Source organism: Mesoplodon bidens, assembly GCF_964165515.1.
Source record: "Mesoplodon bidens genome assembly, chromosome: 16".
Classification (NCBI taxonomy): Eukaryota; Metazoa; Chordata; class Mammalia; order Artiodactyla; family Ziphiidae; genus Mesoplodon; species Mesoplodon bidens.
In genome coordinates, this window is record NC_138173.1 from 35769530 (window position 1) to 35913708 (window position 144179).

The window sequence follows — 144179 nt, forward strand, 5'->3', positions numbered from 1 at the left end:
TTTACTAGGTTGGAAAACTGAATCAAACAAAATAGTATTTTTCCTGAACTGTTGATGTTTCCAAAGACCTGCCTCTCTCCCAGTGTTGCCAGCTTCTCAGAACCTGAGGAGTGAAGCTACTTGGGCTAGAGCATGTGCTTTATTAAAAGTCTCAGTAAGATTTAGCCGCCTCCATAATCCTAAAAGCTAGAAATGTATTCATATTCATTCTCAGTGAATTCAGCTCAAAATAATTAGAGGAAGAGGGGATAACTTCTGTATTGCCATCTTTTAGTCTTGAACTATCTGTGCCAAATTAAGCATCTATACACATGAGGGAATGGGGATAAGTTTATGACATATAGACATTTAGATATATGGCACCTATATGCATATACATTCTTTTCATCAATTTCTTTGACTGGCAAGATTCAAAATACTAACATGGAAGGAATTAATTTGTTTCGGTAGGGGAAAAAAGCAAATTAGAAGAGATGAATTCTTATGGTATGCTGATGATTAAACCTACATTAATCATGAACATCAATGGGCCACCAACAGGGCTTGTTTAATCATTTTCAACCAATTGTGTGACTCTGTGACTACCCCTCTGCTAGACTTCTTAGAAGTGTTTCCTTATTTGGGGTTGGATTTATTAAAGTTACAAGATACTCCTGGATAATCAGAATTTATTGCATTGCTATTCAGAAATTTGCCCAATGTAGAGGTTGCTAGAGAGGCCCCACCAAATACAGGCCTTCTGGCAGTGTTTGTTTCTTGGACATCAGGGGACTTTCATGTGAAGAAAGTACAGTTATTTTAATTTTGCTTTCAGTTAATTTTGGGCAGTGCAGTCTGGGAAGTGCTTCATAACTGGGAAGCACTGGGAAACTCCATTCTGCAAAGGCAGGGGGTACTCTTTGTCTGCAGGCATGGGAAATGGGTAAGCCACAAGAAGAACCCTCTACACTGACAAGCAGTCAGTGGCCTGTTGGGAACTAAAGGGATGGGAAGGAGATAATCTTATCTCAGAGTCTACACCTGATCTATCCAATACAGTAGCCACTACTGAGGCCACTGAGCACGTAAAACTTGGCTGGTCCGAGTTGAGATGTACAGTCATTGTAAAGTACACACTTGATTTTTAAAAAAACAAAAAGAAAAAAAGATGCAAAAAACCTCATTAATAATTTTTGATATTGATTTTCACATTGAAATGATAGTATTTTGGATATACTGAGTTAAATACATCATGTTATTAAAATTATTTTTACCTGTGGTTTTTTTTTTCTTTTTTTTTTTTTGGTGTGGCTACTAGACAATTTAAAATATACTTGTGGTTCACATTCTATTTCTATTGGACAGCATGGACCTGCCCTATCCATACCCTGTGCCAATCACTTCATATGTATACTCTCTTTAAATCTTTATAGCACCTTGATGAGGGAGTTATGATTACTTCCTATTTATTGACAGGGGCCAAGTTTCAGAGATACTAGGGAACTTACCATAATTACTAAGTGGGAAGACTGTATAGAGAGCAGATTGGTGTCATTCCAAAGGCCCTCTGCTTTCCAGGATGTCTTGCTTCTTCCATGATCTGTTGCTGATACCTGTGAGTTGGAACAAGAATAAGGATTTTGACTCTGAATGCATATGTTGTCACCTTTGACTAATCCAGTGCTTCTCAGTGGGGATGCTATGGTCACTAGAGTAGGGAAAATTCTGGTTTAGGTGAGACTGCCCCAGGATCTTTGTAGGATTTTTAGCATCTCTGGTCAGGGTCTACTAAATGCCAGTAGCTCTTTCTGAGTTCCTATTACTGTGAGAATAAAAAAGCTTCCCCTTCATTTCCAAACAAACTCTAGGGGGATGATAACAGCCTGTGTTTGGAAACATTAATCTAGATTACGGGGTTTGCAAACTATGGTCCAAGAGCCACATCTTCTTTTTATTAAATAAAGTTTTCTTAGAACATAGCCATACCTTTTTGTTTACATATTGCGTGTGGCTGCCTTTGCACTACAAAGGCAGAGCTGATTTGAGACAGAGACTATGAGCTGCAAAGCTGAAAATTTTACTGTCTGTCTCCTTACAGAAAAAGACTACAGGCCCACCTAGATCCATCTCCATATATTATTCTGCCTCTCAATTAACATCCTTGCTTTAGGACTTGTGTTTTGGGACTTGTTTCTTCTTGATTCTCATTCCTAGCAGTTTATATCTCCTAGATGCACTATTCCCACTCTTCCATACACATAAACTTCTAAAAGGTTTGTTTGCTACTTCTAGTCCTTTCTGTAGTAGTATTGTGGAAATCAGGAAAGCTTGAATTCCAGACTAGGCACTGCCACTTATTAGTTGTGTGTCCTTGTGCAAGTGTGTCCTTACCCTCTCTGAGGACCCCTTTGCCTAACTGTTATAAAGGGCTAATTCTTACCTCATGGTGGCTACGAAAGGACCTAATGATATTAGAGCATCTAGGACATAACAGGTTTCTCTTCTTTTCCTAGGCTGGGTCCAAAACCAGCCTACTGTACTTTTAGTGTTGCTTCTGTAGCCTTCAAGACTGTCATGGTGAGAGTATTTCTCTCACTAGCATTGTTTTTTCCTCAATCAGCAGGTCACTGATCACTAATACCAGTGATCTAATGAGAAGGGTCACTGAAATAGACTGCTCAGACAAAGAGGAGGGCAGTGAATTCAATTTGCAGTTGACCAGATGCTTGGAAATCAAAGAGGTGTCATGTTGTCTTATTGCTTAAAGCAAGTAAATAACCTTGTAAAGAAGTTCAGAATTAATTGGAGTTGAAATAATTATAGTTGATGATAAGCTAGCCACCAGAGAAATGTAATAGTCAAACTGTGTGGTAACAAATGCATTGATTAACATATGTCAGGACAGCACAGAATGTAGCTGAGAAACACAGAATTATGAAGGTGAAAAAAATTACCGGCTTCAGTAACAGTTTTTATTTATAACTCCGTTTCTATTTCTGAGATCAGAAAGACTCCATTATTTTTAAAAAGCTGTTTCCATGACAGAGAATATTAGCCTGAAAGGCCAACATGCCACATGACTAGCAAAGCCACAGGTTTAGAATAAACAAATGTATTTTAACATCCATAGAAATATCCTTTGATTTTCTGATCAACTGATTAGTGGACCATAGCCAGATCCTGAGTTTGAACAAGGTTCATAAGGGTCATCTCCCTGCATATGAGGACCTCTGTACCACTCAAAGCATAATGTGACTTATTAAAGTGGAAATGCCTTTAGCTGGAGAACTTCAGAGACTCCACTTCACCTAAAATGAGCCTGGTGTGTACAAAAGGACTGGCATGTGACCCATTTGTAGCCCACAGATGAAAAGGAATCCTGGAATAACACATATTTGTATGGCTCTGAAGTTTTCAAAGCACTTTTCCCTCCATTAACTCATATGTGAAATGACCAGGTTGATTAATTTATTGAAAGAAAACAAGATTGTTCTTTGCAGATCTAAACTTCCTCCCACCCTCTCAATTTTTTTCCACAGAATTTAGGACATGACTCAGTTTCTTAACACATTGGGGGAAAATTACTTCAAAGAATGGAGTGATGTGTGAAATTAAGAAACAGAAGGAGCATAAGGAAGACAATATGGTAACACACAGTTAAGTTTCCAAGACTTGAGAATATATCTTTTGCAAAATATCCCTGTATGCTAAAGTGCATTCTGTTTATTCTAGCTCAGTGGCTCAGCTGGTCATGTAATATGTTAGCAAATGGCAAGACTGAAAATGTAGAGCAAGGTTGGACTATCAGGGCTTTCATCAAGAGGAAACTGTGGGGCTTGGTGTTAGTTCTTTGAGTCTGGGAGCAACAGAGAATGACTAAAAATGTATGATGGGGAGAAAGGGAAGTGGAAAATGAAGAGAATGAAGTAGTCGCTCAGACTCAGTGAGTGGTTAGTGACCACAGCCCCTCACAGAATTTTCCGTATTAGTAAAACATAAATACATCCTCAGAGAATTTCAGCCTAATTGGGACTCATTATCCTAGCCAATATGGGCTCACCCTAGAAGAGAAGTGTCACAGTAATTGAACATTCATTTGGTTTCAGACTCTGGCAGTTGAAGGGAGGTGCTGTTCAACACACAATGTATTCAGCAAAGAGAATGCCACTTGGCCTGAACAGTTTCTAAAGAACTGTGCAAGCCACATAATTTTATAGCAAGTGAGTTCTTGCTAGGGAAGTGATTACCAACATTTTACATTTTGCAAAAAGCCTTATAAGCATTTAATGGAATGTGCCCTCATCACTCTCCTGCTGTTTTTACCTTCATTTATAGATTAGGAAACTGAGGTTCAGTGGCTTGGAGAGAGTTTCCAGGGTCACATAGTAATTCAACTGCAAAGTTTCATAATATCACACAATCACAATAACAGAAGGATTTATAAATAGCCTTTCCACTCTTTTACAGAATGAATTATACCTACAAGGTTCCTTTTGGACTTTAAAAATAGACACATCTCTCTATGTCCTTTATGCTGATTTCTATACACTTTTAAGGTAATAGACTTTTCAGGGAAAAAATAAATTCATGTTACTAACAAAAAAGAAAATTCCGTTTAAAAAACTCTATAAAAACAAGCACAGAATATTGTATATATTATAATTAATATTCTTTTTTTAAATTAATTATCTTTTATTCAAAAGACAACTATTGGGCTTCCCTGGTGGCGCAGTGGTCGAGAGTCCGCCTGCTGATGCAGGGGACACGGGTTCGTGCCCTGGTCCGGGAAGATCCCACATGCTGCGGAGCGGCTGGGCCCGTGAGCCATGGCCGCTGAGCCTGCGCGTCTGGAGCCTGTGCTCCACAACGGGAGAGGCCACAACAGTGAGAGGCCCGCGTATCAGGGTCACACAGCTAGTTAGTGGCAGAGGCAGAAAGTCTGCTGTCTCCTGATTTCTCTAGTGCTATTTTGCAGCTGCATCTCTGAATTAGCTGGAGATATTTCTCTTGACTAATGAACACCTTCCAGGAGTTTCTCCCCATCTTCAAGCCAGTCAACTTATTACTTAGACTCTGGCTGGACCCCCCCCCCCCCCCGCCGCAGTCCTTCTATAATTTTCTTATGGCCATAATTACCTTTTTTCTATTTAGGAACATTGGTCAGTGTTTATTTTGAGTTGTCATAAAAGGTCACGTCCAACTACCAGAACCTCTATATTAGAAAAAGACAGTTGATTACTAATTGTCTCTTTAAGCTTTGCAAAGATGAATGTTCCATAATCTTTCCTAGAGGTAGCTCTCAATTGGTTGTATTTTAATATCATGAGCCATTTTTCAAATTTACCAAGGGCATCTGAAAACTCATAATCAACCTCCAAGATCTTAGCATTGTGAGTCATCTGTTAACCAAATAGTCAACTCTCTGTTTATCAAAAAAAAAAACCCAAAACCAAAAAAAAACCCCTTAATTTTAACAAGCCTCAGAAACATTCCTAAAACTCTATACTCTATTACAAAAGAGTCTAGAAAATAGATGTATACTAAATATACAAGTATATTTGTGCTGATAGTCACTGAACTACAAATAAGATATTGATAGATATCTGAATTCTTAAATTACCTATATCAAATCCCTTAAATTCTTATTCTCTCTTGGTTGTATAAGGGCTATATTAAAAGAGAAATTTAGCAAATTTTTTGAGCTCTACTCTCAACAGAGAAAATAAAATTTAAAACCAAACTCAGTTGACTAAGCTGAACAAGACAAGATTACTTCTATGTTAAAGTTCACAAAGAGACAAGAACTACCAAGGAGGAAAAATATGAATGGCAGATCTCTATCAGTATGAATATCCCAAAATTGATCTTTTTGGGAATATTTCAGTAGTTTCATGATCAGACTTTTAAATTTTATTTTGTCTCTAATATTTCCCAATATAAATCATCTTGAAAATCAATGATGAACTATTCTCCTTTACCTTTTACTCTCATTTGTCCTTCTCAGAATCTTCAGTGGTTCCCAAGTGCTTACAGGTAAATTCCCAAGTGGTTTACTATTTTAGGCCCTCCACTTTCTAGTTTCTTTCTATATGAACCATTTTGGTAATAGCTCAACTTGACTATTCATTGTTCCAAGAATATATCAATAACTTCTCAAGATATCCTTTGTCCAAAATGTCCTTCCAAATTTCTGCCAAGTCTTCTCTCTTCTTCAAAGGTTAAGTCCCACCTTTTCTCTGAGATCACTCATAGAACACTGCCCTTTATTAATTACTTCCTCCATGGCAGTCTTGTAAGTTACTTTACCTGTAACATTCACTTGACACATAGTACATGTCACTCCATATTATTATATATCTTGATCTTTGTACTTTTAGGTTCTGTGTATGTCACAAGTGTTGTGTATCTGGGATCCTGCACTTGATAATGCCTATGGTACTGATGATGATTGCTAACACTGAATGCTATGTGACAGACAAACAAGGTGGCCTAAGCCTTATAAGTATTAGCTCATTTAGTTCTCACAGTAGTCCTAATACATAGCTACCATTATTACCTCCGTTTTAAAGACGACAAAACTGAGGTATACAACAAGTAAGTGATCTGCCCTGTGCCACCTAGCTGGTAAATGGTGGAGTTGAGATTTGAACCCAGGTGGTTCAACTTGACTCCCATTCCCTTAAGCAATATGCAATGCTGAGGATTATTGAAGAAAAAAAAGTGAAATTTTATAATTATGAGTTAAATTTTTCATGAGATGAGCAAAACTAAAATATGACATATTTAAGTCAAAAAGGTATTTCTTTGGAGAATAAAATTTTAGGAATAAGCATCATTTAATTTTCTTAAATAGTTAATGACACATCTATTTGAGTAAAATAGTGTTAAGACTTGAATCAATATCTAGATGATTCAGATTCTCAAACACCACTGCTTGACTTAGCTGCCCACTTTGCCATAGATGTGCACTCTTGCTCTGCCCTTCTTCATGTTCAGGTCACTGAGGCTTGAGGAGAAACACAGGGAAACTGGAAGTTAAAACAAAAAAACAAACAAAAAATCCTTGAAACAATTGACTCATTATTGAATGTGTCAAATATCTTTTTCAAAATGGTAAATGTGATTTCATGAAAATACAATAGTTTAATGATGAAAAGTGTCAATGTTCTTTATTTTTTCTAGTATATCAAGTGTCTCTAAGCAACTGACTTACATACTGGACATATTATGTCAACCTGGGCCATACATGGGTATGTGAATCTCGTGATAAAATGAAACCTGTCACTCATGAGGCATTTCGTTGGAGTGAGAACTCAATGAATATCTGAAATTTTCTATAAGTTGGATATCTAGGGATTCCTTAATGTATAAACTAATAACCAACATCTACTGATTTTTAATGTTTTTAATTTACTTTTTATAATCAATATTTTTATTAAAATTTAATCAGGAAAATCAATAGATACCACAGCTGCTTGGGGAGCCTTAAAACATTTATACATTATGACCATTAATTCCACTTATAGGAATCTATAACTAGGAAATAATAAGAAATGTAAAAGAAAAACTTGAAAGCAAAATGTTTATTCCAACATGCAGTGAAAAATAAAATCTTAAATATCCTGAATTAGAGGAAGTAAATTATGGTACAGTTGCACAATAGAACATTTATGTAGTCATTAAAAATGAAGAGTGTTTTACTGCCATAAAAATGCTTTTAATAATCAGTAATGTTAAACAAAATGCAGCTTAATAAAATTATATATACAGAATGAGAACAAGTATTAAAAGAAGAATAGATAGGAAAGAAATTAGGAGATACTCTGACATATGAATAGTAAAAGAAGAAACCTATAGAAAAAAGACAAGAAATAATTATGGAACAATGTTTATAAGGGTATCATGTGTTGTGTGATTATGGGTGACCCATTATTTTCTTCTTTATGCATTTCTATAATTTATAAACTTTTAAATGTGGGTTTACTACTCTTATTATCAGAAAAACTTTTGGCCTAAAAAAGTTAATTGCAATTTCAATAGAAATGTGTAAGATTTAGGGTGAAAGATAACAAAATATGAGTTCTGACACTTCATTTTTGAAATGATTACTGATGTTGTTGATGGTCACACACGGTCTTCAGAGATAATGGCCAAGCAAAACCCTGAAAAGTTTATCTGTTGAATGAAAAATATTGGATCTTTTGGGTATCTTGCTTATGATACCCTTGTTCAAATAGATTGTCAGTATATGTTTGTTAACAATTGTGTAAAAGTTCCTTCTCAAAATATAATTATTACTTTGTGCAATTTTTTTGTGCATAAACATCATCAGATTATTTCTGAATATTAACTATGCAGCAGGGACATATATATTTCACTTTACTTTTAATAAAAAGTACACTGGAGCTGCTGTATTATTTGCTCCCAGCCTAATTCAAATATTCAGTGGATTTATATTTATATATATCAAAAAATAGTTTGGCATAGTTGTAGAATCCCAATACATTTTTTTGTCAACAACTCTGTTCAGAACACAATTCATTCAAAATGTTATTTTCTGAACCAGGGCTTATTTTCAAGTTCATCTCCAGAACTCCAGAGGAGAATGGGTGTGAAAAGGGAATTGGGATATGTCCTCTGGGCATATGAGTGAAGCACAAGACTGAGTCACAACCATGTCTTACGTGTGATTGGGTCTACCTCTGAAAAAGTTTTGTACTAGAGAATCTATTTGTAATTCATGCTATCATTTTTCCATTGTTAGTATGTTATTAATGCTTTTTATTCCACAGAGAAGCAGTGAAAATTGATTTTTATGTAAGACTTTGAAATTGTCCCTTCAACAGGTCTTCATATGGAAACACATGGAAGTGCAAAATAAAAATTTGTGGGAAAGATTTTCTTTGCAGTATCATTTATAAGATTTAAAAAGAAGATTCATTCTAAATAATAAGAGTTGGAAAAAGTAGAGTCTATAAAGACTTTAAATAATCATTAAAAATATTATGGAGTTTTATTAAAATGGGAAAATAATTTTAATAAGTAGAAATGTAAAGCTCCAAACCAGCATGTAAATTTATTGGTAGTGGTTAATTAAGTGAATTCTCAGCTCTCTCAGTCTCTAATTATTCCTTAATAGAAAAACAGAGTTAACTTTGTTTAAAGGAAATGGTCTTAACTCTTTGGTAGTGCCTTTTAATGCCCTGAATGTGTCAAACTGTGTTTCTCAATACTGAAATGTCTCAAAGTAACAATCCCTTAGAAGAATTATTGCAGATCAATATTGTAATTCCAATTGAGGCTAATTAAGAAGTCTATACATAAACTCACGGCCTTTAGAGAGATTAGGGAACTTTGTGATTGTCTAAATAACTTCTTTTACAGATGAGAAAACACTTCCAGCTACTCCTAAAATAAGCCAAAAAGAGAAGCAGATTTCCTTTGATCTCAATACTCAGGGCTCATTCTCTGAGACAAAACCAGTCTCTTCTTTGGAGGAATCTGTGTAACATTCTCAAACTGAGGTTATTCTTTTAAATTCACTATCCCTCCAAGCCTGATTTAAAAACAAAACAAAACAAAATAAGACAAACAAAACCCCAAACACCATATAAAGTGAAATTACAAATGTAACATTTGATTGTTTTGATTTATTTTTAATTATCCTGTCTACCTTTTGTCTTAATTGGACAAATGTGGTATAAACTTGTTCTATGCAAATAAGAGTAGGTATGTGCAAAGAAAGTGGAGTTCTATTTTAAATCTTATTTGAACTGGCTCATAGTTCAGTGTGTTACATGAAATTAGAACAAGTATAATATTGAAAAAGCTAATGAGTTTTAGTAAAAATATCCTCACAGAATGAAGTGCTGGGAAATTTTATATATTGAATTGGGAGTCTATTAAGGTTTTTCTTTCTCTTTTTTTTCTTCCCTACATACAAAGCAGAGTTTGGAAAAAATTAGAGTATTTTGAATTCAATACCCTTTGAGCTGTCATCTCAAAAATTTACTTAAAAAATCTATGGCAGAATTCTATGGAGCTTTTCTTAGAAGGAACTAAAAGAACATTAGAAGTACTATGACAATAGACTTTTCTAGGAACTAAAAAGAAATCAGGTCATGCTTAATGAAATCAGGCAGCACCTCTAAAGTCAATTGGGATGTTTTGGCTCCTTTTTATTTAGTTTTTGTGGGAATCTGAATTTGTGGGATTCCTCTGAGTGTTTTTCTGATAAGCTTTTGATTTCTAATCTAAAATATATGACGAGCAGTAGAAGTACATACAATGGAAAGGAAACTAACATGCATTAAGCACCTACATCATGCTGGGTGTATGTATTATCTCTTTTAATATAAATGGGGGAGTTGCCTTAGCAACTCAAACCATACTCATTGTAAATGTAATAGGATAAATTCAATGTCGGCTATAAGAACAATAATTCATGTATACTCATTCTGTGTCTCCCAGTTATGTAAGGATCCCCATTTGAAAAGCTAGATCCATTTCTATGTATATAAACTATATACATAGAATTGCCATGTGAATTTGGGATGGAGAAGAAAGAAGAGAACGAGTATTTACAAACAATAAATTTCATTTATTCAATGGGTTTTTACTGAGCACTTACTATGTGCCAGGCACTGTTGTGGTATTAGAAATGGAGATGTGAACAAGGAGAAGTCTCTTGGAGATTGTAATATGCTCAGGCAAAGCAGATAGTAAACAGGCAAGTCAGTAAACACATATTAGGTAGTAATAAATGCTCACAAAGACTTGAAACAGAGTGATTTATACAGAGTGGCTAGCTGTCTATGTAAATGGGATGAGTAGGGATGGTTTTCTTTTGGATGTGACAATGTACAACATTTTGTTTTATCTTTGCCAATCCTGGAAATAACAACTTTACTTTACAAAGCTAAGTAAGGTTAAGTAAATGTCAAAGGTCACAGAGCTAGGGCTTCCCTGGTGGCGCAGTGGTTGAGAGTCCTCCTGCCGAGGCAGGGGCCACAGGTTCGTGCTCCGGTCCGGGAGGATCCCACATGCCGCGGAGCGGCTGGGCCTGTGAGCCGTGGCCGCTGAGCCTGCGCGTCTGGAGCCAGTGCTCCGTGACAGGGGAGGCCGCAGCAGTGAGAAGCCTGCGTATCGCCAAAAAAAAAAAAAAAGGTCACAGAGCTACTACTTTTCCTTCCTCAATTCATGTTGGACTCTCAAGAATTTTTATACTCTTTGATACTGGAGATTTTTCTTTTTCTTTTCAAAGTTCTGATTTTTAAAGAAATCATAGTTTATGGAGAATAAAGTGGACCTTCCCCAACAAACACAGAAAAATGTTAGGACAGTGTGGTGGGTTTTCTCTTTTAATCTAACAAAATAATTAATGGAGGAAATGATGCTTAACACTACTCTCAGACTGTTCAGCAGGTATCTTCCCTGTGGTAAACAGTTAAAACAAAGATCCATTTTCTGGCTGGCTGATTTGTTTGTTTGTTTTGAAAAATCTTTGCCTCTCTGGAAAGCATGTTTGTCCTAGAATATAGTATTTTTGCCAAAGTCCCACACTGAAGACTGCTCCTCAGGATGGCCTTGTACAGAATGTGTGAATTTCCATCATCAGCTAAAATGTGAACTTGAACAATAGACAGTTGGCTTTCCTCCAGTCCTAAATAAAGCTGTGCAAGAGCAGTAAAATTCTTCCTGCATCTGTGGAGGGAGGCGGGGCAGAAAGTTTGCAGTTCTTCTGATGCTATTTAGGGATGGTCTCCTTAAGAAAAATTCACCCCTTTCACCTGTTCCTGAGAACTGCAGGGACTCTTCTTTTACCAAAGTGACCTCTACTTACATTATTCTTGTGGGACCTAAACAACAAGGCAATGAATGGTATGTTTTCCCTGTGGGCCCAGTTATAGCCTCTATACTTCCAAGCTTTGAATTTCTATTGGGAATTACTATCCACTGGGTTTTTTTCTAAAAGGAGCTTAGCATAATTTTGTGAAATATCTATACTACTTTGTGATTGCTCTTCTGTTTTCTTTTTCTTTCTCTTTCTACCAAATACTGTCACATTCCAAAGTTCAGTACTGTACCTACTGCTTTTCTCCATCAAACAAGCTCCAGCTCATGGTGTAATTACTTTTTGCTCATGTCACAATCATTTATTGTAGCATTTCAGTTACTGTGTTTAGGGTGAGGGTTGTTCAAAATGAATCAGACAGGACTTTTATCCTATCTTAAGATCCCTAACTGTCTCCTGAATTTCCATCTTCAAATGCTGTAGGACAGCTCCATCTCATATGACAATAACCCCTCTCCTCACCCACTCCTTAAACCAAGTCTTCCCTTGCATTTCTCCTGGCTTTCCATCAATGGTGCCTTCATCCTTTCAGTCATCCTTCTCCATTGCTAAGTCTCTAAACCTTGGCCATTGTCCTTTCATAATGTTTGCTGCTGTCTTTTTGCTCCAGTAGCAAGGATCTTAGTCATAGACCTTATCAGTTCATCAACTGGGCTGCTGTAAAAATCTCTTGTATCCCTGCCTCTGAATATTTTCTCTTCCATTCATCCTAGATACATGCCACTGCCATCTTCAACTTTCCAAAACACCTGGTTATTTAACATGAGGCTAGTCAGAAACCTCTGTGGCTGCTTATTAGATTGTCTTCCAAGATCTCCCATATTCTGATTACCTAAACTCTGAAGTTTTCTCCCCAATCACCCTTACACTGAGGTTCCATGCCAGCCAGACTGGCTTTATGTGCCTTTTTTGCCTTTGCTTGTGTTCTTCAAGATATTATTCCCCACCGCACCCCCACACACTCCTGTGCACGTAGCTTGATTTTTTCATATAAAGCTTGACTCAAGTCTGACTTGTCATCTGAAACCTTCCTAACTATGCCAGCTATCAGTGATTACTGTCTTCTCTAAGCTCCTATAACATTTACCCTGCCCTACTTTGGATTGCTATATGTTAAGGAGTGAATATTTTTGTCCCCACCCCCCAATATCCATATGTTGAAGGCCCAAACTTAATGTGATAGCATTCAGAAATGGGGCCTTTGGGACGTAATTAGGTTTAGATTAGGTCATGGGGGTGGGGCCCTCATAATGAGATTAGTGTCCTTATTAGAGAGAGAGAGAGAGAGAGAGAGATTTGTCCAAGCACATGCACCAAGAAAAGACCATGTGAGGACATAGACAGTGGCTGTCTGTAATCCAGCAAGGTAGTGGGCCCTCCCCAGGAACTGAATCTTCCTGCACCTTGATTGTGGGCTTCCCAGCCTCGAGAACATGAGAGATAAATGTCCTTGTTTAAACCACCAACCTATGGTATGTTGTTACAGCAGCCCAAGCTGACTAAGACACTTTAGTTAAGTCCCTTGACAGTGTCTCCTACCATTTTGCTCAGCTTTTCCACTCTGGTGATCTGGCTGTTTCTGGAACACATTGGGCAAATTTCTGCAGGACAGAGGGTTTTTTTTTTTTTTTAATAAATAAATTATTTATTTATTTTTGTCTGTGTTGGGTCTTCATTGCTGCATGTGGGCTTTCTCTAGTTATGGCAAGCGGGGGCTGCTCTTCGTTGTGGTGCACGGGCTTCTCATTGCAGTGACTTATCTTGTTGCAGAGCACGGGCACTAGGCATGTGGGCTTCAGTAGTTGTGGCACATGGACTCAGTAGTTGTGGCTCATGGGCTCTAGAGCACAGGCTCAGTAGTTGTGGTGCACAGACTTAGTTGTTCTGTGGCATGCGGTATCTTCCCAGACCAGGGCTCGGACCTGTGTCCCCTGCATTGGCAGGGGGATTCTTAACCATTGCACCACCAAGGGAGTCCCAGGAGGGAGGGCTTTTGTACTTAAAGTTGCCTTTGCCTGGGATGCTGCTTCCTGAGATATGCCTGTGATTTGTTCCCACATTTCCTTGAGTTTCTGCCCAACTTTCATCCTTCACCATATTAGCTAAAAGAGCAACTTCCATCAATATATTTCCCCTTATATTGTTCTATTTTTCTTCATAGCACTTTCAACATTTGACATTATATGATTATCTATTTGTTTATCTATTGAATGGGAGCCCCATCCAGAAAAAGTTTTGCCTACTTTGTGTATTATTCTTTCCCCAGTGCTGAAATAATGTCTGGCACATAGTGATGCTCAATACATTTTTGTTGAATAAGTGAATGACATTTTTTTGGATTTTATTGGAGTATAGTTGCTTTACAATGTTGTGTTAGTTTCTGCTGTACAGAAAAGTGAATCAGTTATACATACACATATATCCCCTCTTTTTAGATTTCCTCCCCATTTAGGTCACCACAGAGCACTGACTAAAGTTCCCTGTGCTATACAGTAGATTCTCATTACTTACCTATTTTGTGCATAGTAGTGTATGTATGTCAATCTCAATCATCCAATTCATCCCACTCCCTGTTCTCCCCTTGGTATCCATATGTTTATTCTCTACATCTGTGTCACTCTGCTTACAACTCCAGCTCTCTTATCTTCTTGAATGATTTAAAGTACAGTTGATTATTTGCTAATTTCATATTTGCAAATTCACCTGCTTACCAAAATTTATTTATTTATTTATTTATTTTAAAGGTATTTTTGATGTGGACCATTTTTTTAAAGTCTTTATTGAATACAAGAGGTGCTTTCAAGGTTGATCACAGACAGGCACAGAGGGGCAAAAATTTGAGTCACCCCATGCCAGTGTTCATGGTGATGCTCTGCCTTCTTGATTCAGCTTTCATACTGTATGCAAGTATTCTTTTTGCAGTCTATTTAGTGCCATGTTCTTTGCATTTTTTGTGTATGGGAATTTTTTTTTTTTTTGGCTGTTTCACTGTTTATAATGGCCTCAAGCATGGTGCTGAAGTTCTGTGTAGTATTCCTAAGCACGAGAAGACTGTGATGTAACTTGTAGAGAAAATACGTGTTAAATAATCTTCATTCAGGCATGAGTTATAGTGCTGTTTCCATTCAGTGTTAATAAATCATCAATATATGGATATATTAAATAAGGTGTCTTTAACAGGAACACACATAAAACAATGTATTGATTGGTTGACAAAAATGTTATGACAAGAGGTCAAAGGAACCTAACCATCTATTTCCCCTAAGAGCAACATCTTAGTATTTTTTAATTTAGTGTTTGGGGTGACCTTATAGGCCATGATAACCATGAATAATGAGAATCAACTGCACTTCTTTTCTTCCTTCATTTGATGATGATTCCTAAAGCTGTATCCAGTCAGAGTGGTTTCTCAAGTTCCTCACCCATACATCCACCTGCCACCTCATTTCTGTCTTTTCTTTGCCTTCCTTCTGACACCATGTTATAACTCTGAAACAGTGCACCTGATTATGTCACCTCTCTGTTTTAACCTTCCCATCGCTCTCTGTTTTACCTAGGATCATCCAACCTCCACAGCATAGAACATAACCTCTAGGTGATCCCCTCCCCCCAACATCTTTGCTCCAACCAGACTTCTCACCCTGTCTTAAACACCAGATGTCTCTATATCTCTGCACTTTTGTACATGCTCGTTTCTAGCCTTTCAACTTTTCTTAGCATGTAAAATTCTGAATTATCCATTAAGAGAGCATTCAGATATTACCTTCTCTGTGAAGGTTTCCCAATTGCTTAAGCAGGTGGTTGCTTCTACTTCTGGTCTCTGACACCTTATTGTAGGATTTGCATTGTGTCCTAGTTTTCTTACTTGTCTGTTCTTTACACTCATCTGATGTGTGTTTTCCAGCACCACCAAACAATTCTCCAGTTCTCAGCAGACACTGACTGGATGCCCTATGACTTGACTCGAATCTGACACTGTCTACCTGGAGATAAGAATCAGATCCCACAGGTTAAGGGTTCAGTCCCACAAGATGTCCCTCCCTGCTTCAGATGCCAATAGCAAGTCCAGATTATTACCTGTGCTTCTGATCTACCAGCTATAAATTGGAGGGTCCCACGACACCCTCCTCAGGTTTATTATAAAAGGATATTACTCGGGAACAGCCAGACAGAAGAGATGCACAGGGCACGATATTGGGAAGGGTATGTGCAGAGCTTTGGTGCCTTCTTCAGGTGCCACTCTTCTAGGATTGCCATGTGTCCACCAATCCAGATGCTTTCCAAATCCCCTCCTTTTTGGGTTTTATGGAGGGTCCATTACAAAGGCACAATGGATTAATGGTGATTGATTCAACCTCTAGCCCCTTTCCCCTAGTCTGAGGTTAGGGTATAGAATGGAACCCTCTAATCATGGTGTTCCCCTGGCAATCAGCCCCCATCCTTACTTGCTTTCCAAAAGTAATCTCATTAACATAAATTCAGTTGTATTGGAAGGAAGCTTGTTATGAATAACAAGACCGATATTTTATCTTTCTGACTCTGAGCTATTTCAGAAACCAATAACAAAAGATCAAATATTATAACAAAAGATGCCTCTATGGCTCTTATATAGGAAATAACTAAGGTTTTAGGAGCTATGTGCAAAAAACAGTGAACTAAGACCAAATATATACTTCCTGCTACAAATCACAGTATCACAAATCACACTGAGACTCCAACAAACTCTCTTAGGAAGGGCAAGATCTTTCTTCTTCTCATATGGACCTCTAACCCCAGCGTCAAGCACCTGTTAAGCACTTAACAATACTTATTAAATGAACTGAAAGAAAGAGTATTTGTAAGTGATGCTGGAATGTATACCTGCCCAAATAAGACATTTCTTTGGACCTAGGTAAGAATATTCTATTTCTAAATTATCATTAATGATATAATTACCACTATTTCTCTTTATCATCCAAGTTGGTCACAGATAAAATAAGAATTCACCTATTGCAATCACAGCCATTAGGAAGCCTCACTGGAAAGTTTGATTCCATTAACATCAATCTATAGAACGTGTTTGATGAATGAGTAGATGAATAAAAAAAGAAAAAAAAAAACGTTTGAAAGAGTGTTGTGTGGTTTTAATTTAGGAAGAGTGAATTGTGAATTCAGATTTAGAATATCTTAATTATAGAATCATTCACTTCGCCTCCCTGCACCTCAGTTTCTTCAACACAAAAATAGGATAATAATGCCCAACTCTGAGGGTTAGTGTGAAGATTTACTGGTACAATGCTTAAGAATTCTCTTTGTAACAACAACAGCAACAAAAGACCACTATAAAAATGGAAATAATTATTTCTGCATTTAGGTTTATTTATAAGGGACATTTCTACTTTCAGTGCAGTCAAGATACCTATCTTTTTTGTTTGTTTGTTTTTGTTTTTGTTTTGCGGTACTCGGGCCTCTCACTGTTGTGACCTATTTTTTGGTGGTACACAGGCCTCTCACTGTTGTGGCCTCTCCCGTTGCGGAGCACAAGCTCCGGACGCGCAGGCTCAGAGGCCATGGATCACGGGCCCAGCCGCTCCGCAGCATGTGGGATCTTCCTGGACCGGGGCACGAACCCATGTCCCCTGCATCGGCAGGCAGACTCTCAACCCCTGCACCACCAGGGAAGCCTGATACCTGTCTTTTTCATTCCAGTATCTTGTAGTTGCTCCATAACTTGGCTCAGAGAAAGAATTCCACCAAAAAGGCATAGCCAGTGTTTTGTTTTGCAGAAATCTCTATAAGCAGAACATTTCATAGATGTTTTATACAATGACAAATAGTTATTCACAGACAGATGCTGGCCATGTGTTTTCCAAGATCAATGAAAAATGCCAGCAAATGGGAAATTGGAGGGAGGGCAGAACAGATATTTCCTGAAGCAGCACACCTCCCAGTTGGAAACGTCAGAATCTTTGTGAGTTTCTACAGCAGTGTGTAGAGTATGCCAGGGCTCTGGGTGTGGTTCTGTGCAGCTGACTGCAGCATAACTCAATTAGGGAATTCTCAGTGGCTGGGCATCTGGGTTCTAACGTCGTTGTTTATATTCTCCAGATGGTCATGGACAGCAGAAAAAATACATTTAAAAGGAAGGAGTACAGAGGGGAAAAAAGAGTTTGAAAAGTAGCTAAGCTGCTTTTGCCTTTTCCTTATTATAATCTGATTTTTTGGGTGGAGTAATAAAGCAACTGTTCCAGAGAAAAATGCTTTTCACTCATTTAAAGTTTCTTTAGCATCTTGAATGGTTTCTTGTCATAAAGGGAGCTCTTTTTACAGAGACATCTACAATCTAAACAGGATATACAGGGGATAACGCCTTTTAGAGTGACAAAAATGCTTGGATTGTACAACATAGTTTGTATAAGTCAATGTATATCTTAATATTGGTGATAAAAAAACTTTCTAATGAGAAAGGAAAGTGATTAAATATCATGGAGATATTTTTGGAGACTATATGAAACAAAAGTAAACAATAAGAAAACATCAAGATATATTGGCACATGTTTGAGATGGGGTTTTGTGACCCTTTCATTATAGCCTCAGCTATGATTGGACGGGGTGTCTCTCTGAAGATGACCAGTGTTGCTCTTGGAGGAAAGTGATTCCCTCAAATATTGTGTTTAAAATAAATGCTGTTCCTTTTGAAATGATAGTTCATTCATTCACCAAATATTCATTGACTTCCTACTTTATGCCAGACACTGTTTTAGGTCCTGGAGAACAAAACAGACAAGATTCTCAATCTCAGGGAACCTTTTTCCCAGTCTAACTTTAATAAAAACATCTCCCTACATTTAATTCTTACTCTACACCAGGGTGTTATCATAGATTTTTCTCATATTCTTTTAGAACTCCTGCAAGTTAGGTGCTATTATTATCATTCTAAAGTTAAGAAAACAAGCAGAGAGAGGTTAAATGATTTTTCCAAGGTCATGCAGTAACTCTAAGAACTGATATTTGTCCACAGGTTTGCCTTGATTCAAAGCTGTACTCTTTCCCATATACTCTACTGCTCTAGAGAAATATAGGGCATTTCTGCAGATATTGTGATTTTTAATATTATGATGATAAGCAGGACACACATTGCTGCCTAATATTATAATGACACATACTTCTGCTGTCACCACCACCATGACTGTGAATACTTCTTACATCTTTGTGCTGTTATAAATAACCTCTGAACCTCAGGGAGGGTGAAGGAGTCATTCAACTCTATCCAGGAGTTGTGACTGTTTCCAGAGGAGATGGCACATAACTAACTGCATCCATTCTATGAATTTTTCTCCATATGCTCTATTTATTCTGTTGAGGGCTCCTGTAGAATAGGATCATGACTTGTCCTTTTTTTCACTTTCAATAAATTCTATTAAAGGCCAACTATTTACCTCACACCAGTCAGAATGGTTATCACTGAAAAGTCTACAAATGGTAAATGCTGGAGAGGGTGTGGAGAAAAGGGAACCCTCCAACAGTGTTGATGGGAATATAAATTTGTGCAGCCACTATGGAGAATAGTATGGAGGTTCCTTAAAAAAACTAAAAAATAGAGTTACTGTATGATCCAGCAATCCCACTCCTGGGCACATATCTGGAGAAAACTCTAATTCAAAATGATACATGCACCCCAATGTTCATAGCTGCAGTTCATAGCTGCAGTATTCACAATAACCAAGACATGGAAACAACCTAAATGTCCATTGAGAGATGAATGGATAAAGAAGATATGGTACATATATACAATGGAATATGATGCAACCATAAAAAATAATGAAATAATGTCATTTGCAGCAACATGGATGGACCTAGAGACTATCATATTAAGTAAAATAAGTCAGACAGGGAAAGACAAATAACATATGATATCACTTATATGTGAAATCTGAAAAAAATGATACAAATGAACTTATTTACAAAATAGAGATAGGCCCACAGACATAGAAAACAAACTTTTGGTTACCAAAGGGGATAGTGGGGGTGGTGGGGAGATAAATTAGGAGTTTGGGATTAACACATACTCACTACTATATATAATATAGGGAAATGACAAGGACCTGCTGCATAGCACAGGGAACTATACTCAATATCTTACAATAACTTATAATGGAAAAGAATCTGAAAAAGAATATATATATATATATATAATTGAATCACTTGCTGTACACTTAAAACTAACACAACATTGTAAATTAACTACTTTAATTTTAAAAAAAAGGCTTACTATATGATAATCAATGTGCTGGGTACAGGAGATAAAATGGTAACTGAGTAGACATTTTAATCATTTAAATTTTTTATCAACATAATATATACATGGTTTAAAAAGCTAAATAATACTAAAATATTAATAATAAAATTCAGCAGTTCCCCACCCATTGCTCTTCACTGACACCCAGACCCCTTCCAACTGGCAACAAGGTTGGTCTTTTTAATTGTTTCTTTGGGCATTTCACACCCTTGTATTTCTAAATAAGTGTGTTTATTACTATTTTTGTTTTACATATTTTCTACTGACTTTCTAGACTTAATTTTCTCACACTAGCCACTCTATTACCCCATCCTCCCAATATAGTTGTAGTTTTCATTAAATATTATTCATTTTTATTATTCATTATTATGCCTATGCATATACTATTTACAAATGAATGCTCTCATGTGATTATGTTTTTTTCTTATTTTTGTTGTTACTAAAGTTAATAATTTTTCCACTTGCACTTATTCTTCTCATACTTTTTATTAGTCTCTCAGCACCATTTTCATAACACTAAGGTATGTATAGTTACAATTTTTTTCTTAGAGAAAACTTTTGAGAGATTATTTCATTTGAGATTCCCAGATAATATCTTAAGTTTTCCTTTTTCTTTACTTGGAATTCTCTTTACCTTTCTTCTGAATTTGTTTACCCATTTCTTGGATTTTATGTCTTCTTCCTTCTTGGTTTTACTTGCTTGTTCAAAAGAGCACATAATTCAGTAGTTTACACAGATTGAAAAAATAGTTGAATCCTACAACTTTACTAAATTCATTGGTAACTCTAGTAGTTTCCTGGTGGCATCTTTAGGATTCTCTATGCATAGTATCATGTAATCTGCAAACAGTGACAGTTTTACTCCTTCTTTTCTAATTTGGGTTCCTTTTATTTCTTTTTCTTCTCTGATTGCCGTGGCTAGGACTTCCAAAACTATGTTGAATAATAGTGGTGAGAGTGGACATCTTTGTCTTTTTCCTGATCTTAGAGAAAATGCTTTCAGTTTTTCACCATTGAGAATGATGTTGGCTGTGGGTTTGTCATATATGGCCTTTATTATGTTGAGATAGGTTCCTTCTATGCCCACTTTCTGGAGAGTTTTTATCATGAATGGGTGTTGAATTTTGTCAAAAGCTTTTTCTGCATCTATTGAGATGTTCATATGGTTTTTATTCTTCAATTTGTTAATATGGTGTATCACATTGATTGATTTGCATATATTGAAGAATCCTTGCATTTCTGGGATAAACTAATGCTCAGAAATCACTTGCATTCCTATACACTAAAAACAAAAGATCAGAAAGAGAAATTAAGGGAACAATCCCATTCACCACTGCAACAAAAAGAATACCTAGGAATAAACCTTCTTAAGGAGGTTTATTCTGTACTCAAAAAAATATAAGATGCTGATAAAATAAATTAAAGATTATACCAAGAGATGGAGAGAGATACCATGTTCTTGGATTGGAAGAATCAATACTGTGAAAATGACTACACTACCCAAAGCAATCTACAGATTCAATGCAATCCCTATCAAATTACCAATGGCATTTTTTACAGAACTAGAATAAAAAGCCTTAAAATTTGTATGGAGACAAAAAGACCCCAAAGAGCCAAAGCAATCATGAGGGAAAAAAATGGAGCTGGAGGAAACAGACTCCCTGACTTCAGACTATACTACAAAGCTACAGTAATCAAGACAATACGGTACTGGAACAAAAACAGAAATATAGATCAATGGAACAGGATAGAAATACCAGAGATAAACCCACACACCTATGACCAACTAATCTGACAAAGGAGGCAAGGATATACAATGGAGAAAAGATAATCTCTTCAATAAGTGGTGCTGGGAAAACTGGACAGCTACATGCAAAAGAATGACATTAGAACACTCCCTAACACCATACACAAAAATAAACTCAAAATGGATTAAAGACCTAAATGTAAGAGTGGACACTATAAAACTCTTAGGGGAAAACATAGGCAGAACACTCTATGACATAAATCACAGCAAGATCTTTTTTGAACCACCTCCTAAACTAATGGAACTAAAAACAAAAATAAACAAATGAGACCTAATGAAACCTCAAAGCTTTTTCATAGCAAAGGAAACTATAAACAAGATGAAAAGACAACCCTCAGAATTGGAGAAAATATTTGCCAATGAATCAGTGGACAAAGAATTAATCCCCAATATATACAAAGAGTTCATGCAGCTCAATATTGAAAACAAAACAAAACAAAACAAACCCCCAAAAAACAACAATCCAATCAAAAACTGGGCAGAAGAGCTAAATACACATTTCTCCAAAGAAGACATACAGATGGCCAAGAGGCACATGAAAAGCTGCTCAACATCACTAATTATTAGAGAAATGCAAATCAAAACTAAAATGAGGTACCACCTCACATTAGTCAGGATGGCCATCATCAAAATATCTACAAACAACAAATTCTCAAAAGGTGTGGAGAAAAGGGAACCCTCGTGCATTGTTCACAGGAATGTAAATTGATACAGCCACTATGGAGAACTTTATGGAGGTTCCTTAAAAAAACTAAAAATAGAATTACCATATGACCCAGTAATCCCACTACTGAGCATATACCCAGAGAAAACCATAATTCAAAAAGACACATGCATCCCAATATTCAGTGCAGCACTATTTACAATAGCCAGGTCATGGAAGCAACCTAAATGTCCATCAACAAATGAATGGATAAAACAGATGTACATATATACAATGGAATATTACTCAGCCATAAAAAGGAATGAAACTGGGTCATTAGTAAAGACGTGGATGGACCTAGAGACTGTCATACAGAGTGAAATAAGTCAGAAAGAGGAAAACAGATATTGTGTATAAACACATATATGTGGAATTTAGAAAAATGGTACAGATGAAGTGTTTTGCAAGACAGAAATAGAGACACAGATGTAGAGAACAAAATTAGGGACACCAAGGGGGGAAAGTTGGGGTGGGGTGGTGTTAGTGGGATGAATTTGGAGATTGGGATTGACATATATACACATTATGTATAAAATGGGTAAGTAATAACCTGCTGTATAAAAATATAAATAAATAAAAATCAAAAAAAGAAAGAAAAGATAGTTGAATGACAAAGGGCATGGTGACAGCTGCCCAAAACCTGGTTCCTGAATTGCACTTCTCCAGTCTGAATGAGTGACTTCTGTGGGACTTCTCCCTTCTCTACAGATTCCCTTCCTTTTCTGCTAGTTTTGGGTTTTTTCTTTCTTTGTTTTCTGATCTCTTGGTTTATTCCCATATTTTGGTGACAGATATTTTCCACTCTGTTAGTAAAGTAGATATGTTGCTTTTTGTTTTTTTCTTCTGGTTTTGTTTTGCATCTTGAAGATCTAAAATGTCCTTGTTTTACCCTGACAGTTGATGGAACATTTGGCTGGATATAGAACTCTAGGTTAGAAATAATTTTAATTCAGAGTTTTGAAGGCATTACTCTATTTCTTCTACTGTACTGTTCAGATCATTGTTCCTTTATATGTCCCCTGTTCTTCTTCTTCTCCTTTTATTTTGATAAGCTAGTAGAACTTTTTTTCTGAGGTTTCTGAAATTTCACAATGATTAGCCCTGGTATGGGTTGATTTTTATGAATTTGTTGGGCATTCTATGGTCCTTTTCAATCTGTACATGTATGGTTTGCAGTTGTGGGAAATTTTCTTACATTCTTTCTTTGATAATGTTTCCGCTCAATTTTCTTGGTACTTTCATTCTGAAAACCTATTATTTGAATGTTGGACCTCTTGAAATAATATTCATACATTTTCCATCTCTTTGGGTTTTAACCTACTTTTTGTGATAATTACTCTAACATTTTCTTTCAGCCCTCTATTGAGTTTCTGTTTTGTTTCATTTTTGTTATGATATTACTAAATTCTAAAAGTTCTTTTTAATAGCATCAACTTCTTATTTCATGAATAAAATAACTCTTATGTCTCAAAGGATAGTAATAATAGTTGTTGTTATTGTTATTGTTGATTTTTTTCTCACTGCATAGTTTATGTTTTCTCCAAGTTGCTTTTGTTTGTTTTGTTTTAGTGCTAGACTCCATATCAGAATTTTCTCTTAGATGTCTCATTATTCTTGATTGTCTATTCATGATTAAGACTGGAGCGTTAACAAACTGTTTGGAAACTCTGAGGGTATGAGTAGTGCTATCTGACTTTGAGCTTTATTGCCAGATAGTCTGGGTGAGACATTTCTGGAGGAATTCCTGGTGTCAATAACTTTAGGCCCCTTTGTGTGTGGGAAGGGAGTTGGTTAGGGTTAGGGTTAGGTTTCCAGAGAAGTTGCTTTTTTCTCTCCTGCTTAAAGAGTAAAAGACTAACTACAAAGTCTCTAGGAGTTGACTGGAGGAAGAAGGCTAGTGGCTTTTTCATTTAGCATAAACACACATATGGCCACTTAATTTCTTTCTTTTCAGTATGGCATACATCTTTTCTACTTTGCCAAAGACCCTTTACTTTCTCCAGAGAATAAATTTCTCATCTCTTGGCAGGGGTGATGGTGGTGTGAGAGTGGGAGTAAAGAAGGATCTAACCTTTTCCCCTAAAGCTTTCAGCAACCTTCCCGAGGAGAGACAGATTTTTGGTCTTTCTGCTCCCTCCTTCCCTCCCCATTTCTAGGATTGGGCAAGGAGCTGGTTCCATGGGGATGATTCAGCTCATTAAATTACAGGGAGAGCTCAGGTTGTTTTGGCAGCTACAGTGTGGGAACTCCCAAGCTATGCTTCAGGGCCAGGACACCTCTTTGTTCCATAGAAAAATGAGGTATTCTCCCCCTCCTCAGTCAAGCCTATGAATATATGTGTTCATGCCTCATTTGGAATATCAGTGGTAATGGAGGATCTTACATTCTTTCTGATCCAACAGTTTATTGCTCATATCTTCTCTCTAGGGTTCTCTATTTTCATGGCTAATGTCAATCTTTAGAAAAAAATTCTTTGCTATAGTTTTAGTGAGATTTGGGGCATATATATTTCAAACTGCCTTCTTAGAACTGGACATTTTCCCTCTAATCACTGCATTTTCAGCACCTAGTGCTGTGCCTCAATAAAGATTTTGTTGACCTCAACCAACATTATGTGTAATATTAATACTAGCACTAGCTATCCTAGCTATCTACTCAGAGATGTTATTAGGCTCAAATGAAGTAAGATATACTGTATCTTAAAGTAGTATACTGTATCATAATTGGATATACAATTATGATGAAGATGAAGGTGACGGCAGTACCTCATCTCTCTTCTTTCTCTTCCTAACTAGAACTTATATGACTGGTACTATGTTATTTGCTTCACATGCATCAATCTCTAAAATTTGTTAAAAACATATAAAATTGTTATCGCCTTTCCTATTTTCTTTTCTTTTTCTTCTCATTCTCTATTCTCACTGTCCCTCTTGCCAACCTCAAGTAAAAAATGTTTTTGCTTTTTTTTTTTTTTTTTTTTTTTTTTTTTTTTTTGTTTGCGGTACGCGGGCCTCTCACCGTTGTGGCCTCTCCCGTTGCGGAGCACAGGCTCTGGACGCACAGGCTCAGCAGCGATGGCTCACGGGCCTAGCCGCTCCGCGGCATGTGGGATCTTCCCGGACCGGGGCACGAACCCGTGTCCCCTGCATCAGCAGGCGGACTCTCAACCACTGCGCCACCAGGGAAGCCCTGTTTTTGCTTTTTAAAGAGCAAGCCAAATAATAGAGCCCTTGTACCTTGTTGGTGGAAATGTAAATGGTACACCCACTGTGAAAAAGTATGGAGGTTCCTCAAAAAACTAAAAATAGAATTACCATGTGATCGAGCAATTCCACTCTTGGGTTTATATCTGAAGAAAATAAAAACACTAATTTGAAAAGATACAGGCATCCCAATGTTCATAGCAGTGTTATTAACAATAACCAAGATATGGAAGCAACCTACATGTCCATCAACAGATGAATGGATAAAGAAGATGTGGTATATACACACACACACACACACACACACACACACACACACACTAGAATACTACTCAGTCATAGAAAGGAGTGAAATTCTGCCATTTGCAACAACATGGATGGACTTGAAGGTATTATACTTAGTGAAATAAGTCAGACAGAAAAAGACAAATACTATATGATATTACTTATGTATGGAATCTAAAAAATAAAACAAAATAGTAAACATATCAAAAAACAGACTCAGATATAGAAAACAGATATAGAAAACAGATATAGAAAACAAACTAGTAGGTACCAGAAGGGACAGGGAAGGGGGGAGAATGATAGGGGTAGGGAATTAATAGGTACAAAGTACAATGTACAAAATAAATAAGCTACAAGGATATATTGCACAGCACAGGGAATATAGCCAATATTTTATAATAACTATAAGTGGCATATAATCTATAAAATTTTAGAATCACTATGTTGTACAGCTGAAACTAATATAATATTGTAAATGAACTATACCTCAATTAAAAAAATAAAGAGAAAGCCACACAAATTATTGATTTTTTTCTAAGACACATAACTTTCCTGTGTGTAGATATGGTTATTTAGATAATAATCTTGGCTGCTAAACAAGTAGAATTACAGCTACCCTAATTTTACTGCTTCACTAAAAGGTTGAAAAAACAAAAAACATTATTTCTCTTGTGTGCCTGGCCTGAAATTTTATCCTGCTTTCAAAAGTGCTTGAAGCCTGGGGCACCCGCTGGGAATATTAATCCAAATTTAAGTTCTCATTTTAGGCCCCAAACTCATATGACTTCGTTCAACTACTATTTTAAAATAAAGCTAGTCTTAAAATGAATTTTATTTGCAGAGAATACATGGGTATTCACAAGGTCTCTGGGCAGACTAAACAGGAAAAAATTGGAAAGGAGAGCACTGAGCTCACAAAACCCTACACAATAAAATAAGTACACATGTGCTCCCACATGGAGCAACTATGGCGTTCTAGAGCAGTGTAAAAATGCACACTGCTTTCCTATGCTGCCTGGGTAATTTTTTTTTTTTTTACTCTTATTTTTTATTTATTTATTTTTTTGCAGTACGTGGGCCTCTCACTGTTGTGGTCTCTCCCGTTGCGGAGCACAGGCTCCGGACGCGCAGGCTCAGGGGCCATGGTTCACGGGCCCAGCCGCTCCGTGGCTGCCTGGGTAATTTTAACTGATGAAACCAGGAAGAATTCTAGATTCGAGGAAAAAGCATCTCCACTATTTGGAAGCTTCTCTCCCTTAGGGCAGCTGTCTTAGCATTCAGTGTTCCCAGGTGAATAGTGTTGAGGTAATTACATTTTTGTGTAATCTTAGCAAAACCGCAAAAGCAATATACTCAATTCAAATGCAATGGGGAAATGCTATGCCTTGTGATAACACAGGTCTTTGTTCTTCTTCAGAAGCACTTTCATCACCTACATCAGAAGAGGGAGGTGAGATTTCAGCAGAGTACATCTGGGGCTCCGAGGGGTGTTTGAGAAGGGGTCATGCTCTTGCTGTATGGGTCATTCTTCAAACCTTAAGCAACAGCACCTTGAAGATTCCTCCTTAAACCACTCTTAAATTACTCTGGTTAGGTTGTATAGGATACAGCAGTGTGGCTCCTGTATGATGAAATGGAAGCTCAGACCAACCTAAACAGGTTGACTCTATCTTTTAATATGTTAACTGCAAAATTCTGCACCTGTGTTAATTACTACTCCCAAGATGGTGTACTGGGGACAAGAAGATGAGCTGAGCTTTAAAACTGTAGTCAGAACAAAGAGCTGGAGAGACAAGGTTAACCAAAAAAGATTTTTAAAAAAATCATCTAGTTAAAAACCTCACCAGGTGAATGGGATGACAGATGAATGATGGATGCAGGTGGGAAAATGGGATTCCCTTCAAAGGAAAGAGTGTGATGTGCAAGGCAATGAGGAAACATGAGATCCTGGTGCGTGTGCGCGGGGAACAGATAATGCTTGTCTTGTGTGCTCACTCTATTGTCAGAAGCTGCTGGAATAAATCCTCTGGAGATCTGCTATAATAAAATCAAGAGCAGTTTCCCATTTTGATATAAATTTAGAGACATTGTAATTGTCATTGTGCTACTCTTTAAGGGCAGATTTTTATGAAAGGAACAAAATAAGTAAAACCCTGAAGAACACGGGCTTTTGAGACAGACAAGTTAAGACCGTGCTCCACTGTTAACTAGTTATGGAGCTATTATTAACCTCACTGAACCTCAAGTTTTCAATGTGTAAAATAGGAATAATAATAATAATAATATTCTTTCTATTTTGTTATAAGGAGTAGTTATACTGGGTTTAAAGTAGCAAGAACAGTCAGTAACTGAATAGGTCTCCAGAAATGGTAACTGTTATATTTGGGTGTTAGAAATAACAATAAAAGAATAAAACCTTGGGTGAAGTCTTCAAAATAGGTCTTATCCTAGACAGTCAATGAGTTCTATTGATCTTTAGGATACAAGGATGAGTTTTTGTGCATGGGTGAGTGAACATCATTGATCATGCCTAAAAAACAAGCAAATAAATGAAACAGAGAAACAACAACAAAGATGTAAACAACCTCAATAAACCAAAACTAAAGCCAGTACCGAAAGAAACAGAAACCCTTTCTGATTGAAATAAACTAATTTGTAGGAATTAGGAAGGTATTAGAGCTATTCTGCTTCAAATGTTCATTCTTTCAAACTAGATTACTTAAATAGTCTCCTAACCTAATACTTAAAAGAGTGCATGGCATTCTTTGTATGTGTGAATGAATGAATGAATGGACTCCAATAAATCCTCATGCTACCAAATTAACTTTCCTGAATCATTATTATCACACCATCATCCCCTTGCTCCAGAACCAAGTGCTGTCCCTCTCCAGGGATGTACAAGGGTCTCCTATAGTCAAAGACAGCCACAATATGACAACCGGAGCAGAGCGAAGGAAATCTCCCAAATCTAGTGACTTTTAACTACCTTTCTTTTTACCAGTGACGTTCTCAAAACATCTCCTATGAAAGGGGTCAAATTGCTTCATTAGCATCATTTTTTCTTTATTATCCTCCTTAAATCAAATTATTTCTAAATTTGCAGCTATGCAGCTCATAACCACTCAGCTGCCAGCTTGGTTTTCTCCTCTCAAGTTGATACTTGGTCTTCCTTCTCCTTAATGTACAAATTTGACTGTCAGTAGAACTGGCTGAGTAAAAAGCTGTCAGGAATTCCCACAAATAATCATGGCATAAAATAAATAATAAATGACTAGTATGAGAGAATGTTCCTTTTCTTTCTGTAATATACTCAGTGTAGAAAGAACTCTGGAGACCCAAGGTAATCAAAAGCCCACTGCTGGTTTTCTCATACACATTTACATTGCTTCTTTATTTTTCCGCTGAAGTATTTATTGTCTTAAAAACAGTAACATTTTTATTTCACTAGCATATCTGTAGAGACATTGTAGTTTGACTTGATTTCCTGTAAAGGAACAGTGAGGTATATATGTTAAAATAATCAAAATTCAATTTTAGAATAAAAAAATCTATCCCATAAATATTCTGGCTCAATTCTGGACAGCCTGTTTCTGTCTTTCTTCTTTCTCTGCCTCAGAAACATCTTCCTTCCATCTTTCTGTCCTGTTTTACATGTATCTGTTGTTCAAAACAATAGAGGAAAAAAACAGAATGGAAAAGAGAACTGGCAGGTAAGATAGGGTAGTGTTAATGTAGCTTACAAACTGGATTTCAAAGCCGTTTGCTGCTTTTCTTTGTCATTTCCAACTGAGAACTGTAGACTGGGGAACATAGTGTCTTTTAGGGGAATTCCCTCTGGTCGCCAGTTCAGATACTCTCTTGAGAAGTGTAGAGGGAAGGGAGTCATAAAACTTCAGAGAAATGGAATAGCTCCCCATTTAAAACCAAAACCAGAACCAAAAAATAGTCACTTATTCAGGAATATATTTTGCTTGCTTGTTTATTTGCCTGTTGTTTTGCACTGAAAATTCCTTGAAGGCAGCAATCACATTTGTTTTGTTCATTAAATGTATTCCTAATGCCTATCCAATAAGAGGTGCTTAATATGTATTTGCTGGATGAATCACAAGAGCTCACATTTATTGATAAATTTCTTTGTGTCAGCATAGTTGTAAGAACTTTGCACACATTAGTCTGTTCATTCCTTGTTTTGTTATCATTGCAGCTCCTAACACTTTCAGTGAGTGATGAGATTACAGAGATGAGGTGCAGTGTGGATGATTTACCAAGGTCACTGGCTGCTGAAGGCCAGAGCTGGGAGTCAGACTCAGACAGGCTGACCCCAAAGCCTTGTTAACAAATATCTTTTGGCTGATTAAAATATTAAGATCATATTTAAGTAGAGACTTTTATCATATATCTTGAGTAGTTCAGCAGCTGGGGGGAAGGTCACATGATTTCTGTGTTCCCTTGACAGAGTCAACAATCTATATCAACCCATACTTCAGATCACAGGAATAGTATCTGGTTCCAGAGTGACTTAGTCTATTTCATACTACCTACATGTGTATTAGTTTAATCAAATCTTGGGAATTCTTGGGAATGCTTGTCCAAGTATTGGAGCTGTGCTCTGAACTATTAGCTGGTGGACTTATTAGATTGTAAATACTTTGGGGATATAATAATAAATGAATTTGTTCACTTAACTTTTATTGGTTACCTACAGTATTCCAGGTACTTTGCTAAGGCAAAGAAAATGTGTATTATGCATCTTTATATCTTCAGAGTCTAGCAGAGTACTCTGAAAATATGCTTCAAGTGTAGTATTCAATTAGAATGTAATGAATAAATTCAATGAGGTAGGGTGTACAGGAAGAGGGGGAAGGTTGGAGATGGGAGATAATGAGTTTAGACTGTAGTTTTGTTTTGATGTACCTTCACAGTGTTTATTAACCACAGGTTATGCTTTTGTGTTTAGAGTGTTTAATACATAATGGAGTAGTTAATGGTCAATAGTATCAATTTTTGCAGGAGATCTTTATAAGAAACACTTCTTGGTTTGTTTTTATATTATATTATTTTTATATATTATTTTATATTCACAATTGAAAATTTGTGAAATATGCACAAAGAAATGTACAGGACACATTATATACAATTTAATAAAGGATTATAAAGTGAACAACCACATAGCCACTGACAGGTCAGATATGGCAGGCTGATGGCATCCCAGAAGCCCCTTGCATAGCTCTTTGAGTCACATCCCACAGCTTCTTCTGCTGGATGTATCCCCTATCCTGACTTTTATGATACTTGCTTCTTTGCTTTTCTTTACACTTTTTTTTGGCCAAAATTTGCATTTTTAAACATTATAGTTAGTTTTGTTTATTTTCAAACTCTATAGAAATAAAATAATGTGTTCTTTTGTGTCTGGCTTCTCTTGCTCAATATCATTTTTATGACATTCACCCATTGCCACAGTTAATTTTCTGTGTGGCATAGTATTCCATGGCATATAGCGCCATTTTATTGCTGTTGGACATTCAGTTGTTATAAAAAATCCTGACGTGAACATTTTTGTTAATGTCTCTTGGTTCACTTTTCTTTTGGTAAATACCTAGGGTACGATTGTTGGTTCATAAGGCTTGTGTATATCCAACCTCAATAGGGCTGTCAAATATTTTTCCAAAGCAATTGTAGTAATTTATTCTTCCACCTGTAATATACAAAGGTTCCTGTGGCTTCAAGTTTTCTCTAACACTTGATATGATCAGTCTTTTTAATTTTAGTTTTCCTGGAGGGTGTTTCATGACATTTCATGGTGCTTTGTTTGCATTTTCATGATTATTAATGAAAAAATTATACAAAATATTTTTATTGTTTGTGAAACTTACACATTGCACATGTCTTCTTCTACTCCATAGTTTGCCTTTCCGTCTCCTCAGTGATGGCTTAGAAGAGAAGACATTTAAAAATTTAATGTCATCAAATTTACCAATTTTTAGAGTTGTGTGATTTTTTTTTATTGGAGTATAGTTGCTTTACAAAGTTGTGCTTGTTTCTTCTGTACAGCAAAGTGAATCAGCTATATGTATACATATATCCCCTCCCTCTTGGACCTCTCTCCTAGCCACCCCCACAATCCCACCCATCTAAGTCATCACAGAGCGCCAAGCTGAGCTCCCTGTGCTATACAGCAGGTTACCACTAGCTACTTTACACATGGTAGTGTATATATGTCAATCCTAATCTCCCAATTCGTCCCACCCTCCCCTTTCCCCTTGTGTCCATACATCTGTTCCCTACCTCTGCATCTCTATTCCTGATATGCAAATAAGTTAATCTATACCATTTTTCTAGGTTCCACACATATGTGTTAATATACAATATTTGCTTTTCTCTTTCTGACTTATTTCACTCTGTATGACAGACTCTAGGTCCACCCACGTCTCTTCAAATGACCCAATTTTGTTCCCTTTTATGGTTGAGTAATATTCCATTGTATATATGTACCACATCTTCTTTATCCATTCATCTGTTGATGGACATTTAGGTTGTTTCCATGTCCTGGCTATTGTAAATAATGCTGCAACGAATACTGGGGTGCATGTGTCTTCTTGAATATGGTTTTCTCAGGGTATATGTCCAGTAGTGGGATTGCTGGGTCATATGGTAGTTCTATTTTTAGGTTTTTAAAATAATTAATTAATTAATTAATTAATCTGTTTTTGGCTGTGTTGGGTCTTTGTTGCTGCATGTGGGCTTAGTTTTGGTGAATGGGGGCTACTCTTCATTGTGGTGTACAGTCTTCTCATTGTGGTGGCTTCTCTTGTTGCAGAGCACACGGGCTCTAGGTGTGCAGGCTTCAGTAAGTGTGGCACACGGGCTTAGTTGCTCCATGGCATGTGGGATCTTCCTGGACCAGGGCATGAATCCATGTCTCCTGCATTGGCAGGTGGATTCTTAACCACTGCACCATCAGGGAAGCCCTTAATTTAATTCTTTTTGTCAGTAGCTGTCCAGTTTCCCAGCACCACTTATTGAAGAGATTGTCTTTTCTCCACTGTATATTCTTACCTCCTTCCTCATAGATTACTTGACCATAGGTTCATGGGTTTATCTCTGGACTTCTATCCTGTGCCACTGATCTATATTTTTGTTTTTGTGCCATAACATACTGCCTTGATTACTGTAGCTTTGTAGTATAGTCTGAAGTCAGGGAGCCTGATTCCTGCAGCTCCAGTTTTCTTTCTCAAGATTGCTTTGGCTATTTGGGGTCTTTTATGTTTCCATACAAATTGTAAACTTTTTTGTTCTAGTTCTGTGAAAAATGCCAGTGGTATTTTGATAGGGATTTCATTGAATCTGTTGATTGCTTTGGGTAGTATAGTCATTTTCACAATGTTGATTCTTCCAATCCAAGAATATGGTATATCTATCTCTCTGTCTGTCTGTGTCATCTTTGATTTCTTTCATCAGTATCTTATAGTTTTCTGAGTATAGATTTTTGCCTCCTTAGGTAGGTTTATTCCTAGGTATCTTATTCTTTTTGATGTAATAGTAAATGGGGTTGTTTCCTTAATTTCTCTTTCTGATCTTTCATTGTTAATGTATAGGAATGCAAGAGATTTCTGTGCATGAATTTAGTATCCTCAAACTTTACCAAATTCATTGATAAGCTCTAGTATTTTTCTGGTGGCATCTTTAGGGTTTACAACGTATAGTATCATGTCACCTGCAAAGAATGACAGTTTTACTTCTTTTTTACCAATTTGGAATCCTTTTATTTATTTTTCTTCTCTGATTGCTGTGGCTAGGACTTCCAAAACCATGTTGAATAATAGTGGTGAGAGTGGGCAACCTTGTCTTGTTCCTGATCTTAGAGGAAATGTTTTCAGTTTTTCACCATTGAGAATGATGTTGGCTGTGGGTTTGTCATATATGGCCTTTATTATGTTGAGATAGGTTCCTTCTATGCCCACTTTCTAGAGAGTTGTTTTTTTTTTATCATAATTGGTGTTGAATATTGTCAAAAGTTTTTTCTTTATCTATTGAGATGATCATATGGTTTTTATTCTTTAATTTGTTAATGTGGTTATCACATTGATTGATTTGTGTATATTGAAGAATCCTTGCATCCCTGGGATAAATCCCACTTGATCATGGTGTATGATCCTTTCAGCGTGTTGTTTGATTCTGTTTGCTATTAGTCTGTTGAGGATTTTTGTGTCTATGTTCATCAGTGATATTGGCCTGTAATTTTCTTTTTTGTGATATCTTTGTCTAGTTTTTGTATCAGGGTGATGGAGGCCTCATAGAATGAGTTTGGGAGTGTTCGTCCCTCTGCAAGTTTTAAAAAGAGTTTGAGATGGATAGATGTTAGTTCTTCTCTGAATGTTTGATAGAATTCATCTGTGAAGCCATCTGGTCCTGGAGTTTTGTTTGTTAGAAGATTTTTAATTGAAGTTTCAATTTTATTACTTGTGATTCATCTGTGTATATTTTCTAATTCTTCCTGGTTCAGTCTTAGAGAGTTGTACCTTTCCAAGAATTTATCCATTTCCTCCAGGTTGTCCATTTTTGTGGCATATAGTTGCTTGTAGTAGTCTCTTAGGATGCTTTGTATTTCTGCGGTGTCTGTTATAACTTCTCCTTTTTCATTTCTAATTTTATTGATTTGAGTCCTCTCCCTCTTCTTCTTGATGAGTCTCGCTAATAGGTTATCAGTTTTGTTTATCTTCTCAAAGAACCAGCTTTTACTTTTATTGACCTTTGCTATTGTTTTCTTTGTTTCTCTTTCATTTATTTCTGCTCTGATCTTTATGATTTCTTTCCTTCTACTAACTTCGAGTTTTGTTTGTTCTTCTTTCTCTAGTTCCTTTAGGTGTAAGGTTAGATTGTTTATTTGAGATGTTTGTTGTTTCTTGAGGTAGGCTTGTATTGCTATAAACTTCCTGCTTAGCACTGCTTTTGCTGCATCCCATAGGTTTTGGGTCATCATGTTTTCATTGTAATTTGTATTTAGGTATTTTTTGACTTCCTCTTTGATTTCTTCAGTGATCTCTTGGTTATTCAGTAACGTATTGTTTAGCTTCCATGTGTTTGTGTTTTTTACGTTTTTTTTCCTCTGTAATTGATTTCTAATCTCATACTGTTGTGGTCAGAAAAGATGCTTGATATGATTTCAATTTTCTTAAATTTATTGAGACTTGATTTGTGACCCAAGGTGTGATCTATCCTGGAGAATGTTCCGTGTGCACTTGTGGAGAAAGTGTAATCTGCTGTTTTTGGATGGAATGGCCTATAAATATCAATTAAATTTATCTGGTCTATTGTGTCATTTAAAACTTGTATTTCCTTATTAATTTTCTGTTTTGATGATCTGTCCATTGCTGAAAGTGAGGTGTTAATTGGTGTAAGTGAGGTGTTAAAGTCCCTCACTATTATTGTGTTACTGTCGATTTCCTCTTTTATGACTGTTAGCGTTGCCTTATGTATTGAGATGCTCCTATGTTGCGTGCATAAATATTTACAATTGTATATCTTCTTCTTGGGTTGCTCCCTTGATCATTATGTAGTGTCCTTCTTTGTCTCGTGTAATAGTCTTTATTTTAAAGTCTATTTTAACTGATATGAGTATTGCTACTCGAACTTTCTTTTGATTTCCAGTTGCATGGAATATCTTTTTCCATCCCTTCACTTTCAGTCTGTATGTGTCCCTAGGTATGAAGTGGGTCTCTTATAGACAGAATATATATGGATCTTGTTTTTGTATCCATTCAACAAGCCTGTGTCTTTTGGTTGGAGCATTTAATCCATTCACGTTTAAGGTAATTATTGATATATATGTTCCTATTACCATTTTCTTAATAGCTTTGGTTTGTTTCTGTGGGTCTTTTTCTTCTCTTGTGTTCCCTGCCTAGAGAAGTTGCTTTAGCATTTGTTGTAAAGCTGGTTTGGTGGTGCTGAAGTCTCTTAACTTTTGCTTGTCTGTAAAGCTTTTGATTTCTCTGTCTAGTATGAATGAGATCCTTGCTGGGTAGAGTAATATTGGTTGTAGGTATTTCCTTTTTATTACTTTAAATATATTCTGCCACTCCCTTCTTGCCTGAAGAATTTCTGCTGAAAAATCAGCTGATAACTTTATGGGGATTCCCTTGTATGTTATTTGTGGCCTTTCCCTTCCCATTTTTCATATTTTTTCTTATAATTTAACTTTTGCTAGCTTGATTAATATATGTCTTGGTGTGTTTCTCCTTGAGTTTATCCTGTATGTTACTCTGTGAGCTTCCTGAACTTGGGTGGCTATTTCCTTTCCCATGTTAGGGATGTTTTTGACTATAATCTCTTCAAATATTTTCTCAGACCCTTTCTCTTTCTCTTCTTCTTCTGGGACCCCTATAATTCGAATGTTGGTGCATTTAATGTTGTCCCAGATGTCTCTGAGACTGTCCTCATTTCTCTTCATTCTTTTTTTTTTTTAATTCAGCTCCTCAGCAGTTATTTCCAACTTTCTATCTTCCAGGTCACTTATTTGTTCTTGTGCTTCAGTTATTCTGCTATTGATTCCTTCAAGTGTATTTTTCATTTCAGTTATTGTTTTGTTCATCACTTTTTTTTTAAGTTCTTCTTGGTCCTTGTTAAAGATTTCTTTTGTTTTCTTGATCCATGCCTCCATTTTATTTCTGAGATTTTGAATATTCTTTACTATAATTACTGTGAATTCTTTTTTCAGGTAGGTTGCCTGTTTCCTCTTCATTTATTTGGTCTTCTAAGTTTTTACCTTGCTCCTTCACCTGTAACATATATTTTGTCATCTCATTTTTTTTGATGGCTGGAGCTTTGTTTCTTTCTTGCTGATTGTTTGGCCTGAGGCATCCGGCACTGGGTTTGCAAGCAGTTGTGTATAGTCTTGGTGCTGAGATGAGGACCTCCAGGAGACCTCACACTGATTAATATTGCCTGGGGTCTGAGTTTCTCTGTTAAAAAAAAAAAGGCAACAAACGAAAAGAAGGAGAACAATAACAAAGAATAAAAAATAAAATAAAATTAGAAAATAAATATATATTAGAAAAAATATAAATGAAACAACAACAAGCTAAACAGAACCACAATAGCAAGAAAAAAAAAAAAAGAAGAAAATAATGCCAGGAGAGGTCTTGGGGAGGGTGGGTGAGCAGGGCTTAGGCTCAATGCAGCTGGAGGTGTTCCTTTGAGTGGGTGGGGGAAATGCTGACTGCATTCCTCTCTGACCCCCGAAGGCCTCTCTCCATCCCCACTAATCCCCACTCTGTGTGTTTACCTCTCCGATCATGGGAATCCCTCACCTCTCCCAGCTGCTCCTTGGAGGTGCCAGTCCCGTTCCACCTCCAATTTTCCTTCCCCCTTTCTTCCCCGCCAGTCCTACGTGGTCATGTGGGGAATTCTCCCATCCCTTTAGGTGTCTGATATCCCCCACCAGTGCCTGGTAGGTGCCCTAGTTGTGAGGAGATGCATCCCCCTACTCTGCCATCTTGACTTCTATAGTTGTGTTTTTAAAAAGAATTCCTGACCCTGAAATCATAAAGTATTCTTTTATTCTATTTTTTAAAACTTTATTGTTTTTCTTTTTCACGTTTAGATCTAAATTAGAGTTAAGTTTTAACTTTGGTCAATGTCAGTTTTTTCTATATTGATATGAAATTATCCTAGTTATCATTTATTGTAAAAAACAAACAAACAAACAAACAGTGACCATCACTTCGCCATGATTCTGTACTGGCATTTCATCATAAATCAAGTTTCTTGGAATTTTTTTTTGTTCCATTGGTAAATAATTGGTAAATATATATCTATATTTATATATCTTGTACCAAGATGACAATGTCTTAAATATTGTAAATATTATAGCTTTGTCATTGTCTTGATATTTGTTAGAGAAAGTCCACTCAACATTTCTAGAATGTCTTGGTTATTCTTGGCCCTTTTCATTTTCTTGTGTATTTTAGAAAAAGTTTGTCAAGTCCTGCCCACCCCCTCACCCAAAGAGGAAACCTATTGTAATTTTTTTTGAGACAGTGTCATATTTACCAAATTGGAAAGATTTGACATTTTCACAATATTGAGTCCACTGGCTGAAAATGATGTATCTCTCTACTCATTTGTATCTCTTTAATAGTCTCAATAATATAACTTTATAGTTTTATTCACATCTTTTAGTGGATTTATTCATTGGTATTTGATACTTCTCATGCTTTAAAATTGTAATTTAAAAAACTAATTTCTACTTCTTTGTGGCTAGAAATATTATTAATTTTAAATATTAAACTTGTATCTAGTACTTATGCCAAACTCATGTGCTTGTTTTAATGATTATCTGTAAATTCTTATATATTTTTCATGTATGCAATCTGCCGCTCCTTCCCTTGTCACATACATAGAAGGTAGTCATAGTCTAATTTGTGCCTGGTGTTTAACACCTAATATTAAATGGAGCAAAATTCTAGACCAGTGTTTCTTAACCAGGGTTGAGAGTTTTTTTTTAATAAAACATTCCTGTGTCTTACCAGCTTCTATAGGTTTGGGCTAGGGCTTGAGTATATCTGTTCTGAAAAATTTCCCAGATTGTTCTGATATAAAAACCTTGTTGTAAACCATTGTTCAATACCAATAAAGTAATGTGAAATACAGGTCAATTTTCTGTATAATTCAAGCCCTAAATATATTTCACTCTTAACTGTCTGAGTAACTGAGGCAAAAACACTCATTATTTTGGTTTGCTTGAATTTCCTTTTACTCTTGATTTGATAAGGGTACACTCTAAGAAACAACCAATAGAAATTTAAATGTTAGATTTATTTGTAAGAAGAAATAAGAATTTAAAAGTGAGATCTTTTGAATCTTCTTTTAAAAGAATTTTTGTAGAGTAAGCTAAGAAATGGATGTCTGGAGAAGAGGTGGCTGAATGTTTTCTCTTTTGGCTGAAATCTCAACAAACAACAAGCTACAATGAGTAAATCATTTTTAAATGGATGAGACTAGGAATCCAGATGTTTGGAAGCAAGATACTCGTTGGTAATGTGCTGTAGCCCATCATCCAGCCCCTTCCTGAGGGAAATGATAACAAAGCCAGACTCTCTGCTTTCTAAATATCCTCTAGAAACCAATCTTGTTGTCACCAACATCACAACTTTGTTTCAGCTGGCAATTTGCCAACATCTGCTTGGCAAGGATATTTTTTCCCTTCAACTCTCAGATATACATTTTCCCATTTTGAAGCACTGAACCCAACACACAGCAAGAAAAGAGTATTGAAAATCACAAAGGCTATATTCTAATCCATTTTCAGGAAAACCTCCAATATTCTTACTTAAAGTATTATTTTTACCTTCAAAATCTTGGCAGCATAAATTATCAGTGTCTACATCACTGTTTGGAGTATTCCAAGTGAGTGAAACATACATGCTAATACAGCTGTGCAGGTAATTCTTTACAGTTATTTGATTTTTGTGAAGAAAAAGGGTCAGATGCAGGAGTCTTAAATTATAGAATATCAAAAACTGTATTTTACTAGCATTTCAACCCCAAGGGTTTATGGATTTTGAAAATGAAATGGTTGGAAGGGGGAAGATTTACTAAACATACAAAATCATCAATAATGTCCATTACATTTTGGCTGGAACAAGGTCACCTTTGTGGTTTTTTGACCACTTTAATGATTGCCAAAATTATCTGATCATTTGTTGAGTGTACAAGTTGTATTTATTGGGAGAGGAGACAGAGAATTTCTTTGTTGTTCAGAGGCCAAGTTGGACAGATAGACTACTTCAGCATTGCACAAGCCAGCTGAGAGATAATTAAGTCATTTGAATGTGAGCTTTCTTGGCTTCCCTTTCCCATTTTTTTCCCTTGTCTCTTCTTGGAAGCAAACCATGGCTCTTGTCCCGTGTCCTTCCCCCAAGTCTTTTTAACATTCCCTCCTCCAGCCCGAGGTAAGTGTGAAATATTTCTGCTTATAGAGGAAAAAGTGTTGAGAAAAATTACTAGCAAAGATTCATAAAAGAAACCTTAGATTCCTATAGAGCCTTGTGAAAATATTCCCCTTAACACTATGTTATCTCAAAATGATCTACACAAGTATCACTTCCCCTTTAGACTGTAACTTCCTGCAGGACAAGATTCTGTCTTATTCTTCTTTGCATTCCTAACACCTAATATAATAGATGATGAAGAAATGCTACTTGAACCCAAGGAGATCACCTAATCCAATTTCTTTATTTTATGGAGAAGGAAACAGACCAAGAATGCGAAGTGATTTGTGCAAGTTTCCAAGATAATCAGTGATAATGTCCTACTCTGCAGAAGAATTTTCAAAACCAGCTTTTATTTTTTTCTGTCACAGACTATTTTCTCACTCTGTGCTGTGCAGACTCAGTCGGAGATGAGCATATTAAGCACACGAGACCACTTGGAGACATCATAAGAAATTTTGGGCAGTGGGACCATCATTTGGCTGGTGGTCCTTGGCTCTCCACATTTTGTTCTCATAGTCACAGATGGTAGCATAATTTCACATGCCCAGTGCCTGGCTAAATGATTTTGTCCAAACTCAGTATCAAGAAGATAATATGGTGCAACTTGGGTGGGACCAATAATTTGGAACCTACAACATAAATAATCTGGGCTTTTTTATTTAAGTAAATACATTTGTATCTTGCTACACAAAGGCTAAGTGCAGATCATTTTTATATTTTTGTATCTTCAAATCTAAGTAACTTTTAAAACTTTAAAACCTTTAGCTATTTGAAACCTTTTCTCTTTGTCAAACAAAATTCTGTCACTTCACCATTTGTACATAATACATACATACATATAAAAATATTAATTGTGTTAACAATATTAAATGTCTTAAAATTGATATAATTTAGTTGTTTTTAAGACATATACTAGAATGTCAGTATTTTGTCACTCTTTGTTTCATAGGTGATATTATTTCCTAAGAAATTATTTTGGGGTATTTCATTACAAGTTAATTCTCCCCGAGTATTTAAAATGGTTTTCCTACATAACTAAAGGTTTGACTCACTTTCTATAAAAATAGAGTGTATTATTCAAAATAAGAGACATTGGTTGCTTTCCAAAAAATTAGTATCAACTATTTAGTTCACATCCGAGCTATAATACAACATTGTTCCTGTTTTGACTGCTGTTTTGACTTAGAATCATTCCCTATTTAATGGCCAACAAATGTTGAATTTGGAGATAGAATTACATACATTGGATTAAATGCCATATACAAATAAATACAGTATGCTGCTGTTTAAGGACTGCTGGGGTAACCTACCGCCAAGTATTGAAATATTAAATCCTACTACGTTTCTACTAAGTGATAATACAGGCATGAGGTGCACTGGAGAATAGGAGGTAATGCAGCTATTGAAATCAACAGAATCAGGCATCCTGTCACCAATTTGGGCTGGAAACTTGTCAAGGTAGATTTTATTTTATTTTATTATTTTATTTTATTTTTTTAACTACTGCTAAAGCTGTCAGAATTGAAATGTACACATACACACACATGCACACTACAAATAGGGACAAAAATGAATACCAGTCAAGGGGTCAGGGACTTTGGGATTTCACTTTCTTCCCATGTAATACATCTTAAGTTACTTGTTGGATCATTTCTTTGCTCTCACATCAAGATACCTATTTGGATACAGTGAAACTACCTTTAAATATTTTATGTAATGTTTCTTTTTCTGGCTAAAGGCCAGTATCTGTGTTCAGGTCTATATTATTGTTTCCCCATTGGTGAAGCTCTACTTCTCTATAGAACAAAAACCTTTATAGATATAAAATAGTTGCAAAAATATTTCCATGTCTTTTCTTTTCTATTTTAATAAGCAGGGTATAGTAGATTCAAAATGTATGTCACCTCGGTGCATTGTGGTATTTGGGTAGGACTTAGCAAGCGCAGAAAATCTTGGCATTTCTATATGCTTTTATTTCTATTATCTCCAATACTTTCAAATTTCAAAGAACAGTTTTGGTGCTAATTACCAGATTTTGACTTTTATGAAAACCCCACACCACATGTCCTGATTTTATAGTTGCATGTGGAATCTGAAATGTGGTTTTATCAAAATAAACTCACACTTTGGTGTGTGGAATTTCACTTGTAAAGTAGAGATCATAATTTCAAAAACAAACACAAATTGCACTTGGTTTTGCTTGAAAAAATAAAATGCTTGGCTGTGATGAGATGAAAAATGTTTTACTCAAGTACTGGCTTTTCTCTGAAAAGCATCTCCGGTCAGAGCCAAGTGGTCGTGAACAGCGTCATCTTGCATGTAAGCACCTTGGCATCTCCTTATTTAATTGGTATTTTAAAACAAGGAGGTATTTTCCTCTTCCACTTTTAACATTATTTCATTCTTTTTCTGAAACCCAAAGATCTGTTCTAACATTTTTTGCTTGTTTGAGTCAAGAGCAGTATTTGTAAGAACCAGTTACTGGGAAAATAGAAGATTCTTAAACTATTAATTAAGTCCAAGAAAAAAATTGAATCTACTGCTGTCTAATGCAGAAATATTCAGTTGTTTCTTGGGAGGCCGTTAGTGTAGTGGAAGACAAATCTGTATTTGAATTCTGGCTCTGCCACCTACTAGCTGTTTTACCTTGAGCTAGTTACATAACCTCTCAATGTCCAAGCTCCCTCATCTAATAAAATGGCAATAATTAAAAGAATAATTTTGAAAGTGAAATGAGAAATGAGACATGTAGAATCTCTAGTGAAGTGCCTGGAACATAGTAGCCAGTGAAGCTGCTGGTGCCTGTGATGGCATTTTAAGTTCATGGAAACAGGACAAAATCAAATATCATTAGAACACTTGAGTTAGTTAGATTTTTAAGTTTTATATGTGAAATGAGAAAACAGTTTGTGCTAGTTTTACCTATCATCAACTCCATAAAAATTCTTGATTTTGTTATGCATTAAAGCTATTTCAAAAGAATTAGCCCTCATGATCAAACAGACCCATAGCCCAGTAACAGAAGAACGCAAGAAAATTTCCTGCAAGAAAGGGACGTACACTTGAGACTCGTTTTGAAATTTATAAGGTACACAATACATCCCTGGAGGCCTCGGAGGGGAGCATAAAGCAGAGAGAGGTGGAGAGTGTGTCCTGTTGTCAACAGATTTGGGTTGAGAACCACTCCTACCACTTAACTGCTATAAAGTTTTCAGCAGGTCAATTAGCCTCCCAAAGATGAGTAGTGACATTTATCGCAGAGTTATTTTAAGAATTAAATGAAATAATACATTCAAAGTTTTAGCAAGGTCCCTGACACGTGATAAACATTCAATAGATGGGTTTAACTCTCAACATGATTATTAGTTCTCCTTTCCTTCTTTTTTTTTTTTTTTTTCTCCTTTCTTTTTAAGATTCTTTCTTGGTGGCATCTACTTACCTTTCTGGAAGGAACACAAATGGACTAGAATATACAATTATGCTTCTTTTTTGATTTGAATATTTTAATTAATTAATTAATTAATTTTAACATCTTTATTGGAGTGTAATTGCTTTACATTGTTGTGTTAGTTTCTGCTTTATAATGAAGTGAATTGGTTATAAGTATACTTATATCCCCATATCCCTTCCCTCTTGTGTCTCCCTCCATCCCTCCCTATTCCACCCCTCTAGGTGGTCACAAAACACCAAGCTGACCTCCCTGTGCTATGCGGCTGCTTTTCACTAGCTACCTATTTTACATTTCATAGTGTATATATGTCAGTGCTACTCTCTCACTTCGTCCCAGCTTACACTGCCCACTCCCTATGTCCTTAAGTCCATTCTCTACATCTGCATCTTTATTCCTGTACTGCCCTCAGGTTTTACAGAACCTTTTTTTTTTTTTTTTAGATTCCATATATATGTGTTAGCATACGGTATTTGTTTCTCTCTTTCTGACTTACTTCACTCTGTACGACAGACTCGAGGTCCATCCACCGCACTACAAATAACTCAATTTCATTTCTTTTCATGGTTGAGTAATATTCCATTGTATATATGTGCCACATCTTCTTTATCCATTCATCTGCTGATGCACACCTACGTTGCTTCCATGTCTTAACTATTGTAAAGAGTGCTGCAATGAACATTGTGCTACATGACTCTTTTTGAATTATGTTTTTCTCAGGGTATATATGCAATAGTGAGACTGCTGGGTCATATGGTAGTTCTATTTTTACAATTTTGAGAAACCTCCAAACTGTTCTCCATAGTGGCTGTATCAATTTGCATTCTCACCAAAAGTGCAAGAGGGATCCCTTTTCTCCACACCCTCTCCAGCAGTTATTGTTGTTTGTAGATATTCTGATGATGGCCACATTCTGACCAGTGAGAGGTGCTATCTCACTATAGTTTTGATTTACATTTCTCTAATGATTAGTGATGTTGAACATCCTTTCATGTGCTTGTTGGTGATCTGTATATCTTCTTTGGAGAGATGTCTATTTAGGTCTTCTGCCCAGTTTTTGATTGGGTTGTTTATTTATTTATTTAAATATTGAACTGCATGAGCTGTTTATATATTTGAGGGATTAATTCTTTGTTCACTGATTCACTTGCAAATAATTTCTCCCATTCTGAGGGTTGTCTTTTCATCGTGTTTATGGTTTCCATTGCTGTGCAAAAGCTTTTAAGTTTCGTTAGGTCCCATTTGTTTATTTTTGTTTTTATTTCCATTTCTCTAGGAGGTGGGTCGAAAAGGATCTTGCTGTGATTTATGTCATAGAGTGTTCTGCCTATGTTTTTTCCTCTAAGTGTTTGATGGTGTCTGGCCTTTCATTTAGGTCTTTAATGCATTTTGAGTTTATTTCTGTGTATGGTGTTAGGAAGTGTTCTAATTTCATTCTTTTATATGGGGCTATCCAGTTTTCCCAGCACCACTTATTGAAGAAGCTGTCTTTTCTCCATTGTATATTTTTGCCTCCTTTATCAAATATAAGGTGACCATAGGTGCGTGGGTTTATCTCTGAACTTTCTATCCTGTTCCATTGATCTATATTTCTGTTTTTCTGCTAGACCATACTGTCTTGATTATTGTAGATTTGTAGTATAGTGTGAAGTCAAGGAGCCAGATTCCTCCAGCTCTGTGTTTCTTTCTCAAGATTCCTTTGGCTATTCAGGGTCTTTTTTGTTTTCATACAAATTGTGAAATATTTTGTTCTAGTTCTGTAAAAATGCCATTGGTAATTTGAGGGGGAATGCATGGAATCTGTAGATTGCTTTGGGAGGTATAGTCATTTTCACAATATTGATTTTTCCAATCCAAGAACATGGTATATCTCTCCATCTCTTTGTATGATATTTAATTTCTTTCATCAGTGTCTTACAGTTTTCTGCATACAGGTCTTTTGTCTCCCTAGGTAGGTTTATTCCTAGGTATTTTATTCTTTTTATTGCAGTGGTAAATGGGAGTGGTTCCTTCATTTCTTTCGCAGAATTTTCATCATTAGTGCATAGGAATGCAAGAGATTTCTGTGCACTAATTTTGTATCCTGCTACTTTATCAGATTCATTGATTCACTCTAGCAGTTTTCAGGTAGCATCTTTATGATTCTCTCTATATAGTATCATGTCATCTGCAAACAGTGACAGTTTTACTTCTTTTCTGATTTGGATTCCTTTTATTTCTTTTTCTTCTCTGATTGCTATGGCTAAAACTTCTAAAAATATGTTGAATAATAGTAGTGAGAGCGGGCAACCTTGTTTTGTTTCTGATCTTAGTGGAAATGATTTCAGTTTTTCACCATTGAGAATGATGTTGGCTGTGGGTGTGTCATATATGACCTTTATTATATTGAGGTAAGTGCCCTCTATGGCTACCTTCTGTAGAGTTTTCATCATAAATGGGTGTTGAATTTGTCAAAAGCTTTTTCTGAATCTGTTGAGGTGATCACATGGTTTTCTCCTTCAACTTGTTAATATGGTTTATCACGTTGATCGATTTGCGCATATTGAAGAATCCTTGTGTTTCTGGTATAAATCTCACGTGATCATGATGTACGATCCTTTTAATGTGCTATTGGATTCTGTTTCCTAGTATTTTATTGAGGAATTTTGCTTCTATGTTCATCAGTGATATTCGTCTGTAGTTTTCTTTTTTTGCAGTATCTTTGTCTGGTTTTGGTATCAGGGTGACGATGACCTTGTAGAATGAGTTTGGGAGTGTTCCTCCCTCTGCTATATTTTGGAAGAGTTTGAGAAGGATAGGTGTTAGCTCTTCTCTAAATGTTTGGTAGAACTCACCTGTGAAGCCATCTGGTCCAGGGCTTTTGTTTTTTGGAAGATTTTTAATCACAGTTTCAATTTCAGCGCTTGTGATTGGTCAGTTTATATTTTCTATTTCTTCCTGGTCAGTCTCAGACAGTTATGCTTTTCTAAGGATTTGTCCATTTCTTCGAGGTTGTCCATTTTATTGGCACATAGTTGCTTGCAATAATCTCTCATGATTCTTTGTATTTTGGCAGAGTCAGTTCTTATTTCTCCTTTTTCATTTCAAATTCTATTGATTTGAGTCCTCTCCCTATTATTCTTGATGAGTCTGGCTAGTGGTTTATCAATTTTGTTTATCTTCTCAAAGAACCAGCTTTTAGTTTTATTGATCTTTCTTATTGCTTTCTTCATTTCTTTTCCATTTGTTTCTGATCTGATCTTTATGATTTTTTTCCTTCTGCTAACTTTGGGGGGTTTTTTTTGTTGTTGTTGTTCTTCTTTCTCTAATTGCTTTAGGTGTAAGGTTATGTTGTTTATTTGAGATGTTTCTTGTTTCTTAAGGTAAGATTGTATTTCTATTTACTTCCCTCTTAGAACTGCTTTTGCTGCATCTCATAGGTGTTTGATCATCATGTTTCCAGTGTCATTTGCATCTAGGTATTTTTTGATTTACTCTTTGATTTCTTCAGTGACCTGTTGGTTATTTAATAGCATATTGGTTAGCCTACATGTGTTTGTGTTTTCATTACTGTTTTTTTTTTTTACCTGCAATTGATATCTAGTCTCATAGCATGTGGTCAAAAAAGACACTTGATCCGATTTCAATTGTCTTAAGCTTACCAAGGCTTGATTTGTGACCTAAGGTATGATCTATCCTGGAGAATGTTGTATGAGCTCTTGAGAAGAAAGTGCATTCTGTTGGGTTTTTTTTGTTTTGTTTTGTTTTTTTTTTTTTTGCGGTACGCGGGCTTCTCACTGCCGTGGCCTCTCCCGTTGCAGAGCACAGGCTCCGGACGCGCAGGCTCAGTGGCCATGGCTCACGGGCCCAGCCACTCCGCGGCATGTGGGATCTTCCCAGACCGGGGCACGAACCCGTGTCCCCTGCATCAGCAGGCGGACTCTCAACCACTGCGCCACCAGGGAAGCCCCTTTTTTGTTTTTTTTTGTTGTTGTTGTTCATTCTGTTGTTTTTGGATGGAATGTCCCATAAATATCAATTAAGTTCATCTTGTTTAATGTCACTTAAAGCTTGTGTACCTTATTTATTTTCATTTTGGTTGAGCTGTCCATTAGTGAAAGTGAGGTGTTAAAGTCCCCTACAATGATTGCATTACTGTTGACTTCCCCTTTTGGGCTGTTAGCATTTGCCTTATGTATTGAGGTGATCCTATGTTGAGTGCATGTGTATTTATAACTTTTATATCTGCTTCTTAGATTGATCCCTTGATCATTCTGTAGTGTCCTTCTTTGTCTCTTGTAATAGTCTTTATTTTAAAGTCTATTTTGTCTGATATGAGAGTTGCTAGTCCAGCTTTCTTTTTTCTTTTTTTTTTTTGTGGTACGCGGGCCTCTCACTGTTGTGGCCTCTCCTGTTGTGGAGCACAGGCTCCGGACGCACAGGCTCAGCGGCCATGGCTCACGGGCCTAGCTGCTCTGTGGCACGTGAGATCTTCCCAGACCGGAGCACGAACCCGTGTCCCCTGCATCAGCAGGTGGATTCTCAACCACTGCGCCACCAGGGAAGCCCCCAGCTTTCTTTTGATTTCCATTTGCATGCAATATCACCTTTCACCTTCAGTCTGTATGTGTCCCAAGGTGTGAAGTGGGTCTCTTGTAGACAGCATATATATGGTTCTTGTTTTTGTATCCATTCAGCCAGTCTATGTCTTTTGGTTGGAGCATTTAATCCATTTGCATTTAAGGTAGTAATCGATATGTATGCTCCTATTACCATTTTCTGAATTGTTTTGGGTTTGTTATTATAGGTCTTTTCCTTCTCTTGTGTTTCCCGCCTAGAGAAGTTCCTGTAGCATTTGTTGTAAAGCTGGTTTAGTGGTGTTGAATTCTCTTAGCTTTTGTTTGCCTGTAAAGCTTTCAATTTCTCTGTGAGTCAGAATGAGATCCTTGCTGGGTAGCATAATCTTGGTTGTAGGTTTTTCCCTTTCATCACTTTAAATATATCCTGCCATTCCCTTCTGGCTTGCAGAGTTTCTGCTGAAAAATCAGCTGTTAACCTTATAGGGATTCCCTTGAATGTTATTTGTTGTTTTTCCCTTTGCTGCTTTTAATATTTTTTCTTTGTATTTAATTTTCGATAGTTTGATTCAGATGTGTCTTGATGTGTTTCTCCTTGGGTTTATCCTGTATGGTAGTCTCTGAGCCTCCTGGACTGGGTGGCTATTTCCTTTCCCATATTACGGAAGTTTTCAACTATAATCTCTTCAAATATTTTCTCAGTCCCTCCTTTTTTTTTCTCTCTTCTTCTTCTGGGATCCTATAATTTGAATGTTGGTGTGTTTAATGTTGTCATAGAGGTCTCTGAAACTGTCTTCAATTCTTTTCATTCTTTTTATTTATTTTTTTCTTCTCTGTGGTGGTTATTTCCACTATTTTATCTTCCAGGTCACTTATCCCTTCTTGTGACTCAGTTATTCTGCTATTGATTCCTTCTAGATAATTTTTAATTTCATTTATTGTGTTGTTCATCATTGTTTGTTTGCTCTTCAGTTCTTCTAGGTCCTTGTTAAACATTTCTTGCATTTTCTCCATTCTATTTCCAAGAGTTTGGATCATCTTTACTATCATTACTCTGAATTCTTTTTCAGGTAGACTGCCTATTTCCTCTTCATTTGTTTTGTCTGGTGGGTTTTTACCTTGCTCCTTCATCGGCTGTGAATTTCTCTGTCTTCTCATTTTGCTTAACTTACTGTGTTTGGGGTGTCCATTTCGCAGGCTGCAGGTTCATAATTTTTGTTTTTGGTGTTTGTGCCCAGTGGATATGGTTTGTTCAGTGGGTTGTGTAGGCTTCCTGGTGGAGGGGACTGGTGCCTGTGTTCTGGTGGATGAGGCTAGATCTCGTCTTTCTGTTAGGCAAGGCCAAGTCTGGTGGTGTGTTTTGCAGTGTCTGTGAACTTATTATGATTTTAGGCAGCCTCTCTGCTAATGGGTGGAATTGTGTTCCTGTCTTGCTAGTTGTTTTGTATGGAGTTGTCCAGCACTAGAGTGTGCTGGTCATTGGGTGGATCTGGGTCTTAGTTTTGAGATGGAGATCTCTGGGAGAGCTCTCATTGATTGATATTAAGTGGGGCTGAGAGGTGTCTGGTGGTCCAATGTCTTGAACTCAGCTCTCCCACCTCAGGGGCTTAGGCCTGACACCTGGGCAGAGCACCAAGACCCTGTCAGCCACACAGCTTTAGGGAAGTCTGAGGTCTTCTGCCATCTTTCAGTAGGTGTTCTGTAGGAGTTTTTCCACATGTAGATGTATTTAATGTATTTGTGGGGAGGAAGGTGATCTCCATGTCTTACTCCTCTGCCATCTTGAAGGTCCTCTCTACAATCATGTTTTTAAAGTTTCTCTTTCTATCCAAGATCCTCATCATTTTATATGAACGTTTTTCTAGAGAGCTCATGGCTATATAGAGAGCTATGTTCCATTTCAAGAAAATTAGGTCTTAATTATTTGAATATGATAATCAACTTCCAGTTTCTTTGTTTCTTCATCTTGGATATCCTAGAACATGTGTACACTAGTAGCTGTAGGCTTTTGGACTTCGTCATGAGCGACCTTTTTATGAGCCTGTTGTTAAACTCTTTATCTTTATGAGATTTATCAAAGTAAGTAACACTGTTGGTTCTGTAAGAATCTCTTATTACATGAATGTTTTACAACAAAAAGGAGCTACTTTATTAAAAGGATCTCATGCTCCAGAGGCTCTTGTGATGTCAAAGATCTAAGGGTTGCCATTACTATATTAGAAAAAATACATGTTTATTAATGAGAAATAAAAGTTTGTCAATTGATTGGGTAGTCCTCAATTTTTTTATATTCCTTTTCCTTTGTTTCTTTCCCCTAAACAATTTCATTTATTTACTCAACAAATATTTCTTGAAAGTTACAATGTCCTAGGCCTTGCTAAAGAGGCAAGTAAAACAGGCAGAGCCTTTGTTGTCAATGAACTGCTAATGATTCTCACAGTGGGCTGCATTTTAGAATGATTGGGGTTTTGTTTATAAATAGATCTACACCCAAGGATTATATCTGAGTCATCTGGGGTGGGTGAAGAGGCAGGTGAAATCTACTACTTCAGAGGGTCTGACAAAGGCAGTGTGTTGCACTATAGTGGTCAAGGGGTAGAGGGTAGGAGATGGATGTGGTGGAGAAGCAGGAGCCTGAGCTCAGAGCAAACACCCCAGAAGCTGCTACTTAAAATAAAACTGGGTTTGGGCTTCCTTGGTGGTGCAGTGGTTGACAGTCTGCCTGCCAGTGCAGAGGACTCAGTTTCGAACCCTGGTCTGGGAAGATCCCACATGCTACAGAGCAACTGGGCCCATGAGCCACAATTACTGAGCCTGCGTGTCTGGAACCTGTGCTCTGCAACAAGAGAGGCCGCGATAGTGAGAGGTCCGCACACCGCGATGAAGAGTGGCCCCTGCTTGCTGCAACTGGAGAAAGCCTTCACACAGAAATGAAGACTCAACACAGCCAAAGATAAATAAAATAAATAAAGAATTTTTCTAAAAAACATAATAAAACTGGGTTTAACAAAACATTTATTCAGATTATCAAATGCAATCCTTTTTCAGGAACCCTCCTACACTGTTGGTGGGAATGTAAATTGGTACAACTGCTATGGACAACAGTATGGAGGTGCCTTAAGAAACTAAAAACTGAGCTACCATATGACCCAGCAATCCCACTCCTGGGAAAATATCCAGAGAAACACATGGTTCAAAAGGATACATGTACCCCACTATTTATTTCAATGCTGTTTACAATAGCCAAGATTTGGAAGCAGCTTAAATGTCCATTGACAGATGAATGGATAAAGAAGATGTGGTACATATATACAATGGAATATTACTCAGGCATTAAAAAGAATGAAATAATGTCATTTGCAGCAACATGGATGGACCTGGAGATTATCATACTAAGTGAAGTAAGTCAAACAGAGAAAGACAAATATATGATACTGCTTACATGCAGAATCTTTAAAAAAAAAGATAGAGACAAATTTATTTACAAAACAGAAACAGACTCACAGACTTAGAGAACCAACTTATGGTTACCTTGGTGGGGGGGAAGGGAGGAGGAGAGGGATACATTGGGAGTTTGGGACTGACATGTACACACTGCTATATTTAAATTAGATAACCAACAAGGACCTACTGTATAGCACAGGGAACTCTGCTCAATGTTCTCTAATAATCTAAATGTGAAAAGAATTTAAAAAATAATATGTACATGTATATGTATAACTGAATCACTCTGCTGTACACCTGAAACTAGCACAACATTGTTAATCAACTGTAATCCAATATGAAATAAAAATTAAAAAAAATAAAATGCAATCTTTTTTCAATTTTACAATGAGAGTTGGATATTAAAAAGAGCCTTTGAAGGACTTGTGCCTCGTTCCAAATATATACTACAATTTGAAATCTGCATAATGTCTTGTAAGGTCTTCCCAATAGTTTTTCAAAGCAGGAAAAATGGGCCTCAAATATCTATAGTAAAATTTTCTTAATCACTTGAACTACAGATGCTAATTCTTTCATCTCCTTTCTCTTGCAACATTTTGTTAGTAGAATATTTCATGCATCCAAATGCCACGAATTATTCACTAAAGGTTATGAACACACACTTCCTTTTTACTTGGCTATTTATACATAGTTTTCCAAGTCCATTAGTTAACTTATCATGTGACTTCAATGTCATCACTTAGTTACAAAGATGAGATGACAGAGTAGAGTAAAATGACAGTGGTAAAAGTGTGAGAATTTTGGAATTCATCAGTATCATTGGCATGTATATTTCCTGAAACTTACTTAAAATGATATCTGGATAAAGTTATCAGTTGTGATGCTTTTAATCTGCAGCCGTAATGTGGATCTGACTTCATTTTATTGCATGTTTAGAAGGATGGATGCATGCATGAAAAACTCATCTAATGGTCTATTAAAACATTGATTTGTTTGATTCATTAATGCATAATCAAATGTATACTATAAGGAACTACTGAAACATATTTCTTTGGCTATAATTCAAGAATGCTTATGTGATTGGAGAGAATTATTTTTCCAGGAGAATAAAGTTTAATAGTAATCAGATGTTCATTCTGGAAACACAAGGATGGTAATAATATTTTTGGAAATGATATTCCAATGTTTGCATTATATTGAGCCTGTTGTTTTTGTTGGTGCAGAACCACACTTATAACCAGAATACATAGGGAAGAAAATCTTGCTTTTTTGTGTATTTTTAATTCTTCTTCTTTTACAGTTTGGTAGTTCTAGAAGCCAGAATGAACTTCCATAGAGAAGCCCAAGGACGTGATGGTAATACTTGTTCACTGTTCTAGCAACCTGAACCTAAGTGTAGGTCTGCTGTATCATACAGCTCCACTGACCTGTGTTTGAGTAATACCCCCATTTGTGCAAAATGGCAGTGTTACTTACACAAAAGCATTTGGTTTCTGTGGCATATTCAAATCTGTGAGATTTTCACACTACCGAGGAAAGTGGTTTTAAAGATTTGTTGAATGTTGTACTATAGTCAGTAGGCTATTAGGTAAATATATGAGCTATATTTCCTTCATTTAATTGGAGAAAGTGCAAAAGAGACATACTTGACAGTAGAGAGGCTGGTGGGTTTTAGAATATTAAGTGGAAGAGAAAGTCAAGGGAAGAGAATATCCTAAGCTGGAAACTGACAGAAGGAAGAATGAATTAAATCTTGTCAATTTTTATCTCCTTGAATCTCTTTATTCCATGTCCTTCCATACCTCCTCACTGCCATTGTTTTAGTTCTTTCATATTTTTATCATTTTATGTAGTTGCTCTTGCAGCCTCTAGTCTTAAATCAATCTTTACCCTGAACTCTTCTTCCAGAGTAATCTTTCGGGATAAAAATCCAAACATATTAGGGGTATATTCAGATTCCTTTATGACCTGGTTCTGGTTACCTTTCCAGCTTCATTTACTCTTAGCATTTTAGGCTTCAAGAATACTTTTTTGGACTTTTCCTAACACTGATATTCCTCCTTTCTCCCAGTCCTTTGCAAACTTCCTACCTTTAGTTACTATGACTAGAACTTTAAGACTTGGCTTTGACATCATTTCCACTAGCAAGTGTTCCCTGACAATTCCATACCTCCAATAAGAGCTCTGTACAATCTTCTGGTAACTCTTGCTTAGGAGCACTTTAATCAAGTATTGACTGGTGTGTCTCACTTCACTGGATTTAATCTCACGAAGACTTGGATTGTGTTTTTTAGTCTTACATTCCCAGGATCCAACATAGTGCTTGACATCTATCAATTGCTTAAAACTCATGTGTAGAATGAATGACCAGGTAAGTGAATAAATAAATAATTAAGGAGTGAATGAAGGAGCCAGAAAGGAATGGGACGATTTGGGAAAGCAAAGGGGAAAAAAAAGCCCACAGTTTTATCTTTAATATTTAAATTTTTTCCTTTAATTTTTTTAGTTAAAAATTTCTTGATATTTTTGATTCTGCCATGCCAGTTACAGTATCTTCTCCCTTGACTCAAACCAATAAAGAACACTTAGGAGATTATATATATATATATATATATATATATATATATATATATATATATATGAAGTAGCAATCATTATCCCTCATTTTTATCTTGTCCTATTAAAATCCTACACTATCTACATATCATTTGTTTTTTCTACATAAACCTTAGTATAGAATTGATTGTTCAGAAGAAGATTATTAAATCTTTACTGGTAAAGTTATACTGTGGGGCTAGCAGCCTGTGAAAAGGCAGATGAGTGAGCTAAATGTGGTGGGAAACAGTCCCAGGATATAAGTCACAGGGCTATCTGCCTGGTCGTCAAACATTGCTCTTTAAAAAATAGAACTCTTGAAAGGCTAAGATCAAGAAGGATCCTGCAGGTAAGAACATACTGCAGATCCACTTATTGGAAGTTGCATAGTTTGAATTCGCTTATTGCCTATGAAAGCTCCACAAATGGCAGATTAGTACAGTTGGGTAGATCCATGATCATGGAGTCTACTGTGATAAAGGTCAATTGGCTTAGCTCTGGTGTGACATTTTGCATGTGTTAGGCAAACTATAAAGCATGGTCCTGAAAAAAATGTTGACAAGAGAGGACTCAGACTCAGATAAGCATAATTTTCACTTCAATTTACTCCTAACCTGGTAATCAAGCAGATTAAAGAAAAAAAAAATGAGGATGGGCTTCCCCGGTGGCACAGTGGTTGAGAGACTGCCTGCCAATGCAGGGGACACGCGTTCGTGCCCCAGTCCAGGAAGATCCCACTTGCCGCGGAGTGGCTGGGCCCGTGAGCCATGGCCGCTGAGCCTGCGCATCCAGAGCCTGTGCTCCGCAACGGGAGAGGCCACAACAGTGAGAGGCCCGCGTACCACCAAAAAAAAAAAAAAAAAAAAAAAAAAAAATGAGGATGGACATAGCTTTTCAAAGGCTCTCCAGTTCCTCTCCTCTCAGAGGAGCACCTAAAGTTCAGGGATCAGTGTGTTTAGCCCAGAGAGGAATTCACTATGAAGCTTGGGATCACAGATGGCTTACTTGACTTCCTATAGTCTGGGGATGTGGCCATGCCAGTGCACAAGTACTCAACTTACTACTCTATAAGACAATATTTACTGCACCACAGTTATATACTTCTGGGGGTCTAGTTTTTGCTGTATCACCAAGGCTGGAATAGGTCTTACTATGGCTACACTCCTGCCCAGGTATTTCATGAATATATTTTGTTATTCAAAAACTTTCCTTAGGCCAGGGAATAGGACAGATAAGCAGAAATTGACCTTGGCACCTAAAACAAAACAAGCTAAGAGAAACTGTACTCATTATACTTTTATTCTAACTGGGTTTTTTTGCTTATCCAATATTCTTACTTCCCAGTTTCCATTTGGGTATCTTACTCTCCTCAAATCCTGCCCTCAGCTCTATGGTGAATGCTTTAGGAAGGAACATGTGATCCTGTTTAGTCAGTAGAACTTTAAGACTCAATCCCAGACCCTGAATTGGCACCCTCTCACTCACTCTTTCTTGCTGGCTTTGTACAGGGTGTGATGTGAGGCTGGAGCTATGGTGGCCAATCTGTCAACAGGATGAGCCTTTTTGAGAATGAAAAGAAGAAAATTCCAATGGCAGAGGCAGAAAAAACAGTATCTTGGTATCAACATTTGAGTGTTTATCCACCCAGTTCTATCTCTGCGTTTGCACTTACCTGAGTGGATAAATCCTGTTGGTTTAAGAAATTTTGTGTTGAATTTTTGTCTTTTGAATCTTGTAGAGTTTTGATAACACAGCATGCTCAGTTGAAGGAGAATCAGTGGGTCTGGTTAATGCACAAAAGTGCCCTATGTGTGCAGTAAATATTTGTGGTCCTATTTGTGACCTTCCTTTTTGCCTTCCACCTAGGCAGTAGTTGTACACTCCCACTAACCATAATCATATACATGCACTTCATAAATGAGTGTGTCTCATAGTCTTTGTGACTCATGAATGTTGCTGCTTGAAGGCTTTCAGGGTTTTAGGTGGCTCTACCTCCTATTAGTGCTGCTGTGTCCAGCAATCAAGGTCTCATCCCACTACAGAGGCGGTATATGTACTGGCATGTGAAAACTCTAGCAATCGTATTCTGTGAGAGTCAGAGATGGTCCGAGTCATCTGAACAGTCCTCCAGTGCATCTGTCTCATATGCTGCATACGATTTGTGAGAAGTATCCCTCCAGTTTTCCTATAAAACTAACATCAGTGTTTACCTATAAACAGACACAGAAGTCACTGCTGACTGTACTCTGCTTTGTATACAATCCTATTATATAAAGAGCTCAAGCAGCACGTCTGTCTGCCTAGATGTGTGTGTTCTCCTTCTCCAGCTGCCAACCACCTAAATTATTCAGCAAACCCTGATCATGCCAAGTTTTTAGTCAACAATGGAGATCCTGCCAAAGAGCTAATAATGTTAAAAAAAAAAAGCAATGTTTGTGACAATTAACAGAGCCTGCAGCCTGCAACGCACGTTGGACTCATTTGTAAAGGAAAATTTAAATGATATGCTTCATTATAAATGGTCCCATGCAGCACATTGCTAATCAACCAAAGCAGCTTCTTCTTCTTCCCCCACTCTTCTTTCCTATCTGATAAACCCAAATGGCAGCACTGTGTCAAGGCTCTTGGCCACTGCTTGCTGTAGCTATAAACATGGTGTGGTTATCTATCAGTATTCTAATCAGCTTAGCTCAAACTGAGTAATTATCTCTAACATGGATGAATAGAACACTAGCCTCTTATCTTGTCTATTAATAATCACAAATATAACTTCATGGCCAAATCAAGAGGTATGTTACTGTACCCCTGGGAGCCTGTTTGGGTAAAACCCCTGTGACTGCACCAGTCTAAGGAGTGCAGATGGGGCAGTGAGCCCATAATGATGGGCTGACAGCTGCCAAACACAGCAAGTCCTCCCCCACTCTTGGCAGAGAGAAAGACATTGACTGGGGAAGTGGGGCTGATTCTCCATACTAAATAACAATTATTTCTCAAATACTGTTTTGAGATAAAGGGAGAAGAAAGAGGACAGAAGACTGTTGCTGGGTCTCCAAATTCCAGCCTCAGCGAAATAAAACTCCACAGCCCAGACCAGACCAGCTAATGGGCCGCACATGAGCACCAGTTATCTTCACTTCTAAAGCATGTCTCTGTTCCTTCTGCTAAGACACCTCACATAACTAAATCCTTCAGGCCATTAAAATGTTTCTTTTGTAGAAATGATCCCTCTGTAAGTTTGCCTTTTTAACACAAAGGGTCAAAAGTGTTTGTAAGAAAGGGCACAATAATATTTTTGGTATCTTATATTTTTTCTGCCTGTTTTATTGAGATATAATTGACATACAGCTCTGTATAGGTTTAATGATTTGACCTGATTACCATGATGAACTGATTACTACAATAAGTTTAATGAACATTCATCATATCATATAGATACAAAATAAAAGAGAGAGAAAAATTTTTTCCTTGTGATGAGAACTCAGGATTTCCTCTCTTGACAACTTTCATATATAACATACAGCAGTGTTCATTATATTAATCACGTTTGTAGTCATTACATTCCCAGTACTCATCTATCTTATAGCTGGAATTTTGTACCTTTTTACGGCCTTCATCAAGTGTCTCCTTCCCTTACCCCCCACTTCTGGTAATAATAAATCTGATCTCTTTTTCTATGAGTTTGTTTGTTTGTTTGTTTGTTTTTGAAGTATAATTGACCTACACCACTATGTTAGTCCCCTGTGCACAACAAAGTGATTCAATGTGTCTATATATTACAAAATGATCACCGTGATTAGTCTAGTTACCCTCTGTCACCACAAAAATATATTACATTAATATTGTCTGTATTCCCATGCTGTACCTTTCATCCCCATGACTCATTTATTTTGCAACTGGAATTTTGTACCTCTTTATCTCCTCCATCTATTTCACTCACAGCACCCCACTTCTGGCACCCTCCTGTTTGTTATCTGTATCTATAAGCCTGTTTCTGGTTTGTTATGTTGGTTCATTTGTTTTGTTTTCTAGATTCCACACATAAGGAAATCATATGTTATCTGTCTTTCTCTGGCTTATTTCACTTGGCATAATACCCTCTAGGTCCATCTATGTTGTCACAAATGGCAGGATTTCATTCTTTTTTATGGTTGAGTAATATTCCATTGTGCATGTGTGTGTGTGTGTGTGTGTGTGTGTGTGTATAAAACTTCTTTATTCATTTATCGATGTGCACTTAGGTTGCTTCCATATCTTGACTATTGTAAATAATGCTGCAGTGAACATAAGGGTGCATATATTGTTTTGAAGTAGTGTTTTTGTTATCTTCAGAAAAAAAGCCAGAAGTGGAGTTACTGAATCATATGGTAGTTCTATTTTTAATTTTTTGAGGAATCTCCATATTGTTTTCCATAGTGGCTGCACCAATTTACCTCCCCACCAACAGTGCACAACAGTTCCCCCCCTTTTTTTTAACAGATTTATTTATTTTATTATTTTATCTTATTTATTTATTGTTTCTGGCTGTGTTAGGTCGTCGTTGCTCTGCATGGGCTTTTCTCTGGTTGAGGCAAGTGGGGGCTACTCTTTATTGCAGTGTGTGGGCTTCTCATTGTGGTGGTTTCTCTTGTCATGGAGAATGGGCTCTAGGCACAAGGGCTTCAGTAGTTGTGGCACGAGGGCTCAGTAGTTGTGTCTCGTGGGCTCTAGAGAGCAGGCTCAGTAGTTGTGGTGCATGAACGTAGCTGCTCCCCAGCATGTGGGATCTTCCCAGACCAGGGATCAAACCCATGTCCCCTACACTGGCAGGTGGATTCTCAACCACTGCACCACCAGGGAAGCCCAAGAGTTACCCTTTCTCCAACATTCTCACCAACCCTTGTTATGTGTTGTCTATTTGATGATAGCCATTCTGACAGGTGTGAAGTGATATCTAATTGTGGTTTTGATTTGCATTTCCCAGATGATCAGAGATGTTAAGCATCTTTTCATGCATCTGTTGGCCATCTGTATGTCTTCTTTGGTAAAATATCTACTGAGGTCCTCTGCCCATTTTTTAATTTGTTTTTTTGTGTGTGTGTCTGTCTGTTTTTTGATGTTGAGTTGTATGAGTTCTTTGTGTATTTTGGATATTAACCCCTTATCAGATATATCTTATCCCATTCAGTAAGTGGCCTTTTTGTTTTGTTGATGATTTCCTTTGCTATGCAAAAGGCTTTGCTTTATGTAGTCCCACTTTTAAATTTTTGCTTTTTTGTCCTTGCCTGAGGAATCAGATCCAAAAAAATATTACTAAGACCAATGCCAAAGAGCATATTACATATGTTTTCCTCTAGAAGTTTTATGGTTTCAGGTTTTACATTTAAGTCTTTAATCTATTTTGAGTTTATTTTTGTATATGGTATGAGACTGTAGTCTAGTTTGGCTCTTTTACATGTAGTTGTACATCATTTATTGAAGAGACTATCTTTTCCCCATTGTATATTCTTGTCTTTTTTGTCATGGATTAATTGGCCTTATAAGTGTGTGTTCATTTCTGAGCATTTTATCTTGTTCCATTGATCTATGCATCTGTTTTTGTGCCTATACAACAATGTTTTGATTACTGTAGCTTCGTAGTATAGTTTGAAATCAGGGAGCATGATACCTCCAGCTTTGATCTTCCATCTCAAGATTTTTTTGGCTGTTTGGGGTCTTTTGTGTTTCCATACAAAATTTAGAATTATTTGTTCTAGTTCTGTGAAAAATACCTTTGGTATTTTGACAGGGATTGCGTTGAATCTGTAGATTGCCTTGGGTAGTATGGTCATTTTAACAATATTAATTCTTCCAATCCATGAGCACAACATATTCTTCCATTTGTTTGTGTCAGACTTAATTTATTTCCTCAATGTCTAATAGTTTTCTGAGTACAGGTCTTTTACCTCCTTGGTTAAATTTATTCCTTGGTATTTTATTGTTTTTGACACAATTGGAAATGAGATTGTTCTCTTAATTTCTCTTTCTGATAGTTTGTTGTCAGTGGATAGAAGTGCAACAGATTTCTGTATATTAATTTTTTATCCTGCAACTTTATGTAATTCATTAATATTTCTAGTAGTTTTTTGGGGACATAGTTAGGATTTTTTATATATAGTATCATGTTATCTGCAAACGTGACAGTTTTACTTCTTCCTTTCCAAATTGAATTCCTTTTATTTGTTTTTCTTGTGTGATTGCTGTGGCTAGTAGGATATTATATTTTTAAAAAACAAGCTCTCATGTGCACTGTGGTGCCCCCCCCAACCTTGCTTTAATTCATGTATGTCAATTTGTTTAAAGCTGTGGGCCTTCTCCCCATAAAAATAATACTCATTGGTAAATTTATACAAAATCTGCATAAGAATTAAGGGGGTTCACAGTCTTTCTAAAGACCACTTGTGAATTTTTAAGGGGTCTAATAGGCACCAGCTTAAAAACACCTGGCTTAAACCCAGAAACTAAACAACGAAGACTTCAAGAATAGAAGTAGAGGCCTTAATTGTGAAATGAACTACGTTTTCAAAGAATTAGTTCATCCATAGAACATTGTTAAATCAGAGTTCCTGTAAGCGGATGAAAAGAGGGCTAGGACTTCCTATTCTGCCATTTTGTTGACACCATTCCCAGTGAACTGTGTTTTAAAGTAACAAGGCTAAGTTTGTCTTATAAAGATTATTTTGAAAACTCTGTGGTGGCTGTGGGTCTTTTAACAGGCTATTGCTCTAGGTTATCCCCACAGAAGCATATTTAACCCCAATAAATCCAAAATAAGGTATACATCCTGTGGACTCTGTAATCATGTTTGTTAGGCAAAAGGGTAGAGTGTGAAGAGAGACAGATGATTGTATTTGGGAAGATGGAAGTGGTTGAAGACATTAACATAGAGTTTTCAGTGGCTTGCTGGGAGAAAAATCTAACAAGTGGGTTGAGGATAGAAAGAGGGATGAGGAAGTAAATGCAGATGGGAAAAATGACAGTATGTTCTAATGATGATGAGATGAACCAACAGAAAAAGAAAGATGATAATGCAGGGGAAAAAAAGTATACTTGCAAGAGCAAAAACATTGACTATAAGGGGGCCAGGCTAGAATTCACATGTAGAAATATAAGGATTGTTTTTAGATAGGAACAGATATATTTTGTTCACTTCTTACAACTAATGGGAAAAATCCTATCTGGAATTACAGGATTTATGTGTTTCTTTATCTGTCAGCTTCAATTTCCTGGACTGGCTGAAACCTCTGTAGGGGATTCAGTGATTGGTAGCTCCAAACTTGCATCTTTACAGTGTCTTGAACATCCAAATTACAGATGATGGAAATAGAGAGAGAAACAAGCAGGTTCTTAACTTAAAAAGTAATAGAGCAAGAAGGCAGTTCAGAAACCAGAAGTGACTCTAACTTCCACAGTGCTTTGCTAATCCTTCAAACTCCCATGCTATTCCCTCATACCCTCCTAAATCTTTCCCTAAGCAAGGAGAATTACCATTAGTTGCTGTGATTACACTTTCTGTGAAAACTTAAAGGCTTTGTACAATTCATTTCCAGGTTGAAGTTTATTGTGGAGAAATCTGAGGCTAACCTGAATTTCTCTCCCTATGGATGATTTGATCTTTTTGCCAATATGCATAAGGGGATTTTTATATTTGAAGTTTATCCTCTTTACCAGAATATGACCATTTGTATCATCTTTTCCCCAATCTGGGACATAGTGTGCTTTTTTTCTATTTGAAAAGCTTTTTTTCCTGTAAATCTTTCTTTTATAAAACCTTTGAAATATACTTTTCTATTTCATTTGTTGAGATTTCATATTTCTGGAATACCAATTATACACATATTGAATCTCCTTTGTCTCATTTGTCATACTTCATATCTATTATTATCTCTTTAAAAAATTTAAAATCTAGGTTCTTTTCCATTTTTTAAGAATTTTTATTTTACTTAATTCATTTAATTATTTTGGGCTGTGTTGGGTCTTTGTTGCTGTGCACGGGCTTTCTCTAGTTGCAGCGAGCAGGGGTTATTCTTTGTTGTGGTGTGTGGGCTTCTCAATGCCATGGCCTCTCTTGTTGCAGAGCATGGGCTCTAGGTGCATGGGCTTCAGTAGCTGTGGCTCGTGGGCTTTACAGTGAAGGCTCAGTACTTGTGGCACATGGGCTTAGTTGCTCTGTGGCATGTGGGATCTTCCCAGACCAGGGCTTGAACCCATGTCCCATGCATGGCAGATGGATTCTTAACCACTGCAACACCAGGGAAGCCTCATTTCCATATACTGTTGTTCATTTTTCTCATTCCTAACTTCCATATGTCTAACTGTATCATCAGCAGTGTTTGTTCTCTTTTGTGTTGCCTACAATGAGACCTTTGATTCTAGTTCTCCCTTCCATTTCTTATCCTAGCTTTTGCTGCTTTGTGTTTATATATCCTTCATGTATTTCTTTATTTTCCCTTTCCTAAGTTCTTCTACTGAGTTTATGGCAAGATATTTAATCATGGTTTTTAACTGCTCAATGGTAATTTTTTTGTTTATATATATGTATGTGTGTGTGTGTGTATATATATATATATATATATAATGCTGACTGTTCTTTGCCTGCCATTTGTTTATCCTTTTATTTGTAATATTTGTATATAGATAGTTTTGATAATTTTAGATAATTAGTCATTTTTGAATTATAAGAATTCTACATGAATCTTTTATTTATAGGAGCTTCATGGAGGAGAGGGGCTAATGAGGTGTTCTGGGCTAATGTTCTTGGCTCATGCTCAAGATTCTTGTGTATGTGTATGTGTATTGGGGTGAGGGATTGTCTTACTCTTTATTTATTCCCAGCCAACAAAAATATGCAACTCTAGGGCTGCTTGAAATTTAGAATAACTTTCCACTTTGATGTCCATGTACACACTGGTTCCAGCAAAAATAGTCTGACCATACATTTCCTCATTCTGCCCAGCATTGTCTCCTTCTTTTCATGTCAGTGATGTCCTAAACAAGTTACCAGTTGTAATCCATGCATTCAATATCATTATCACAATAAGTGTTTTTGTTTCCTTGTTTTCATCTTCAGGGTATTTTGACTTATTTTGGAGAACCAGCTTCTTATTTCTTTGTTTGAGATCAGTAGTTGCAAGTGACTTTCTGTTCCTCTACTTGATCTTTATCTTTGCCATTTATTATATTTGGTGCAATAGGCAACACTCAACTTTGTTTAAGATAGAGCTTGTGTTCCCACTCTTACTCCCAGAGACCCTTAAACTTATAAAAATAAAATTCCTTAGCACATATAAATTACAAATCTTCTAATAGTTTTATATATAACATTGTATTTATTCTGACATCCTGAAGCCAGAAGTCAGAAATAATTTCTCAATGCTTGTTATTAAGGACATTTACACTTGAACTAGAATCTCAAGGTTTTCCTAGTATCATGAAAAACTGATGGAAGAGAGATTTGGGCCAGGTGCACTTTCAATCTTTCTAAATTGACATCTGGCAGAAGCTAATTATTCATATTCATCCATCCATTGTTCAGGATTCTTTTTGCTGAAAAAGAAAGAAACCCAAGTCAAAATATTTTATCTAAAATGAGGGATTTGTTGCCTCACATGACCAGATTATGGGAAAGTGAAGAGTAGAGCTGGATTTGTGGACAAATGGAAGTGGGGACTTAAGTACCATCAGATTTCCTTTTGCTTCATCTCTTCTCTTTGTTCCTTTATGTGTCAGCTTCAATTTCCTGGACTGGCTGAAATCACTTTAGGGGATTCAGTGATTTGTAGCTCCAAGCTTGCATTTTTATAGTGTCTTGAACACCCCAAAGAAAGAGACTTTTTCTCCATCAGCACCAGTGTGAAAAATCACCTGGGGAACAATTCTGATCAAGCTCGCTGAATACTGGTGCCTGTCCCTTGCAGCTCTCATTCTAGCCAGGCTTTGCCTTGCCTATGTGTCCAACCTATGCACAAGAGAAGCAGTGCTGATGAATGGAAGAAAGAAGTGGGGAGGAAGGACAAGGAAGGGCACAAACAATAGTCACTACACAAATCTAATTGTGATTATAAGGTACTATGTAGAAGTTTTTCATGTTGCCTTTCCATGAAAAATGTTATATCATTTTTTAAAAATATCTTTATTAGAGTATAATTGCTTTACAATGGTGTGTTAGTTTCTGTTTTATAACAAAGTGAATCAGTTATACATATACATATGCCCCCATATCTCTTCCCTCTTGCATCACCTTCCCTCACACCTTCCCTATCCCACTGCTCTAGGAAATCACAAAGCACCGAGCTGACCTCCCTGTCCTATGAGGCTGCTTCCCACTAGCTATCTATTTTACATTTGGTAGTGTATGGCAGTCCATGCCACTCTCTCACTTTGTCCCAGCTTACCCTTTCCCCTCCTCGGATTCTCAAGTCCATTCCCTAGTGGATTTGCATCTTTATTCCCATATTGCCCCTAGGTTCTTCTGACACCCACTTTTTCTTTTTTTTTTTTGTTCTTTTTTAGATTCCATATATATGTGTTAGCATATGGTATTTGTTTTCCTATTTCTGACTTACTTCACACTGTATGACAGACTCTAGGTCCATCCACCTCACTACAAATAACTCAGTTTTGTTCCTTTTTATGGCTGAGTAATATTCCATTGTATATATGTGCCACATCTTCTTTATCCATTCATCTGTTGATGGACACTTATGGTGCTTCCATGTCCTGGATATTGTAAATAAAGCTGCAATGAATATTTTGGTATATGACTCTTTTTGAACTATGGTTTTCTCAGGTTATATGCCCAGTAGTGGGATTGCTGGGTCATATGGTACTTATATTTTCAGTTTTTTAAGGAACCTCCATAATGTTCTCCATAGTGGCTGTATCAATTTACATTCCCACCAACAGTGTAAAAGGGTTCCCTTTTCTCCACACCCTGTCCAACAATTATTTTTTGTAGATTTTTTGATCATGGCCATTGGGACCGGTGTGAGATGACATCTCATTGTAGCTTTGATTTGCATTTCTCTAATGATTAATGATGTTGAGCATTCTTTCATGTGTCTGTTGGCAATCTGCATATCTTCTTTGGAGAAATGTCTATTTAGGTCTTCTGCCCATTTTTGGATTGGGTTGTTTGTTTTTTTTGATATTCAGCTGCATGAGCTGCTTGTAAATTTTGGAGATTAATCCTTTGTCAGTTGCTTCATTTGCAAATATTTTCTCCCATTCTGAGGGTTGTCTTTTGGTCTTGTTTATGGTTTCCTTTGCTGTGCAAAAGCTTTTAAGTTTCATTAGGTCCCATTTGTTTCTATTTGTTTTTATTTACATTTCCCTAGGAGGTGGGTCATAAAGGATATTGCTGTGATTTATGTCAAAGAGTGTTCTGTCTATGTTTTCCTCTAACGGTTTGATGATGTCTGGCCTTACATTTAGGTCTTTAATCCATTTTGAGTTTATTTTTGTGCATGGTGTTACGGAGTGTTCAAATTTCATTCTTTTACATGTAGCTGTCCAGTTTTCCTAGCACAACTTATTGAAGAGGCTGTCATTTCTCCATTGTATATTTGTTCCTCCTTTATCAAAGATAAGGTGACCATATGCGGGTGGGTTTACCTCTGGGACTTCTATCCTGTTCCATCTATTTATATTTCTGTTTCTGTGCCAGTACCATACCACCTTCATTACTGTAGCTTTGTAGTATAGTCTGAACTCAGGGAGCCTTCCTCCCCACAGATACATCAGAAATTCATCTACACGTGGAACAATTCCTACAGAACACCTACTGAACTCTGACAGAAGACCTCAGAACCCCCAAAAGGCAAGAAACTCCCCACATACCTGGGTAGGGCAAAAGAAAAAAAGAATAAACAGAGACAATAGGATAGGGACGGGACCTGCACCAGTGGGAGGGAGCCGTGAAGGAGGAAAGGTTTCCACACACTACAAGCCCCTTCACGGGCGGAGACTGCAGGTGGCGGAGGGGGAAAACTTCGGAGCCGCGGAGGAGAGCACAGCCACAGGGGTACGGAGGGCAAAGCGGAGAGATTCCCGCACAGAGGACCGGTGCCGACCAGCAATCACCAGCCTGAGAGGCTTGTCTGCTTGGCCGCCGGGGTGGGCGGGGCTAGGAGCTGAGGCTCGGGTATCGGCTCTCAGTCGGAGCGCAGGGAGAGGACTGGGGCTGGCGGCAGGAAGAGAGCCTGAAGGGGTTAGTGCACCACGGCTAGCCCGGAGGGAGTCCGGGGAAAGGGTCTGGAGCTGCCGAAGAGGCAAGAGACTTTTTTCCCTTTTGTTTCCTGGTGCGCGAGGAGAGGGCATTAAGAGGGCTGCTTGGGGAAGCGCCGGAGACGGGCGCAAGCCGCAGCTAAAGGCGCTGACCTCGGAGACAGGCATGGGACGCTGGGGCTGCTGCTGCCGCCGCCGCCGCGGGGCCTGTGTGCGAGTGCAGGACACTGTCCACCCCGCCTTCCGGGGGGCCTGTGCACCCCGCCACTGCCGGGGTCCCGGAACCCGGGGACGGCTTTCCCGGGAAAGCGCACGGAGTGCCTCGTGCTGCTGCAACGTCACGCTGGCCTCTGCCGCCGGAGGCCCGCCCCACACTGCGCGCCCCTCCCTCCCCTCTGCCTGAGTGAGCCAGAGCCCCCGAATCAGCGGCTCCTTTAAACCCGTCTTGTCTGAGCGAAGAACTGACGCCCTCCAGCGACCTACGTGCAGAGGCGGGGCCAGGTCCAAGGCTGAGACCCGGGAGCTGTGAGAGCAGAGACAGGGAAATCTCTCTGTGCAGCCTTGGAGGCAGCAGATTAAAGCTCCACGGCCCATTTGATGTGCCCTGCGTCTGTGGAGTGCATAAATGGACAGCGAATCATCCCAAATTGAGGAAGTGGAATTTGAGGACAAGATTTAAGACTTTCTCCCCTTTTCCTCTTTTTACAACGAATTATCCCAAATTAAGGAGGTAGACTTAGAGAGCAAGATTTCGGACTTCTAGCCCTTTTCCTCTTTTTACAACGAATTATCCCAAATTGAGGAGGTGGACTTGGAGAGCAAGATTTTTGATTTTTCCCCCTGCTCTCTTTTTGTGAATGTGTATGTGTAATCTTCTGTGTAAGATTCTCTCTGTATAGCTTTGCTTCCACCATATGTCCTAGGGTTCTATCTGTCCGTTTTTTTTTTTTTTCAATAATTACTTTTTAATTTAAATAACGCTACTATATTTCATACTTTATTCTATTTTACTTTACCTGCTCTTTCTTTCTTTCCTACCTTCCCTCCCTCCCTCCCTCCCTCCGCTCCTCCTTTCCTTCTTTCTTTTTCTTTACTCCCTCCCTCCCTCCTACCCTTCTTCTTTCCACATTCTTTTTCGTTCCTTCCTCCCTCCCTCCCTCCTGTCTTTCTTTCTTTCTTTCCATCCTCCCTCCCTCCCTCCCTTCTTCCATTCACTCTTCCTTTTGCTTTCATTCCTCCCTCCCTCCTTTCTTTCTTTCTTTCTTTCTTTCTTTCCATCCTTCCTCCCTCCCTCACTCCTTTCTTTCTTTCTTCCTTCGTTCCTTCCTTTCTTCCCTTCTTCCATTCTTTCCCTCTCTCTTTTGTTCTTCTACTAATTCTTTCTTTCTACTTTTTCTCCCTCTTATTCTGAGCCGGGTGGATGAAAGGCTCTTGGTGCTGCAGCCAGGAGTCAGTGCTGTGCCTCGGAAGTGGGAGAGCCAACTTCAGGACACGGGTCCACAAGAGACATCCCAGCTCCACATAATATCAAGCAGTGAAAATCTCCCAGAGATCTCCATCTCAACACCAGCACCCAGCTTCACTCAACGACCAGCAAGCTACAGTGCTGGTCACCCTATACCAAGCAACTAGCAAGGCAGGAACACAACCACACACATTAGCAGAGAGGCTACCTAAAAACATAATAAGGCCACAGGCACCCCAAAACACACCACCAGACGTGGACCTGTCCACCAGAAAGACAAGATCCAGCCTCAACCAGAACACAGGCATTAGTCCCCCCTACCAGGAAGCCTACACAACCTACTGAAACAACCTTAGCCACTGGGGACAGACACCAAAAACAACGGGAACTACGAATCTGCAGCCTGCAAAATGCAGACCCCAAACACAGTAACATAAGCAAAATGAGAAGGCAGAAAAACACACAGCAGGTGAAGGAGCAAGATAAAAACCCACCAGACCTAAAAAATGAAGAGGTAATAGGCAGTCTACCTGAAAAAGAATTCAGAATAATGATAGTAAAGATGATCCAAAATCTTGGAAATAGAATAGACAAAATGCAAGAAACAGTTAACAAGGAACTAGAAGAACTAAAGATGAATTAAGCATCGATTAAAAACACAATAAATGAAATGAAAAATACTCTAGATGGGATCAATAGCAGAATAACTGAGGCAGAAGAACGGATAAGTGAGGTGGAAGATAAAATAGTGGAAATAACTGCTGCAGAGCAAAATAAAGAAAAAAGAATGAAAAGAAGAGAGGACAGTCTCAGAGACCTCTGGGACAACATTAAACACACCAACATTCGAATTATAGGTGTTCCAGAAGAAGAAGAGAAAAAGAAAGGGACTGAGAAAATATTTGAAGAGATTATAGTTGAAAACTTCCCTAATATGGGAAAGGAAATAGTTAATCAAGTCCAGGAGGCACAGAGAGTCCCATACAGAATAAATCCAACGAGAAATACGCCAAGACACATATTAATCAAACTGTCAAAAATTAAACACAAAGAAATCATCTTAAAAGCAGCAAGGCAAAAACAACAAATAACACACAAGGGAATCCCCATCAGGATAACAGCTGATCTCTCAGCAGAAACTCTACAAGCCAGAAGGCAGTGGCAGGACATAATTAAAGTGATGAAGGAGAGAAACCTGCAACCAAGATTACTCTACCCAGCAAGGATCTCATTCAGATTTGATGGAGAAATTAAAACGTTTACAGACAAGCAAAAGCTGTCTGTATTTTTATTTATGAAAATAAATAAGGAAACACAAGCTTTAAATGATACATTAAACAAGATGAACTTAATTGTTATTTATAGGACATTCCATGCAAAAACAACACAATACATATTTTTCTGAAGTGCTCATGGAACATTCTCCACGATAGATCGTATCTTGGGTCACAAATCAAGCCTTGGTAAATTTAAGAAAATTGAAATTGTATCAAGTATCTTTTCCGACCACAATGCTATGAGACTAGACATCAATTACAGGAAAAGATCTGTAAAAAATACAAACACATGGAGGCTAAACAATACACTACTCAATAACGAAGTGATCACTGAAGAAATCAAAGAGGAAATTAAAAAATACCTAGAAACAAATGACAATGGAGACACGACGACCCAAAACCTATGGGACGCAGCAAAGGCAGTTCTAAGGGGGAAGTTTATAGCAATACAATCCCACCTTAAGAAACAGGAAACATCTCGAGTAAACAACCTGACCCTGCACCTAAAGCAATTAGAGAAAGAAGAACAAAAAACCCCCAAAGTTAGCAGAAGGAAAGAAATCATAAAGATCAGATCAGAAATAAATGAAAAAGAAATGAAGGAAACGATAGCAAAGATCAACCAAACTAAAAGCTGGTTCTTTGAGAAGATAAACAAAATTGACAAACCATTAGCCAGACTCATCAAGAAAAGAAGGGAGAAGACTCAAATCAATAGAATTAGAAATGAAAAAGGAGAAGTAACAACTTACACTGCAGGAATACAAAAGATCATGAGAGATTACTACAAGCAACTCTATGCCAATAAAATGGACAACCTGAACGAAATGGACAAATTCTTAGAAATGCACAACCTGCCAAGACTGAATCAGGAAGAAATAGAAAATATGAATAGACCAATCAGAAGCACTGAAATTGAAACTGTAATTAAAAGTCTTCCATCAAACCAAAGCCCAGGACCAGATGGCTTCACAGGCGAATTCTATCAAACATTTAGAGAAGAGCTAACACCCATCCTTCTCAAACTCTTCCAAACAATATCAGAGGAAGGAACACTCCCAAACTCATTCTACGAGGCCACCATCACCTTGATACCAAAACCAGGCAAGGATGTCACAGAGAAAGAAAACTACAGGCCAATATCACTGATGAACATAGATGCAAAAATCCTCAACAAAATACTAGCAAACAGAATCCAACAGCACATTAAAAGGATGATACACCATGACCAAGTGGGGTTTATTCCAGGAATGCAAGGATTCTTCAATATATGAAAATCAATCAATGTGATACACCATATTAACAAGTTGAAGGAGAAAAACCATATGATCATCTCAATAGATGCAGAGAAAGCTTTTGACAAAATTCAACACCCATTTATGATAAAAACCCTGCAGAAAGTAGGCATAGAGGGAACTTTCCTCAACATAATAAAGGCCATATATGACAAACCCACAGCCAACATTGTCCTCAATGGTGAAAAACTGAAACCATTTCCACTAAGATCAGGAACAAGACAAGGCTGCCCACTCTCACCACTGTTATTCAACCTAGTTTTGGAAGTTCTAGACACAGCAATCAGAGAAGAAAAGGAAATAAAAGGAATCCAAATCGGAAAAGAAGAAGTAAAGCTGTCACTGTTTGCAGATGACATGATACTATACATAGAGAATCCTAAAGATGCTACCAGAAAACTAATAGAGCTAATCAATGAATTTGGTAAAGTAGCAGGATACAAAATTAATGCACAGAAATCTCTGGCATTCCTGTACACTAATGATGAAAAATCTGAAAGTGAAATCAAGAAATCACTCCCATTTACCATTGCAACAAAAAGAATAAAATATCTAGGAATAAACCTACCTAAGGAGACAAAAGACCTGTATGCAGAAAATTATAAGACACTGATGAAAGAAATTAAAGATGATACAAATAAATGGAGAGATATACCATGCTCCTGGATTGGAAGAATCAATACTGTGAAAATGACTCTACTACCCAAAGCAATCTACAGATTCAATGCAATCCGTATCAATCTACCACTGGCATTTTTCACAGAACTAGAACAAAAAATTTCCAAATTTGTTTGGAAAAACAAAAGACCCCGAATAGCCAAAGCAATCTTGAGAACGAAAAACCGAGCTGGAGGAATCAGGGTCCCTCACTTCAGACTATACTACAAAGCTACAGTAATCAAGACAGTGTGGTACTGGCACAAAAACAGAAAGATAGGTCAAAGGAACAGGATAGAAAGCCCAGAGATAAACCCACACACATATGGTCAACTTATCTTTGATAAAGGAGGCAGGAATGTACAGTGGAGAAAAGACAGTCTCTTCAATAAGTGGTGCTGGGAAAACTGGACAGGGACATGTAAATGTATGAGATTAGATCATTCCCTAACACCACACACAAAAGTAAGCTCAAAATGGATTAAAGACCTAAATGTAAGGCCAGAAACTATCAAACTCTTAGAGGAAAACATAGGCAGAACACTCTAGGACATAAATCACAGCAATATCCTTTTGGACCCACCTCCTAGAGAAATGGAAATAAAAACAAAGATAAACAAATGGGACCTAATGAAACTTCAAAGCTTTTGCACAGCAAAGGAAACCATAAACAAGACCAAAAGACAACCCTCAGAATGGGAGAACATATTTGCAAATGAAGCAACTGACAAAGGATTATTCTCCAAAATTTATAAGCAGCTCATGCAGCTTAATAGCAAAAAAAACAAACAACCCAATCCAAAAATGGGCAGAAGACTTAAATAGGCATTTCTCCAAAGAAGATATACAGACTGCCAACAAACACATGAAAGAATGCTCAACATCGTTAATCATTAGAGAAATGCAAATCCAAACTACAATGAGATATCATCTCACACCTGTCAGAATGGCCATCATCAAGAAATCTAGAAACAATAAATGCTGGAGAGGGTGTGGAGAAAAGGGAACACTCTTGCACTGCTGGTGGGAATGTGAATTGGTACAGCCACTATGGAGAACAGTATGGAGGTTCCTTAAAAAACTACAAATAGAACTACCATATGACCCAGCAATCCCACTACTAGGCATATACCCTGAGAAAACCATAATTCAAAAAGAGACATGTACCAAAATGTTCATTGCATCTCTATTCACAATAGCCCAGAGATGGAAACAAGCTAAGTGTCCATCATTGGATGAATGGATAAAGAAGATGTGACACATATATACAATGGAATATTACTCAGCCATAAAAAGAAACGAAACTGAGCTATTTGTAATGAGGTGGATAGACCTAGAGTCTGTCATAGAGAGTGAAGTAAGTCAGAAAGAGAAAGACCAATACCGTATGCTAACACATATATATGGAATTTAAGAAAAAAAAAAGTCATGAAGAACCTAGGGGAAAACGGGAATAAAGACACAGACCTACTTGAGAATGGACTTGAGGATATTGGGAGGGGGAAGGGTAAGCTGTGACAAAGCGAAAGAGAGGCATGGACATATATACACTACCAAACGTAAGGTAGATATATAGTGGGAAGCAGCCGCAGAGCACAGGGAGATCAGCTCGGTGCTTTGTGACCGCCTGGAGGGGTGGGATGGGGAGGGTGGGAGGGAGGGAGATGCATGAGGGAAGGGGTGTGGGAACAGATGTATATGTATGACTGATTCGCTTTGTTATAAAGCAGAAACTAATAAAAAATTTTAAAAAAAGTATTTAGACAGGGTAGTTTCTGGATAGACTGCCCATTAATTAATGGAGACAAAGGCTAAAGGGGTTCCTTTGTGAAAGGGCTGCTTGGTTCCTAGACATCTAGGGAAGTCTTTTATTAATTACACAAATTTTATTTCGTTTACCTCAGTAGATAAGAATTAAACAGGAATAAAATGATTATACCACTCTGAGGTTGTGGGGGAGAAAAGCACTAATGCAAGAACCCACTCTGTTTATTTATCCAGGATAGTTGCCCTTCACTGAGACATCAAGGGTATCAATGCTTTTCTGCACTGTAAGAGCAAAAGGTGACCTACGGAATTTATAAACCATATTATCTTTCTTGAATCTCTTTAAGTACATTTCCAAAGTATTGATGTTTATATGAAATACTCTAATTTCAAAGTGTGTGACAAATCAGCTGCTAAAAGGAGGGATGATTGCCAGCTCTCAAAAGAAAGACATATTTCAATTTTATTTTATTTTATTTTGCTCTATTCATGGCAGTGTAATTTCTTCCCAATCAGTTGTGGAGTTCTTTCATTCTGTTTATCAGGATAATGAAAGTCTCAACATTTCTTCTTTCAAGGAAAAGTAGCTGGAAAGAAGTAAAATGAGCAATGTTTTCTTGTTCTTTTGTGAATTTTATAGAGACAGTAACTTGGCACAGACCCATGTTTCCAACATCTTACCCTTAAGGAGCTGCTTAGTGTAAAAAAAGAGAAAAAGAAAAAGAAAAAAACCCACTTGGGCAAATGTAGGCACCAATTCCCTCTCTCAAAAACTGGAGGAAAGAAAACAACCCATGTTTTATAGTGTATTACCTGCAAGTGCAGACATGACTGTGGTAATCACACTTTCGTTGCCCACAGACTGTAAAATGTTTATGGAGACAATGTGATTTGGGTCAAGACATTAAATAAAGTAAAAGTTGCTTTATTCAATATGTGATGCACAGTGTCCATGTTAAAAACCATTGGGAAAAGTGTTCAAATGAAAAAAAAATATGCTTAAAACAAATTAATCTGTTCAATGTTCATAAATGTTTTAAGAAATGCAGACAAACGAGTCTTGAAATCCATATTTATTGTACACAGTTTTAAAACTAATAGTATTTATTTAATCCAGAGGGGGAAGCAACTCAAAATTTGGCTTTTAATGGTCAACAGGAAATATTTTTCCTAAGAAATTACCAAAGTGTTTGTTGTCAACAACTCTTCTCTTGGCAAATAGCTAATGTTATTAGTCTAACATTGATTTATAAAGAATAGGTTCCTTCCAAACCTGCAGAAAATCTTGAGTCCTGACTAAAAATACTGTCTAGATTGAAAGAATGTGTGTGTGAGAAGTGCAAAGCCGAGTGTTGACTTGAGACTTGTGTATTGCTCCGTGGCTATTATGCAGCAAATTAGGTAATATATTCACTCAGGGATATTATCTGGTGTTGATTAGGGTCAAACTGTGGGGTATTGCTCTACTGGATCATTCTCTAATATGTATTCATGATGAAAAAAAAAACCTTCATAATTTAAACAGAGAAGTAAAACACAGCTACCTAATTTAATGGTCTTTATGAAATCTGCCCCTTGAAGCCTACGTTCTGGGTTAGTCAGTGAACTTAAGGTCAAGTTGATTGTGACAGTTTCACTCTCTCACTCATTCAATGTTTGCTAATTATTTATAAATTCCTTCCTTGAGAAGAAACAGAGATATCCATTTTCACCAAAGCAAACCTCATATAGGTATGAATCCAAATTCAGTCTCAAGCATTATGCAAATGAATATATGCTTTGCTTTCTTGTTTGTCTAAATTAAAGATGTGGGGCTTCCCTGGTGGCGCAGCAGTTGAGAGTCCTCCTGCTGATGCAGGGGACACGGGTTCGTGCCCCGGTCCGGGAAGATCCCACATGCCACAGAGCAGCTGGGCCCGTGAGCCATGGTCGCTGAGCCTGTGCGTCCGGAGCGTGTGCTCCACAACGGGAGAGGCCACAAGAGTGAGAGGCCCACATACCGCAAAAAAAAAAAAAAAAAGAAAGATGTGGAAAATCCTACATGACCGAGTTCAGATAAGCTTGAGTCTAACTTCAAGGTAATATAAATAATAAAGCTGACATTTATTAATAGCCAACAAGATAATACATATTGGGCCTGTAGTAACTGCCAGGCACTGTACTAAGTGCTTTCTTTAAGTTATTAAAGTGGATTAAATAAATTTTGGCTTTGAGTGAATCATAAAATTTAATATAATATAACATGGCAATGAAATCTGTTTGTTTTTTTCCGTTCTTTATGGGCACGAGGCTTTGTGAAGCATCACCAAGTAATCATAGACATGATGCCTACCAGTGAGAAGGTTTCATGGAAGACGAAAAGAATATATGCAAAAATAGTGCTAAAATTATTAAAATCATTACAGTTCAAAGGAAATTGAAATGTTAAATGCCAATAATTGTTCTTTTAGTGGTACATTTCCTTCTCATTCATATAGCACTCTAGATTATGAAACAGACACACTGAACAACATTAGAATCTGAGGCTGGAAAATGAAGGGTTAAGTGACAGTAAATTTTTATATTCTACTTATAAAAATATTTCCTATCCCAAATGCTCCATGTGCTTATGGTTCTTCCAGATCAATTAAAACAGAAAGAACAAAAAATAAACTAATATGCTTAATTTTGGGGGGCAGTCTTTTTCTATTCCAGTGGTTAGTTCAGCCTGATACTTGCTTTTATACAACCTGTGAGCTAATTGCGGTTTTAAAATTTTTAAATGGTTGGAAAAAAGTTTAAGAAAAATAATACTTAATTACATGTGAAATTATAGAAAATTCAAAGTTAAGTATCTACAAATAAAGTTTTATAGGAATACAGCCATGCTTATTCATGTACATATTATCTATGGTGATTTTGTGCTATAATAGCAGAGTTGTGTAGCAGCAACAGGGAATGTAAGGCCCCAGAAGCCTAAAATATTTATTAACAAGACCATTAAGAAAAAGCTGGCTATTTCTATTCTAACCCAATAAAATGATAGACTCATTGCTAACTTGTACTAAGTCCAACTAGTTGTTTGAGACCCATCTTCAATGCAACACACCTGGTTGTCAAGAACTGAGAAGGGTTTGATATTTTACTCATAAGTTTGAAAGTTTGCCTGACACATTTCATGAATGCAAGTAGAGGACATGAAACTCCTGGGTCAGGGACAAAAGATAGTTTACTACTCAGCAGTAGCAGTAGCCAGAGTATCAGCATTTCTGAGCTGGTTTTCCAAGCCCCAAAGTGTCAGATGATTACTGCATACAGAGTGGGTGGGTTGAATTGCAGGAAAAGAACTCTGAGCTTAAAGATCTGGAATCTTTCATACTTGATAGTAGGCATGTCTGCATTTTGCTCCAGAAAAGGATGCTATCTGTATCCTCCAAGGCCATTTACACTACAATCATCATTGAAAACAAAGGAACAATGGTAAGTCAGTGCCTCACTTGCAAGACATGGAGAAATACAAGAGAGTTATTCTGAATCATTTCCAACACTGATTATTTTTGTTACCTTTAATTATGAAACCAAATAAATATTGCAAAACTGTTTAGGAAAATAACTGAAAACTCAGAATTGTACTTGAAAAATTTCAACAATGCAAATAATTTTAATTTTTTTTTTTTTTTTTTTTGGTATGTGGGCCTCTCACTGCTGTGGCCTCTCCCTCCACAGAGCACAGGCCCTGGAAGCGCAGGTCCAGCGGCCACGGCCCACAGGCCCAGTCTCCCCGCGGCATTCGGGACCCTCCTGGACCGGGGTACGAACCCGCGTCCCCCGCATTGTCAGGCTGACTCCCAACCACCGCGCCACCAGGGAAGCCCCAATAATTTTAATTTTTATCTATAATTGTTAAAAGTCATTTAGATAGGTAACACAAAATGGGAAATGGATTTTTTAAATCAATTTGGGAATACACATTCAGGCCTGTATAGCTCAAAATCAAATCTCTCATTCTTTCAAATATGTAGTAAGCTGTACTGTTTACTTTATAGTGGACTTGTTTACCTTCTCTGTGGTTTGATTTTCAGAATGGAATTTTATTATTTGATAGAATTTAGCAATCTTCCGAAATTGTGGTTTTAAAGATTACTCATGCTATTTTGTTTCCCTGTGGCTATTAGAATTCTCATGGAAACATTTCATTCCCTTATCTCCAAAGTAGAAATTCATTGTTAGCTCACTGTTTACCAGCAGTCTGCAAGGGCACTAAACTATAGACCTAGACTAGAATCCATGATCAGGGAAGTCAGGCTGGCAAGGAGGCTGCATCAGAGTCATAAAATTAGAGAAGAAACATGTTTTGAAAGTACAATGCACTCCTTCACAAACACTGGCTTCCTTCCACCAGTTTCTGTCTTAGAAGGTAAATAATCTTGAATCCAGAGAGGTAAATGATATTAAGGGTTTGACAAAACAGCTCTGGGAATCCAAGTCCATTTAAAGAAAGTAACGTATTATCTTCTAAATATGTTGAAAAATAATTTAATAATTTAAAATAATAGAATGTAGCTTTGCTAAACATGTTATCTTCTTGTTGTCTAAGGATCAGTCATTTCTGAATGAGCCAGTTGGACAATACATTTTGTGTTCCTTTCCAATGGGCTGTCCAAAGACTCTAAAAGACTGACTGCTTTGGGATTTGCTTTTCTTGAATAGACATCAGTAGGGTATAACCCCAAACTGTTTTATTTATACATATATTTTTTTCTTTTTTGCCAGCATTTTCTTTTCCAATTATTTATTACTAGAAGTAAATAAAACAATTTTTAAAACAAATTAGTCTCAATCACAAATAACACACTATCAAAATGTCCTTTTAAAATGGCTGTTTTACTTTATTTTTACTGAAAGTGAAAAAAAAAAGAAATGTTACAAACTGAAACTGTCTGAAGTCAGGTAATTGGTGAGGCAAATACTTTTTTTTTTCTCATCACTGTTACTGATTGAAGGCAAGTTCTGAGATGCTTTAAATCACAAAGCCTTTAAGATATACTGAATTAAATTTTTGGATCACCTTGGTGACAGTGCCCTGAAAGGGATTTTACATCATCAGTCCCCCCAAATTTAGTGGTAGAAATAGCTTCTGATCAGTTCTTTGGAACACTGACAGGTGAGAAGTGAAAGTGAGACGTCTGGGACACCATATTTAGGTAGCTTTTTATTTTATTTTATTTTTTTTCATTTTTTTTTGATGTTGGGGGTAAGAGTTTATTAATTTTTTTTTGCTGTGTTGGGTCTTTGTTTCTGTGTGAGGGCTTTCTCTAGTTGTGGAAAGCAGGGGCCACTCTTCATCGCGGTGCACAGGCCTCTATCGCAGCATTTCTTGTCGCGGAGCACAGGCTCTAGATGCGCAGGCTCAGTAGTTGTGGCTCACGGGCCCAGCCACTCTGCGGCATGTGGGATCCTCCCAGACCAGGGCTCGAACCCGTGTCCCCTGCATCAGCAGGCAGGTTCTCAACCACTGTGCCACCAGGGAAACCCCTAGGTAGCTTTTTAATCTTGAAGTTGAGGAATGTCATTTATACATAACATCTTGTATTTTGTGGTAATGCGACTTTGAGGTAGTATTTTCCAGTTAAATACACTGACCTCCTCCAACTCCCAGAAATCCTGCTCCTGACAGATAGCGGAAGTTGGATGAGTATAGCTTCATGTATTTCACTTTCCAAAAGGTAGACACTATTCTTTTTGTTTCCTTCCAGATTTATTGAGATATAACTGACACATAGGACTGTATAAGTTTAAGGTGTACAGCATAATGATTTGATTTACATACATCATGGAATGATTACCACAATAAGTTTAGTGGACATTCATCATTTCATATAGATACAAAATTAAAGAAATAGAAATTATTTTTCCTTGTGATGAGAACTCTCAGAATTTACTCTCTTAGCTTTCATTTATAATATATAGTAGTGTTAATTATATCTATCATATTGTACATTACATCCCTAGTACTTATTTATCTTATAACTGGAACTTTGTACCATTTGAACTACCCACTCCCCCATCCCCTCCTCTGGAAATCACAAATCTGATCTTTTTCCATGAGTTTATTTGTTTGTTTTTGAAGTATCAGTGACTTCCAACACTCTGATAGTTCCTTGAACACAATATAGTGATTCGATATTTCTATACATTTGAAAATGATCACCATGATAATTTATCTGTCACCACAGAAGAATATTACATAGTTATTGTCTATTTTCCCCACACTGTACATTTCGTAACAGTCACTTATATTGTAGTAACTGGAAGTTTGTACCTCTTAATCTCCCTCACCTATTTCTCTCTTCCCCCAAACCTCCTCCCCGTTAATTATCACCTATTTGTTCTCTGTATATATGACTGTTTCCATTTGTTCATTTATTTTGCTTTTAGATTCTGCATATAAGTGAAAACATACAGTGTTTTCCTTTATCTGTCTAACTTATTTCACTTAATGTAATACCATTTAGGTCCACTCATATTATTACAAATGGCAAGATTTCATTCTTTTTTTATGGCTGAGTAATATTCCACTACATCCATCCATCTATCTATCTATCTATCTATCTATCTATCTATCTATCTATTTATCTAATCTCCTTCTTTATTCATTTATTAATTGATGGGCACTTAGGTTGCTTCAATATCTTGGCTATTGTAAATAATTCAGCAGTGAACATAAGGGTGCATATATCTTTTCAATTTTTCTTCCAATAAATATCTAGAAGTGGAATTGTTGGATCATATGATACTTCTATTTTTAATTTTTTGAGGAACCCATACTGTTTTCCATAATGGATGCTCCAACTTACAGTCACACCAACAGTGAAGAAGGGTTCCCTTTTCTCCACATCCTCATCAACACTTCTTTTTTCTTGTCTTTTTTGATAATGTCCATTCTAACAGGTGTGAGGTGATATCTCATGGTGATTTTGATTTGCATTTCCCTGATGATTAATTATGTTGAACATCTTTTCATGTGCCTGTTAGCCATCTATATATCTTCTTTGGAAAAATGTCATTTTTTAATCAGATTGTTTTTTTGTTTGTTTTTTTTTGTTTTTGGATGTTGAGTTGTATGAGTTCTTTGTATATTTTGTATATTAACCCTTGTCAGGTATATTACTTGCAAATATCATTTACCATTAGGTAGGCAAGATTTTCTTTCTGTTGATAAGTTTCTTTTGCTGTGAAAAATGTTTTTAGTTTGAGGTGGTCTCACTATTTTGCTTTTGTTTCCCTTGCCTGAGGAAACAGATCCAAAAAAATATTACTAAGACCAATGTCAAAGAGTGTACTGCATATGTTTTTTTCTAGGAGTTTTATGGTTTCAGGTATTAATGTAAAGTCTTTAATCCATTTTGAGTTTATTTTTGTGGTGTAAGAGAGTTTTCCATTTTGGTTATTTTGCATGTAACTGTCCAGTTTTCCCAACACAATTTATTGAAGATGTTATATTCTTCCCATTGTATATTCTTGCCTCCTTTGTCATAGATTAATTACCTATGTAAATGTGTGTTCATTTCTGAACTATTCTGTTCTGCTCTCTATTCTGTTCCATTGGTCTATGTGTCTGTTTTTGTGCCAGTACCACACTGTTTTGCTTCCTGTAGCTTTGTGGTATAGTTTGAAATCAGAGAGCATGATACCTCCAGCTTTGTTCTTCTTTTCAAGGTTTTTTTTTTTTTTTTTCCGGCTAGTTGGAGTCTTTTGTGTTTCCATACAAATTTTAGAATTATTTGTTCTAGTTCTGTGAAAAATGCCATTGGTATTTTGATAGGGATTGCATTCAATCTGTAGATTGCCATGGGTAGTATGGTCATTTTAATAATATTGATTCTTGCAATCCATGAGCACAGTATATCTTTTCATTTGTTTGTGTCATCTTTAATTTCTTTCCTCAATGTCTTTTAGTTTTCTGAGTACAGGTCTTTTACCTCCTTAGTTAGATTTATTACCAGGTATTCTATTCTTTTTGATAAGTTTGTGAATGGTATTGTTTTCTTAACTTCTGTTTCTAATAGTTCATTGTTAGTGTATGGAAATGCAATAGATTTCTGTACATTAATTTTGTATCCTGAAAGTCTACTGAATCATTGATGAGTTCCAGTAGTTTTATGGTTGTGTCTTTAGGATTTTTTATGTATAATAATGCATCATCTGCAAACAGTGATAGTTTTACTTTTTCCTTTCCAATTTGGATTCCTTTTATTTATTTTTCTTGTCTGAGTGCTGTGGCTAGGACTTCCAATACTCTTTTAAATAAAAGTGGTGAATGTGGGCATCCTTGTCTTGTTCCTGATCTTTGAGGAAATACTTTCAGCTTTTTACCACTGTGTATGATGTTAGCTGTAGGCTTGCCATACATGGCCTTTATTATGCTGAAGTATGTTCCCTCTATACCCTTTTTGTTGGGAGGTTTTTTTTAATCAAAAATGGATGTTGAATTTTGTCAAAAGCTTGTTCTGCATCTATTGAGATGATCATATGACTTTTATTCTTCAGTTTGTTAATGTGGTGTATCACATTGATAGATCTGCAGGTATTGAAAAATCCTTGCATTCCTGGGTTAAATTCCACTTGATCATGGTATGTAATCCTTTTAGTGTATTTTTGGGTCCAATTTGCTAATATTTTATTGAGGATTTTTGCATGTTCACCAGTGAGATTGGCCTGTAATTTTCTGTTAGTGCTGTCTTCATTGGAATTTTGTATCAAGGTGATGCTGGCCTCATAGAATGAGCTGGGAAATCTTCCTTCCTCTGCATTTTTTGGAATAGTTTGAGAAGGATAGGTGTTAACTCTTCTCTAAATGTTTGGTAGAATTCACCTGTGAAGTCTTCTGGTCCTGGACTTCTGTTTTTTGGGAATTTTAAATTACTGATTTGATTTAATTACTGATAATTATTCTCTTCATATTTTCTATGTCTTCCTTATTTAATCTTGGGAGATTGTACATTTCTAGGATTGGCCCATTTCTTCTACTTTATTCATTTTATTGGTGTATTATTGGTTGTAGTAGTCTCTTATGATCTTTTATATTTCTTTGGTGTTGGTTGTAACTTCTCTTTCATTTTTGACCTTGTTGATATGGACCCTTTTTTTCTTGATGAGTCTGGCTAAAGTTTTATTAATTTTGTTTGTGTTTTCAAAGAACCAACTCTTAGTTTCATCAGTCTTTTTTTTGTCTCTATTTCACTTATTTCTGCTCTGATCTTAATGATTTCTTTCCTTCTATTAACTTTGGATCTTGTTTGTTCTTTTTCTATTCCATTTAGGTGTAAGGTTAGGTTGTTCATTTGAGAATTTTCATGTTTCCCGAGGTAAGCTTGTATTGCTATAAATTCCCTCTTAGAACTGCTTTTAATGCTTCCCATAGATTTTGGATCATTTTGTTTGGTTTTTATTTGTCTCCAGATATTTTTGGATTTCTTCTTTGTTTTCTTAGTAATGCATTTGTTGTTTAGTATCATATGGTTTAGGCTTCAAGTGTTTGTGTTTTTTACAGATTTGTTCTTGTGGTTGATTTCTAGTCTCATTGCATTTTGGTTAGGAAAGATGCTTGATATAATTTCAGTATTCTTAAATTTACTGGGACTTGTTTTTTGGCCTACCATGTGATCCATCCTGGAGAATGTTCCATGTATAATTGAAAAGAATGTATATTCTGCTGCTTTTGGATGGAAAGTTCTATATGTGTCTGTTAAGTCTATCTTGTCTAATATGTGTTTTAAGGTCAGTGTTTCTGTGCTGATTTTATGTTTGGATGGCTTGTTCATTGCTGTAGTGGGGTGTTAAAGTTTCCTACTATTTTTGGTTTACTTTTAATTTTTCCCTTTATGTCTGTTAATATTTGATTTATGTATTTAGATGGCCCTATGTTAGGTGCATATATTTTTACAATAATTATATTTTCTTCTTGGATTTATCCCTTGATCATTATGTAACGTTCTTCTTTGTCTTTTGTTACAGTCTTTGTTTTAAAGTCTATTTTGTCTGATGTAAGTATTGCTATCCCATCTTTCTTTTCATTTCCATTTGCATAAAATATCTTTTTCCAACGCTCATTTTCAGTCTGTGTCTTTTATTTTCCTTTCTTCTTCTTTTGCTCTCTTCCCTGTGATTTGATGACAACCTTTAGTGATATGTTTGGATTTCTTTCTTGTGTGTGTTTGTGTGTGTGTGTTTGTGTGTGTGTATCTAGTATAGATTTTTGGCTTGTGGACACTAGGAGTTTATATAGAACAATCAATATCTCTATATATTTCTACATCTATATGGTTATTTTAAGTTGCTGATCTCTTAAGTTCAAACACATTTTAACAACTCTGTATTTTTACTCCCCACCCTACCAATTTACTGTTTGTGACATTACATTTTACATCCTTTTGTTTTGTGTATCCCTTAACTACTTATTGTGGATATAAAAGATTTTACTACTTTTGTCTTTTAACCATCCTACTAGCTTTATAATTTGATCGATCTACTACATTTACTGTATATTTCCCTTTAACAGTGAGATTTTTCCTTTCATAACTTAATATTTCTAGTTTCAGTCTTTTCTTTTTAGTTTGGAGAAGTCCCTTTAGCTTCTTGTAAAACTGCTTTGGTGGTGCTTTTAGCTTTTGCTTGTCTGTAAAACTTTTGATCTCTCCTTCAAATCTGAATAAAGCCTTGCCAAGTAGAATACTCTTGGTTGAAGGTTTTTTTTTTTTTTGTTCTTTCATCACTTTAAATATACTATGCCACTCACTTCTGTCCTGCAGGGTTTCTAATGAAAAGTCAGCTAATAGCCCTTTATGAGTTCCCTTGTACACAATGTTGTATTTTCCTTGTTGTTTTTAATATTTTCTCTTTATCTTTAATTTTTGCCATTTTAATTATGATGTATCTTGGTGTCATTTTCTTTGGAAATATGTTTGGGACTCTCTGTGTTTCCTGGAACTGGATGTCTGTTTTCTTTCCCAGGTTAGGAAAATTTTCAGTTATTATGCCTTTAAATATGTTTTCTGCCCTTTCTCTCTCTCTCTTCTTCTTTTGGGACCCCTATAATGCCAATGTTAGTTCACTTGATGTTGTCCTAGAACATCTCAAACTGCCCTCATTTTTTAAACTCTTTTTTTTCTTCTGTTCAGCTTAAGAGATTTCCACTATTCTGCCTTCCTGTTTGCTGATCTGTTCCTCTGTATCATCTAATCTACTGCTTCTTTCTAGTGTATTTTTTATTTCAGTTATGTATTCTTCATCTTTGCTTGGTTCTTCATTACATTTTCTAACTCTTTGTTAAAAACTTCTAAATTCTTACTTGTTCACCTAATCTTCTCCCAAGTCCTTTGGACATCTTTATTTATGATCATTACCTTAAACACTTTATTGGATAGATTGCTTCTCTACTTCACTTAGTTCTCCTTCTGGGGTTTTATCTTGTTCCTTCATTTGGAATACATTTCTCTGTTGCCTCATTTTGTCTTATTTGCTGTTTTTATTTCTATGTATTTTTATGTAGGTTGGTTACATTTCTTGATCCTGGAGGAGTGGTCTTATGTAAGAAATGTACTATGGGGCCCAGGAGCACCCTCACCTCTGATTATGAGAGCTATATATTTTGGGGGTGCTCTTTATGTGGGCTGCATGTGTCCTTCTGTTGTGGCCAGGCCAACTCCTGTAAGCATGCTGATAGGTGTGGCTGGGCCCTGGTCCAATTGGTTGTCAGGCCTTGCCTTGTGTGGAGACTGCCTGCTGCTGGTGTGTGGGACTGGGTCCTGGCACTAATAAGCTTGAGGAAGGATTTCAAAATGGCACTTAACAACATTAGTGTTCTTGTGGTGGGATGAGCTTCTCAACATGGCTGCTGCCAGCATGTATGTCCCCAGGGTGAGTTTTAATTGCCTCCTGCCTCACTGGGAGACTCTGCAGGATCACCAAGTGGGTATGTCCCAGGTTCCTTTCAGATTACTGCTGCCCTGGGTCTCACAGTGTGTGAGATTTTATGCATTCCTTTTAAGAAAGGAGTTTCTATTACCCATAGACCTGTGGCTCTCCTGAATGTAAGTCACACTGGCCTTCAATGCCAAATATTCTGGGGGTTCCTCTTCCTGGTGCCAGACACCCTGTTTGGGGAGCCTTATGTGGAGCTTGCATCCCTTGCTCCTTGAGGAGAACCACTTCAATGGTAATTATCCTCCCCTTTGTGGGTTGCATACCCAGAAGTATGGGTCTTAACTATATGTGTCTCTGCCCCTCCTACCTGTTTTATTGTGGTTCCTTCCTTATATCTTTAGCTGTAGAAGATCTTTTCTGATAGCATTCAGGTTGTTCTCATGGATAGTTTCTCTGTAAATACTTACAATCTTGGTTTGCCTGTGGGAGGAGGCGGGCTCAGAGTTTTCCTTTATCCCCATTTTGGCCACTCACTAAGAACAGAAGCTATTCTACCTGGAGCTTGCTGACAGCATCTGAAAATTCTTTGTCACATATTTTATTGGAGGGAGTCATGTTGAAGTCAGTATTGACATGGAGAGAGTCTCAGCAATTTATGGTTTTGATATTCATTTTTGCTTGGGTTCTAAATAATACACATTATTTCCACCCAGAAGACATTACACTGGTATATCATGATATATGGCAGCTTAACAATTCCGAATGGATTCTATTCTAGCATTAAAAATTCTACTATTTGAAGTTTTAAAATGACTTACTGTTTTAGTTTTCAGTTTCACATTGAAAATTCTAAGATGAACAGTGATTTGAAAAATATTTAAAGTCTACAGAGACACAGAAAATATTTTCTTAATAAAACATGAGTTGGTGGATTTTTTTTTCCCATTCTTAGCTAATTTTTCAAGACAAATCACTCTACCTTTGAAACTGTATGCTCATACCCACCAGGTTAAAATAAGGCAAAAGATGATTAATTAAGACCCTTTAGCTTAGCTTGCAGAACAATAGGAAAACTAGATGAGAAAACAGCTTGCTGACATCCTCCTTTGACTGAACATCACTCAGATGTATTTAGGGACTAGAATGATCAGTGAATTTTAGATGTCATGGGCTGAAAATTTACTGCATTAAACACATGAACCCCCCTGAATTTACACATACAACCCATGAAGAGACATGAAAGACAGTTGTACCTGCTCAGAAGACTCTTAAAACTTCTCTTTACCCTTCTACCAATCATTTCTTAGTCCCAACACCCTCTTATTCCCTCCTCCCACAATAAATATCCCACACAAAACCTGATTGGGGAGACAGAACTGAGCCTTGCCTTCTGCCTCTTTGCTTGGTCACTCTACATTAAAGCCTTTTCTCTCTGCAAAAGACCGTTGCCTTGGTATTTGGACTTTCCATTGCACAGTGTGAAATGAGCCCACTTGCTCAGTTACACCATCCAAGAAGTAGCTAAAACTGTATGTTTATCTTCAGAGTACTCGAATGCTAGGGATTTGACATAGAGATGTTTGAGAAAAGCAAAGACAAAGGCATAAATGTAGGAAGTAGTAAGACATATTCATACAAGGAGTTTAGTATGATTGGAGCATAAAGTCTGTGTGTGAGAGACAAATAAGACTTGAAAGGTAGCTAGAGGTAATAGATTGAATCATTTTAGGTTGAGAAGTGATTTGATCATTTTTAAGTTTTAGGAAGCTTGAACGTGCTGCTGTTGTGTGAATGACAGATTGGAAGGGTGCTAAGCAGATGAGCTGGAAGCTAACTGGGAATGATTTGTAATAACTATGGCATGAATCAAGGTAGCACCAGTTAAAACAGACTGTGGAGCTTCATATGAAGGTACTTAGGAGATAGAATGAATGGGTTCCATAACTGATTAGTTGTGGGTGTAACAGAGAAGGACTAAGATGAATCCCAGGACAACTAATTGTACAGAAGTTCCATTAACAGATATGGAGGACACCAGAGGATAATCAATTTGAAGGGAAGATTATGTTATACTTTGTCTGTGGAGCATCAGAGTATAGACATCCAGGCTGAAAAATAAAATGGAATTGAGGCAGTGTCAGTCAGTTCTGCTGCAGTAACAAACATCCATAAAACTTAGTGACTTAAAAACAACAGTTTTATTTTCTGCTGATGTTACATATCTCTCTAACTCTTACTTAAAGACATCAGATAAAGGAGACTTTATCAATTGGAAAGTGACTGGTCCTTGAACAGGAGAGAACTTTGTATCAATAAAAGTGCACACTGTCTTTTAGAGACTTCTGCCTGGAAGTCAAACGTGTCTCTTCTGGTTAAAGTTATACTGGCCAAGAAAGTCACACAGGCATGTGTAACTTCAAAGGAGTAGGAAAGCACAATCTTATTCATATATATGCCTAGAAGAAAAGAGAAGAACCAGAACATTGATGGACAGTAACATAAATTGGGAACCATCAATAATAAATGTTGTTTGAAGATATTATAGTAGATAAAATCAGCTCAGGGATTATATATATTTTGAAAATAAAAGAAAGCTAAGAACAGAATCCTGGGGTACACCAACATTTAAGTACAAGGATTCATAATAAAGGTGACTATAAAAGGAGACATCAGAGATCTGGTTGAAGAATCCACTACAAAAACTTTAGTAAAACCATCAACTAGAATTGACAAAGCAATTTCACATAGAATCTCATTTTAAAATCCCCATTAAGTATTTTGAAACTCCAGGAAGTTGAGTAATTAAGTTTTGTTCTATGGAGTTGAACATATTATGCCTTCCAATATTATCCAAGTGACTGACTCTTTAGGAGACTATGGAAAGTAAGTAATCATTAGTAGGACAATGAAGCTTTTTTTTCCAAAAAAAAATTAAAAAAGAGGCTTAACAGAGGTAAGAATGCATTGCAAATCCTGTGTCCTAGGAATAAAAACACCTAGTAAATAAAGAAATATGCACAAGAAAGTGACCAGTGCAGGGCAGAGTCTTGGCTGTCACTTCATCAGTATATGGGTAGGTTTTACAATGGTGGTAACCTTTCATTACTATTTCCTTAAGATAACTTCACAGAAGTGGAATTGTAAGGTCAAAGAATCGCATATTTTTAATACACATAATATCTCATATCTATGAAGCCTCCAGAAAAATTACATCCATCTATGCTTGAGTCAGCTGGGTATAAGAGTGCTTATTCTTGAATTGTTGCAATGTAATTGTTTACATTTTTTCAAATTATAAATAATATTAGATAATGTTTTGTATAACATTTTACTTTTAAGTTCTATTGAGGTATGATATTTATATATATGCTTTTAATCATCTGTATTTCTTTTTCTTATTAATGAAATTGCCTGTCACATTCTTCTCTGATTTTCTTTTGTGTTTCTATCTTTTTTTCTCATTGATTTTTTTTTCCTTCCAGTTTTATTGAGATATAATTGATGCACAGTACTGTATAAGTTTATGGTGTACAGCATAATGTTTTGACTTACATACATCATGAAATGATTACCACAGTAAGTTTAGTGAGCATCTATCATTTTATACAGATACAATATTAAAGAAATAGAAAAAAAAATTTGCCTTGTGATGAGAATGTTTATGATTTACCCTCAACAACTTTCATGTATAACACACAGCAGTGTTAATTACATTTATCATGTTGAGCATTTTTTCTTGCTGATTTTTAAAAGCTTTGATAAATATGTAGCATATGTGTCAAATATATACATATAAAAACTGCCTGTGTGTCCAATAATAGGGTACTTTTAAATTTAATTTTGGTATAAATTTTCATACATTTACCCAAAATATGTTGAACCCACAGGTTTCTGGATATTCAGATAGATGTTGGGGATAGCACAGTGAATAAAACAGACATGGTCCTGTCCTCATTGATTTTATGACCAAGAAAGGTAGAGAGACAAGAAGCAACTAAGCTAATAAATGAAGTGTTTATTATTGTGACAAGTGCTAAGAGAGAAATGTGAGGATGAAAATAACTGGAGGTTGAAGGACACTTCTTTAGATAGCATCATCAAGAAAGCTTTTTTTTTGAGTTGATGATATTTAAAATCAGAGCTGTTGGATGAGCAGTGGCACACAGTCAGCATTCCAGGTTGAGATAACACCCTGTACAATGGCTCTGTGGGGAAGAGACATTTTAAAAAGATCTGTGTGGCTGGAATGTGGTGCATGAGGGGGAGGAACCAAGCAATAAGGCTGGATGAGTGGCAGGAGTGGATTAGCCAGGGCTTATAGGCCATGCTGAGTTGATTGGATTGTATTCCAAAGCAGTGAGGAAGTGATTGAAATGTTTTACAAAGGAAATAACATGATTTTATTTCCATTTTAAGACAATCACTCTGGTTGATCTGTATAGAATAATAGAAGGGCGAAGAATAAATTTAGCATGTGTGTGTATCTATTATAGAATGTTGTATCAGTTAACAATTGCTGCCTAATAAGCTACCCCCAAATCTATTTGCTTAAAACAACCACCTCTCAAAGTCTATAGAGAGGTCTGAAGGGAAATTCTGTTGACTTGGATCTGTTTGCTACAAATATGCTGCAGTCCACTGGCCTAAGCAAGTCACATGGCCAAGCCGAGGGTCAGTGTGTGAAGGTACAAGAACAAGAACGAACACAGGATGGCATGAAAAATTTGGACCATATATTCAATCAATTTAACACAAATTTCTGTAAGTGAAAAGTTACACTATACTAAGTGATAACAATTATATATAAAGCTATATGTGTAATGTAATATTTTAAAGAAAAAAGCTATTTGAAAGATATACAGTTGATCATTGAACAACACAGGGCTCCAACTTTCTTTGAAGTTGAAAATCCATGTAAAACTTTATAAGCCCTTCGTATCCATGTTTTTGAATCCTCAGATTCATCCATCATGGATCCTATAGTACTTTAGAACTTATTTAGTGAAAGAAATCTGCGTGTAAGTGGATCTGTGCAGTTCAAACCTGTGTTGTTCAAGGGTCAACTGTATAGTGTATCGATATGTTAACTGTGATTATCTCTGGGTAGTAGGATGTAAGGTGATTTGAATACTTTATTTTTCTGTATTTGAAAAATTTTCTGCATTGAGTTTGTAGTAATTTTATAATAAAATGCTATCTCAGAATTCTAGACAAAATCTTTGTTTTATCATAGAGAATGGAGATGAGGGAATAAAGAAGAAAAGAGAGGAATTGAGTTTATTTGTCACAGTAATCTCAGAGGTCAACCTGTATACTGATCACATCCTAGCTCCCTAATCTGTCAAATAAAGCTAGCTAAATGTAGGTATTGTTTTATTATGTCAGCTTCTTGTTTCTTCTAGGTAGCCCTAGAAGAAACTGATCAACAAATATTTTCCTTGCAGAGCAAAAGAAGTCCCAAACATTCATGGCATCTTCTACCTCTCTCTGGCAGAACCACAGTTCTGTTATTTTCTGATTTAAGTGTAACAAAACAACTGTTGGATGGATGCACCATGGATAGTATCAACATAGAATTTTCCACTATTTATAAATCAATTTATTGATTGTTTTGTTATTGATTACATTGTTTTGTTCTCAAGTTCCCCTGTGCTTCACCCACTAGTTTCTGGAAATGACATTTCATGTGAGGGGAGGCTGGTCATTATATAGTGAGAAGAGTGTGGTCTCTGGGGTAAGAGGGTCTGTATTTGAACTATTTGACCACATGGCCAACTCATTTTATCTCTGAGGTGTCAGCATGCTTATTTGGAAAAAAAGGGATAAAAGAATAATAATACCATCTACATATGGCTACCCAGAGGAACAAAAGTGATACCATATGTAAAAGTCCTTTTTAAATGATAATGCTTTCAAAATGCTTAGTCTCCTTTGGTACCATCTATTATTTGAATTAAACATAGACTTTTTCGTTGTCCTCTTTTGAAAGTCAGATAGCTCTGAGAGGAATAAGATCTTATGATAAATGCACCTACATAATAATAATGTCTTACTGTCAGAGAAGAAAAAATAAATGTGCCATAACACATTGAGTTCAAAAGTTGAGGAGAGAAATGGTTGAGTCAAATTTTAAGTGTTTTAAAGTTTGCCTAAGACTGACATCCATTTCCTTGATCAGAAACTTGGGGTGTTGAGGAGATAATGTTCAATAAAAGGGTTTATTATTATCAATGGATTTTAAATTGCTTTCAAGAAAATTGTTCTTGATCAAATTTGTCTTGCCTTATAGTTAAAAAAAAAGTAAATATAGCAGCTGCATAGCACAGGGAGATCAGCTCAGTGCTTTGTGACCACATAGAGGGGTGGGATAGTGAGGGTGGGAGAGAGATGCAAGAGGGAGGAGATATGGAGATATATGTATATGTATAGCTGATTCACTTTGTTATAAAGCAGAAACTAACACACCATTGTAAAGAAATTATACTCCAATGAAGATGTTTAAAAAATGTAAATATCAATGGGTTTAGCAACAAATAATCTTTATAAAATAGATACCATTAAGTATGTTTGAAGGCAGTTAAGTCAAACAAGAATATTCTGTATTTTGACCTTGTTCTAGGCATAAAGGAAACTCCAGGAGCCCTGCTATTCCCATCAGTTCAGATGAATTGATTGATTTCTTTTCAGTTGAAATGAAAGCTTGTTTTAAATATTTTGAAAGTTGTCCAGACAATCATAACTTTCAAGCTATCAGAGAAAGCAGAACTGTGACAAGAAAAATAGTACTGAATTCAGTTGTCCTATCATATGTAACTGCGTGCACTTTTGTTGTCATGGGGCATAAAGGAGAACAGAAGTAATATTGATGATCAAACATGTGAACTGCTGATCTAAACCCAAATGAAAACTTCTTGGGTGAAGTTTCAGAAAGGTAGATCTTTGGCAAAAATTAACTCTCCATATGGGAAGTTTACTACTGAACACCTCTTGCACTAAATGAATGTAGTGTCAACACACTGTTCCTCGTCACTTGGTATCCACTGAGCTCTCTTCTTGGCCTTGTTATTTATGAGTTTTGTGACCTAGGTTCAGTATTAAATTTCTGAAAAACTCATTTTCCTCTTTTGCAAACTTTACTTTATGCCATTACAAAAATACACTTTATTTAGTGTCTATACACCAGGCAAATGACATACATTATATCTTTTCATTCTCAAAACAGTATTACAAGTGAAACTGAGGCAAAATAGAAAATAAACAACTTGACCAAGATCACACAGCTGATAGGTGGAGCAATCTTAATCTAAATCTAGTTTTCTACCACTTCACACTGCCCATCAGGACATGGCATAAAATAAACACTCCCCAACCGTTAAATTTCCTCTCTTTGTTCCCTCCTACAAAGTACTATTGTTATTGAGATGAACTCTCAACAAGATTTTCTGCGAAGAAAACCTGTGAGGGTAAGAAAAAAACAAGACTTTCAGGAATCTTTCAATACTTTCAGTGGCCCACTAGGCAGGTTAGTGGATAAAAAAAGCTTTAGTGATGGGAAGAGATGGCAGGAGAGATGGAGGAAGTGAGGGGTGAAGAGAAAGGCAATAGAAAGATGTCATAAAAATTATGGGGGTTGAGGGGGATGGTCAGGGATAGAAAAAGGTTTTAGCAGGAGCTTTGAGTTTGAAATTCTAGGGGAAGAAAATAGTGTCTAAGGAGAAAAATCTAAGAAGGTTTTCTATGTGAAGTACTGTGTGAAACTACTACAGTACTCTTTAAGGAAACTTAAAACAAAGATCTGCCTTATTGTCAGAGAGAATCTGCATTATTGTCAGAGAGAATGGATTTGAGTTGCTGTTTTTTGGTTTTTTTTTTTTTTTTTAGTGAGATGTTGTGCAGACACTGGGCCAGGCTATTTATGCAAACTTCCTGCTTCAGGAAAGGGTCACTGCATGTTCATAACCATTGTCTGCAATACCCAAAGAAGTAGAATCCAGAAAGAACTGTGGGGTCATGGAAAAGCAGCGAGGAGAAGAGGAGAGTCCAAGTCTTGGACTTAATTGCTAGAGTTAAGTAATATACTCCTTTGTATACTGGAGGTCATAATATCTGTCTCAAAGAGATGTGAGGCTTAGGTGAGCTGATAGTGTGTTATAAACTATAAAAGCTTCATGAAGGACTTCCCTGGTGGTGCAGTGGTTAAGAATCCACCTGTCAATTCAAGGAACATGGGTTTGATCCCTGGTCTGGGAAGATCCGACATGCCGCAGAGCAACTAAGCCCGTTGGCCACAACTACTGAGCCTGGGCTCTAGAGTCTGCGAGCCACAACTACTGAAGCCCATGCACCTAGAGCCCGTGATCCACAACAAGAGAAGCCACCACAATGAGAAGCCTGCACACTGCAGTGAAGAGTAGATCCCGCTCGCCACGACTAGAGAAAGCCCATGCTCAGCAATGAAGATCCAATGCAGACAAAAATAAATAAATGAGTTAAAAAAAAAACTTTATGAATGTAAGTTGTGATTATTATACAACACCTAGATTTGTTAGCTCCCAAGAAATTCTATGATGAGCAAGGACCACCTTACTAAAAGGCACATTTAGATTTTTCTCTTTCTTGGAACTTAGTGGTCTTCTATAAATTAGTAGGTGTTACATGGTTCTGTCCTAGATGAGGTTTGGAGAGTCAGGAATTTTGGGGAATTGTACTTTAAGAGTAGGTTCTGATGATAAGTCAGAAGTGATCATATTTTCTAAATCGAAATTAAAGACATATGATCAGACAACAGGACAGAGTATTTCAAATAGTATATATCTGGAAAAATCTAAGATCATTCATCACCAGAACTATAAACTGGCATTTCTAGCAAAGATGCTCCAACCTTTTCTTCTTAAAGGTCTTTGATGAAGGGCAAATTTCCAAGTTTATGAAGAAGTACACTGCAAGTCTTTTAATTTTCCCTTCTGCACCCAGGGGGACACATAATTAGTGATTTCCTAGGTCTAAATAGGAGAACAGAGCCCAGAAATTCTATCAATGCTAGCTTACTAGGAAAAGACATACTTATGCTAGGGATTATAACAGATTAGCAACTAAATTTGAGTTAATTAAAAATAATCAACTATAATAAGAAGAGAGTTTCCAGAAAATTACCATATTGATCAAGTTGCTGTCTAAACAACTTGGAAAACACAGAACAAATTTTGGAGGCCCAATGCCAAGTATCTGAAGAAGCTCATTATAATTTACTTTAAAATGTTACAGAATTCAATTAATTTTATTAATAATGATCATAAAAATACATAACAGATAAATAGCTAGAAGGAGTTTAAGCTTGAGAGTCTATATAATAATACAAAACTTAAAACGTAAAATATGACATGACTTTAAGAAGTTAGGATTGAATTTGAAAGTTGAAGATTAAAAAAAATGAAAATAACAATGTTTGACAATAAATAAAAATGTATGATATGCTATGAAATACTTGAATGGGGACCTAAACTTTGAAATAGATAATACTGTATTTTGAAAAATAAATGTTTTTAAATCAAGGGCTACAAGGCTTGCCACTAATTTATTTAGAGGGAAAACCTATAAAAAAGAATCTTCGTGTCTTGTATAGTTATAGCTTGGTTGGATTTAGATCTAGTTATGATCTACTTTAAAGATTTTTTAAAAATCTCAAAACATTGTCATTTGAGAAACTCCTAATTTATCAACGTGAGTGTCTTCTTAGCAAATTGAAATGTTTATTACATGAAGCTTTCAGGGTCCTTAGATGAATGAAAGTAGATTTTGTAAAATGGATTACCTGGTCTAGCTCCCAAAATTGTCATAAAACACACTGGATAACACAAATTAACCACAGTTAAAATGTTTCTACTGGTGTGAAAATTAATAATCTATATTTCATTTATCAGATTTACTTGTATACAGCTATTTCCCAAAAGAATTTATGATAGCTGTTTGTTTTCTTGAACATTGTCTGCTCTCTTGCTTCAATTTTGTGACTTCTGTTCTCTGTTCAATAAAAAATATACATGGGAAAGGTTGATTGAGAAAACAACCTTTCTAGGAAATAAAGGCAGAATCCAGACTTGGAGAATAACCTCTGCCAAAAGTCATAAGCAGACTTTTCCTTCAACCCACCAGCTCTGAACTCACTCATAATCCATAAAGTGAAGATATCCATCACTCAGCTAGGCAATACCTACACCAGTGGGAGGATGAGAGCTTTGAAAATAAACTCCTAACTATGATAGAAGTTAGGTGCCCAAAGGAGAAAAAGACAAACACAAGCCCAGGGCTCCTTAGTAAGTTATTTCAAAAATAAGATGAAGAGTGATATAGAAATTAGAACTCAATATCATGAACAGATAAACAGTTCTCATTCCTTCCAAGTTGTCTAGGTGATTTGCAGAAGACTGGGGAATTACTTGATTCCCCTTTACTTTCAGAAATAGATGAAGTAATTAAAAATCTTCCCCAAGAGAAAGTTCTTGGCCCTGGTGGAGCTACAGGAGATTTCTATAAAACCTTTGGCTTAACCCTCTCTGTACATTTGCTTGACAAGCTCAATCACTTGGGGGACTCAGGTGGATTCATCCCTGCCAGCCCTTACATCCAGATTATCTTAATTGCTAAAAAAGGATAAAGATACAGAAAACTGTACCACATCTAGGTTGAAACCCCTGATTAAAGTGGATATCAACTCTTGGAAAGGATCCTGATAGTTTTCATCATTATTTGAAATCTGGGGCACAGTAATTAGGCAGTCGCTTGGGGATGGGTCATTCTTTGCATAAAATGATTATTTTTTTTTACCTGGATAACAGTTTCTGTCAGAATGACAGGGCACTAGCAACCCCATTTATCATTTTTCTACTAATGGACAGTTTTTAATTTTGGGCAGAGCAGTGAGTATCAGGGATGTACTATAAGCTCAGCAATCCAAGGTCTTCCATTATTTAATAATATGTCTTTTGTTCGTGCTCTGAATGAGTAGGATAATCTCCGTTTTGCTATTTCTCAATGTCCTCAGAGCTGAAGTGGGGAGGCTGGTGTTACATTATAATATTAGTCTGTTGCTACACACACACACACACACACACACACACACACTCACACATGGAAGTGTGGAAGGGATAAATTAAAAAACATCTTTCAGTATGATTCCAGCTATATGACATTCTGGAAAAGGCAAAACTTTGGAGATAGTAAAAATATCAATGGTTGCCAGGGGTGGGGGTGAGGGACAGATGAATAGTCAGAGCACAGAGGGTTTTTAGAACAGTGAAACTGTACTGTATGATACTATGATGGTGGATTCATGTCACTATATATATATGTCTAAACCCATAAAATGTACTACATCAAGAGTAAACCCTAATATAAACTATGGACTCTGGGTAATAAAGATGTGTTGATGTAGGTTTATCAGTTGTAAACCTACATCTGGTGGGGGATATTGATAATGGGCGAAGCCATGCATGGATTGGGGCAGAGGGTGTAGGGGAAATCTCTATACTTTCTGCTCAATACTGCTGTGAACCTTAAACTGTTCTAAAAATTAAAGTATATTAAAAAATACCTTGTAGGAAAAAAATATTTTTGGTTCTTAAAAGTACAAGTAAGTGGTGGTCGAACAAATAAATTATTTAATAAAGGAGGGTAGGTTTTCAGCCTTCAAAATTCCTGCCTCTAATGTGGTATTCAGAGCACTGCTTTTTATATCCACTCCAGAACAGCCAATACCTGGTAGAATTGTCTCTATATCTGAGATTTTATTTTACTTATTTAGGTTGTGCCAGGTCTTAGTTGTGGCATGCAGACTTTTTAGTTGTGGCATGCAGACTCTTTGTTGCAGCATGTGGGCTCTTAGTTGTGGCATGCATGTGGGATCTAGTTCCCAGCCAGGGATCGAACCTGGGCCCCCTGCATTGGGAGTGCTGTGTCTTACCCACCGGACCACCAGGGAAGTCCCCTGAGGTTTTAAAGTTTGTGCCCAATCTAGGACTTTTAGCAAGGGGGTGGGGAAGGGCTACTGCTAGGTAGTTCTGTGTACCAAGTGGTCAAATGTTCTCAACTGTGTTTTCAAAAGTTGTGGTGTTTTGTTTTAAAACTGGAGTTAAAGAATGGTATATAAATGTGAGTGGGAGGGAAAAGAATAATCTAACAACAATAAGAAAAGACAGTTGCCACCAGCAAAATTATTAAAAATTAATGATTTTTCTCAATTGTGAAATGCCTATGACTGCCATACCACCTGGGGTTAAGACTTGACATATTTCAGTACCTAAAATGTATCTCATCTTGTAAGTGTTTGGGGGGGGATTCTCCAAGGTAAAGCACAAAATGCAAAGGGAGGAAGTCTCACTTAAAGAAGCTTTCGTTAGGAATTTGGACAGTGAGGCATGTGATGCTCTTTACGAAACTGTCCTTTAGATTTACACCAAATGAGGTGTCAAGTAGGTAAGTGTGAAGATAATCTCAATCTTCTGTGTGGTTACCAAACTTTCCACGTCTTAGCTTGTGAAGGAATTATCATAGGACACTGCTCTGAATTCCAAAAGTGGAGGGCTTTGTCTGAAGCTCTGTGGATTAATAAATTTGGTTCCAGAAACAGTATAAAATTTCTCTAGTTTGAGGGCATAGGAGGCTAAAATGATTAATAAAATAAAATATTTTTAAAAGTGGATTTGGTATCACAGACTGTCCAAATTCCCTTTTTGCTATAATCTTCAGATTATAATTATTTGTGTAAAGCCAGCTAGATATAAGATATAATTGGGCACAAAATAGACAAGGACCCCAATCTCAAGTGTGTATGGTGCTCAGAAGTTGAGGCTTCCAACTAGAGGAAAGGCTCTAAGGTGAGAGTTGGGATGGTAAGATTAAAATCAGAGTATTAATCCAGAGAGCCAGTAAGGGAGTGAGAGCCAATATAAACACTCAAAATGAAAGTGGGGTTTGGAAAATTCACAGTAAATGGAGAGAGGGTTTGAGGGAACCAAGAAAAGAGGAGTAGTATAACTAGGATGGAATGTGATATGAACCCAGATTAATTTTGGGGGTTCAGGACTTAACTGAAATGCTGGGCTCATTTAAGCATTCAAAGCAGGGTGAAAAGTAGACTTTTCATATAATAATAAGCAAGTACTATGAGGATAGTCAAGGTTGGGAAGAGGCCTGTCTTTTTATTCCTCTTATATGTTCCCTGTTTTCCCTTCTGATCATGTGGTATGTAGTTTATTCCACAGATTACCCTGTGAATGTTTGGGAGCCATGGGATCTTGACCATTTATATAAAATCAAATATGAACTGCCTTGTCCTCATGCCTTTTATATTCAGTCTCTTTCTATTGGACTCCAGTTTGTATATTGCTTCCAGGAGCTCTCTGTCACAGTGCCGCTTGGCTCATGAATTTACAGTGACTTCCTATTTCTTCAAATCCATTATGCAGTTATCAGGATCTCCATTAACCCCAATGTATCTTTCCCAACTCACATCTCACTCTTCCTACAGGGTCTTCTATTCTAACAAGGGAAGTAATTTTCTCTCCTCCAGTCCTTACCTATTCTCTTATAATTCTTTCTATTTTCTATCCTTCAACCAAAGTCTCCATTTCTTTCAAAGCTCATATTAAGGTTCCCTGGGTATAAGAAGCATTTGCTTATTAAGTTTACCTTACTTAAACTTTGGTATTTTATTTTATCATAATATATACTCTCTTAAACTTGCATGTAACTTTAGAATTATTTCCAAGTTGACTCATATATGTGTAGGTTTCTGCCCTAATTACATGGTAAATTCCTGGACAACATACTTTACTTCTTTTATATTCTCTTTGAGCCTCAAAATGGAAGCTTGAATACATAGGAGACACTCAAGTAATGCTTAAAAAACAGATGATGACATCCCCCTACTGTGACTCCCTATTATAGAGTAATAAGAATTGGTTTTGTAATGGAGCAAATGTTTATTTTTTGTGGTTTTTAATTAATAGTGTATATAAAATTCCATAATTTATATTACTCAGAGTTACAGTGTACTGTGTCTTAATATGGGAATTTTAGGGTAAATTATTTTACATTTATAAACATTTCTACCTATTCCATTTATTTGGGGTGAGAAAGAGTTAGGTTGCTGCTTTGGTTGGTAGTGGAGTACCAGAGAGATTCAAATAAAATTGGACTGCTTATTAGCACAGGTACATTTTAGGTTCAATCAGCAGAGCACAGTTTTCCAAAGCTAGGTCCATGGGTGGAAGGAGCAGATGTTAATCTATAGAATCCTACTACAGGCATATAAGTAGCTATATAGGTATTATTATAAGTATAAGTACACAGATAGTTATATAGTTAGCAGTTAGTTTATATTAACTATAATATAACTATATTATAGTTAATATAAACTCCTGTAGGTGGTAATGAGTAGAACCTCTATTTCATATACAGCTGTCTTATTTGTCGTCAAATCTTTGGTTAGGCAAAATGTTGTTGTGTGGTCTTTTATCAATGTCACTGGGATTCTAATAACTTTTTAAGGATGACTTGTTCTATGCCCCAGATCTTATTTCCTTGTGTTTCAACCCAACAGTGAGTATTCTATTAATGACTGTTCTGCATACTGAATGGAGAGCGTTTTGTTTAAAAAGACCTATTTTTCTTTCAAACCAGTGAGGATATCATGTGCCAGATGGTTAATTCCCATGAGATAATGAGTGTACCCACACACTTCATGATTTGATATATCCTGCGGACATGTCCTTTGGTGAAAGGATTGCTAGATTTTAATTTACATCTGTATAAAGTACATATTTGCTTTCTTTCTGCTGATACCTGGAAATATAAATTTTTATTCATAATGCGTGAAATAGATGCCATTTTAGTTATATAGTCCTCTGATGTTTGTGACTTAAATAATTTACAGAAATATAAATTCTGGTCACACTTTAAGATTACATTTTAATTATCAATTGCATTTAAATTAGAGAGTGAGAACACAGCTTTCTGATGTATGTGTGAAGGGTAATAGCTGGCAATATTCAAATGAATAATTCTTGTGTCCCCGTGTCAATAAGATTTATATTTTTAACTGATGGAAGTTCTTTATCACATCCAATTAATGGGCTAATAATTTATAGCTATTTAAGATGAAGGCGATTCTTGTAAAGCAGTAATGCTAAAATGTCCAAAGATTGGCAAAGGTAGAAAATAACATTTGAATCTGCTTTGAGAAAAGCCTAAAATAAAATCCATCAGTACATTAGATATTTTCAAGTAGTTGGGTAAGTATAGTTGATCCATATAGCTGAGTTTATATAATAGTTTGTGCTGTAGTGATTCCAGGATATAAAGGATGAACATAAAAAACAAATTCATAATAAAATATTTATACTAACAAACAATACATTTATAGGTTTTTAAACATAAAGAATAAAATATTTTTATAGTACTCTACAAATGACTGTAATTTGTATATGCAACAAAATTATATGGGTTATTAGCAGCCTACAGTCCATGGTGCTGGCCACAACCTCTAGCTAAGCAAAATACTCAGAAGTTTCAGGGCTTCAAGGTAAGACAGATAGCTCATCTCTAGGTGCTAGAATCACTTCAGGATTTTTATACCCTGTCTCAATTTACAATAACTTGGACTGGCATAACTCCTTCTTTTGTTAGGTGAGAATGAGGGAGGCATCATTTTCTCCTTGGGCAATACACCTAAATTTACTCAGGGGATTGACCAAGCAATCAAGCCATAGGGCTGCTGGTAAGAGGATTTCAGGTAACCAAACAACTGATAGGGATCAATGAAAACAATAGCTGAACAAACAAACAGATGAAACAAAATCTTGGGTATTCCTTGGGTAAGTAGTTGGGATGTGAAGTTCCCTCATTATTTTACATGTTTAGAACAGGACAAACTCAAAATGTTGAAAAATAACTTTGTATCCTGTGTCTTACATACCAGAATGTAAATACTAGGAAAGAGAGAATTTGGGGACAAATTTATGGTGGGAAACTAAATACAATGTAATAGGACTTTTTTTTTTTTTCTGAGAAAAGTAGTTTAATAAAGTAATTAAGTAGTCCTCCTAGCATTTCAACATAGACACACTGAGGCAGGATCAAGATGGTAGAGAAGGAAGACTGGGAGCTCAGCTCCTCCTAGTTTTGACACATCAAAACTACAAGTAAGTATATAAAAAGTCTCTCTGATAATGATCTAAAGACTAGCAGAACAGCTGTTCTACAATTAAGGATATAAAGAAAAGAAAAACACACATTGAGACAGGTACGAGGGGAAGAGAAGGAATTTAGTCAAGACCCATACCCCCAGTAGGCAACATAAAGTGAAAGGAGATATCTCAAACTTGGAGATCCTCCCTAAGGAGTGAGAGGTTAGAGTTCACTATGGGCACCCTAGTCCTGAGATCAGTACATGAAAGACAACTCCCCCCTAACTGGTTTTGAAAACCAGCAGGGCTTAGGACCAGGAGAGCCAGAGGGCTGTAGAAAACTAAGAATCTACTCTTAAAGGGCACACACACAAATTTACTTGCTCTGAGTCCCAGCACACAGGCATCAGATTGAAAAGTGCTTGACACTCTAACCAGCCTTCCATGACTATTCCAGCATGCACCCCAGCCCACACTAGGCTCTGGCTCCAACACCACTGCCAAAGTAGTGGCTCCCAGCACACTCTGGGAAAAGCCCCAGCTGGTGCTGGGCTCTGGCTCTAGTCACCTTCCACCAAGGCAGCAGCCCTGGGTGCACCCCAGGAGAAGCCCCAGCCTGTGCCAGGCTTTGGCTTTAAGCCCTCTAGCTCCAGATCCCTTCCCCAGACACACCAAGGTGGTGGCCTTGGCATGCACCAGAAAAGGCCCCAGCTGGGGCCTGCTTTAGCTCCAGCACTCTTTCTAAAGCCACCAGACACACTCAGTCTACATAGCATTGCTCCTACACAAGGACACATCTTCAAGACTGGGACAGGTAACTGTTTTGTCTAATTTATAGAAAGAAACACAAAAAGTCAAACAAAATGAGAAAACAAGAATATGTTACAAGTGAAAGAGCAAGATAAATCCCCTGGGAGGGGCAGCATGGGGGACTAATGATATGGAGATAAGTAATTTACCTGATAAAGAGTTCAAAGGAACTGCCACACAAATGTTCACTGACTTGGAAGAAGAATTGGGGAACAGTGAGAATTTCAACAGAAAATTAGAAAATGTTTAAAAAAGTACTTATCAAAGTTGAAAAATACCATAAGTAAAATGAAGAATAGGTTAGAGGTAATCAAAAGCAGATTAAATGATAGAGAAAAATGCATAAGCAATCTGGAAGAGAGTATAGTAGAAATCACCCAATCAGAACAGTACAAAGAAAATTTGAAAAAATGAGGATAGTTTAAGGGACTTTAGGGACAACATCAAGAATATTAACATTCACATTACAGTAGTTCCAGAAAGAGAAGAGAGAGAGAAAGGGGCAGAAAATATATGAGATGACTTAATGGTGAACAATTTCCCTAACCTGCACTAGGAAACAGACATCCAGGTCCAGGGAGAACAGAGAGCCCCAAACAAGATGAACCCAAAGACAACCACACCAAGACATATCATAATTTAAATGGCAAAATTTAAAGTTAAGGAGAGAATTTTAAAGACAGCAAGAGAAAAACAAAGAGTCACATACAAAGGAACTCCTTAAGGCAATCAGCTGGTTTTTCAGCAGAAACTTTGCTGGCCAAAAGGGAATGGCATGATATAGTTAAAATACTGAAAAGAAAAATACCTACAACACAGGATATCATTCAGGCAAGGTTATCGTTCAGAATTGAAGAGAGATAAGAGTTTCCCAGACAAGAAAAACTAAGAGTTCATCACTACTAAACTGGTCTTACAAGAAATGTTAAAGGATCTTCTTTAAGTGGAAAATAATAGGCCATAATAAGAAATATGTTTATATGCAAAGGAAAAATATCTTGCCGGTAAAAGCAAATATATAGCAAAGATCAACCACTTAAAAAGTTAGTAGGGAGATTAAAAGACAAAAGTCATAAAATCACTATAACTGCAGTAAGTAGTTAAGGGATATACAAGAAGACATAAATTATGATATAAAAACATAAAAGTTGGATGGGGGAGTAAAAAATGTAGAGCATTTAGAATGCATTTGAATTTAAACACCTATTGGCTTAAATATATATGTATATTTACATATGTATATATACATTTTTAAAAATCTACATATAGATATAAACATACCTCATGGTAACAAAAACCCCAAAACCTACAATACATACACACACAAAAAGAGAAAGGAGCCCAAACATGACATTAAAGAAAATCATCAAATCACAAGGGAAGAGAAAAAAAAGAAGAAAAGAACAGAGAAAAACTGCAAAAACAATCAGAAAACAAGTAACAAAAGGTCAATAAATACACACTTTTCAATAATCACTTTAAATGTAAATGGACTAAATGCCCCAATCAAATGACACAGGATAGCTGAATGGATAAAAAAGAAGACCCATCTATATGCTGCCTACGAGAGACTCACTTAAGAGCTAAACACACACATGGACTGAAAGTGAGGGGATATAAAAAGATATTCTATGTAAATGGAAATGAAAAAGAAGCTAGCTGGGGTAGCAATACTCCTATCAGACAAAGTAGACTTTAAAGCAAAGGCTATAACAAAAGACAAAAGGGCATTACATCATGATAAAAAGGTCAATCCATAAAGAGGATATAGCATTTGTAAACATATATGGACATAATACAGGAGCATCTAAATACATAAAGCAAATATTAACAGACACAAAGGGCGAAATCGACAGTATGTAATAATAGCAGGAGACTCTAATACTCCACTTACAAAAATGGAGAAATCATCCAGACAGAAACTCAGTAAGGAAACATTGGCCTTAAGTGACACATTAGACCAGATGGACATAATAGACATCTACAGAACATTCCATCCAAAACAGCAGAACATACATTCTATTCAAGTGCACATGGAAGATACTCCAGGACAGATCACATGCTAGGCCACAAAACAAGTCTCAATAAATTTAAGGAGATTAAAATCATATCAAGCATCTTTTCCAACAACAATGTTATGAAAGTAGAAATCAATATCAGGAAGAAAACTGGAAAAACCTCAAACACTTGAAGATTAAACAGCATGCTACTAAAAAAAATGGGTCAATGAAGAAGTTAAAGAGAAAATCAAAAATACCTTGAGATGAATGAAAATAGAAACACAACTTTCCAAAATCGATGGGATGCAGTAAAAGCAGTTTTAATAAGGAAGTTTGTAGTTATACAAGCCTACCTCAAGAAACAAGAAAAAAATCTCAAATAAACAACTTAAATTTACACTTAAAGAAATTAGAAAACAAACAAACAAACAAAAAACAAAGCCCGAAGTTAGTAGAAGAAAGGAAATAATAAAGATCAGAGTGGAAATAAATAAAATAGAGACCAAAAACAATAGAAAAGACCAATGAAACTAACAGCTGATTCTTTGAAAAGATAAACAAAATTGATAAACCTTTAGCCAGACTCATATCAAGAAAAAAAAGAGAGAATGCAAAGAAAATTAGAAATGAAAGAGGAGTTACAACTGATGTCACAGAAATACAGTCATAAGAAAATTCTACCAACAGTTATATGCCATTGAATTGGACAACCTAGAAGAAATGGATAGATTTCTAGAAACATACAATCTTCCATAACTGAATCAGGAAAAAATAGAAAATCTAGTATTGAAATTGAATCCATAATCAAAAAATTCCCAATAAAACAAAGTTCAGAACCAGATGGCTTCACAGGAGATCTACCAAACATTTAAAGAGAAGAGTTAACACATATTTTTCTCAACCTAATTCTAAAAAAATTGAAGAGGAGGGAACACTTCCAACTCATTCTTTTTTTTTTAAACATATAATTTTTAAAATAATGTATATTTTAAAATTTTCTTTTATTTATTTATTTATTGGCTGCATTGGGTCTTTGTTGCTGCACAGGGGCTTTCTCTAGTTGTGGCAAGTGGGGGTTACTCTTTGTTGCGGTGTGAGGGCTTCTCATCATGTGGCTTCTCTTATTGTGGAGCAAGGGTGCTAGGAGTGCTGTCTTCAGTAGTTGTGGCACATGGGCTCAGTAGTTATGCTTCATGGGCTCTAGAGTGCAGGCTCAGTAGTTGTGTCACACAGGCTTAGTTGCTCCACAGCATGTGGGATCTTCCAGGACCAGGGCTCGAACCCATGTCCCCTGCACTGGCAGATAGATTCTTAACCACTGCACCACCAGGGAAGTCCCAAATTCATTCTACAAATCCAGCATTACCTTGATAATAAAACCAAAGACCCTACCAAAAAAAAAAAAAAAAAAAAAGAAATCACAGGCCAGTATCCCCAATGAACACAGATACAAACATTTTCAACAAAATATTAGCAAACCAAATTCAACAATACATTAAAAGATTCATACATCATCAAGTGGGATTTATTTCAGAGATGCAAGGATGGTGCAATATCCACAAATCAATCAATGCAATACACCATATTAACAAAACAAAGGATAAAAATCACATGATCATCTAAATAAATGCAGAAAAAGAATTTGATAAAATTCAACATCCATTCATTATAAAAAATAACTCTCAACAAAAATTGTGTGGAGGGAACATACATCAATATAATAAAGTCCATTTATGACAACCCTACAGCTAACATCATACTCAATTGTGAAAACGTTATGGAGTTTCCTCAAAAATTAATAATAGAACTGTTACTGGGGCGCCAAGGCTGCTGTGTAGATGCTACTGGGTGGTACTTCCTGCTGCCACTGCAGCAGCCCCCTCTCTGAAGAGCACAACCCTCCTCATTCCAGGCTTATTACAGGCAACAAGGGTCTTTCATACACGGCTGCCAAGTCTTGCCCCTGTACCACCTCTTCCTGAATATGGAGGAAAATTTCATTTTGGGCTGATCCCTGAGGAGTTCTTCCAGTTCCTTTATCCTGAAACTGGTGTAACAGTACCCTATATACTCAGAACTGGGCTTATCTTATATTTACTCTCCAAAGAAATATACGTGATAATTCCAGAGACTTTCTCCACCATATCAACAATAAGATTGCTTGTCTATGTAGTTAAAAAATATGGTGCCTCTATTGGGGAATTTGCTGATAAACTCAATGAGCAAAAATTGCCCAACTGGAAGAGGCAAAACAGTCTTCCATCAAACAAATCCAGGATGCGATTCATCTGAAGAAGTCACAGCAGGCACTGGTTCAAAAGCTCCATTACCTTTTTGATGTCCAGAGGAATAACATTGCTATGGCCTTGGAGGTTACTTAACGGGAACGGTTGCATACAGTATAAAAGGAGATAAAGAATTGCCTGGACTATCATATCTCTGTGCAGAATATGATGCATCAAAAGGAACAAGAGCACATGATAGACTGGATGGAGAAGCATGTGGTGCAGAGCATCTCTGCACAGGAGGAGGAGACAATTGACAAGTGCATTGCACATCTAAAGCTGCTCACAAAGAAGGCTAAAGCACAGCCAGTTCTGTAAATGCATCTATCTCAACTGAGAGAGATAGAAATAGTTGACTGACTAAATGGAAACTAGCCTATGTGACAGAATCTTTGTATATCACTGTCTACTGAAGTTAGAGTTGACTTTTTCTAAAAATGAAATTTTGAGTTTCATATAATGCAAGAAATAAAACAGTCTATTGGCCAGTAAGATGTTTCTCTCATCCTTCTTACTCTGCATTGAATTGCTCCATGATCATTTCTGAATAAGCAGTTTGCTTTGAATAAAATGTGGTACCAGACTAAAGATTATCAAGTTGTAGTTTAAATTTTTAATTAATTCAACCATCTTGAAATAAAGTGACAGTTGAAACAAACAAACAAAGAAATAGAACTGCCATACAATCCAGGAATTCCACTCCTGGGTATTTATCTGAAAAATGAAAACACTAATTTGAAAAGATAATACACTCCTATGTTCATTTCAGCAATATTTATTCAATACAATAGCCATAATATGGATGCAACCTAAGTGTCCATTGACAGATGAATAAATAAAGAAGATGGGGTTATTATTAGCCATAAAAAAGAATGAAATTTTACCATTTTGACAACACGGATGGGCCTAAAGGGCCTTATTTATGTGAAATAAGTCACAGAGAGAAAGACAAATACTGTATGTTTTCATTTATATGTGGAACTTGAAAAACAAAACAAACAAATATAATAAAACAGAAATAGATTCACAGACACAGAGAACAATCCAGTAGTTGCCAGAGGGTAATGTGTGAGGGGATGTGTGAAATAGGTGAAGGGTCTAAGAGTTTCAACCTATCAGTTATAAAATAAATAAGTCAGAATGATATAGTGTAAAGTACACAGTAATAGGGTAATAACTTTGTATTTTGTATAATCTATAAAAGTATGGAATCACAGTTTTGTACACCCAAAACTAATGTAACATTGGCAGTTAACTCTACTTCAATACAAAAAAAAATAAAAAAAAAAGAAAGAAATCAATTCAATAACTCACTTAAAAAGCAGGCAAAAAATACATAGACACATTAAGGGTGTACTAAGGGTATTTAATAAGATAAAGTAAAATCAAATAGCATTTAAACAAAAGTATAAGAAAAGTCTTCATGTTAAAAAACTTTAAAGTTATTAAACGTCATTCAGAGCAAAATGAATGAAGCTAAGTTTTTTGGTATCCATTTAATGTTGGACTTTAGAAAAGATTTGTTAATAACTGGCTGAGGAGATAAAACTAGAAGCCATGTGGGTTTTTTATTCACAGATATTTATCATATCATGTAAGAATCAATTCAGATATCTGCAAAGAGAATACATTATGATGTGAAAGGTTTTCTCATATTTTTACTTTGTATTTAAATCCAAAATCAGATAATGGATACATCACATCAAATAATTCATTTCTCGCTAGAGTCTGGATATTTTGCTTTGATATTTTCAACTAGCTTATTCTTCCTGTATTACATTTTACTTTTTTCTTCATTTTTTTTCACATCCGTACATTTCTCTCTTTTTTAAATTGAAGTATAACTGATTTACAATGTTGTGCCAATCTCTGCTGTACAGCAAAGTGACTCAGTTTTACACACATAGACTTTTTTTAAAAAATATTCTTTTCCATTATGGTTTATCCTAGGAGATTGGAAATAGTTCTCTGTCCTATATAGTAGGACCTTGCTGTTTATCCATTCTAAATGTAATAGTTTGCATCTACCAACCCCAAATTCCCAGTCCATCCTTGTCCCTCCTCCACATTGTACACTTCTTTGCTTCATTCAGTTCAATTTACTCTGCTAATGTTTAGAAAGAATATTATAACTCAACTTTAGTGTAATAGTTTATAACCTCCTGATTTTGTGATCTTTTTAAGGACTGTTATATTGACAAGTAAATTATACTTACTTCAGCCAATTGTATGTACTTACGTACTTCAAATTTAACTTTATCACTAGTTGTCAAATTCTCCCCTGTGACCTTTTTAAGGTTCCAATGTATCTGGCAATATATGTTTTTTTATTGACATTTCAATTTTGTTTTGCAGCATGCTAAAGCTACAAGAAAACAAATGACTGAAAGTTAAAACTGGGTCAATCCAGGCAAAAGTTAAGTTTCAGGAGTGTTTGGGAAGACCTTATTTTTGTTGAATGGGTTGACTGCTGGACCCTCTAGGATTCAGAAACATTCAATCAAGATCTGGATGTTGAACTTTATTTGGTAGGATGTAAGAACAGGGATAGGAGATCCTCACAAAACAAGTCCAGAATTTAGACTTTCTTTTCACTAACTATGTTTTCATTTATTGTTTTGTGGTCAGTGAAGGAAACCCCAAATCATTTAAACATTTTGCTTTTTAGTATATAATATTTTACTTTAGTGAGTTAATTACAATTTTGCTTAATTGTCTTGTTTCTTATTTCATGACCAATTCATCCCAGATGCTATAAGTTGCTCTTCACAACTTTGTTTACCTTGATTTCTCCTATTTTCTCCTGTACCTAGTGCCAGGCATGATGCCTACTAGATACTCTAACTTTTTTTTTTTAACATCTTTATTGGAGTATAATTGCTTTACAATGGTGTGCTAGTTTCTGCTTTATAACAGAGTGAATCAGTTATACATATACCCATGTTCCCCTATCTCTTCCCTTTTGCATCTCCCTCCCTCCCACCCTCACTATCCCACCCATCTAGGTGGTCACAAAGCACCAAGCTGATATCCCTGTGCTATGATGCTGCTTCCCACTAGCTGCCTATTCTACGTTTGGTAGTGTATATATGTTCATGCCACTCTCTCACTTTGTCACAGCCTACCCTTCCCCCTCCCCACATTCTCAAGTCCATTCTCTAGTAGGTCTGTGCCTCCATTCCCATCTTACCCATAGGTTCTTCATGACCTTTTTTTTTTTCTTAGATTCCATATATATGTATTAGTATATGGTATTTGTTTTTCTCTTTCTGACTTACTTCACTCTGAATGACAGACTCTAGGTCCATCCACCTCACTACAGATAACTCAATTTCATTTCTTTTTATGGCTAAGTAATATTCCATTGTATATATGTGCCATATCTTCTTTATCCATTCATCCGATGATGGACACTTAGGTTGCTTCCATCTCCTGGCTATTGTGAATAGAGCTGCAATGAACATTTTGGTACATGACTCTTTTTGAATTATGGTTTTCTCAGGGTATATGCCTAGGAGTGGGATTGCTGGGTCGTATGGTACTTCTATTTGTAGTTTTTTAAGGAACCTCCATACTGTTCTCCATAGTGGCTCTATCAATTTACATTCCCACCAGCAGTGCAGGAGTGTTCCCTTTTCTCACACCCTCTCCAACATTTATTGTTCCTAGAGTTTTTGATGATGGCCATTCTGACCGATGTGAGATGATATCTCATTGTACTTTTGATTTGCATTTCTCTAATGATTAATGATGTTGAGCATTCTTTCATGTGTTTGTTGGCAATCTGCATATCTTCTTTGGAGAAATGTCTATTTAGGTCTTCTGCCCATTTTTGGATTGGGTTGTTGTTTTTCTGTTATTGAGCTGCATGAGCCACTTGTAAATTTTGGAGATTAATCCTTTGTCAGTTGCTTCATTTGCAAATATATTCTCCTATTCTGAGGGTTGTCTTTTGGTCTTGTTTATGGTTTCCTTTGCTGTGCAAAAGCTTTTAAGTTGCATTAGGTCCCATTTGTTTCTATTTGTTTTTATCTCCATTCCTCTAGGAGGTGGGTCAAAAAGAATCTTGCTGTGCTATATGTCAAAGAATATTCTGCCTATGTTCTCCTGTAAGAGTTTTACAGTGTCTGGCCTTACGTTTAGGTCTTTAATCCATTTTGAGTTTATTTTTGTGCATGGTGTTAAGGAGTGTTCTAATTTCATTCTTTTACATGTAGCTGTCCAGTTTTCCCAGCACCACTTATTGAAGAGGCTGTCTTTTCTCCACTGTATACTCTTGCCACCTTTATCAAAGATAAGGTGACCATATGTGGGTAGGTTTATCTCTGGGATTTCTATCCTGTTCCATTGATCTATATTTCTGTTCCTGTGCCAGAACCATACTGTCTTGTTTACTGTAGCTTTGTAGTATAGTCTGAACTTAGGGAGCCTGATTCCTGCAGCTCTGTTTTTCTTTCTCAAGATTGCTTTGGCTATACGGTATCTTTTGTGTTTCCATACAAATTGTGAAATTTTTTGTTCTACTTCTATGAAAAATGCCAGTGGTTGTTTGATAGGGATTGCACTGAATCTGTAGATTGCTTTGGGTAGTGGAGTCATTTTCACAATGTTGATTCTTCCAATCCAAGAACATGGTATATCTCTCCATCTATTTGTATCGTCTTTAATTTCATTCATCAATGCCTTATAATTTTCTGCATACAGGTCTTTTGTCTCCTTAGGTAGGTTTATTCCTAGATATTTTATTCTTTTTGTTGCAATGGTAAATAGGAGTGTTTTCTTAATTTCACTTTCAAATTTTTCATCATTAGTGTATAGGAGTGCAACAGATTTCTGTGCATTAATTTTGTATCCTGCCACTTTACCAAATTCATTAGTTAGCTCTAGTAGTTTTATGGTAGCATCTTTAGGATTCTCTATGTATAGTATCATATCATCTGCAAACAGTGACAGCTTTACTTCTTCTTTTCTGATTTGGATTCCTTTTATTTCTTTTTCTTCTCTGATTGGTATAGCTAAAACTTCTGAAACTATGTTGAATAAGAGTGGTGAGAGTGGGTAACCTTGTCTTGTTCCTGATCTTATTGGAAATGGTTTCAGTATTTCACCATTGAGGACGATGTTGGCTGTGGGTTTGTCATATATGGCCTTTATTCTGTTGAGGAAAATTCCCTCTATGCCTACTTTCTGCAGGGTTTTTATCATAAATCCGTGTTGAATTTTGTTGAAAGCTTTCTCTGTATCTATTGAGATGATCATTTGGTTTTTCTCCTTCAATTTGTTAATATGGTGTATCACGTTGATTGATTTGCATATATTGAAGCATCCTTGCATTCCTGGAATAAACCCCAATTGATCATGGTGTATGATCCTTTTAATGTGCTGTTGGATTCTGTTTGCTAGTATTTTGTTGAGGATTTTTGCATCTATCTTCATCAGTGATATTGGCCTGTAGTTTTCTTCTTGGTGACATCTTTGTCTGGTTTTGGTATCAGGGTGATGTTGACCTTGTAAAATGGCTTTGGGAGTGTTCCTCCCTCTGCTATATTTTGGAAGATTTTGAGAAGGATAGGTGTTATCTCTTCTCTAGATGTTTGACAGAATTCATGTGTGAAGCCATCTGGCCCTGGGCTTTTGTTTGTTGAAAGATTTTTAATCACAAGTTCAATTTCAGTGCTTGTGATTGGTCTGTTCATATTTTCTATTTCTTCCTGATTCAGTCTTGGCAGGTTGTGCATTTCTAAGAATTTGTCCATTTCTTCCAGGTTGTCCATGTTATTGGCATATAGTTGCTTGTAGTAATCTCTCATGATCTTTTGTATTTCTGCAGTGTCAGTTGTTACTTCTCCTTTTTCATTTCTAATTCTATTGATTTGAGTCTTCTCCCTTTTTTTCTTGGTGAGTCTGGATAATGGTTTATCAATTTTGTTTATCTTCTTAAAGAACCAGCTTTTAGTTTTATTGATCTTTGCTATCGTTTCCTTCATTTCTTTCTCATTTATTTCTGATCTGATCTATATGATTTCTTTCCTTCTGCTAACTTTGGGGTTTTTTTTTGTTTGTTTTTTTGTTTTTTGTTGTTCTTCTATCTCTAATTGCTTTAGGTGCAAGGTTAGGTTGTTTATTCAAGATGTTTCCTGTTTCTTAAGGTAGGATTGTATTGTTATAAACTTCCCTCTTAGAACTGCTTTTCCTGCATTCCATAGGTTTTGGTTCATCGTGGCTCCATTGTCACTTGTTTCTAGGTACTTTTTGATTTCCTCTTCGATTTCTTCAGTGATCACTTCGTTTTTAAGTAGTGTATTGTTTAGCCTCCATGTGTTTGTATTTTTTACAGATCTTTTCCTGTAATTGATATTTAGTCTCATAGCTTTGTGGTCGGCCAAGATACTTGATACAATTTCAGTTTTCTTAAGCTTACCAAGGCTTGATTTGTGACCCAAGTTATGATGTATCCTGGAGAATGTTCCATGAGCACTTCAGAAAAATATGTATTCTGTTGTTTTGCATGGAATGTCCTATAAATAACAATTAAGTTCATCTTGTTTAATGTATCATTTAAAGCTTTTGTTTCCTTATTTATTTTCATTTTGGATGATCTGTCCATTGGTGAAAGTGGGGTGTTAATGTCCCTTACTATGAATGTGTTACTGTTGATTTCCCCTTTTATGGCTGTTAGTATTTGCCTTATGTATTGAGGTGCTCCTATGTTGGGTGCATAAATATTTACAATTGTTATATCTTCTTCTTGGATAGATCCCTTGATCATTATGTAGTGTCTTTCTTTGTCTCTTGTAATAGCCTTTATTTTAAAGTCTCTTTTGTCTGATATGATAATTGCTACTCCAGCTTTCTTTTGATTTCCATTTGAATGGAATATCTTTTTCCATCCCCTCACTTTCTGTCTGTAAGTGTCCCTCGGCCTGAAGTGGGTCTCTTGTAGATAGCATATATATGGGTTTTGCTTTTGTATCCATTCAGCCACTCTGTGTCTTTTGGTGGAAGCATTTAATCCATTTACATTTAAGGTAATTATCAACATGTATGTTCCTATTCCCATTTTCTTAATTGTTTTGGGTTTGTTATTGTAGGTCTTTTCCTTCTCTTGTGTTTCTTGCCTAGAGAATTTCCTTTAGCATTTGTTGTAAAGCTGGTTTGGTGGTGATGAACTCTCTCAGCTTTTGCTTGTCTGTAAAGGGTTTAATTTCTTCATCAAATCTGAATGATATCCTTGCTGGGTAGAGTAATCTTGGTTGTAGGTTTTTCTCCTTCATCACTTTAAATATGTCCTGCCACTTCCTTCTGGCTTGCAGAGTTTCTGCTGAAAGCTCAGCTGTTAACCTTATGGGAATTCCCTTGTGTGTTATTTGTTTGTTGTTTTTGCCTTGCTGCTTTTAATGTGTTTTCTTTGTATTTAATTTTTGATAGTTTGATTAATATGTGTCTTGGCGTGTTTCTCCTTGGATTTATCCTGTATGGGACTCTCTGTGCCTCCTGGACTTGATTAACTATTTCCTTTCCTATATAAGGGAAGTTTTCAACTATAATCTCTTCAAATATTTTCTCAGTCCATTTCTTTTTCTCTTCTTCTTCCTGGACCCCTATAATTCGAATGTTGGTGCATTTAATGTTGTCCCAGAGGTCTCTGAGACTGTCCTCAGTTATTTTCATTCTTTTTTCTTTATTCTGCTCTGCAGTTATTATTTCCAATAGTTTATCTTCCTGGTCACTTATCCATTCTTCTGCCTCAGTTATTCTGCTATTGATCCCTTTTAGAATATTTTTAGTTTCATTTATTGTGTTGTTCATCATTGCTTCTTTCCTCTGTAGTTCTTCTAGGTCCTTCTTAAGTGTTTCTTGCATTTTCTGTATTCTATTTCCAAGATTTTGGATCATCTTTACTATCATTATTCTGAATTCTTTTTCAGGTAGACTGCCTATTTCCTCTTTATTTGTTAGGTCTGTTGGGTTTTTATCTTGCTCCTTCATCTGCTGTGTGTTTTTCTGTCTTCTCATTTTGCTTATCTTACTGTGTTTGGGGTCTTCTTTTTGCAGGCTGCAGGTTCGTAGTTCCCGTTGTTTTTGGTGTCTGTCTCCAGTCCCTAAGTTTGGTTCAGTGGGTTGTGTAGGCTTCCTGGTGGAGGGGACTAGTGCCTGTGTTCTGGTGGATGAGGCTGGATCTTGCTTTTCTTGTTGGTAGGTCCATGTCTGGTGGTGTGTTTTGGGGTGTCTGAGGCCTTATTATGATTTTATGTAGCCTCTGTGCTAATGGATGGGGCTCTGTTCCTGTCTTGATAGTTGTTTGGCATAGGGTGTACAGCACTGTAGTTTGCTGGTCATTGAGTGAAGCTGGGTCTTCACCAGAGATAGAGATCTCTGGGAAATTTTCACCATTTGGTATTACATGGAGCTGGGAGGTGTCTTTTGGTCCAGTGTTCTGAAGTTGGCTCTCCCACCTCAGAGGCACAACACTGACTCCTGGCTGGAACATCAAGAGCCTTTCATCCTCAGGGCTCAGAATAAAGGAGAAAAAGTAGAAAGAAATAAAGAGTATAAAATAAAATAAATTAAGATAAAATTAAAGTTACTAAAATAAAAAAAATAATTATTTTTAAAAATTTAAGTAAAAAAAAAAAAAAAGGATGGACAGAACCCTACGACAAGTCGTGAAGGCACAGCTATACAGACAAAATCTCACACAGAAGCATACACATACACACTCACAAAAAGAGAAAAGGGAAAAAAATAATCTATCTTGCTCCCAAAGTCCACCTCCTCAATTTGGGATGATTCGTTGTCTATTCAGGTATTCCACAGATGCAGGGTACATCAAATTGATTGTGGAGATTTAATCTGCTGCTCCTCAGGCTGCTGGGAGAAATATCCCTTTCTCTTCTTTGTTCGCACAGCTCCCTGCATTCAGCTTTGGATTTGGCCCCGCCTCTACGTGTAGGTCTCTGGACAGGACTGTTCTTCGCTCAGACAGAATGGGGTTAAAGGAGCCACTGATTCAGGGGCTCTGGCTCGCTCAGGCCGGGGGGAGGGAGGGGTACGGAGTGCGGGGTGAGCCTGCGGCAGCAGAGGCCGGCGTGAGGTTGTACCACCCTGAGGCACGCCGTGCATTCTCCTGAGGCAGTTGTCGCTGGATCACGGGATCCTGGAAGTGGCGGGCTGCACAGGCTCCTGGGAGGGGTGGTGTGGATAGTGACCTGTACTTGCACACAGGCTTCTTGGTGGCGGCAGCAGCAGCCTTAGTGTCTCATGCCCGTCTCTGGGGTCTGCGCTGTTAGCCACGGTTCACGCCCGTCTCTGGAGCTCCTTTAAGCAGCAGTTTTAATACCCTGTCCTAATGCACCAGGAAACAAAGAGGGAAGAAAAAGTCTTTTGTCTCTTCGGCAGGTCCAGACTTTCCCTCAGACTCCCTCCTGGCTAGCCATGGTGCATTAACCCCTTCAGGTTATGTCCACGCCACCAACCCCAGTCCTCTCCCTGCATCCGACCGCAGCCCGAGCCTCAGCTCCCAGCCCCCAGCCCCCGCCTGCCCTGGTGGGTGAGCAGATACGCCTCTCGGGCTGGTGAATACTGGTCGGCACCGATCCTCTGTGTGGGAATCTCTCCTCTTTGCCCTCTGCACCCCTGTTGCTGTGCTCTCCTCTGCGGCTCCGAAGCTTCCCAGCTTCCCCCCTCCACCACCCACAGTCTCCACCTGAGAAGGGGCTTCCTAGTGTGTGGAAACCTTTCCTCCTTCACAGCTCCCTCCCACTGGTGCAGGTCCCGTCCCTATTGTTTTGTTTCTGTTGTGTATTTTTTCTTTTGCTCTACCCAGGTACGTGGGAGTTTCTTGACTTTTGGGAGGTTTGAAGTCTTCTGCCAGTGTTCAGTGGTTTTTCTATAGGAACACTTCCACGTGTAGAGGTATTTCTGATGTATCTGTGGGGAGGAAGTTGATCTCCGTGTCTTACTCTTCCACCATCTTCTTACTCTTCCTGATACTCTATCTATTTTTTTTTGTGTGTGTGGTACATGGGCGTCTCACTGTTGTGGCCTCTCCCGTTGCAGAGCACAGGCTCCAGACGCCCAGGCTCAGCGGCCATGGCTCATGGGCTCGGCCGCTCCGCCGCATGTGAGATCTTCCCGGACCGGGGCACGAACCCGTGTCCCCTGAATCGGCAGGCAGACTCCCAACCACTGCACCACCAGGGAAGCCCGATACTCTATCTTTTTGATGACCTATAGTTGCTATGTCTCACACAGAGACAACTCACACATAAACATTACTATAAACAGGAACATGGATTGCACACTACAGATTTTGATCTGTGTGTTTTTCCTTTAATTTTATTAATATTGGAAAATAAAAGTAATGGATGTTTTTGATTTGACGGTTCTACTGACTACTTGTGCTGTAAGCGTTTTAGAGTTGCACTGTTCAAAACAGTAGCACTAGCCACATGTGGCTATACAAATTTAAATTTAATTAAAAGTAAATGAAATTTAAAATTCATTTTTTCCAATACCCTTGCCACATTTCTTATGCTCAATAGCTACATGTGACTATTAGCTACTGTATTGAAGAATGCAGATTATAGAAGATTTTCCATATTGTAGAAACTTCTTTTGGACAATGTTGCCTTAGAATGCTCACTTAGAAGAGCACACCAAGTAGACTATTGCAGAATGACCAAAAAAATCCTTCCTTTTTGATTTCATATTGCTTGAGGAAATTTCTGCTACTTCAGACATGCAATATAGGCACAACCATTCCTGGAACTAAGTGGGTCAAAATGACCTTAAATTGACTGCCACCAAAACCACAGAGTAAGATTAAAACGCCAGGAGCTATATCTGTCAAAGGACTTGTAGTGGCTCCCTTGGTTCTTTTCCTAACAGTTTCACTAATGCACCAATGTTTTTATAGATTGGCCTGGCCTATTTCTTCCTTTCTTTCTTTCTTTCTTTTTTTTTTTTTTTTTTTTTTTTGCGGTACGCGGGCCTCTCACTGTTGTGGCCTCCCCCATTGCAGAGCACGGGCTCTGGACGTGCAGGCTCAGCAGCCATGGATCACGGGCCTAGCTGCTCCGTAGCAAGTGGGATCTTCCCAGACTGGGGCATGAACCCGTGTCCCCTGCATCGGCAGGTGGACTCTCAACAACTGAGCCACCAGGGAAGCCCCTGGCCTGGCCTATTTCTATAAGAGATTACTGTCGGACAATGGAGAATGTCATACATATAGCATGTTTTCTGGGTATTCTGTCCTCAAACACAAACAAAAATCACTGGGAATATTGAGAGTAGATACCTCATCCCTTACCCCACCTCTTTTAGTTGTTACAAGCAAGTGTTCAAAAGGAAGTGTTCTGGTATCTGCATGTCATTGCTTAAGGAGAGATACATTTTCCAGTTTAGATTTATATCAGAAAGTTATGCTTCCTGCCAAAAGGAGATTTAAAGACTACACCGTCCCTGCATCACAAAGAGAAAAAAGATCACCCAGAACCCAGGAGCAGATAACAAACAGATCACTCTAATTAGGAAATAGACATGCAATATCCAAGAAATAGAGCCCAACCACCTCTGGGCAGTAAAAGGAGTGAACCCTTAAGAGACCTCTTCTTCATGTTCTTAAAATGAACCTTCAATAAATTATACACGATGACTAAGATTAAGGACCTCCATATGAAAGAATGACTTTCTATCATAGACCAGAAAAGGTCTAGAAAATTGTGGGATGTTAAAAAATAAAAAATGGAGAATGATCCAGATAGAACCAGAACATGAGCTATTTTTTTTTTTGCCATACTGCTGAGGAGTTTTCACCAGCTCTGCATGAAGAGGAAATATAAATTATTATCAGAATCCCAATGTTTTGCTGATTATATTTATATAATTTACCATTTTCAAAACGTGTCTGCAAAACTGTTAAGTGACTAAGGAGAAAGTTTCCATGGTAAATAAGTTTAGGAAACAATGAGTTAAATAAGATTAAATAAATTGAAAAAATAACTATAAGACTTCTCAAGACTTTCACCATACTAATGTGTATTGTGATTCTCTAAAAGGCTGTGGGAGGGAAAAAAATATTTCTTACGCTTTTGTAATAAGTATTTGGGATTTTAGGTAAAGCCCCCTTGCAGAGGAAAATTGCTGTAAGTAGCTTCATGTTATAAAAAATAGCTACTAAACACATTGTCACAGAACTTAAGGGTGACAATATGATAATAACGATGCTGATGTAAATATTTAATAAGTGAGTACTTATAAAACTCTCAGAACAGTGTCTTGCCCATAGTAAATGCTCAGAAGTCATAGTTATTATATTATTTGGAGAGTTGATGGGCTATGGGAGATAGAAAACATATGGACACACTCTTGATCAGCAGAAGCAAGGATGCTGTATAAATCTCAATGACAGGAAGGCAAAAATTGTGAAGTGTTCTCACAGGGCCTGGAGGATTGGTTCATGCCTTATCCCCTCCCACATGTGAGACTGAGTGATGGTCATGGATTACTCAAAAAGCCAAATGTGGAATGGTGGTTGGTGGTAGTGTTGGAGGTGGAGGGAGCTGGCTGATGAGGAAACAAGCTAGAGGCTATAACTAGAGGTGAGCCAAAGCTCTATGGAAGTGGTAAACCTTAAAATTCAAATTGAATTCATCTCTTGACAGCAGTGAACAAGATTTTCTTACTGATTTTAATGTTGGGGCGTAGTGAGCATGCCAGAATTTATTTACCCAATGTTGAAATAGCAGGAAAAAAAGTCAGATACAATATCCATCATTTTCAACTCTGACTTATTAGTTACTACTGTCCTTGAAAAGATGTCTGTTCAGGACCATATCTCTCAGGCCTGAGTCTCCTTAGCTGAGTCTCTTTAGGTAGGATGTTTGGTGAAGCACGTTTTGATTAAGACAAATTTTACTGGAGAGGAGTAGGCCAGGTCCTAACAAAGTCAGGACCTGGAAGGTTTAGCAAGTGAAAGAGGATTCCAAAGGAATTCAGTCCTTGAGGAAAGGAATCTATCAGAATTCAAAAGGTTGAGAATTGGTTCCCAGAATCTACTTCTCTTCTTTTCTCCCTTACTAATCCCCAATGGTACTTTCCCCCTGCTTTCAGTATTATCACACACCTCCATTCTAAGACCACTCTAGCAGAGACCTTGGAATTGATGGTGGTCAAAATTGACTCTGGGGAAATAAAAATAAATTATAAATATAAAAGATAAGAGATTCCCAATCAACTTAAGAAATGAAAATTAAAATAAGGAAATAACTAGATTTTAAGCACATGAAAAAATATGTTCAGAATGCTTTCCAAATGAGGGCAAACTTGTTGGAATCAGAATCTTATTGTAACATTGATCTTCTGAGTAAGTCTCAAGGCATAAATGATTTAGGTTTTAGGTTTTCTAATAAACAAAAAATATAACATTGTTGCAATAAAGATAATGATACTTTGGCATTTAAAAATGTCATGAACACTGTAAAAATGAAGGCTGCAGCTGCTTCTACCATTCTCACATCCATAGTCTTTGGATAAATGGTGGTAAGTCCTGTGTAGTCTCTAAAATACTCTTAACCCCTGTATCAGTTATCTGTTGCAGCATAACAAACCAGCCCCAAACCATAATGGCTGAAAACTTCAACAAGTTATTACTTGTGTTAACTGGGTAGTCCTTTTGCTGTTCTTGCTTAGCTCACTCATGAGGCTTCAGTCAGTTGGAGGATCGGGCTAAGTGGCTGGGATGGTTGCAATAGCTGTGACTCTCTCTCTATGTTCTTGCATCTCTGGAATCTCCACAGTATGGGGGTCTCAGCTTCTGCAAGGGCGGAAGCTGCAAGGTCTTTTCAGACACTTGGAAGTCACACAGCTTTCCTTCCACCACATTCCATTAAGCAAAGCTAGTCACAAGGACAGTCCAGATTCCAAGGGAGGGGAATTAGATCCCACCTCCTCATGAGAAGAGTGGCAAAGCCACACTGCGAGGGGGCCCATGTCTAAGGAAGAGAGATTTGTGGTCATTTTTGCAAATAATCTACCACAGCCTCTTAGTCATCACTGAGGAGTAAGAAGGAGACTTAACAAGAGAGAGATAATTATTTCTAAGGAATAATTTTGCCTCTGTTCACCCTTAAAACCTGGAACTTTAGACCTTTGGCCTAAATGTTGACTGTAATTTTTATATTGATGTATAAATATTAGAACTGTACTATACATCTGTATTTGGGAAGTAAATAAATTTCTTCAAAGTTTGTGCTGACTTTTTATTCATAAATTGACTTTCAACTTTGTAATTTATAAGCTTAAAAAGAGTAGTCCCCATTTATTTTGCCCTCTTTCCAAGATATAATCTTTGTAATCATCAAAGAAGCCAGCATATTTTAATTATAAAATTGTTTCAATTATGTTATTTAATTATGTCAACATTGTTGACATAATGAGCTTTTGAATTGTGAATTCAATAAAGCAAAATACAGTTGATGTTTATATTTTAATTCATTTTATTGTTTGCATTACAAATGGCCAAACAGGCTGCAAAGACTAAGTTTCTTTCACCTGTGTCTGCATTTCTTCAAAAGTCAGGATACCAAATAGAATAATTTGTTGATAAATAGAAGGCCTTATTAGTGTAGATGACACTTCTGGGTTTCTGGAAAAAAATCACCATAAATCTGATCATGAAATCCACTAGATTATCATTTAGAAAGCCTTTTGTTAATGGTCATAGACCCTCTTTTTAAGTTCTCCCTCTCTTCTTTTATTCTCTTGATGATAAATAGGTTGAAATCAATTTTTAGTGTGTGTGTTTGTGTATATATCTATGAATTTCTGAGGGAAAGGAGAGAGACAGAGACAGAGATAGAGAGAAAATGAGAAAAGTTGAAGATGCTTTACTCATCCCACATGTTTTGACCTCATCCTTGTTTTGTTTACATTCTTCTTGCTTTCTGGAGACTATCATGCTTAACTCAATTATTCAATTTTGAGTCTCCAAAATCTCCCAAATCCCCCTAGTTCAGTGGCTTTCATTGTCCTTTTTGGAAACACCTCTGATTATTTTTAAACATTTTGGAAAATTGTACACTGATATGTAACTGTCCAATGTGATGAGAAGGATGATGGTGATGAAATTTTTTGTCTTAATATTTATTGAGTACCTCCTTTATTCCAGGAACGTGCTAAATATTGAGGATGCAGAAAAAGAATACATCATGTTAATTTCTCTTAAAGAATTCTTCATATCAGGAGTTGGTGAACTTCTTTTCTGTAAAGGGCCAGGTAGTAAATATTTTAAACTTTGTTGGCCATAAAGCCACGGTCACAACTACTCAACTTTTTCTATATATAGCACAAAAGCATCCCGAGAAAATACTTAAATGTGTTGATATGATTGTCTTCCAGTAAAACTATATTTACAGAAACAGATGGTGAACTGGATTTTGCCTCTGAGCTACAGTCTGATGACCCCTGTTCTATATAATTGAAGCACATAAAATTTAAAAGCAGTAAAGTGTTATAAGTAATATGCTAGTAATAGGTACAGCGGCATGAAAAAGAAAGTACCAGTTCTCTGAGGTAGAAGTGGTTAGAAGAAACTTGGTATAAGAAATGAATAGGTTTCTGTCAAGTGTACTAGGAAAAGAACAGACAAACTAACATATCCCAGGAACTACAAGGGGTTTGGAATGACTGGGCCACAGGGCATAACCACCACGTTATGCCAGTCATGAAATTTTTAAGCTCAAGGGAATTTTAAAGTTTCTCTACCCAATTACTCATCAATTCAGTGATACTTTTAAAACATTTCAGGAAGAATTTGTGAAAATGACATGTAGGGATCAGTAGCACTACATGCTTTAAACCTTATGTATATCAAATATCTATTAAAACAAATATCTTTACATCAAACAAATAGTTAAAGCACAGCTGATAGCTCATTTATTTCAAGCAACCACCAACACAATAATATTTTCATTTCCCTCTGTACATGCTGCTCTCTTACACCCCTCTCTCTGCATGGGTTTAGATTCACAGTGTCATTTGCCTCTTAGGAGGGGAAGATCCAGGTTTGTGCAACCTGAAAATTATACTTTTGAGGCTCTCTTTACAGAAAATAAAACTATAAATACAAATTTGCTAGGTTAGCTTTTGGGACCTTGGAAAGGATCTGTATGAGGGACGGGCCCTGAAACTTAAGTTTCATCAGCTTTGTGGCAAATTTGCCTCAAATAGCAATCAAATTTTCCAAGTTTCATTAAACTGTACAGATCTAAAAAACTAACTCATACTCTTTCCCCTCAAAATCTGCCTATATTTGGCATATGGCAGCACCCAGATTTTTGAAATCTAGAAGTACTAAGAGTCATCCTCTGCTTGGCTCTCTCTAACACACCAAATCCAACCACGGCCAAGTTTGGTGGCTTTTATCTCATGAAGAGCTCAGGTATCTGTCTTCTCCCCCTCACTGTCCCCACTTCACACCTGCTCATTTCACGAGCTAGTCTTGTCGCCTTCAACCTCACCTTCACGTTGTTTCCCAAAAAGGAAAAATTACTTTCTAAAATGTAAATCTAATAAGAGTACTCACCTGCTTAAAACCTCTCAGTAGCTCTCCATGATCTCTCAAAAACTTTTATAATGATGTACTAAGTCTTTCATGATCAATCTTTGTGACTTATTCTCATTCAAACGTTTCTTCATGAACTTTCTAGAATGACCTTTCTGGCCACAAAACACAATGTCAAACTGTGTTTAAAATTTTCTCAGTGTCTCTCTCCATAGAAGAAATATTTAAAACTTCTTTGCACAGTGTACAAGAACCTCCATAAGCTGGTCCCTACTAATTCGTTCAGCCTCATCTCTCTCCAAGCCTACAAACACATCATATTCTCTCAGGCTGCCTTGACCTGCAGCCACTATGTATGCTGCCTGGCGCACCTTCATCTTTCTGGTCCACCTGGCTAACTACTTCATTATAATTCCATCTTCCCTGAGTCCTTTGGCTTATACCAGGTGTGATTTTTCTTCTACATTTTGTCTAGTTCTCCAATAAAGAGATTATCTTTTTATCTACACTGGTTTACTTTAAAATCTGTCCCCTTTCTATAATCTAGATTTAAGCTCCTTTAGGAAAAAACATACTTTTAATTTTTAAATTCCTCTTTCTCTGCTATTATTCCATGCACAGTAACACACAATATATACTTCTTGAATGAACGAATGAGTGAGTTAATGGGTTTGAATGTGAAAAAAATGCACACAGATGAACCACTCATAACAAAGACATTTCTGTGCAACAAAAGGACATTCTGTTTCCTGCATATTAAAATAATGAACTCTGTCATTTGGGTATGAGATTTGGCATATATACAGTCCTTCTAGGTATGAGATTTGGCATATATACAGTCCTTCTAAGTCACAGTCTTCCATAATTTGTTCTAGAAGAAGCCACATTAGTGCTGAAGCCCTAATCAGGCATGTCCCTTCATTATGTTAGTATTGGTTTAACACATAACAGTCTTTGGAGTCCATGTAAATGAAAAATATTTCACCATTCCTTGACATTACTATTTTCTTTTTTTCTAAGGTTGGGGAAGGAAGAAAGGGGAGTGAGTTCTATATTCAACTGACCTGGTTATCTAGGGTGTGGACAGACTTCCCTCTTGGTGATTTCTCTCTTACATTTAAAGGACTTTGATCTGTCTCCACGCTGGCGTAGCTTTTACTCTGACCAGTCCTATATCTTCATTTCCAACAACATGTTTCTTCCATTTTAGATGTGTTCCTGCCTCCTTCCTATTGTGGTCTTCATCTTTCCACTATAGTATCTCATCTTAAAATAAAAATCTTCCCTAACATACAGACCTCCCTGTACCCTATAATTGGTGCTTCTTTAGCATTTGTGTGAGTGCTATAACCTGCAGCTGAGACTCTGGCTACCTACATTAAATCAGAAATAACACAGTGGCCGAGTGAGCACAAGACAAGGAAGGAGGTTGAGGCAGATCTTCTGAAAGTGGGGTCTTCCATTGCAGGTGTAAGAATCACGTGAGGTGCTTGTTGTACATTCAGATCCTTGGATCTTATTAAATCAGAATCTGACCAGCCCATGAAATTCTTAAGCAGACAGAAATTTGATAATGTGTGCATCGTGATACATTTTTATTTTTTTATTTTATTTTATTTTTTTGCTGTACATGTGCCTCTCACTGTTGTGGCCTCTCCCGTTGTGGAGCACAGGCTCCAGACGCGCAGGCTCAGCGGCCATGGCTCACGGGCCCAGCCGCTCCAAGGCATGTGGGATCTTCCCGGACCGGGGCATGAACCAGTGTCCCCTGCATCAGCAGGCAGACTCTCAACCACTGCGCCACCAGTGAAGCCCCGTGATACATTTTTAAAGTGTCATACTTCATTTAACATGTCTTCTGGTTAAGCAGAATTTGGAAAATAATGATAATCATGAAGGTGCTTTATAAACCTGCAGGTTAGTGAATTTTATTAGATTGTAAGTTTCTTGTAGGAATAGCCTCATCTAAGCTCAACAACATTATAGGAGCTCAGAAAATAGCCATTAAATTAACTTGCATTTTGAATCAGTAACTTTATAAAATGAAAAACTCAGATAAGGCACTTGTTATTTAGACATTAGACTTTATTCTGGCAAATCCTATAATCAATTAATGTTGTCTAAGAACAGAGAAATTCCATCATGTCTAAGGAACAGAGAAAGTCCATCAATTTCTAGCCCTAAGATTAATTGCCTGGGTGGTCTGGTCAATTTTATAGCATTTCTTTGCCTCAAGGTTTTCATCTTTCAAATGGGAAGCATACCTATAGAAATTCCTATTTCATGTGTACTATAAATAGTAAATATGTTATGATATGGAAAAACAGTTTGGAAAATCACAGCTTTTCTTCAAATACATTTTATAATAAAATCTGTACCAAAGTCTTTTTAAATTTTTTACTCAATAGTATTTAGTTAAATGGTTGCTTGTTTAAAACCTTTTCTCCCTATTTAGGCTTCTTAATAATTATCTACTTAATGAGTGAATGATGTGATGTTGGACCCATTTCCTGCAAAATATTCAGCTGTTCTCATGGCACCCAAGCCTTTTAAACCAATAATTTGAGAATTAAATCATATTATTATTCAATTACTGTATAGTTTTAGAAAAAAATAATTTTATCAGTATGTCGATAATTTATCATGACAGTGGCAACATTTAAAAAATATCATCTACCTTCATTGGATTTAGTATTAAACTTATAATCTTGTGGTGAGTCTACTAATAAGCGTATATAGATACCATCCTATAGTTCTTAAAATTTCCATTTTTATCTTATATTTTATTTTTTGGGGGTATTTTTTGTTGTCCTTTCTTCCTTCTGTTCCCCATAATTTTCTAGGCCAAGGCTGAGGAAGAACTGATGTTATGCCTTCTGTTTGATGAAGACCACAGTTTGATCTGTTTGTGGAGTCTAGACATTTTTCCATCCCCTTCACATTCCCAAGGTGTCTGGATGGAAAAGGGAAGGGAGTAAAAGGAGTAGTTGGAAGGAGGGGGAAGCACAGATATAGCTTCCATGTAGTTTCTACTCTGCCCGGTTCCCTTGTTGATTGAAGCATGCTGCTTTCTAGCCTCATCTTGCAGGATGAGGAAGGGAGGAAGTTGTCAGGCAATGTCTATTCTTGCCTCTTCCTGGGGAACCATTGGAATTGGTACACCTCAGGGCTTTGGATCCCCCCCCCAACCCCATCAATGAGGGTGACTTGATCAATAAGGAAGTGCCATGGGCAATGGAGAAGCTGTCCTACTTCTAATCTGCTTCGGACTGAGAGAATAAAAAAAGGAAACTAACCTGTCTCAGTGTTCTGCTATTAAATAGATACTCTGCTAAGACACTGACATATTTTTGCTACAGCTCTGAGAAGTGGCTATTGTTACTTCTTCATTGGTAAAAAGATAATTAAGCTCAAAATTTAATCAGCTTGCTTAAGTCAAACAGCTACTAAGAAATGGAACTATAATTAAACTAAATGTGAGAACTGGACTCAAACTCCATGTTAATGACTTTAAATCCACATTGCTACACACACTCCTCAAAATGGCCCAAGGAAACCAACTTTTAGAATTGTGCATATTACATGTGAAGAGGTACTGACCAAGGTCCAAGGGGATTATCCTTTGAATAAAGCTCACACACAAAACCAAACCAACCCAAACCCAAGCCAGAGCTTTCAAGGTGAGTGGTCTTTGGGTTATATAATGTTTTCTATTTCAGGGTAGTCATGATACTAAGTCCAGATAATGCTTTTGTTTTATACTTAGTTAAGTATTATCAAGCTTGTTTTTGACTGCACCTAGTGGATATTGCAGAGTATGTTTACCTAACTACCCCCCTAAAAAATTATACTCCATCACTGTATTGTTAAGGATGAATTCAATTTCAAAACCTGCTCCTGTGTAGGCACTTCTTTTGTTTCCAGTCTCCTGATTCCTGTGCTTATCAGTACTATATAGTTAGCAATATGTACTTAATGATTAATATAAGGCAAGAATAGCATTGATGCAAAGAAAGAAAATATTAAACCCTACATGTATTTAAGCCCTACACAAAGAAAACTATGCAATACGTAGTGCTATGCAATTTAGAATACGTTTAGGGATGACCCTTGGGAAAATTATAAAGGGATGAAACTTGTTTTCAACATCCTTAGCTCCTACTTTCTGAATTCTTTGTAGCATTCTGTAACACGAATTATTATTCTCAATGACCACACATTTAAACAGACAAATAAGCGAGTCTCTAATTGTTGAAATGCATCAAATAGAAGAATATTTGTGGGGCTTGTTGATTTGTTCTGAAATCACAGCATTCTGTACTATTTGTAAGAAAGGGTCACCCCTCAGCTTTACAGAGTCCTAGAGGTAAGGTCTCACAATATAAATGACTAGAGAATATAAACTGAGATCCTAGGTAGAAACATTGAAACAATTCTTTGAAAAATGAAACCAGGCTAACAGGATGACTGGTGTTCACTTCCAGCAGAGGTAGAGACAAAGACCCCTCCCATGTTGGTTCTGATTGTCAAAAACATTCAGAGTAATCTATTTACAGTTGCCATCAAAATGCATGAAAAGAAACTCCTGCTTTTCTTCAAATTTTTTTCCTTCTTATCAAGATAAAAACAGAAATCTTAGTTCAAGCTCTTCTATTAATATTCCAGAATAAGCAGGCAGAATTGTGAAAGGTTCTATAAACCTTTAAATTGCCATTAGCTAATCAGAATCATTGTTCAGTGACTATTTTTATTAAATGACCAGTGAATCAGAATGTTCATACTGCTTTTTAATTAAAATGTAGAATAGCTAGAACTGACTCAATAGCACACAGAGCAGCAGCAGAATGACCCAGTGAAACTGCCATTACCCAGAAGTAATTGACCACTTAAGAACTTAAGTTAACTTCTTGATGTAGCCAGTTATTTCTGCTAATGTCATTTCTAAAGGCTTTTCCTACAGAAAAGAGCACTCATAAACAATATATCCTGTAATAAGGCGTTCAAGATAAAAACTGCTCATGATTTAAAAAATTCTGTCAAAGCATAATTCTATTTTTTTTCCTTGTCATTTGTTAGGGATTCATGCAATATCCTAGGGTGACTGAGTGAAGAAGGGTGATAGAAAAATAGAGGTGACATGGATAGCTCAGGTATGACCAGTAAAGGATAGGACTAGTAAAATTTATTTTGAATTAAAATGTACTTATACACGTGCTCAGACACACACAGACATATACAACTATTTGAAAGATCAAAACAATTGATGGCAAAATGAAAAATTTAGTCCTTAAATTAACACAAACATGGCAGTAGATAATGTTTGGCTATTTCTTTCTCTCACAGAATTAATAGGGTTGTACTTTTAATTTTATTTTTGTTGTTGTTCCATGAACAGTAGAAAGAGCTTAATTACACCAAGGTAGGATGGACTAGCTACTAAAGAGTTAAGTTTTCTGTAAGAAGAGAAACACAGTTAAGTACTACATCACAAATTACCATTTTTATGTCACCACCCCACCATGACTTTAGCACTGAGCCTGCTACATCTTCACACTCTCATTAGGATATAATGCATATTCATGGTCCTGATTATATAGCCACTTTTTTGACTTGTTTTAATTGTGCATGAAGACACTGTGACAGGAGACCTGACCTTTTCAAGATCATTTTCTCTCCATTGCTTTTCACAAAGCTATTAACTTGTCTCCTTCCCAAAGATTGCAATAATTTATTTCCCATTAATAAAAAATTCCTGATGCCATGCAAATTAAAATTTATTCAGCAAATAGAATTCTTTGGATTATTTTCTAATGGCTTTAAATACTTCCAGCTTAGGAAGAAAAATAATATTAATGGGTACAGGCTGAGTGGATAATTGCATACATTGAAGAAAAATGAATATACAACCAATACTGAAGCTTACTTCACATCAATTACCCAGAAGAGTTGCTTTACTATTTTCAAAAGATATATTAAATAATTTATTTCAGGGGTATCATTATGGTCTTGAAATTATCCCAATTGAATGAAAAGCTCAGCAACTTCCATCTATGAACAACACATGTTGGTATAAGAAATCCAGACCAAGTTAAAAAACTGTGTGTAGGTGTAAATGAGATTATTTAAGGGGGTCACAGCTAAAGTGGCAACTGAAGTGCAATATAATGTGAACAAGGGAAAAATGAAATGCAAGGAAATGAATTTCTTTTCTTACTAAGTGGCACCTGCCTTTTTCTTTGTAATCAAGAGTACCCCGTGAGAAAACCAAATTTCCAGAGGATGTTGTTTTTGAATCTCATTCTGAGAGAAGTTAAGTATATCTTCTTCATGTTATGCACTTTTTTCTTTTAATGTGATGAAAATTGTGTGTCAAAATGTTTATATGCAAAATGTTTTAGACCTAAAGTGCTGTGGGTAGCACATTATATTTATTGTCAACCTATTTGCTCCATATAAAAATAATATCAGTGCCTAAATGATGTCAGTTCTACTTTGAGCCATCATAAACATAACTCTTTCTGGTTTTTGACATACCAATTGCATTGGACAAGTAGGATTAGAAAGCCCAAGAGAACTTTGTGTGCTTATAATTTTCCAATGGAAACAAAGCTCTTTGAGTATTTTCTTCATAGTCTGGGAAATTAGAAAAGGAAGGAGTGGGTGGGCAATCTAGTTAACCTGTCAACTGGGGCAATTTTCCCCCTTAAATAGAAGGCTTCATTGTCCCATCCAATATAATTTTAAAGACTTTTTCCCCTGTTCTTGTTCACAGTCCAAAAAGGAAAAAGAAAGTTAGGTGAATAACTGTTATTTTGATGCTGCAGAGTGTGCAGTGAGCTTTTACACATATTATTTCACTGGACCCTCAAGATTATTCTTTGAGCCAGTTAGGATAATTTTTCACACCTTGTTTTACAGATAAAGAAACTGAAAGCCCAAATGAAATCATGTGTTCAAGATTTTGGGCTAATAAATTAAGGAACCAGGGCTCAACCCAAGATTCTGTGGCCCTTCCTAAGTTCCTGCCAAATTAACTCAAATAAGCTAGCCTTATCAGCCTCTACAGCAGTGGTTGTCAACTGGGAACAATATTGACCTCCAGAGAATATTCCACAATAGCTGAAGTCATTTTTGGTTGTCACAATTTCTGTGTGTTTGTTGGAGGGTGCATTTGGCATTTAGCAGCATCCTACAATGCACAGGACAGTCTCCACAGCTCAGTATTATTTGGTTCAAAATATAAGAGTGTGACTGTTGAGAAATCCTGGTTTATAAATGAGTTTAAAAAGAAATGAAATAGAGGTAAACAACTTTTGAAATAAAATTTTTTACAGATGGGTTTTTAGTTTGATTGGAAACTGTGATAAAGACTGTAAAACAATGGAAATAAAAGTAGGAGAAAATCAGAAAGCAAACAAACAGAGCCAGAATATAAGGCAAAATAGACCTGAAGAGAAAATAAATCCTGGGAGGAAAAAATAAAGGAGTAAAAAGGAAATGTTTAGATTAAAGATCAGTGAAGGTCCTAGAACAGAAAGCAGATGAAAAAAATTCTAAAATTTGTTCAGAAATAAAGCCCAAAGGTGATGTGAGTGACTGGGCATCCAGAAAATTATACTGACTGTCACGAGAATGGAGACACTTGACAAAGTCCTGGAGAAGTCCAGTAACAGGAAGTACTATTAGATGGACCAATCTGAGAAGTACATAAAAGAAGAAGAAAGGGACTAGGAAATACTCTTTAATGCAAGATACAGCATCAGTATTTCAAGTGCCCAATGCTTGGGAGATAAAAAGAAAGAAAGAGAGCAGCTAACTGGTCTACCAATAAAGGTAAGGGTGGAACACTAACCAAATAGGAGTTTAAACTCAGCACAGAGCCTTCTTGCTGTGGGAGTTCATCTTCCTTGTTCTGAAATCTTCATATAATGTGTACTGTAATCAATTTGGTTAGAGGAGTATATTTTACCTTGTTCAGTCATTTAAAAATTTTTTTAAAAATACTTCATTTTAGAATATGTTAGAGAATATTCTAATGCTTTGTGAAATTTAAGGTAGACCTGGAATTTCCCACCCTACTAGGAATTTAAAATTAACAAGATTCAATAAAATCATGGTGGGTTGGTGTGTGTGTGTGTGTGTGTGTGTGTGTGTGTGTGTGTGTGTGAAACATGACAGATCCAGTCTGTTGAAAATTAAGATTCTCAACAATGTATAGCTCTTTGGGGCTCCTGGAACTAATTCCAAAGCGCACTTATGTGTGTGTGTGTTTTGTGTGGGGAGGAGCGGGGCTTCCCCATACCAACAAGCAATTCTCAGACAGCAGCAGGGTGTCTGAGAGTTCAACTCAATTCTGACACTATCTACCCGAGAGCGTCAGATTCCTAGGTTAAGGGCTCAGTCCTACAAGACTCCCCTCCCCCCTTCATCCCCACCAAGCCCATTTCAAATGCCAGTCAGAAGTCCAAGTTGTTACCTGTGCTTCTGAAAGACTGGCTACAAGCTGGAGGTTCCCATGACCTCTTCCTTAGGTTTTATTAGTTTCCTAGAGTGACTCACAGAACTGAAAGAAATATCTTACTTACTAAATCACCAGTTTATTATAAGTGGATATAACTCAGGAACAGCTAGATGAAAAAGAGGCACAGAGACAGGTGTGGGGAAAGTGTGTGGAGCTTCTGTGCCCTCTTTAGGTGCCAGTCTCTCAGCATCTCTAGGTGTTCACCAACCAACAAACTCTCTGAGCCTCCTTCTTTTTGGGGTTTTTAATGGAAGCTTCTTACATAGGCATAATTGACTAAACAGTGATTGGCCAACAGTGATTGAACTTAATCTCCAGGTCTTCTCCTCTCCCCAGAAGTCAGAGGTCACAGGGCTGGCTGTCCTGGCAACCAGCTCCCATCCTATGGTGCTTTCCAAAATTCACCATTATCACAACAAAAGACACTTTATTGCTCTTATCACTTAGGAAATTCCAAGAGTTTTAGGAGCTCTGTGCCAGAAATGGGCACAAAGACCAAATATATATTTCTTATTATAGATCACAATATCAGAATAGTCTCAGCTAAACTTCCTTGCCTTTTAGCCATCTTGTTGAAACTATGAGAGAAGACTGATTAAAGACAGGCAGTTTAGGATCAGACAACCTGAAAAAAGGCTGTGAAGCCCATCCCTAGCTCTTACTGGCTTATGTAGTGCGAACATTCCCAAACTTTTCAAACATCAGTTTCCTATTTGGTAAACTAGGAATAACAACAACTATTTCCCAGAGTGGTATTAAAAATATTTCACAATTAGTATAGTATGGATCCTGATCAAACAAAATGTGTGCACTGACCAATCAGAATGGACACTAGCTATAAACAACAAATATGACCAGACCAGTCACTGACTATCAGTCCTGCTTGCTTACAAAGTTCTGGGGAGACATATAATTTTGTTTGTTCATTTACTCATCTATTTATTACATATTTATTATACATGTACTAGGCTCCAGATGCTCTATTGGTACTGGGAATATAGAGATAGATAAACACTATTTTCATGAAAGACTCAAAGTCTAGTGAGGGAAATAAACATGTAAATTAAAAATATAATTGCATATATATGAGGAATTATTAATATTGAGCTTTATTGAATTATCACTTGCTTTTGGGTTCCACCCACATCCAGGTCTCCAGCCTTAACTTTTCCTTGATGCTTAGTCCTGCCATCATTGGGTCTTTCCTGTCATTCAGGTCTTATATCTAGTCTTCAGTCAATTCTGTTGACATTTCCCTGTTTAATTTCCCCCCATTCCTTCCCATGCCCACATTAACTCAAACCTTACTACTTCCTTCCTGACCTCGCTTCTAGGCTCTCTGCTTTTGCTTCTACTATATATATTCTCAATTCTTAACTTTTTTCAACTACTAATGTCTACATTTTATTTATTCTTCAAGACCCTATCATATCACTGTGTTCTGTTCTCTATGAGTTATTAGTTTCAGAAATTAACTCACTCATGTATTTTCTTACATGGTTATGTGCCTCCTTGTCCCCCCTCTCCTTCTGACCTACCCTGACTATTAGCTACATGAGCAAAAACTTGACACATAGTAAACATTCATTAAGTATGTGGTGAATGAATGAATGAATGAGTGAAAGAATAAATGATTTGCCACGTTCTTCCCAACCCCTCAGACACAACTGCCTAAATTCCTACACAATTTTATCTGTGTTTGTCTTTTGTCCAGCTCTGGATTCTCACAGTTTAGTGTCTCTATCATCTTACCAATCATTACTTCTAAGAGTTCTTGGAACTCTTGCACAAATAGTTCTTCATATAACTAAAAATTATAATTTGGCTTGACCATGAATTATTTCTATTGATATCTTCTCAATATCATTGCTAAAATAGAACTCTGTGTCTTTTAAATATTTATAGCTTTGACATTAAAAAGAAACCTTAGTATTAGTCCATTAGAACAACATACCAAAAACTCATTTTCTTCTGCACTTAGATGAAAGTAAATTAAAGAATGTAGATTAAAACTCAAAGTAGGTAAACCCACTGTTTCTCATTTGCTGTGTTAATGAAGGCTGCAAGAAGACGTTGCTGACTCTATTAGCCTGTGTTTTCATTTTCTGTTTCTCCCTCTTCTCAGTCCTTGTGTTCTACGTCACCCGTCTGAGCCTTTGACACCTTTCCCGGATAAAAAATGGATCTTATTCAAACATAAACTGTTCAAAACTCTTGTGTTAATTGTAGTACTTTGACAGAGAACCATTGTAAAGGCTCAGAGTAACCTGTTTTATTTTCAAAAGTTTTTCTGAACAATAAAATATATGTTTATTTTTAGCAAACTTGGACACTACAAACAGGGAAGCACATTAGACAGTATATATTAAGTACCAAATTAGTGGTGCTGACAATGATTGATTGATCACTCTAGTGATTGATTTCTGAATGAATTGGATATGAAATGATAGTATAACACTCAGAGGAAAGGAAACACTGACCTGAATTATCCTGAAGGAGACACCTCTGCCTTCAGAAATCTTAATTTACTTACATTTTAATCACATTTCAAAAGAATTCCCTGTTTAGCTCCCTTTCTTACTCCTCACTTTCCCATAGTATTTGACTCATTGCAAAAGTTTATATTAGTGTTAAATGAAATCCTCCTTATTACAGAAGCTGATATGAAGAAAATGCTGCAACGACTTAACAGACATGTTTGGGGAATTTTTTCAGCAAAGAGAGGGCTACCATCAGCCATTTTTGCTGAAAGTGATTTAGCAATCATTATTTAGGTGATAGCCATAGGATATTTATTTTTTCCAGAAAGGCTCTTAAGGTTGCCCTAATTTATGTGGTCATTTAAAAGTATTGATTATTGCCTAGTGGCATTGGAGATATGGATGTTGAAATCAGGACTGAGTTATGGATCAGATAGTTGAAAATTTATGCTGTGGATGCATATCTGCTTAATTAAACAGAAGTCATATACTCTTAAGTGAGACACTCAGCTTTGACTATCAAACAAGAATATAGAACAAAGATATTTGCTTATGAAGAGTTAAGGCAAACTATTATGACAAGCCTGTAGCTATTGGTCAACCTCAAGCTCAGAAACACCCAATGTCATTTGATGTACCCAGCTGAGTTACTATTGTTTGAGTTCCACTTTTACTTCTGCTGGGAATTGTCTTAGCACTTCCTGATGTACCTGAATAATGAGGTTGTTTCACCTGCAAAATAATTATCACACAAGCCACCATCACCCAGGGGATGTTCAGTGCAGCATATGTGCCAACTCATTGTGTACTGGTGGGCTGTCTTCCTCCTTATACCTTTCCTGCTTCTTCTCTTTAGTGCAGACATGCTATTTAATCAAATGAGACTAACTTGGCAAACAGCATAAAATTCATCTGCACCTTCTTCAAATCACCACTGAAAACAAATTTCCTATCTCCAATTTTATGTCTGAGGTGTGGAATGAATATAAGACAGTCAAATTTATGGTCACCAAAGCTGCTCTGCTAAAGAAGAAGGGATATAAAAAACTGATGGGTATGCACATGTGTCAAATCTTATTATTTGGAAAGAGAATCAACAAATAATAAAATCATTTTTCTTTCTCATTGAGAAATGCCAATTTAGCTTAAGATAGCATGATATAAAAACTTTCCTTTAGGTCCCATGAAAATCTTCCACATACAAAATACATGTGCATACTGGGATGTTTTTGGACACCAAGACATGGAAAACTACATTGTAAACTTAATTTTCACATGTATGCACATAGAAAATAGAGATGTTTCATGTTCACAGTGATGACTTTAGTACTTTTACAACAATTTCAATAAATACATTCAGGAGAACTTGATAGTGGTGAATGTTAACCCATTCTGAATTTCTGAAAATCAACTCAGAATAGTACATCAATGGTTTATGTGATCAGTGGTTTAGATCTCTGAGTATTAAGTGTCTGGACTAGCTCTCTCATCCCCCCTTATAACCTTCTTCTTGTTGGAAGGGTTGGAAATTTAAAAACCACATTTCTTATGCTGTCTCACAACCATGGTTCTGATTTCAAATCAGTCTCTACACGTTATACTCAATAAGAGACTTGGGGGTAGACTCGAGGGAAAGGCCACCTTCTGATACTTCTAGGTCAGTGGTTCTCCAAGTTTGATCCCTGACCAGCAGCAGTACTGTGACTTGGGAACTTGTTAGAAGTGTAAATTCTTGACCTCACCCTCAACTTACTGAGTTAGAAATTGTTGAGGTAGGTCCAGCAATCTGTATTTTAACAAGATTTCCATTTGATTTTGATGCACACTGAAGTTTGAAAATCACTGCTAGGCTACTGCTAGCTGATTAACAAGATAGTGGACACTTGAGGATTCCTTGTACAGCAGTCTATTCTCCAGATTCCTGAGCGTTGAGGTGCAATTGGGCAGACACATCTTCCTGATCTGACTTCCTAATTGAAAAGATGGGTGTCCATTCTCCAATTTCTCTGAAATAAGAGGCAATTATTTCCCTCACATTGGTGTCTTGTGTTTAGCAGAGTTTCTGAGGCAGCCTCCAAGACAGGAGCTGCCCTAGTGAATCACCTGTATTGTTCCAGAAGTCTGAGGAAGACCAACCTAAAACTTGCTTCTTCTAACCTTCCTGTACTCTCATAAGCATTTACCTGTATTACATACTTTCTTCTTAAAATATCTAGGGTGAGATCTCTTTCCTACACTGAACCATGGTTGAGCCATTCACTGAGGCAGTTTTGAAACATGGACACCAAATGCTTTGCACATTTTTTCATTGAAAGGTGGAATCTCCCTTTGAACTTGGGGTCTATGATTGCTTGACCAATAGCACACAGTAGAAGTGACACAATGCTAAGGTTTTAAGAAGTTGGCAGCTTCCATTCCTTGTCTTTTGGGACACTGGTTCTTGTAACGCAGACACCAGCCTGTGAGGAAGCCAGACAATAGCCAACACTGAATTACCAACCATATAAGTGAGACATCTTGGGTGAGGATTCTCCAGCTTCAGTCAAGCAGGCCCAGCTGATGGCACATGGAGCAAAGATGAACCTTCCCTGCTGAGTTCTGCCCAGATGGAAGACTCAGGAGCTTGGGGGAAAAAAAGATTATAAAGTTTTAAAAGAAGTTTTAAAAAGACTTTTAAAAAGTTACTATAAAATTTATACAAATATAATCTCAACAGTCTGATATTCCTTGATTTGCCTTTCTACTATCCCTAATTCCAGGGTTTTGTTGTGGACATTACTCTTAAATAAGGTAAAACTAATTAAACCTGGACACTGATCCCTCTTATTTAAAGACATCAGAAGACTCTGATGCTGTTTTAAGCCACTAGGTTTGTCATGGTCTGTTATGCAGCAATAGCTATCTGGAAAAGCAATAGCTTATCTCTAAGCCAGAATATTAGTAGAATTAGAACAAGGATGTCAAATCTAGGCTAGAGTGTTTTCATAGTTTGGGTTCCCCTAAAGCAGATCCAGATGTGAGGTGGTTGGGGTATGACATTACAAACAAGATAGGAGGGGATCTTGAAGAGGCCCTTCCATAGCTCTTATATCACATCACAGAGCTAGTTCTAATATTTTCTCTAAGTCTGGTTGTATGAAATTAGCCTGTTTTCTGCCATGGAGTCACCTGTGTACTAGAGACAATGTATGATTTTCTCTGTATACATTTTCAAGAAAGCATAATTTTCCCCTTTTCCAGATGAAAAAACAGAAGTGCAGAAAGGTTAGGTAATACTCACAATACCATATATTTAATAAGTGAATGAAATGATAAGGCACCCGACCCTGGTCTCTCTGAATCCTAAGTAATATTCAATCATACAGAACATAGTGAAGCAGAAACTTGGCTATTCTTATTGAAACTGTAGATCTTAGAGAAATCAGGCAAATTAGATAATTCAAGATTATAATAATTAAAACAAATTATGTTTATAAATTATTATTATTTTAAATCATTCACACAATGTTTTCTTTGATCTTCACAAAAACTTTATGAGATAAGTAGGGCAGGTATTTGGTTTCATGTATTTTTTTATAGTTTAGAATAGTAAGACTCAGAACGTATTAGTGATTTGTTCAAATCAATGTTTGACCTGAGTCATCTATTTTGGTTGTGAACATGGAACAAATTTCCTGGGTAATTCCTAATTTTCCACCATAAAGTTATAACAAATAGGCCATTTTAGGACCCTTTATTAACAATTCATTGTTCTATGTTTTAATGACCTTTTCCTTTGAAAATTTTAAATTCCATTATCTATATCTTTATTCACTGAAATGAAGAACTAAATATAGTAATAATAATTTTGAACTCTTCATTTCTGAAATTAAAAAAAATATATCATGGAAACATAGAACTTCAAGATTTGAAAAATACCTTTAAGAAAAATTTTTAAAATGCCCCTTCTTACAAATAAAGAAACAATAAACACTCTGAGAAGTGAAGTGACTTTTCTAAGGTCATGGCTAGTTTATGCAGAGTGAGGTCTAGGGCCCACACTTTCTGACTGTGCCCCTCAAGACAGTACATACACATGCTATTTTCTTAACTGTTGTGCACAAAAGTGCCTGTCACAGTGTAGGGTCTTTAATGTTTATTGAATAAATAAACAGTATCAGAACCGACTCTGTTTCTATGAAAAGCCACTTGAAGGCAGGGATTATGGTTTATTGACTTTGTATTTCCTACAATGCCTAAGGACAAATTTTAAGCTCAAATCAAATACCCAAAAAGATTGGTTGAATTTGATTTGGAAACGAGGGTGACAGCGTCAGATGTGTGGTGTACAATACTAAGCCATTTTCTCTCTTCTTCCCTCCAGAAATTTGCATTTTAATGTATGCTCTCTCCACAAGCACTTCCAGTTGTCACAAAATAATGACAACTCATGTTTGTATGTCTCCTTCCAAAGTTATTTCCCCTACATGCTTTTATTTGATTCTGTCACAACCATGGGAAGGTTTGTATGGGGAGGGAGCACGTTATAGAGAGGTTAATGGATTTGTTCAAAGCTATACAGAGAATACATGTAAAGCAGGGGATTTGAATTTAGGCTTTGTGTTCCAGAAGTCATGCTCTTTTCAGGTCCTGTCTTGAACCAAAGGACCACTTAGAAGATCACTCATTGAGCATAATGGATGAAGAAATAAGAGGTCATGTCTGAAAAATAGTTTTACCAAACAAATTCTGTAACCTTTAATGTTTCTAATTTGTTCATGGAAAAATCCCACTTAAGACAATCCCAGGAGGAAGAAGAAAGGTGTGGAATAGACACTTTCTCCCTTTTTATGTAGTAAATACCACGCTTTGTTTCTAAACACTCTAGTGCAAGATGAGAAATACTAAGTCCCCTTAAGTGCCCTGACATTTCAAAGTATGTTATTATCGAAAACAGATATTCAATTCAATTTGAAAAAGGAGATAATAGTTTATGTAGGTATTAGATTCCAGCCAAATGCTTTTCATAACAAAATAAAAATGTGGGAATACTACTTCACAGTTTGTGTTGCAAGAGTACTGCTTTCATTTCTTCTAGAGAATAAGTATGTGCATGTCCAGGCGCCATCTACTATGCATTATCACTTTATTTGCAGTATCTAATAAAACCCAAGGAGACATCTCTTTTGTTCACAGTGTTACTCTGTAAAAGAGAGGACATATCTGTTGGCCAGTCTGATATTCCAATAGAGAAGGGCTGTCAGTAAAATCTTGCATACTATCAAGTGGGAAAGCAGACTTATACTGCAATTACTTTCCTATTAGCTGCTGCCCATTGCTCCTGACAGGTATAAATTAGATCTCGCTGGGTTGCCTACAGATTAATGAGTTCCCAAATTGGCATTCAATTGTTTGGGAGTGAAAGGTAGAAAAGGGAGGTAGATGCAAAATCTTTATACACCTCTGATTAGGGCATATTTGCTTTCATTTCATATTTTTCTTCCTTCCTCGGTATCGCTTGGGTGATAACTGACACTTCTATCTGAGGATTGCTTTCCGAGTAGCAGAAACTTGCAGCTGAGGCGAGGCCAGAATTAATAATTTGCGTGAGCAAACACACAGCTGCTGTTTGTGGAGAGAGATTCTATTAACGAACAGTGAATTCTCATAATTAGCCGAGCGGTTTCTGCAGCTGCCCGCCTGACCCCCAGACTACACAAATTGTGGGTGGTGTTCGGCCTCGAAATCAATCTTACTTAATTACTATAAGCATGTTCCTCCAGTCCTAATGACTGAAAAAAATTGGACATTTCTTACTCATTCAAATGCTCTTATTAGATTTTCCTTTGTACCTAAATTTATATTTGTCTATTAACATTTCTAAGAGTGTACAGGTCTAGTTACAAATCAGACACGGAGAAGTATAATTCGTGCTCCTGCAGGCATGCACCCGCCAATGTCTGCTCTGCAAACAGAAACAAGATCTGTGCTCCCTGAAAGCATCATCTCCCAAACAGCATTTAGAGAACATTCTGTGGGTTGGTAGTCATTCAGAGCCCTGTTTCTCTTCTATCCCCTGGGTCCCTCTCACTCATCTGCCACTCCTCTCTTCCCCCATCCAACTCCTCCAAACCCTAGTCAGTTAAAAAGGAAGAGATTATGCATGTCATGGGTAAGCCCTAGCCTCATGGGAGCCAGGTTTCTACTTGTCATTCTGTCACCCTGAAATCAAACCAACTTATTTGACATTGATTTGCTTGACAAGGGTGTGGCTGATTGTCCCACTCTCAGTATTGCCCACCCACATTGCAGCGACTTCCAAGACCTGCACAGTATTAGTTTGTTCGGGTAACTCACTACTTTTTCTTTGCAGAAGCAAACTTTGGACAAAGCCTCCCTGCTGTCTGGAACATATTGCTAGTCTTCCATCCACATTACCTGAGCACTGGGAGTTGTGTCTGCTGATACAATGAGAACATGTACTCATAACCCAGATATATTTCAGCTACATCACTTTTCACTGAAACTCAAGAAAGGTAAAGTGCTTATTCTGAATTAAGGTTATTACACTGGCAGTGTAGTGCACAGTTTGGACCTTATCCTCCATTCTACACTTAGAAAACAGAGTTGAAATTTATTCCTCCATGATCAAGCTCATCCAGGTCTGAGATGAATGAAACTAGTGTGAGTACCACTGAAACTATAACCTCTCTTTGGTCGTGTCAGTTGTTTTTCTCTTCCCTTTCCTTTCTTTTCCTCTCTCCCTCCCTCCATCCCTTCCTCTCTTCCTTCCTTCCTTCCTTTATTAAGTGCATATTATCTGCCAAATACTGTGTTAGTGTTAGGTATTAGGTATACATTAATGGACAGAATCAATATGGTCCCTCATCTCATGGTGCTTCTACTTAAGACAGACAATAAGCAGGTAAATATATAGATATAGGTATAGATATAATTACCAACTACAAGAGAGAGTACAGTGTTGTTTGAAGAGCATGAGTTCTAGAATCAGATTTTGTGAGTTCAAATCCTGGCTCTAAAACTTACTTGCTGTTTGACTGTGGACTAGTTATTAAACCTTTTTGTTCCTCAATTTCTTCATTTTAACATAATAAAAGTATGTATATTCATGATTAAAATGAGAAAAAACTGATATCTGCAAAAAACTTGGAACATGGTCTGGCATGTAGGAAGAACACAGTACATGTTAGCTACTATTGTAATTGTCATGAAGGAACAAAACACGCTTCTACAAGAAATAATGGGGCAGTGAGAGAGTGGCATTGACATATATACACCACCAAATGTAAAATAGATAGCTAGTGGGAAGCAGCCGCATAACACAAGGAGATCAGCTCGGTGCTTTGTGACCACCTAGAGGGGTGGGATAGGGAGGGTGGGAGGGAGACACAAGAGGGAAGAGATATGGGAACATATGTATATGTATAACTGATTCACTTTGTTATAAAGCAGAAACTAACACACGATTGTAAAGCAATTATACTCCAATAAAGCTGTAAAAAAAAAAAGAAAGAAATAATGGGGGAAGCTGCTTTAAATGGGTTGAGAAGGGTAGTCCTTTCACTGGAGCAGACATGAAGCAGAGAGATGCTGACCTTGGGGAGAGTAACAGGTGTTTTCTCGGCAGTGAAGTTATATATGCAAACACTAGGAGGTAGGACAACTTGTTGGGTTCCAGGAACTAAACAAAGGCCAGTGTGGCAAAGGATCCAACACTGTGTAGATCAGAATAGTTGAAAGACTAAATGCTCCAAAGAGTAAGCATAAGGAATGCTTTAAAATATCCTTTTGAGAAACCAATGTCACAATTCCATGATCATTATAAATTCTATTAGAATCTTTGTTCTTAAGATGAGAAACAACAAACCCTCTAAAATGGTGCACTGAGAAAAATAGATGTGACCTGATTAAGTAGGTTGTGAGTTTTTTTTTCTTCTTCATCAAGCCCTAAGTCCATTTGTCTTAACAGCAGCTACATAAAAAGAAATTTTGTGTGATGAGCCTTTATTGAAATCAAGAGTTGAAAATCATACGGTATTTGTCTTTCTCTTTCTGACTTACTTCACTCTGTATGCCGCATAACACAGGGAGATCAGCTCGGTGCTTTGTGACCGCCTGGAGGGGTGGGATAGGGAGGGTGGGAGGGAGGGAGACGCAAGAGGGAAGGGATGTGGGATCAGATGTATATGTATGACTGACTCACTTTGATATAAAGCAGAAACTAAAAAAAAAAAAAAAAAAAAAAAAGGAGTTGAAAATCACATCAGAGCTCAAAGAGAAGAAATAGAAGGAGTTTTTCAAATCAGACCTAGTGAATTCTGGAGTATGGAAAATAGAACATTCCCTACCCCCAACCCCAAGTCATAGGCTAGCACTCACATTAGAGCCTGAATCTTTGGAGCAAGCTTGACATAACTAGGCATAAGTGGATGTAGGGAGGGTTACCTTACATATCTCAGTTAAGGAAAAGGAATTTTACATTCACGTGGCAGGATGAGAAATGAAGCGACGCTGGCTTCTATTTACTCAGTTTGGAAACAATCAAGGGCTAACAAATGCTCTGCAAGGGAAAGGCTATGGTACCATAAGAACTTAATGCATCTCCCTCTGAGCCTTGGTGGTTTGAGGCACCAGGTGATGTTATTTCCTGTAGTCTTATGAACAGAAAAAAAGTGTATTTTAAAACAGACTGAAGCCATTCACCCAAAGTAATTAATTTAGCATTAAATATATAGACAGTATTATGTAATATTTTAAAGTATATGAACATTCACAAATCATCAATTCATATTTGGTCATAAGCCAAGAATAGCTCTTTAAAGCATAAAAGTAAGATAAGGGAAAAATAGTCCCAAGACTTCCTCTGTCAGAGGTAATCTAGGATCCAAGTTGCATCACTGTCTGGCTCCCTTCTACCAAGAGGGCTGGACATGAATGCAGGTGAATGACAATCAGGGCTATGATTGGATCCTGAGACATATACTGACATAGGAGAAGTCATTTAAAGAGTTTTTATTGCAGGCTGCTGTACCTGAACTTATGGTTAGGACCTGAGTTTCCAAGAACGATTCTTACTTGTGGCTCCTGCACTTGCAATGGAAGCACTTGAAATGCACACAGTTAAAAAGCGGATTTAGGGCTTCCCTGGTGGCACAGTGGTTGAGAGTCCGCCTGCCGATGCAGGGGACACGGGTTCATGCCCCGGTTCGGGAAGATCCCACATGCCGCGGAGTGGCTGGGCCCGTGAGCCATGACCGCTGAGCCTGCACATCCGGAGCCTGTGCTCCGCAACAGGAGAGGCCACAACAGTGAGAGGCCTGCGTACCGCAAAAAAAAAAAAAAAAAAAGCAGATTTATAGGCTCACTACTCACTGCCTAAACCATAACCTGAGGGGAGTGGGGGAGAAGGCTGGACCACAAATTTCCAGTGATTTTTATTCTCACTAAAGTTTGAGGATACTGCTTAAGTTCAGAGGATTAGATTTCGTAAGATTTACTCCAGAAAAATGGAAGAAATTCATTTGCAAATTTAAGGGCGAGTTGTATGTTACAGAAATTTTAAGTTTTATTTTAAAGAAAATATTTACATTTTCCAAATTCAAATTTTAAACTCACCTTGTGTCTGTGATTCACAGAGTAACCATTATTCTGGATAAAAATCATTGAGCTGACCATATCAAATGTAGTGAAGATGTGGAGCCACAGAACTCTCATTCATTGGTCATGGGAACACAAAATGGTACAATCACTTAGGAAGTTTGGTGGTTCTTAACAAACCTATCATACTCTTACCATATGACCCAGCTATCACAGTCCCTGGCATTTACCCAAAGGAGCTGAAAACTTATGTCCCCACAAAAATCTGTACATGGATGTTTATAAGTTTTATTCATAACTACCATAACTTGAAAGCAGCCAAGATGTCTTTCATCAGGTGAATGGATTAATAAACTGAGGTACCTCTAGCAGATAATGGAATATTATTCAAATCTAAAAAAATGAGATATGAAGCCATGAAAAGATATGGAGGAATCTTAAATTTACATTACTAATTGAGAGAAGCTAATGTGGAAAGCCTACATACTGTATGATTCCAACTATATTCTGGAAAAGGCACAACTAGGGAGACAGTAAAAAGATCACTGGGTGCCAGGAGTTGGGGGAGGGAAAGGGATAAATAGGAGGAACACAGAGGATTTCACAGAGAGCAGTGAAATACTCTGTACAATATTATAATGGTGGATTCATGTCGTTGTACATTTGTCCAAACCCATAGAATGTTCACACCGAGAGTGAACCCTAATGTTAACTATGGACTTTGGATGATGATGTGTCAATGTAGGTTCATCAGTTGTAACATATATACCACTCTGGTGGGGGATGTTCATGGTGGGGGAGGCTATGCCTGTGTGGGGCAGGCGATATATGGGAAATCTTTTTACTTTCTGCTCAATTTTGCTGTGAACCTAAAACTATTCTAAATTTTTTTTTAAATAAGTAAATACATCTAAAAAATATCATTGAGCAATACAGAAAAAATATAGGGTCTTTGGTACTTGATATAAAACATTAGATGCTAACTAATGC

General features: G+C 36.9%; 1 pseudogene across 1 annotated transcript; it reads left to right on the forward strand.

The window, feature by feature from the left end:
* The first annotated feature begins 42331 nt into the window (after nucleotides 1–42331).
* LOC308630020 (ATP synthase F(0) complex subunit B1, mitochondrial-like) lies at nucleotides 42332–106402 on the forward strand (annotated as a pseudogene). Its single transcript has 3 exons — nucleotides 42332–42419; nucleotides 43069–43156; nucleotides 105548–106402. The product of its transcript is annotated as an ATP synthase F(0) complex subunit B1, mitochondrial-like (transcript).
* Nucleotides 106403–144179: the final 37777 nt, after the last annotated feature.